The sequence below is a fragment of the Ovis aries genome, chromosome 3 (genome assembly GCF_016772045.2).
Source record: "Ovis aries strain OAR_USU_Benz2616 breed Rambouillet chromosome 3, ARS-UI_Ramb_v3.0, whole genome shotgun sequence".
In the NCBI taxonomy this organism is placed as follows: Eukaryota; Metazoa; Chordata; class Mammalia; order Artiodactyla; family Bovidae; genus Ovis; species Ovis aries.
Genome location: NC_056056.1, coordinates 62530817 through 62652712, shown reverse-complemented (window position 1 = coordinate 62652712; position 121896 = coordinate 62530817). Strand labels below are relative to the sequence as shown.

Here is a 121896-nt window from a genome sequence, read left to right as displayed (position 1 = left end):
GAAAGGCAATGCCAAAGAATGCTCAAACTACCACACAATTGCACTCATCTCACACACTAGTAAAGTAATGCTCAAAATTCTCCAAGCCAGGCTTCAGCAATACGTGAACCGTGAACTTCCGGATGTTCAAGTTGGTTTTAGAAAAGGCAGAGGAACCAGAGATCAAATTGCCAACATCTGCTGGATCATCAAATAAGCAAGAGAGTTCCAGAAAAACATCTATTTCTGTTTTATTGACTGTGCCAAAGTCTTTGACTGTGTGGATCACAATAAACTGTGGAAAATTCTGAAAGAGATGGGAATACAGACCACCTGACCTGCCTCTTGAGAAATCTGTATGCAGGTCAGGAAGCAACAGTTAGAACTGGACATGGAACAACAGACTGGTTCCAAATAGGAAAAGGAGTACGTCAAGGCTATATATTGTCACCCTGCTTATTTAACTTATGTGCAGAGTACATCATGAGAAACGCTGGGCTGGAAGAAGCACAAGCTGGAATTAAGATTGCTGGGACAGCAGCTCCCCAGCCCCAGGCCAGGAGGCCCAGATGGGGGAACCCCGCACTGGACCCCTCTGGTCGATGGCAACGGCTGGACAGGAAGTGAGGAAGGAAGCAAGGAGGGCACCAATGGCAGTGAGGGGTTGGGGGGCGATGGGGGCCCAGACGCAGAAGGTGTCTGGAGTCCAGACATCGAGCAGAGCTTCCAGGAGGCCCTGGCCATCTACTCGCCCTGTGGGCGGAAAATCATCCTGTCTGATGAAGGCAAGATGTATGATCGGAATGAACTGATTACCTGCTACATCAAGCTGAGAACAGGAAAGACCCAAACTCACAAACAGATCTGTAGTCACATCCAGGTTTTGGCCCGAAGGAAATCGAGGGAAATCCAGTCCCAGCTCAAGGCCCTGAATGTGGACCAGGTCTCCAAGGACAAGGCTGTCCAGACAATGGCCACCATGTCCTCCTTCCAGCTCATCTCAGCACCTTTCCTGCAGGCCAAACTGGGTCCCGCCGGTCCTCAGACCTCGGAGCTTTTCCAGTTTTGGTCGGGGAGTTCTGGGCCCCCGTGGAATGTTCCTGATGTGAAGCCATTCTCGCAGACACCGTTCTCCTTGTCATGGACTCCTCCATCTACTGACCTCCCAGGGTATGAGCCCCCCAAAGCCCTCTTACCTCCCACTTTGCCCCCACCTGCCCCATCACCCCCAGCCTGGCAGGCTCGGGCTCTGGGCACTGCTTGGTTGCCGCTGGTGGAGTTCTCGGCCTTTGTGGAACCACCAGATGCAACTGATTCTTACCAGAGGCACCTGTTTGTACACATCAGCCAGCACTGCCCCAGCCCTGGAGCGTCTCCCCTCGAGAGTGTGGACGTCCGGCAGATCTACGACAAATTCCCCGAGAAAAAGAGGGGTCTGCGGGAGCTGTATGATCATGGGCACCCCCATGCCTTCTTTCTGGTCAAATTCTGGACGGAGCGTGCCCAGCTGCAGGACGGAAGTTTCATGTACCGCCTGCTGCGCTCACCCATGTTTGAGTACCTGGTGAATTTTCTGCACAAATTGCGGCAGCTGCCTGAGCGTTATATGATGAACAGCGTCCTGGAGAACTTCACCATCCTGCAGGTGGTGACAAACAGAGACACCCAGGAACTGTTGCTCTGCACTGCCTACGTCTTTGAAGTCTCCACCAGTGAGCGGGCGGCCCAGCACCACATTTATTGCCTGGTCAGGGACTGAAGGGGGACCCCAAAAGTGGCTCACCCTCCAGAATACCCTCTCCTCCCAGGCAGCACCTCCAGCTTTCCCCATGTTTCTTACATGGGGAGGGGACTGCTCCCTATTAGGACTCTAAAAGCTGGGTGGTGAGTGGAATGGGCTGGGACTGAGAGGGGAAGATGGATCCTGATTTTGGAACCTCACAGGGGTGTCTGAAAGGACAGATCACCTCAGAGCATTAGGCACTGAGGACAGGAGTGAGACAACCCCTGGGATAGCACTGGTTTCTGTCTCTGACAGGTGCCCTACCTTTTCTTTGTTCTGGATGTTCTGGAGGGCCCCAGTGACACATGGTCTCATCCCTCCCTGTTTTTCCACACCTCCCTGTTCTCAATCTCCCTCTTCTTACCACCTCCATCCCAGGAACCCTGATATCGAATACTGAAGGTTAACCCTTTCTGTGCAGGGGCAGAGTCAGGTGGGCCCTGGAAATATATTATTATTTTTTTTAATATAACGAGATATTTATAAGTGGGTATTAGGGTCGTGACTTTTTCTCAGCTGGGCAAGCAGTGGGGTGAGGCTTTTTAATCTCATGCCCTCTTCTAAATGTGCCGTGGGGCTAGACTGTGTTGCCTCCCTCTCCTCTCTCTCCTCCTGCCCCCCTCTCCCCCCGCCTCAAATGTGTTGGTTTGTGTTTTGACAGAGGATAAAGCTATTTTACCAAAAAAAAAAAAAAAAAAGATCGCCAGGAGAAATATCAATAACCTCAGATATGCAGATGACACCACCCTTATGGCAGAAACTAAAAAGCCTCTTGATGAAAGTCAAAGAGGAGAGTGAAAAAGTTGGCTTAAAGCTCAACATTCAGAAAACGAAGATCATGGCATCTGGTCCCATCACTTCATGGCAAATAGATAGGGAAACAGTGGCAGACTTTATTTTGGGGGGCTCCAAAATCACTGTAGGTGGTGATTGCAGCCATGAAATTAAAAGACGCTTACTCCTTGGAAGGAAAGTTATGATCAACCTATACAGCATATTAAAAAGCAGACATTACTTTGCCAACAAAGGTCCATCTAGTCAAGGCTATGGTTTTTCCAGTGGTCATGTATGGATGTGAGAGTTGGACTGTGAAGAAGGCTGAGCTCCGAAGAATTGATGCTTTTGAACTGTGGTGTTGGAGAAGACTCTTGAGAGTCCCTTGGACTGCAAGGAGATCCAACCAGTTCATTCTAAAGGAGATCAGTCCTGGGTGTTCTTTGGAAGGACTGATGCTAAAGCTGAAACTCCAATACTTTGGCCACCTCACGCGAAGAGTTGACTCACTGGAAAAGACTGTAATGCTGGGAGGGATTGGGGACAGGAGGAAAAGTGGATGACAGAGGATGAGATGGCTGGATTGGCATCACCGACTTGATGGATGTGAGTTTGAGTGAACTCCGGGAATTGGTGATGGACAGGGAGGCATGGCATGCTGCGATTCATGGGGTTGCAAAGAGTCGGACGACTGAGCAATTGAACTGAACTGATTGGGGGGGAATAAGTAGCTTAATAGGGGCTCAGGTATGTCCCTGGTGGTTCAGTGATTCAGAGTCTGGCCTTCCACAGCAGGGGGCACAGGTTGGATATCTGATCCTAGAACTAAGATAGGGAACTAAGATCAGAAAAAGGGACCCCTCCCCGCCGCCCCCCCCCCCCCCCCCCACACACACACACGAAAGAGCTCAAAGCAAGGGAGAGGACAGGAAGGAGAGGATGGGATGCTGGAAGCAGCTTGGAGGTTAGCTTTTAAATCTGGGCTGGTCCCAGCAAGGGCGCCCCTCATAGCTCAGTTGGTAAAGAATCTGCCTGCAATGCAGCAGACCCTGGTTGGATTCCGAGGTCAGGAAGATCCCCTGGGGAAGGGATAGGTTACCCATTCCAGGATTCTGGCCTGGAGAGTTCCATGGACTGTATAGTCATGGGGTCGCAAAGAGTGGAACACGACTGAGCGACCTTCACTTTCTTTTTCTTTCCTCCCAGCAGGGGAAAAGGGAAGAGCTCTGGGGCAGGGTGGGGACAGCCCACGGAGAACCTTTCAGAGCCCTGGGGACTGTTCGAAGTGCGCGGAGAAGGCAGGAGTTTCGGAGCTTGAACTAACTTGCTGCGGAGGGAGGCGCCGCGAGCCGCAGCCATTCAGGTTTCAGGTCTTTCCAGCGCCCTTACGGGTAGCTGGTTTGGGGAAGGGGAGGGGAAGGGAGGGCAGGTCCAGAGCAAAGTGGGTGGAGTGGAGGGGGCAGACTGAAGGAAATGAGACAACCTTTTCCTCCCACCGAATCGTGGTCCTCCTGCGTCTGCTGGGGTTACCACCGCCGCCCGTGAGCGCCCAGGCCGGGACCCGGTGCCCACAGGTCTCCACTGGGGTTTCTTTCCGAATCGCCAGTGCCAGCCCAAACCTTGGCCACAGCTGTGTTGCGTCCTCTTAGTGATCGGCTCCTGGTCCCCCGGCTCCGCCCCCAGCACCCGGAGCCAGGACCCCGGAAGTGCGCGTTGGCGGCCCTGGCGAAGGTAAGCGTTGCGGTTGAGCGCGCTCAGGGTGTAGGGGCGCCTGGCATGCCCAGCGCGCCGTCGCCTGCCCTGAACACCCCTGCTTTGGAAACACGCAGAGTACTTCTGACCCGAGAAGGCTGCTTTGTTCCTGACCCCCTGCCCAGGTGTTGTAGCCTGAGTATCCCCAAGGAACTTTGCTTACGGGCGCTTGTTTTCTCTCTTCTCACTTTCCTGTTGCTTCCTACCCGCATCCCTGCTTCTTTTTCTGGATCCAGGAACTCTCCGCTCCTTGCCTATGCAGCCTGGCTTCGGAGAGTCCTTTCCTAATCTCTGCACCTCTCTCCTCCTCCGCCTCCGGGACCAGGGGCTTAGTTCCCAGCCGGCGACAGTGACTGGCTTTGACCTCGGACCTGTCAGGTGCAGCCCTGTCCGAAATTTCCTTGGCTCTAGTTGACCTCATTTTTGTTCAGCCGCTCAGTCGTGTCCGACTATTTGCGACCCCGGGGACTGCAGCACACCAGGCTTCCCTGTCCCTGACCTTCACCATCTCCCAGAGCTTGCTCAAACTCATGTCCACTGAGTCAGTGATGCCATCCACCCATCTCGTTCTCTGTTGTCCCCATCTCCTCCTGCCTTCCATGTTTCCTGGCATCAGGGTCTTTTCCAATGAGTTGGGTCTTTCCATTAGGTAGGTGGCCAAAGTATTGGAGCTTCAGCCTCAGTTCTTCCGATGAAGATTCTGGGTTGATTTCCTTTAGGATTGACTGGTTTGATCTCCTTGTGGTCCAAAAGAGTCTTCTCCAACACCACAGTTCAAAAGCATCGTTTCTTCCATGGTCAGCCTTCTTTATGGTCCGACTCTCACATTCATACATGACTACTGGAAAAACCATAGCTTTGTTTTATGAATGTTTTAAGCCAGCTTTTTCACTCTCCTCTGTCACCATCATCAAGAGGCTCTTTAGTTCCTCCTCTCTTTCTGCCATAAGGGAGGTGTCATCTGCATATCTGACATTTACCAGACTCCTTTCCAGGAACTCAGCCTGCTGCATGCTTTTGGTGGCCCCAGAAATCAAAGTGGATAGGGGGGTGAAAAGGTAGTTGGTGGTCCCTAAATCCTTAGGGGGATGCTCTGCTCACAGAGAGGAGTGTAGTCAGCTTCTTGCAGTTCTGACTGGGTTTCCCAAGGATTAGAGTGTGGGGGTGGGGATGAGCACTAAATATGGGATTCAAGGGTGGAGGTAAGGAGACTGATTTGGAAGGAGAGGGGAGGAAACCATTTTGTGTTAGTTTGCCATTTTGCTCTTATTAACTACCTGAGTTCTCACATCAAGCCTCTGAGTAGGGACTCCTATCCCTATTTTACAAAGGGGCAAAGTGAGAAGCACAGAGGGTGAGTAATGTTGCCAGGGCTATGCAGATGGGAAGGGATACAGCCAGGATTTGGGAATCAGCTGGTTTGTACCAAGCATCCCCACATCCTGCCCTACAAAGAGTTCCTCTATGCATTTGAGCAGAATACCAACGCCTGTCCCTGGGTCATACCACATGGGACCAGGCTTTTTACTTTTTGAGCAAATACATCTTGATTCTATTCAAATCCAAATGATTTATTTAGTACCTACTATCCTCACAATTCAGTGGAAAGCACTGAAGCTTCAACTTGAAACCTCACTCCTGTATCTTCTGCCCGTCATCCAGTCTGTCATCAAATATGTAATTCTTCCCCAGAAGGATGACTTGAGTCTCTCTCCCCAAAAGACTGTTAGGCTTGTTGGCTAACCTAAACCCTAGAGTGGGACCACTAGCATTTAAATCCTGCATGAGGCCTTTCTGTAGTTTTCTGTGTCTGGAAAGTGGGGATGGGAGGATTTAAAATAGAGGCTGTCAGCCAGGGTTTCAGTTTTGCCTCCCAAATGGTATCTGGCAATGTCTGGAAACATTTTTGGTTCTTAACATGGAAATGTTAGTGTCCTCCCACCCTCAGATGACAGAAGAGATGAGAATCTGCACGTGTTTTACGAGCACTGAGGTAGATCCTGTGCATATTATAATTTGAGAATCACTGTCTCTTAGAATAAAATCTAACCTCAGACACTGACCTCAATTTACCTTCCCAAATTCATCTCATGACACTTCCAGTATGCACTTTCTATTCCACCCAACTTCCCGTTCTTTTGGTATTCTAGGTCTTGACTTTTTGGAACGCCCGTCTTTCTCCATGGCTAGCAAATTATTCTTTGAGACCAGATCTCAAGTCCCGTGCTGGGTGAAGCATAATTCAGCCTCTACAGGTGGTTTGGTTTTATCCCTCCCTGATACCCCATCCCCAGCCATCCTCTCCCATTTTTTCTTTTAATATCTCTCTTGTAGTGTTTACTGTGTTTTATAGGGATCTCTTGTTCATCCCCTGACTGGTCTACCTGGAACCCAGCACAGTGCTGTCCTCATGCTGGTGGTTAAACTTGCAAGCTTTGGAATCAGGCTGCCTGCATTCAAATTCTAGTTCTGCGACTTTGTGACCTTGAGACATTGACTCAGCCTCTCAAAACCTTGTTAACAAAATAAGAAGAAATAGTCTGCCTTCTCTGCAGACGAGTGTTATTAACTAGTGGGATAATAATTGTTCATATTAGCACTGAGTGCCAGGACAGGGTTCAATTTTAGCATTTTATATTTTTACTAATTTAATTTTTATGAGGACCTATTATTTAGTACTAGCATTATCCTATTTTCCAGGCAAAGAAATGGTGTCCCAGGAAGCTAAGCAGTTTGCCCAAAGTCGCACAGCTAATGTAGGCCAGGATTCACCAGACATCTGGACTGTAAAACACATTCTGGTAAAGGGCTGAAACCACATATAGTAAGTGCTATATACACACGAGCTGGATTTGTTGTGTACATTGATAAGAGCCAAAGTCTATTGGGTTTTTCAACTGCACCACCTTGTGGTCTAAGACTCTGCCTTTCTTCTTACGATTCCCATTCCCTTCCTCTCCATCTTGCCCCTAACCCAGTCTCAGAAGGACAAGACATTGGGGTCAGTCTCCTGTCACAGTTCTAGGTCAGCACCAATGAACTTGATGCTAAGTGGAGCCTTTTGTGAGCCAGGTCAGGGTCAGAGCAGCATTCACTCTTTGAGAACAGGCCCATAGAATCAGCACACTTGCTGGAGGTGGGAGGTGCCGAGGAGGAGTTAGAAGCTACCTGACTCCAGCTTCTAAGCATTTTGTGTTTTGCAGTGTGTATAGCACATCAGTATTGTGTTAAATCAATCAGTGAATGTGGGATGAATGGATGAATGGCACTAGGTGGATCTCCTGCCTATACTTGATGATTCAGAGTATGTTTTTTCTCCAAGTGTTATATATTAAAGGTAAAACTTATTAAGAGAGTTTAATGACTTGCAGAGTTTTTGAGAACCACATTTGGAACCTGTCACTGACCACTTTTATGAGTTATGTGTGACACTGGATACTAGGTTACAGCTGATCACTTTATTAACTTGAGATCCTTTTCCCTGAATGTAGCCCTGACTTTGTTTTTTTTTTAATATAAATTTATTTATTTTAATTGGAGGTTAATTACTTTACAATATTGTATTGGTTTTGCCATACATCAACATGAATCTGCCACAGGTATTCACGTGTTCCCCATCCTGAACTCCCCTCCCACCTCCCTCTCCGTACCATCCCTCTGGGTCATCTCAGTGCACCAGCCCCATGCATCCTGTATCATGCATCGAACCTGGACTGGCGATTTGTTTCATATATGATATTATACATGTTTCCATGCCATTCTCCCAAATCATCCCACCCTCTCCCTCTCCCACAGAGTCCAAAAGACTGTTCTATACATCTGTGTCTCTTTTGCTGTCTCGCATACAGGGTTATCATTACCATCTTTCTAAATTCCATATATATGCATTAGTATACTGTATTGGTGTTTTTCTTTCTGGCTTACTTCACTCTGTATATTAGGCTCCAGTTTCATCCACCTCATTAGAACTGATTCAAATGTATTCTTTTTAATGGCTGAGTAATACTCCATTGTGTATATGTACCACAGCTTTCTTATCCATTCATCTGCTGATGGACATCTAGGTTGCTTCCATGTCCTGGCTATTATAAACAGTGCTGTGATGAACATTGGGGTACACGTGTCTCTTTCAATTCTGGTTTCCTCAGTATGTATGCCCAGCAGTGGGATTGCTAGGTCATAAGGCAGTTCTATTTCCAGTTTTTTAAGGAATCGCCACACTGTTCTCCATAGTGGCTGTACTAGTTTGCATTCCACCGACAGTGTAAGAGGGTTCCCTTTTCTCCACACCCTCTCCAGCATTTATTGCTTGTAGACTTTTGGATCTCAGCTATTCTGCCTGGCGTGAAATGGTACCTCATTGTGGTCTTGATTTGCATTTCTGTAGCTCTGCCTTTGAAAGCTGAAAGCTGAACCCCTTCTTTGCTGGTCCATTGGCCACTTGCTGTATGGGCCAGACTGCCTTACACAAATACCTGCACATTTGAGTACTCTGGCTTCTTGCACAGCTGACTCAGACAGTTGTGATCCCCCTGAGTTTGCTGGGTTTGGCAGGTTGTCCCTCAGACTTTAGTGGCGTGAGGTTGCCTGGTATGTGCAAGGTGTTGAGGTTTTGTTAGGAGGTCACAGAAATACTCTAGTAAGGCTGCTTTTGAGGATGGAGCAGGGTGAGAACTTCCCTGTCCATCAACGTGGTGCAGACCACTCAGATTCCCTGTAGCACTTCAGACCAGACTCTTACTGCCTCTGGTGGTAATGTCTCTGGCATTGTCCCCTTTCCTGGGTCACCAGATGACTGATCTGAGAAGCATTTCCCTCAAGTGCTAATGACTGGAGTAAAAGGCTCAAGATTTTGGGAGCATCACTTGTATTTTCATTGAGGCATTTATCTAGAAGATAAACTAGCCCAGGAGGGGTATGTCAGGCCCGGCACTATGTTTTCAGGCCTCTGAAGTCACAGCTTGGCTGCCGTCTTAGGTAGTACCTCTTAACCTCTTCTGCCTCTCAAGTAGGAGCTTGCTGGGTTTGTGGGGACTGGTAATCATGAGTGTGACAGATAGAAAGCTGTATGTACTGGAATATAGCTAAAGAAGGGCCTGACAGATGCATAGGTGTATGGTGACTGGAGGACAAGAGATGGGTCTGGGAGATGGCTCTGGCTTTCCAGCAGTCCAGGAATCTGTTTCTGTATGTTGGGAGACCGTGGAGTGGGCTCAGGTATGCTGAGCTCTTTGAGTGGTGGCTCTCCCTTCTGTTTCCTCCTGTGGCAGTGGAACCGGAGCCCAGGGGGAGGGACAGTGTGTCCAGCAAGCAAAGAAACCAGAGTCACAAGGTTGTGCTCAGTGATTGAAGGTTGGTTTGTTTGTTTGTTTTTTCCTTCAAAGCCCTGGCTAATAAACTGTGTGGATGCCTCCTCCTGAGTCTGGACTTTTAAACATTACCTTTAGAGAAGCCAAAAGTCTGTCTGAATTGATAAGTAATTGCTAAGTTTCTCTGGACTTAGAGAGGGAGAAAGAAAGCAAGAGAGAGAGACAAGAGAGAGCTAGGGCACTCTCTATCAGGTCTGTTTTTTATAAAATCCAGCATGTGACCTAGCAGATCACTGTCATGGCTGATACATTTGCTGGGAATCATGTTCACAGTTCCAGTCCTTTTCTTTGATCCAAAAGCCTTTTGTCAAAACACACCTCAGGGGCTGGGTACATATGTTTGTTGATTGGACAACTGATATAAGTACGTCTATAGGTCATTCCCGGATTTCACTAGTTTGTTTACCACTTAGTGACACGCCCCTCCCCCCCACTTCAGTTCAGTTCAGTCACTCAGTCGTGTCTGACTCTTTGTGACCCCATGAATCGCAGCAGGCCAGGCCTCCCTGTCCATCAACAACTCCCGGAGTTCACTCAGATTCACGTCATTTGAGTCAGTGATGCTATCCAGCCATCTCACCCTCAGTCATCCCCTTCTCCTCCGGCCCCCAATCCCTCCCAGCATCAGAGTCTTTTCCAATGAGTCAACTCATCGCATGAGATGGCCAAAGTACTGGAGTTTCAGCTTTAGCATCATTCCCTCCAAAGAACTCCCAGGGCTGCTCTCCTTCAGAATGAACTGGTTGGATTTCCTTGCAGTCCAAGGGACTCTCAAGAGTCTTCTCCAACACCACAATTCAAAAGCATCAATTCTTCAGAGCTCAGCCTTCTTCACAGTCCAACTCTCACATCCGTACATGACTACTGGAAAAACCATAGCCTTGACTAGACGGACCTTAGTTGGCAAAGTAATGTCTCTGCTTTTGAATACGCTGTCTAGGTTGATCATAGCTTTCCTTCCAAGGAGTAAGCTTCTTTTAATTTCATGGCTGCAGTCACCATCTGCAGTGATTTTGGAGCCCCCCAAAATAAAGTCTGACACTGTTTGCACTGTTTCCCCATCTATTTCCCATGAAGTGATGGGACCAGATGCCATGATCTTCGTTTTCTGAATGTTGAGATTTAAGCCAACTTTTTCACTCTCCTCTTTCACTTTCATCAAGAGGCTTTTTGGCTCCTCTTCACTTTCTGCCATAAGGGTGGTGTCATCTGCATATCTGATGTTATTGATATTTCTCCCAGCAATCTTGATTCCAGCTTGTGTTTCTTCCAGTCCAGCGTTTCTCATGATGTACTCTGCATAGAAGTTAAATAAGCAGGGTGACAATATACAGCCTTGACATACTTCTTTTCCTATTTGGAACCAGTCTGTTGTTCCATGTCCAGTTCTAACTGTTGCTTCCTGACCTGCATACAGATTTCTCAAGAGGCAGGTCAGGTGGTCTGTATTCCCATCTCTTTCAGAATTTTCCACAGTTTCTTGTGATCCACACAGTCAAAGGCTTTGGCATAGTCAATAAAGCAGAAATAGATGTTTTCTGGAACTCTCTTGCTTTTTCCATGATCCAGCTGATGTTGGCAATTTGATCTCTGGTTCTTCTGCCTTTTCTAAAACCAACTTGAACATCTGGAAGTTCACAGTTCACGTATTGCTGAAGCCTGGCTTGGAGAATTTTGAGCATTACTTTACTAGCATGTGAGATGAGTGCAATTGTGTGGTAGTTTGAGCATTCTTTGGCATTGCCTTTCTTTGGGATTGGAATGAAAACTGACCTTTTCCAATCCTGTATCCACTGCTGAGTTTTCCAAATTTGCTGGCATATTGAGTGCAACACTTTCACAGCATCATCTTTCAGGATTTGAAATAGCTCAACTGGAATCCCATCACCTCCACTAGCTTTGTTCGTAGTGATGCTTTCTAAGGCCCACTTGACTTCACATTCCAGGATGTGTGGCTCTAGGTGAGTGATCACACCATCATGATTATCCAGGTTGTGAAGATCTTTTTTGTACAGTTCTTCCATGTATTCTTGCCACCTGTTCTTAATATCTTCTGCTTCTGTTAGGTCCATACCATTTCTGTCCTTTATCGAGCCCATCTTTGCATGAAATGTCCCCTTGGTATCTCTAATTTTCTTTCCAGAAAAACATCTATTTCTGCTTTGTTGACTATGCCAAAGCCTTTGACTGTATGGATCACAATAAACTGTGGAAAATTCTGAGAGAGATGGGAATACCAGACCACCTGACCTGCCTCTTGAAGAGATCTCTAGTCTTTCCCATTCTGTTCTTTTCCTCTATTTCTCTGCATTGATCACTGAAGAAGGCTTTCTTATCTCTTCTTGCTATTCTTTGGAACTCTGCATTCAGATACTTATATCTTTCTTTTTCTTCTTTTCTTTTCACTTCTCTTCTTTTCACAGCTATTTATAAGGCCTCCCCAGACAGCCATTTTGCTTTTTTGCATTTCTTTTCTAAGCGATACACAGTGAACGAATGCACTAGCATGAAAGTCACATCTTGAACCTCAATATGGTCATGCCCTGAATGGGGAGATAGACAGGAAGACCAGCACAGCACAGTGGAGTAGTTCTGTGACAGAGAAAATACAGATGCAGAGGAAGACTCAGTCTAGCCAAGGGTCAGGGAATGGAAGCCAAGGGAAAAAAAGGAGGTCTCTTGCGGGACATTCTTCCTCCATGGAAAGTGGTCCCATAGGCAGTTCCTAGTGGTCAGTTGCAATAAGAGTGCCTGGGAGTAGGTGCCAGAACCACGTTAAAGGGTTTATATCCCTTCATTGTGTTGATCCTCATAACCAGCCTCTGAGTCCAATATTAGAGGAGGAATTGGAATCCCACCCTTAGCTAAAAGGCAGATCTGACATTGGATCAAGGCCCCTGGACTCTGAGCCCTTCACCATTGCTCCAGACAGTGTCAGGGTGGTCATATTATCATCAAAGCCGATTCAAAAATCTGATTTTCAAAAAAGAAAGTACAGGTGTGTGGGTTTTTGTGGTCTGGGTGGGAGTGGCCCTTTCCTCTATGTTTCCCCCGCTTTCTGTCTCCCTTGCCTGATATCTGAGGCCTTGACTTGTGAGAACTTAAAAGCAGTTAGACGCTCTTTGCTCTGGGAATCAGTGCCTCTTTTTTCTACCTCTTACCTCCTCTTTCATCGCCTAGGCATCTTGCACTCTTTTCTCCAAGGTGAGAGGAGGTGGAAATGCTGCTCGTAGACAAGTAACCATAGAGTTTTGAATAAAAGAAAGCTTTCTTAAAAAAACAACAACAACAACACCCTGCTGTAATTTAAACCTTTCCCCTTTGCCCTGTGCCCTCCTGCTTGTGTCACTTGGATGGTTAATAGTAGGAGGAAACTGACTTCAGGGGGCCTTGTTTCTACATAGGGACCCTTAATCAAAAGGGCTGCCAAAACTTGCCTTACCCTAAGGACCTACACAAATCACAAATATGGCTGACTTGTCTTTTTGCTTGGCAAAGACAAGGCAAAAAGGCAAGACAGGCCACAGCGGCCCATGATAAGGGGCTGTAAGGGCCTCTAATTGGAAGACACATACACTGTTTTCCTTAAATGCCTATCCTGTGTTCCACTAGGCTGAGCAACCTTTGATGTTAGTTTCTTTCCCTGCTGGAGTACACTTTGAGGACCTCCTGAAAATACAGAAAACGATGACTTGGACGTATTAGGGTCTGGAAAAGACACTCATGAAAGTGAAGAGTGTGCCTGTAGATAGCCTTGTATGCTCACAGAGATAGCTTGGTGGTCTTGGTTTGTCTGCTTAGCTCAAACTGTCAGTGTTTGGGCTTCCTGTGTGGTTCAGTGGTAAAGAACCTGCCTGCCAACTCAAGTTCAATCCCGTGGGTTGGAAAGATTCCCTGGAGAAGGGAATGGCAACCCACTCCAGTATTCTCGCCTGAAGAATCCCATGGACAGAGGAGTCTGACGGGCTACAATACAGTCCACGGGGTCACAAGAGTTGGACCCAACTGAGCACACGTGCTGCACGTCAGTGTTTACTGACACCCTCGTGTCCCAGACATCGTTCTAGGCCCTGAGGTTGTAGAGATGAACAAGACGTTCTTCCTGTCTGCCAGGCTTCTTTGCCCATGGAATTTTCCAGGCAAGAATACTGGAGTGGAGTGCCATTTCTTATGCCAGGGGATTTTCTCAACCCAGGAATTGAAACTGTGTCTCTTGCATCTCCTGCATTGGCAGCCAGATTCTTTACCACTAGCACCATGTGGGAAGCCCCAGTGTAGCATTACATCATTACATCACTATCCTGTATCGTAGTAGCACTACTACATTACTGTCTTGTGGTATTACTATGCTATCCGTCTCTCTCATTAAAGTAAATTCTCTGAAAGCAAGACATGTGGGCTTGTGCATGCTGAATTGCTAAGTCATGTCTGACTCTTGACGTCCCTGTGGAATGCAGCCCACCAGGCTCCTCTGTCCATGGGATTTCCCAGGCAAGAATACTGGAGTGGGGTGCCATTTCCTTCTTCAGGGGATCTTCCCAACCCACGGATCAGACCTGCATCTACTGCATGGCAGGCAAATTCTTTACCACGGCACCACTGGGGAAACCTAAAACATGTCTTACTGATTCCTAAATCACTAGAGCCCACCCTGAATTCTTGCACTTTGGTAGGTGTTCAATCAATGACTGTTGCAACCACTCAAAAATTCAGTGCTAGAGGTAATCACTAGCATTTTGGGCATCCAGAGGAGGAACAGCTACACTCAACTTGGACAGCAGATGGGTCCAAGAGCATCTAAGAGGCTGAAGGGGAGGCATCTAGGCTTACAGAAGGGCATCACAGGCAGAGGAATCAGAGAGAAATACAGCATGACTAAGTGAGTGGGCATGGTATGCTCTAAGAACAAAAGAGAGATAGGTATGGTTGGAGAGAGGGAGGCAGATCTCTAAATGGGCAAAGTGGCACACCAGGAAAAGCCTTGTTAAACAATTGGAATTTTATTCTGAAGACACTGGGGAACTACTGTAGGATTTCACACAGGAGAGACTAGATCAGAGTTTCATTGTAAAAACAGACCCCTCTGTCAGTAGATATTGGAAAGGAATAAGACAGGTGACAGGAAGACCAGTTAGGACACCACTGCAATTTAGAGAGTAGAAAAGGCCCATGGTTTGGAGTCACACAGACCTCAGTCTCATATGAGTCTCACAATATCTTTGTGTAACTAAAGCTATTAAGTGCCTCTGAGCTTCTGTCTTTCTCATTTGAAAACAGAAACGAATGATCCTCTCTATCAAGGATAGATGGCTCTCAAGACTATGGATGATGAAGTATGTAAAGTGTCTGCTACAGTAATCGATCAACATTTGGCCTGTGAACATGGTGGTGAATACTAGTTTTTAATATTATTGTTATTAATCCAGGTGAAAAAAAAATGAGTTTCTGTCTAAGACACTAGTAATAGCAGTAGAGAATTGGGCTCAACTCAGGACATATTTTGGCAATAAAGTTGGCACAATTTGGTGACTAATTCACGCTGTGGAGTTTGAGGGTCGGGGAAAGAGTCTGGGATGACTGGGATTTTAACCTGAGCAATAAGAGTAAGGACAGCGGGGCCATTAGGAGAGTTATGGAGGAGGAGCATTTGGAGAAAAAGATGATGAGCTCAGTTTCAGACAAACTGAACTTGAAGCAGTTTAGGGACAGCTAAGAACTTCCCAGGTGGCTCAGTGGCAAAGAATTCACCTACCAGTGCAGGTCACAGAGTACTGGGCTGGGCTCCATCTGTTATACACCAGCTTCCTGGTAGTTGTGCTTTTTGCATGCGTTGTGCTTAGTCACTCAGTCGTGTCTGACTCTTCGTTGACTCCATAGACTTGCCCACCAGACACCTCTGTCCATTGAATTTTCCAGCCAAAAATACTGGAGTGGGTTGCCATTTCCTCCTCCAGGGGATCTTCCTGACTCATTGAACATGCGTCTCTCATGACTTCTGTATTGGCAGGTGGATTCTTTCCCACTGAGCCACCTGGCAAGCCTCTATTTTGCATATGATAGCTTCTCTCTTGATTTGTCCTACCCTTTCTTTCCCCTACTATGGTCACCAGACCAATTTCTATGTCCGTGTCTCCATTCAGTTCAGTCCAGTCACTCAGTTGTGACCAAATCTTCATGACCCCCATGGACCACAGCACACCAGGCCTCCCTGTCCATTACTAACTCCCAGAGTTTACTCAAAGTCATCTCCATGAAGTCAGTGATGCCATCCAACCATCTCATCCTCTGTCATCCCCTTCTCCTCCTGCCTTCAATCTTTTCCAGCATCAGGGTCTTTTCTAATGAGTCAGCTCTTCACATCAGCTGGCCAAAGTATTGGAGTTTCAGCTTCAATATCAATCCTTCCAATGAACACTCAGGACTGGTATCCTTTAGGATGGATCTCCTTGCCATCCAAGGGACTTTCAAGAGTCTTCTCCAACACCACAGTTCAAAAGCATCAATTCTTTGGAGCTCAGCTTTCTTTATAGTCCAACTCTCACATCCATACATGACTACTGGAAAAACCAAAGCCTTGACTAGACAGACCTTTGTTGGCAGAGTAATGTCTCTGCTTTTTAATATGCTGTCTAGGTTGGTCACAACTTTCCTTCCAAGGAGTAAGCGTCTTTTAATTTCATAGCTGCAGTCACCATGTACAGTGATTTTGGAGCCCTCAAAAATAAAGTCAGCCATTGTTTCCACTGTTTCCCCATCTATTTGCCATGAAGTGATGGGACCAGATGCCATGATCTTAATTTTCTGAATGTTGAGCTTTAAGCCAGCTTTTTACTCTCCTCTTTCACTTTCATCAAGAGGCTTTTTAGTTCCTCTTCACTTTCTGCCATAAGGGTGGTGTCATCTGCATATCTGAGGTTATTGATACTTCTGGCAACCTTGATTCCAGCTTGTGCTTCTTCCAGTCCAGCGTTTCTCATGAAGTACTCTGCATATAAGTTAAATAAGCAGGGTGACAATATACAGCCTTGACGTACTCCTTTTCCTATTTGGAACAAATATGTTGTTCCATGTCCAGTTCTAACTGTTGCTTCTTGACCTGCATACAGATTTCTCAAGAGGCAGGTCAGGTGATCTAGTATTCCCATCTCTTTCAGAGCTTTCCACACTTTGTTGTCATCCACACAGTCAGAGGCTTTGGCATAGTCAATAAAGCAGAAATAGATGTTTTTCTGGAACTCTTTTGCTTTTTCAATGATCCAGCAGATGTTGGCAATTTGATCTCTGGTTCCTCTGCCTTTTCTAAAACCAACTTGAACATCTGGAAGTTCACAGTTCACATATTGTTGAAGCCTGGCTTGGAGAATTTTGAGCATTACTTTACTAGCATGTGAGATGAGTGCAATTGTGTGGTAGTTTGAGCATTCTTTGGCATTGCCTTTCTTTGGGATTGGAATGAAAACTGACCTTTTCCAGTCCTGTGTCCACTGATGAGTTTTCCAAATTTGCTGGCATATTGAGTGCAGCACTTTCACAGCATCATCTTTCAGGATTTGAAACAGCTCCACTGGAATTTCATCACCTCCACTAGCTTTGTTCGTAGTGATGCTTTCTAAGGCCCACTTGACTTCACATTCCAGGATGTCTGGCTCTAGGTGAGTGATCACATCATCATGATTACCTGGGTTGTGAAGATCTTTTTTGTACAGTTCTTCTGTGTATTCTTGCCACCTGTTCTTAATATCTTCTGCTTCTGTTAGGTCCATACCATTTCTGTCCTTTATCGAGCCCATCTTTGCATGAACTGTTCCCTTGGTATCTCTAATTTTCTTGACGAGATCTCTAGTCTTTCCCATTCTGTTGTTTTCCTCTATTTCTTTGCATTGATCATTGAGGAGGCTTTCTTATCTCTCCTTGATATTCTTCAGAACTCTGCATTCAAATGAGTATATATCTTTCCTTTTCTCCTTTGCTTTTGGCTTCTCTTCTTTTCTCAGCTATTTGTAAGACCTCTTCAGACAGCCATTTTGCTTTGTTGCATTTCTTTTTCTTGGGGATGGTCTTGTTTCCTGTCTCCTGTACAGTGTCACGAAGCTCCGTCCATAGTTCATCAGATACTCTGTCTATCAGATCTAGTCCCTTAAATCTATTTCTCACTTCCACTGTATAATTGTAAGGGATTTGATTTAGGTCATACCTGAATGGTCTAGTGATTTTCCCTACTTTCTTCAATTTAAGTCTGATTTTGGCAATATGGAGTTCATGATCTGAGCCACAGTCAGCTCCCAGTTTTGTTTTTGCTGACTGTATGGAGCTTCTCCATCTTTGGCTGCAAAAAATATAATCAATCTGAATTTGGTGTTGGCCATCTAGTGATGTCCGTGTGTAGAGTCTTCACTTGGAAGAGGGTGTTTGCTATGACCAGTGCATTCTCTTGGCATAACTCTATTAGCCTTTGCCCTGCTTCATTCTGTACTCCAAGGCCAAATTTGCCTGTTACTCCAGATGTTTCTTGACTTCCTACTTTTGCATTCTAGTCCCTGTAATGAAAAGGACATCTTTTGTGGGTGTTAATTCTAGAAGGTCTTATAGGTCTTCATTGAACCGTTCCATTTCAGTTTCTTCAGCATTACTGGTTGGAGCATAGACTTGGATTACTGTGATACTGAATGGTTTGCCTTGGAAATGAACAGAGATCATTCTGTCGTTTTTGAGATTGCATCCAAGTACTCCATTTTAGACTCTTTTGTTGACTATGATGGCTACTCTATTTCTTCTAAGGGATTCTTTCCCACAGTAGTAGATATAATGGTCATCTGAGTTAAATTCACCCATTCCAGTCCATTTTAGTTCTCTGATTCCTAAAATGTTGACGTTCACTCTGCCATCTCCTGTTTGACCACTTCCAGTTTACCTTGATTCATGGACCTAACATTCCAGGTTCCTATGCAGTATTGCTCTTTGTAGCATCAGATCTTACTTCTATCATCAGTCACATCCACAGCTGGGTGTTGTTTTTGCTTTGGGTCTGTCTCTTCATTCTTTCTGGATTTATTTCTCTACGGATCTCCAGTAGCATATGGTCACCTACCGACCTGGGGAGTTCATCTTTCAGTGTCCTAGCTTCTTGCCTTTTCATATTGTTCATGGGTTTCTCAAGGGAAGAATACTGAAGTGGCTTTCTGTTCTCTTCTCCAGTGGACCACATTTTGTCAGAACCCTCCACTGGGAACCTTCCATCTTGGGTGGCCCTACATGGCATGGCTTAGTTTTGTTGAGTTAGACAAGGCTGTGGTCCATGTGATTAGATTGGCTAGTTTTCTGTGATTGTGTCTCCATTACTTGTCTGTAAATATGTTCTTCGGTACTATTTTTCTAGATTCTGTATATGTGTATATTCACAATCAATAGCCAGACAAAAAAGATAATTACAATTGCAAGCTGCAATGGAAACATGATTAACTTAACAATATTAAATAATTACATGCAATTTGAGAGGTCAAGCAGAATGATGTGGGAAGTGGACGTACATACATGTACATGTTTTCATCTGCCCAGCCAGTCTTTGTCTTTTGATTGGTGCATTTAACCCATTTACATTTAAGATAATTAACAATATGTGATCCTATTACCGTTTTCTTAATTGTTTTAGGTTTATTTTCTGTAGGTCTTTTCCTTCTCTTGTGTTTCCTGCCTAGAGAAGTTTCTTCAGCATTTGTTGTAAAGCTGGTTTGGTGGTGCTGAATTTGCTTAACTTTTGCTTGTCTGAAATGCTTTTGATTTCTCAGTCAAATCTGAATGAAAGTCTTGGGTAGAGTATTCTTGGTTGTAGGTTCTTACGTTTCATTACTTTAAATATATCATGCCATTCCCTTCTGGCTTGTGGAGTTTCTGTTGAGAAATCAGCTGATTATCTGATGGGAATTCCCTTGTATGTCATTTTTCCCTTGATGCTTTCAATATTGTATCTTTGTCTGTAATTTTTGTTTGTTTGATTAATGTGAGTCTCAGTGTGTTCCTCCTATGGTTTATTCTGCCTGGGACTCTGTGCTTCCTGGACTTTGTTGACTATTTCCTTTCCCATGGTAGGGAATTTTTCAGCTATTATTATATCTTCAAATGTTTTCGCCGGTCCTTTCTCTCTGTCTTCTCCTTCTGGACCCCCTATAGTGAGAACGTTGGTGCACTTAACTTTGTCCCAGAGGTCTCTCAGGCTGTCTTCATTTCTTTTCATTCATTTTTTCTGTATTCTGTTTTGTGGCAGTAATTTACACCATTCTGTCCTCCAGGTCACTTATCTGTTCTTCTGCATCAGTTATTCTACTATCGATTCCTTGTAGTGTATTGTTCATCTCTGTTTGTTTGTTCTTTAGTTTTTGTAGGTGTTTGGTAAACATTCCTTGCATCTTCTCAATCTTTGCCTCCATTCTTTTTTCCAAGATCCTGGATCAATATCACTATCGTTATTCTGAATTCTTTTTCTGAACTGTTGCCTGTTTCCAATTTATTTAGTTGCTTTTCTGGGGTTTTATCTTGTCCCTTTATCTGGGATATAACTTTCTCCCTTTTCATTGTGATTAACTTTCTGTAATATGATTTTTGTTTTAGGTGCTGTGAGACTGTTTCTTCTTGCTTCTTCTGTCTGCTCTCTGATGGAGAAGGCTAACTAAAAGGCTTGTGTAGGCTTCCTGATGGGAGGAACTGGCGATGGGAAAAACTGAGTCTTGCTCTGGTGGGCAGGGCCTTGCTCAGTAAAGTTTTAGTCCAATTATTTTTAGTCCAATTATCTGTGATGTGTAGGGTGTACGCCCTCCCTGGTAGGTTTTTGGCCTGAGGTGACCCAGCCCAGGGGTCTATGGTAGGGTTAATGGTGACCTCCAAAAGGGTTTATTTCAAAGAGGGCCTTCAAGGCTTGCTGTTTCCATGACCCTATCCTGGTGGTGAGCCCCTGCCAACCCACACCTCCACAAGGGGCCCTCCAACACTAGTTTTGGTTCAGCAGCCTGTGGGGGTCACTGCTCTTTTCCTCTGGGTCTTGGTGTATGCAAGATTTTGTTTGTACCCTCCAAGACTGGAGTCTCTGTTTCCTCTAGTCCTGTGAAAAGTGAAAGTGAAAGTCACTCAGTTGTGTCCAACTCTGCGACCCCATGGGGTATACAGTCCATGGAATTCTCCAGGCCAGAATACTGGAGTGGGTAGCCTTTCCCTTCTCCAGGGGATCTTCCTGACCCAGGAACTGAACCAGGGTCTCCTGCATTGCAGGCAGATTCTTTACCAACTGAGCTCTGAGGGAAGTCCCAGTCCTGGGGAGTCCTGTAATCAAATCCTGCTAGTCTTTGAGGTCAGATTTCCTCGGGATTCCTAGTCCCTTTGTTGGATCCCCAGGCTGGGAAGCCTAACATGGGGTTTAGAACCTTCACAACAGTGGGGAGATTTCTTTGGTATTATTGTTCTCCAGGTTGCGGTTCACCCACCTGGCAGGTTTTGGATTTGATTTTATCGTGATTGTGCCCCCTCCTGCTGTCATGCTGCAGCTTCTTTCTCTTTGGACGTGGGGTACATTTTTCTGGTGTGTTCCAGCCTCCTCCTGTCTATGGTTGTTCAACAGCTAGTTGCAATTTTGTTGCTCTCTCAGGAGGAGATGAGTACACATCCTTCTATTCTACCAGCTTGAACAGGAAAGCTTAATTCTAATTTTTTTGAAATTAAAAAAATTATTTCTTTTTTTCTTGATGAATCTAGCTAATGGTTTGTCAATTTTGTTTATTTTCTCAAAGAACCAGCTTTTAGTTTATTGATCTTTGCTGTTGTCCTTTCATTTTTTTTCCATTTATTTCAGCTCTGATTTTATGAGTATTTCCTTGTACTAATCCTGGAGTTTTTTGTTTCATTTTTTTCTGGTTGCTATAGATGTAAGGTTAGGTTGATTGTTTGATGGTTTCCTTGTTTCTTATTTTTTCTCTTTTTAAAAAAGTTTATTTTTAATTGGAAGAAAACTGCTTTACAATATTTTGTTAGTTTCTCCCATACATCAACGTGAATCAGCCATGGGTGTATATGTATTCCCTCCCTCTTGAACCTCCCTCCCACCTCACTCCATCTCTCTGCATTGTCATAGAGCACCAAGTTTGAGTTCCCTGAGTCATGCAGGAAATTCCCAGAACAAAGCTAGTGGAGGTGATGGAATTCCAGCTGAGCTATTTCAAATTCTAAAAGACGATGCTGTGAAAGTGCTGCACTCAATATGCCAGAGAATTTGGAAAACTCATCAGTGGACACAGGACTGGAAAAGGTCAGTTTTCATTCCAATGCCAAAGAAAGGCAGTGCCAAAGAACGTTGTAATGTAACTACCTTACAATTGCTCTCATTTCACGCTAGCAAAATTATGTTCAAAATCCTTCAAGCTAGGCTTCAGCAGTGTCTGAATCAAGATCTCCAAATGCACAAGCTGGATTTAGAAAAACAGGGGAACCAGAGGTCAAATTGCTAACATCTGCAGGATCATAGGAAAAGCAAGGGGATTCCAAAAAAATCTACTTCTGCTTCATTGACTACAAGAATGCTTTTGACTGTGTGGATCACAACAAACTATGGAAAATTCTTAAAGAGATGGGAATGCCAGACCACCTTAGCTGTTTCCTAAGAACCCTGTATGCAGGTCAAGAAGCAACAGTTAGAACCGGACATGTAACAGTGGATTGGTTCTAAATTGGGAAAGGAGTATGTCAAGGCTGTAGATTGTTACCCTGCTTATTTAACTTAAACGCAGAGTACACCATGCGAAATGCTGGTCTGAATGAATCACAAGCTATCATCAAGATTGCCAGGGGAAATACCAACAGCCTCAGATATGAAGATGATACCATTCTAATGTCAGAAAGCCAAGGGGAACTAAAGAGCCTCTTGATGAAGGTGAAAGAGGAGAGTGAAAAAGGTGGCTTAAAACTCAACATTCAAAAAACCAAGATCATGACATAAGGCCCCATCACTTCATGGCAAATAGATGGGAAACAAGTGGAAACAGTTACCTATGTTATTTTCTTAGGCTCCAAAATCACTGTAAACGGTGACTGCAGCCACAAAATTAAAAGATGCTTGCTTCTTGGAAGAAAAGCCATGACAAACATAGAGAACATATTAAAAAGCAGAGACATCACAGTCAGCAGAGGTCCATATAGTCGAAGCTATATTTTTTCCCCTAGTCATGTACTGATGTGAGAATTGGACTGTAAAGCAGGCTGAGTGTCTAAGAATTGATGCTTTTGAACTGTGGTGCTGGAGAGAACTCTTGAGAGTCCCTTGGACAGCAAGGTGATCAAACCAATGGAAATCAGCCCTGAATATTCATTGGAAGGGATGATACTGAATAGGAATGATGCATGATGCTTGACCACCTGGTACAAAGAGCTGACTCATTGCAGGGTGCCCTGATATTGGGAAAGATTGAGGGCAGAAGGAGAAGGGTGGGACAGAGGATGAGATGGTGGGATGGCATCACTGACTAGATGGACATGAGTTTGAGCAAGGTCTGGGAGTTGGTGATGGACAGGGAAACCTGGTGTGCTGCAGTTCTTAGGGTTGCAAAGAGTAGCACATGACTTAATGAGTGAACCACAGCAATCTATTTTACATATGTTGATGTTTATGCTTCAATGCTACTCTCAATTTGTTCCACCCTCTCCTTTCCCTGCTGTGTCCACAAGTCTGTTCTTTATGTCTACGTCTCTATTGCTGCCCTACAAACAAGTTCATCAGTACCATCTTTCTTGATTACATATATATGCATTAATGTACAATATTTATTTTTCTCTTTCTGACTTAACTCTATATAACAGGCTGTACGTTCATCCACCTGATTAGAACTGACTGAAATGCATTCCTTTTTATCGCTGAGTAATGTTCCATTGTCTATATGTACCACAACTTCTTTATCCATTCATCTTAATGAATGTCCATTCGTATCCATGGACATCTAGGTTGCTTCCATGTCTTCACTATTGTAAATAGTGCTGCAATGAACATTGGGGTATGTATGTCTTTTTCATTATGGTCTCCTCATGGTATTAACCCCAGTAGTGGGATTGTTGGATCATATGGTAGTTTTGTTCCTAGTTTTTAAAGGAATCTCCATATTGTTTTCCATAATTGCTGTATCAATTTACATTCCCACCAACAATGGAAGAGAATTCCATTTTATCCACACCCTTTCAAGTGTTTATTGTTTGTAGATTTTTTGATGATGCCATTCTGACTGATGTGAGATGATACCTTACTATTTTTTTGATTTGCAGTTCTCTGATCATGTGTGATGTTGAGCATCTTTTCATGTGTTTATTAGCCATCTGTATGTCTTCTTCAGTGGAATGTCTGCATCGGTCTTCTGCTTACTCTTTGATTGAGTTGTTTGTTTTTCTGGTATTGAGCAGCATCAGCTTCTTATATTTTGGGGGAATTAATCCTTTGTCATTTTTTCCTTTGCTATTTTTCTCTCCCAATCTGAGGGCTGTCTTTTTACCTTGTTTACAGTTTTCTTTTGCTGTGCAAAAGCTTTTAAACTTAATTAGGTCTCAATTGTTTATTTTTATTTCTATTCTTGAAGGTGAGTCATGGAGGATCTTGTTGTGATTTATTCAAGGAGTGTGCTGCTTCTGTTTTCCTCTAAGAGCTTTATTGTTTCTAGCCTTATATGTAAGTCTTTAATCTATCTTGAATTAATTTTTGTGTATAGTGTTAGGGGATGTTCTAGTTTCATTCTTTTACATGTCCAGTTTTCCCAACACCACTTATTGAAGAGGCTTTCTTTCCTTCATTGTATATTTTTGCCTCTTTGTCAAAGATAAGGTGTGTGGGTTTATATCTGGGCTTTCTATCTTGTTCCTTTTGTCTACATTTCTGTTTTTGTGACTGTAGCTTTGTAGTATAGTCTGAAGTCAGTATAGTCTGAAGGTTGATTCCTCCATCTCCATTTTTATTTCTCAAGATTACTTTAGCTATTCACAGTCTTTTGGTTTCCATATAGATTATGAAATTTTTTTGTTCTAGGTCTGTGAAGAATATCATTGGTAGCTTCAGCGGGATTGCATTGAATCTGTATGTTGCTTTCGGTAGTATAGTCATTTTCACAATATTGATTGTTTTAATCCAAGAACATGGTATATCTCCTCATCTGTTTGTGACATCTTTGATTTCTTTCATCAGTGTCTTATAGTTTTGTGCATACAGGTCTTTTGTCCCTTTAGGTAGGTTTATTCCTAAATATTTCATTCTTTTTGTTGCAATGGTGAATGCAATTGTTTGCTTAATTTCTCTTTCTGGTTTTTCATTGCTAGTATATAGAAATGCAAAGGATTTCTGTGTATTAACTTTATATCCTGCAACCTTATTATATTCACTGATTAGCTCTAATAATTTCTGGTGGCACCTTATCATTTCTATGTATAGTCTCATGTCATCTGCAAAAAGTGAGAGTTTTACATCTTCCTTTCTAATCTAGAGTCCTTTTATTTCTTTTTCTTCTCTGATTGCTGTGGCTAGGGCTTCCAAAACTATGTTGACTAATAGTGGCGAGTATGGGCACCCTTGTCTTGTTCCTAATCTTAGCAGAAATGCATTCAGTTTTTCACTGTTGAGAAAAATGTTTTCTGTGGATTTGTTATATATAGCCTTTATTATGCTGAGATAGGTTCATTCTGTACCTACTTTCTGGAGAGGTTTTTGTTTTTTTTTTTTTAAATCATAAATGGGTGTTGAATATTGTCAAAAACTTTCTCTGCATCTATTGAGTTGATCACGTAGTTTTTATCTTCAGTTTGTTAATATGCTGTGTCACAGTGACTGATTTGGATATATTGAAGAAACCTTGCATCCCTGGGATAAACTCCACTTGATCATGGTGTATGGTCCTCTTAATGTGCTGTTGGATTCTGTTTGCTGAATTTTGTTGAGGATTTTTTAATGCATCTGATTCATCCATGATTTTGGCCTGTGATTTTCTTTTTTTGTGTGATATTTTTGTCTGGTTTTGGTATTAGGGTGTTGGTGGTCTGATAGAATGAGTTCAGGAGCTGTCCTTCCTCTGCAATTTTCTGTAAGCATTTGAGCAGTATAGGTGTTAGTTCTAAACTTTTGGTAGAATTCACCTGTAAAGCCATCTGGCCCTTGGCTTTTGTTTGTTGAAAGATTTTTGATTGAAGTTTTGATATCTGTGCTTGTGATTGTTCTACTCATATTTTTTTATTTTGTAGCTTTTAGCTCAGCTTTGGAATGTTATGCTTTTTCTAAGAATTTGCCCATTTCTTTGGGGTTGTCCATTTTGTTGGCATATAGTTGCTCATAATATCTGTTATAATCCATTATATTTCTGTGTTGTCTGTTGTAACTTCTCCTTTTTCATATTTAATTTTATTGATTTGAGTCTTCTCCCCTTTTTTCTTGATAAGTCTGGCTAACGTTTTGTCAATTTTGTTTATCATAGTTTTAGTTTTATTTAGCTTTTAGTTTTATTTATCTTTGCTATTGTCTTCATTTCTTTTTCATTTGTTTCTTTTCTGATCTTTTTTATTTCTTCTACTAAATTTTGGAGTTTTTTTTGTTGTTGTTCTTCTTTTTCTAGTTGCTTTAGGTGTAGCATTAGGTTGTTTATTTGATGTTTCTCTTGTTTCTTGACGTAGGCTTGTATTGCTGTAACCTTCCATCCTAGCACTGGTTTTACTGCATCTCTTAGGTTTTGAGTTGTTGTGTTTTCATTGTCATTTATTTTTATATATTTTTTCATTCCTTTTTGATTTCTTCAATGACATCTTTGTTATTCAGAAGTGTATTTACCACCTTCCATATTTTTTTTTTTAGCATTTATTCCCCCTGTTTTAATATCTAATCCTGTAGCATTGTGGTCAGAAAAAATGTTTGATACAATTTCAAGTTTTAAAAATTTATGAAGGCTTGATTTGTGACCAATGATGTGATCTATTCTGATGAATTGTCCATGTGCACTTGACAAAATAGTGAAATCTAGCCTTTTTGGATAAATGTCCTGTACATATCAATTAGATGCATCTGGTCCAATATGTCATTTAAAGCTTGTGCTTCCTTATTAATTTTCTGTCTGGAAGATCTGTCCATTCGTGTTAGTTGGATGTGAAAGTCCCTACTATTATTATGCTGCTGTCAATTTCCCCTTTAATAGTTGTTAACATTTGCCCTATGTCTTGAGGCAATCCTATGTTGTGTGCATATATATTTTAAATTGTTATGTCTTCTTCACGGATTGATCCCTTGATCATTATGTAGTGTCCTTCCTTGTCTCTTGGAATGGTCTTTATTTTACTTTCATTTTTTTATGATAAGTATTACTACTCTCACTTTCTTTTGATTTCCATTTGCATGGAATAATTTTTTCCAGCCCTTCACTTTCAGTTTGTATGTGTCCCTAGGTCTGAAGTGGATCTCTCATTGAGAACCGCGTTGGGGTCTTGTTTTTTTATCCATTCAGTTCTCTGTGTCTTTTGGTTGGAGCATTTAATCCATTTCCATTTAAGGTAATTACTGATATGTATGATACATTTACCATTTACTTTATTGGTGAGTGTGTTTTTGTAGGTCATTTTTTTTCCCTTGTGTTTCCTGTCTAGAGAAATTCCTTTGGCATTTGTTATAAAGTTGGCTTATTGGTGCTGAATTCTTTGAACTTTTACTTATCTGTAAAGCTTTTGATTTCTCCATCGAATCTGACAAAGGAAAGTCTTTGCCGAGTAGAGTAATTTTGGTTGTAGGTTTTTCCCTTTCATCACTTTAAGTATATCTTGCCACTCTTTTCTGACCTGCAGAGTTTTTGTTGAAATATCAACTGATAGCCTTATGGGAATTCCATTGTATGTTTTTTTCCCCTTGTTGCTTTTAATATTATTTCTTTCTGTTTACTTTTGTTAGTTTGTATAATAAGTGTCTTGACATGTTTCTCCTTGGATTTATCCTGTTTGGGACTCTCTGGTCTTCCTGGACTTGGGTGGCTATTTCCCTCCCCATGTTAGGGAAGTTTTTGACTATAATCTTCTCAAATATTTTATCATACCCTTTATTTTTCTCTTCTTCTTTAGGGACACCTACAATTTGAATGCTTGTGTGCCTTATGTTTCCCTAGATGTCTGTGAAACTGTTCTCATCTTTTCTTATTCTTGTTTCTTTATTCTGCTGTTTCAGTTACTTCCACCATTCTATCCTCCAGCTTGCTTATTTGTTCTTTTGCCCCAGTTATTCTGTTACTGGTTGCCTCTAGTGTATTTTTTGTCTCATTGTTCATTGCTGATTGTCTGTTCTTTAATTCTTCTAGGGCCTTGTTACACATTTCTTGTGTCTTTTCAATCCATGCCTCCATTCTATTAATCTGTGCCTCCATTTTTATTTCCATGATTTTAGATTATCTTTACTATCATTACTCTGAATTCTTTTTCAGGTAGACTGCTTATTTCCTCTTCATTTGTTTGGTCTTGTAGGTTTTTACCATGTTCCTTCATCTGCTGTGCATTTTTTGTGTCTTTCCATTGTGTTTAATTTGCTGTGCTTGGGATTTCCTTCCTACAGGATGCTAGGTCATAGTTCCTCTCATTTATGGAGTGTGCCCACCGTGGGTGGGGCTGGACCAGTGCCTCATGATGGTTTCCTGGTTGGGGGGACCGGTGCTTTTGTTCTGGTGGACAGAACTGGATCTTGTCTCTCCAAATGGCAGTTCTGTATTATCCAGTGATGTGTTTTGGAGTGTCTGTGTGCTTAGTGTAGCCATACCAGCCTGTCTGCTAGTGGGCAGTGTTGGTGTTTTTGTTTTACTGATGGTTGGGCCTGAGTCTTCCATACTGGAGCTTGCTGGCTTTTAGGTGGTGCCTGGTCTTAATGTTGAGATGGAGGCCTTTTGGAGAACTCTCACCAGTTGATGGTCCATGGGCTCGGGAGTTCTCTGGTCCAGAGTCCTGGACTCAGGTCTCCTACTTCAGAAGTTGAGGCCCAGCTCCTTACTGGACTCCACAAGGCATATAATGCAGAAGAGAAGAGAAAAAAAAAAGCAAGTCAAACAAATGTACAAACAGAAAATGCATGGACAGATAAAATCCTAAGACAAATGGTAATAGCAATACTCCACAGACAAGAACATCCGAAGAAGCTCACACACTCACAAGAGGAAGAGATAAAAAAAGAGAACAAAAAAAGAAAAATAAGAACCAAAAGAGAAGAGAGCAGTGAAGCCAATTAAAAAACCCATAATTAAAACAAATATAAAAGCTAGCAAAAATACAAAATTGAAAACATGGGGAAAAATCCTATATATCTACAGAGTACTGTAAAAATAGGGAAAAATGAACAGGAAAAAAGATATATATATATATATATAGTGTGAGAGTGAGAGAGGAGGAGGAGGAGCAGTAAGAATATCCTCCTGCATACTCTGTTGTCCTTACCACACAGTGATCACCAGCCAATCTGCCTCCTCAGGAAGTCCTCCAATATCTCTAGGAAGGTGTCTGGACCTTCTGTGGGCATTCTGGGGTCAGCTGAGACCCAGATATGTCCTTCAGCTTGTACTTGCTTCCAAAGTCCACAGTTGCCCCCAAAGCAGTCTCAAACCTATTGTGGGGATTTAACCTGGTGTCTGTGACCATGAAATTAAAAGATTCTTGCTCCTTGGAAGAAAAACTATGACAAATCTAGACAGCATATTAAAAGCAGAGACATTGGTTTGCTGACAAAGGTCCATATAGTCAAAGCTAAGGTTTTTCCAGTAGTCATGTATGGATGTGAGAGCTGGACCATAAAGAAGGCTGAAAAAATGATGCTTTTGAGCTATGGTGTTGGAGATGACTCTTGAGAGTCTGTTGGACTGCAAGGAGATCCAACCAGTCCATCCTAAAAGAAATCAGTTCTGAATATCCAATGGAAGGACTGAGGCTGAAGCTGAAGCTCTAGTACTTTGGCTATCTGATGCAAAGAGTTGACTCTTAGAAAAGAACCTGGGATAGATTGAAGGCAGGAGGAGAAGGGGACAACAGAGAACAAGATGATTGGATGGCATAACAAACTCAATGAACATGAGTTTGAGCAAGCTCCAGGAGATGGTGAAAGACAGGGAAGCCTGGCGTGCAGCAGTCCATGGGGTCGCAAAGAGTTGGACACAACTGGGCGACTGAACAACAACAACCTGTTGTACCTGCAGCTGCAGTAACGCATTCCCTTCCTCTTCTCAGGTCACACGGCCCCTAATGCTAAGCTTTGGTTTTGGCCCTGCCTCTGCTTGTAGGTCTCTCTCTGGTGTCTGTTCCACCCAGGCAGGAGAGGGCAAAAGTATCGGCTTATTAGGGCTCACTTGCTCAGACAGGCTAAGGAGATGGAGGGGAATAGCAGACACAGTTGGGGTTTGTGAGGCGTGCCTTCTGCAGCTGCGGCCTGAGGAAAGTTGCTGTAGTCTGAGATGGTTCATGTGCTCTCCTAAAGGAATTGGCCCTGGACTGTGTGTCCCTCGGCAGAGTCAAGCTGCATAGACTCCCAGGAAGGTGCGTGTAGTGACCTGTGCTTGTTCACAGTTTGGTGGCAGCTGCTACCTCTGGGGTTGGGACAGCAGTGGTGTTTTGTCCCTTGCCTTTCGCACTTATGCAGACTTTGGTGGTGGCCATTTGGCCTGTTTCCACCTTTGGGACTGAAAACTATAGACCCTTCTAGTCCTGCTTCTGGCACTCATGCCAGCTTTGGTGGTGCTGGCCAGTGTATCTACCTCTGGGGTCACAGTCCCCAGCTGCATCTTGTCCCACCTATGGCACCAGCGAAGGCAGAGCCCTGTGGTCTGTGAGTGTGTGGAGTTAGAGGGTCCCCACAGCAGTGATCTTTTGTGTCTCTGGCAGGCCCAGGCTTTTCCCCGACTCCCTCAGCTGTGTCGTACTAGCTGCCTCAGAGTATCTTCACAGCAGTCAACCCAAGTCCTTTACCTGAAGTCTGACCCCCACAGCCTGAACCTTAGCACCCAGCCCCTGTTTACCACAGCAAGTGTGCAAACAGCTTCTCAGCCTACAAGGGCTGGTTGGCAATGATCTCTGTAGTGAATTCTCTCCATTTTGCCTTCCAAGCACCTATTGCTGCATCCAGCTTTGAGGTTCTGAAGCTCCCCCCCCCCCTTTTCCCTGCCCGTGAAGGGGTTTCCGAGTGTGTGGAAACTTTTCCTCCTTCGCCGCTCCCTCCTTGAGTTGCAGGTCTCTGTTCTAAATCCTTTTATTTATTTATTTTTTTCCTTCTATCTTTTACCCTACCCATTCTGTGGAGATAACCTTGCATTTTTAGAAGTCTGGGATCTTCTGCTAGCATTCAGGTGTTTTGTAGAAGTTGTTTCACATGCAGATGTATTTTTGGTGGATTTATGGGGAGAAAGGTGATCTCTTAGTCTTACTGTTTAGCCATCTTGAAACCTACTCCCATTTAGCTTCTTAATAATGGGAAAGACTGATATTTCCTTATGAATGCTCTGTAACCAGGCTTAAAGGACAGTTCCAGCAAACTCTTAGAAGTGTTTATCTAGATCCGAAGACAATCTCCATGTTTTAATACATAGAATTCTTTCATTGCTTGACCAGAGGTAGATGCCACAGAGGGCTGAAAGCTTGATTTAAACAAGAAATTCAGCCCTGCCTTCATTCATGGAACTGACATCCCTGAGGCTGCAGGCTAGAAATAGAGTTTGACTGCCAGCTTCTTTAATTTGCCTTGGTTGAAAAGGTGTCTTTGCTCTTCTTGGAAACATCTCAGTGAAATGCACGCACCTCCACAGAAAGCCTTTGTGGATGGGGCTGTCTCTCAAAGAGACACTGTCCAAAATCAAAAAGGCCACACAGGAAATGGCCTTGGGATATTTTTCCCCTATACTAAGCAGCAACTAAGCTGAATTATTTGCTTGATCTTGAGCTTCAGGTCTTAGGAAGAATGAACAATACAGCTTTCAAGAGTCACAGTCTGAGCTTTAAGATTTCCTCTGTTGGAGTCAAGGGAGGATCATTCCAGCCTGGCAGTCTCCCCCAGCCCTTCCCACCCAGGCCTCTCATCTGTATGTGGCATGGTGTGTGGTGCCTTTAGCTGGATGTGGGTGTGATGCACGGATAGGACACCCTCCTTAGGGACAGAGAGAAGTTGCAGTCGTCTTGCTCACCTTTCCTTAGTAGAGAAGGAGTAGAGGATGTCTTTTTCTAGGAAGTCATGGTTGGGATACTGTATGGTTCAGTGAAAATGTAGACTCAGTGACATAAAACTATAGCTTTATTCCAGTTTCATGAGGTCTGAATTTGAACTCATCAAAAGGGCTATGTAAACGTTCCACACAGATTCCAAGAACAAGTGAATAGAACTGTATACATATTCCAAACATCCCCATCAAAGCCTACCCAAACTTTTGGACCATCTGAATGCCAGAAGAATCGGAGGGACAGTATCTGGTGTACTCAGAAAGTAACAGTTTTGATTCTTTCGATTATTTCATTGGTATTTGTTTCATTAGTAAAATCTGTTTTCTTTTATCATCATTCATTCATTCAACAAATTGTACAACTATTATTTGGCTGGCTACAGGATATGTGATGGTAACGTGATGGTGAATCCAACAGTCTTAGTTCCTGTCTTCTTGGAGGTCATTGTGATCAGGGGACAGACATTAAAGAAATAAATACACAATGAAATACATGATTATAAATTATAGTAAGTTCTATGTTGGAAAAAACGGGGTGTTCCAGGAGGGAAAGAGAAAAGACAGTTTAGCTTGGGGATGTCTAGTGAGGAAGACAGCTATGTAGACTCATATCTACTGTATTTGTTGGTGTTCAGTTGATAAGGTGGGTCTATCTCTGTGACCCCATGGACTGCAGCATGCCAGGATCCCCTGTCCTTCACTATCTCCCAGAGTTTGCTCGCATTCATGTTTGTTGAGTCAGTGATGCTATCCAACCATTTCATCCTCTGCCTGCCTCTTCTCCGTTTGCCTTCAATCTTTCCCAGCATCAGGGTCTTTTCCAATGAGTTGGCTCTTCGCATCAGGTGGCCAAAGTACTGGAGGTTCACTTTAGTCCTTCCGTGAATATTCAGGGTTGATTTCCTTTAGAACTGACTAGTTTGATCTCCATTCAGTCTAAGGGACTCTCAAGAGTCTTCTCCAGTAGCACAATTTGAAAGCATCAATTCTTTGGCACTCAGCCTTCTTATTGGTGCAACTCTCATATCTGTACATGACTCCTGGAAAAAAAAAAAAAACAACCCTGTAGCTTTGACTATACAGACCTTTGTTGGCAAAGTGATAACTCTGCTTTTTAATATGCTAAGTTTGTCATAGCTTTTCTTCCAATGAGCAAGTGTCTTTTAATTTCATGGCTGCAGTCACAATCTGCAGTGATTTTGGAGCCCAAGAAGATAAAATCTGTCACTCCTACTTTTTCCCCTTCTATTTGCCATGATGTGATGAGACTAGATGGGGATGGTCTTAGTTTTTTTCATGTTGAGTTTCAAGCCAGCTTTTCAGTCTCCTCATTAACCCTCATCAAAAGGCTCTTTAGTTCCTCTTCAAATTCTGCCATTAAAGTGGTGTCATCTGCATATCTGAGGTTGTTGATATTTCTCCTGGCAGTCTTGATTCCAGCTTGTGATACATCCAGCCTGACATTTTGCAGGATGTACTCTGCATATACATTAAATAAGCCGGGTGACATTGTACAGTCTTGTCTTACTCCTTTCCAAATTTTAAACCAGTCCATTGTTTCATGCCCAGTTCTAACTGTTGCTTCTTGACCTGCATACAGGTTTCTCAGGAGATAGGTAAGGTGGTCTGGTATTTCTATCTCTTTAAGAATTTTCCAGTTTGTTGTGATCTACACAGTCAAAGGCTTTAACAAAGTCAATGAGCAGAAGTAGATGTTTTTCTAGAACTCCCTTGCTTTCTCTTTGATCAAAAGAAGACTGGCAATTTGATCTCTGGTTCCTCTGCCTTTTCTAAAGCTAGCTTATCTACCTGGAAGTTCTTGATTCACATACTGGTGAAGCCTAGCTTGAAGGATATTGAGCATAACCTTACTAGCATGTAAAATGAGAACACCCGTACAGTAGTTTGAACATTTTTTGGCATTGCTCTTCTTTGGGATTGGAATAAAAACTTACCTTTTCCAGTCCTGTGATCACTGCTGAATTTTCCAATTTTGCTGACATGTTGAGTACAGGACTTTAACAGCATCATCATTTAAAATTTGAAATAGCTTAGCTGGAATTCCATCATCTCCACTAGCTTTGTTCATAGTAACACTTCCTAGGCCCATTTGACTTCACATTCCAGGATGTTTGGCTCTAGGTGAGTGGCCATACCATTGCAGTTATCTGGGTCATTAAGACATTTTTTGCATAGCTTTTCTGTGTATTCTTGCCACCTCTTCTTAATCTCTTTTGCTTCTGTTAGGTCCTTACTGTTTCTATCCTTTGTCGTGTCCATTGTGCATGAAATTTTCCCTTGAAAGCTCCATTTTCTTTAAGAGATGTCTAGTCTTTCCCATTCTATTGTTTTCCTCTACTTCTTTGCATTGTTCTTTAAAGAAGGCCTTCTTGTCTTTCCCTATTCTCTGGAACTCTGTGTTCAGTTGAGTGTATCTTTCCCTTTCTCCCTTGCTTTTCACTTCTCTTCTTTCCTCAGCTATTTGTAAAGCCTCCTCAGACAACCACTTTACCTTCCTGCATTTCTTTTTCTCTGGGATAGTTTTGATCACTCCCTCCTGTACAGTGTTATGAACCTCTGTCCATAGTTCTTCAAGCACTCTGTCTACCAAATCTAATCCCTTGAATCTATTTGTCACCTCCACTATATAGTCATAAGAGATTTATGCTGTAAATCAGACCTGAATGGCCTAGTGGTTTTCCCTACTTTCTTTAATTTAAGCCTGAATTTAGCAATAAGGAGCTGATGATCTGAGCCACAGTCAGCTCCAGGTCTTGTTTTTGCTGACTGTATAGTGCTTCTTCGTCTTCAGCTGCAAAGAATATAATCAGTCTCTTTTCAGTATTGACCACTTGGTAATGTCCATATATAGAGTCATCTCTTGTACAGTTTGAAAAGGGTGCTTACTGTGACCAGTGTGTTCTCTTGACAAAACTCTGTTAGCCTTTGCCCTGCTTCATTTTGTATTCCAAGGCCAAAATTGCCTGTTATTCCCAGTATCTCCTGACTTCCTTACTTTTGCATTCTAGTTTCCTATGATGAAAAGGATATATTTTTTTGGTGTTAGTTCTAGTGGTCTTGTAGGTCTTCATAGAACTACTCAACCTCAACTTCTTCAGCATTAGCAGTTGGGACATAGACTTGGATTACTGTGATGTTGAATGGTTTGCCTTGGAAATGAACAGAAATCATTCTGTTGTTTTTGAGATTGCACCCAAGTACTGCATTTTAGACTCTTTTGTTGACTTTGAGGGCTACTCCATTTCTTCTGAGGAATTCTTGCCCACAGTAGTAGATAATAATGGTCATCTGAATTAAATTCACCCATTCCCATTATTATAGTTTACTGATTCTTAAGATGTTGATGTTCACTCTACCATCTTCTGTGTGACCACATCCAATTTATCTTGATTCATGGGCCTAACATTCCAGCTTCCTATGCAATATTGTTCTTTACAGCATCAGACTTTACTTTCACCACCAGACACATCCACAACTGAGCATTATTTCCACTTTGACCCAGTCACTTCATTCTTTCTGAAACTATTAGTAATTGCCCTCTAGTCATCCCCATAGCATACGGGACACCTTCCAACCTGGGGGGCTCATCTTCTGGTGTCATATCTTTTTGTTTTTTCATACTGTTCATGGTTTCTCGCTGCAACAATACGGAAGTCATTTGCCATTTCCTCCTCCAGTGGACTGCATTTTTGTCATAACTCCCCACTCTGGCCAGTCCATCTTGGGCGGCCCTGCATGGCATGGCTCATAGTGTCATTGAGTTATGCAAGTGCCTTCTCCATGACAAGGCTGTGATCCATGAAGCAATATGTACTGAATACGACATGTCAGTTATTGGTGGGATATTATTTCCAAGGAAGGAGTGCCTGCCCCTTGGATAGGGCTGAGGCAGCAATTCTAGAAGGCTTCATAAAAGAAAGGGTATTCAAGAAGTATATTGAAGTACAAATAGAAGTGTTTTTGGTGTTGTTGTTTATGTGGAAAGGGCGTAGTGTTGTTCTAGGTGAAGAGATTCTGGTGTGTTTTGGGGAGCCTTATTCTGCAAGAAGTTTAGGCTGCAAGTAGGAGAATGGTGAGAGATGAGTCAGGATAGACTGGTTAGGGCCAACTAACACAGCTTAGACTTTATCTTATAGTCAAGTCACTGAAGGGAATGATGAATTACCAAGGAGCAATGTTCTAGAACAAATTGCCAAGGGTACTGCAAGCTTTCTTAAAGAACCAGATAGTAAATATTTTAAGCTTTGCAAGCCATACTGTTTCTGTTGCAGCTACTCAGCTCTGCCACTATAGTGTGAAAGTTGTAATAGATGATACATAAGCAAATGAGCATGACTCTGTTCCAATAAAACTTTACTGATACAAACAGCCAGTGGGCTTGAGTTACCTGGGAACTTACCAATCGCTATTCTACAATGACAATTCTAGGGCCTCACTCAAGATTGGATTGGACCATGGGGAGAGAATGGAGGCAGTGAGGCCACTTAGGCTCCACTGCTTTAATTCAGGGGAACTAAGAAGGAGAGACTTTGAAGAGAAATGGCTTGTGACATGCTCAAAAGTCAAAATGACAGGACTACATAACCAATTTGATGAAAAAATGTCTAGCTGTTTCTTTAATGCTCAGTGGACTGATTCTTCCAGTAAAGAAAAAACAAAACTGTAAATATTCTGTATTCGTGACTCAGAATTATGTGTACATCCTGGGGAAGTCACCTCTTGATCACAAGACACTATGCTGGGTGTATTATATAGATTATTATGAAGAATTCTTAAAACATTATTTTATTTCCTGTTTTTCAAACTGAGGTTTGGAAATGCTAAGCCATTTGCCCAAAGTCAAGTAGCTGGTAAATGGTAGAGCTGAGATTGGACCAGATCTTGTATCAAAGCTTGTGACATTCTTAAAATATAGAGTCTTCTCCCCACCTCTCATAGTGTGGCATGAAGCCCCATTCCATAAGCCTATGCAACTCTCTCTTCTCTGTCCCTGCTAAGACCCACCTAGCTCTTCAGGGTTCTCAGTTAGCCTCTAGCATAGCAAGGACTGTGTTTTAGCTGCAAAAAACAATTAGGTGTGAGATTATTCTTCTGTGTTTGACAAAGGACATGCAGGAAAGCTCAGACCCCAACTTGAGGTTCTAACCTGATGATTTTTGCATGTTACAATTTGGAGAAAGTGTGGTATTAGGTTGTGGGTTAGGGAATTCCTGAATATAAGTGTCTAGATTAGAACATTTTCTTATCCACTGCCTAATCATCCAGGGGATGTTTGTTAAATTCAGGTAATAATATCTGATAAGAGAAAACTTGTTAACTTACACCCTGGAGGTCCAGATTAGCTTCTGAAAAGACAAATGACCACTATGGTCAAGGAAATCAATTCAGTTACCATTCTCCCTCAGGTTATCTAGTAACACCACTGATTATTACTTTAGTGCCTTGTCCAGGTTCAGTAAGAGACAGTCTCTGCACTGAATATTTCAAACAGGCCTTCAGAGACAGAGAAATATCCAAAACTAACTGAATTGTATCATGGATGCTGTGCTGCTGTGCTAAGTCGCTTCAGTTGTGTCTGACTCTGTGAGACCCCATGGACTGTAGCCGCCAAGCTGCTCTATCCATGGGCTTCTCCAGGCAAGAATACTGGAGTGGGTTGCCATTTCCTTCTCCAGGGGATCTTCCCAACCCAGGGATTGAAGCTGCATCTCATAAGTCACCTGCATTGGCAGGTGAGTTCTTTACCACTAGCGCCACCTGGGATACAGCAGTCCTTTTAGTGAGACCTCTTGGACAGAGTTGGGTCACATGGTACATGGAATGGCAAAGAGATCTCTGTGATTGAAGTGAATCAACTCCATGTCCCATACCTTGGGCCAGGGAGGATGGACAAACGAAACAGAGGTCCAAGGAAGACAGCATCTGAGAGATAAACACCAGTGCCTGCCACAGGTTTTGGTCTGTTTTGACTTCCAGCCTGTATTAGTTTCATAAGGCTGCCATAACAAAGTACTACAAACTAGATGGCCTATAACAACAGAAATTTATTGTCTCACAATTGGGGAGGCCAGAAAAAATATTAGCAGGGCCATGCTCCCTCTGAGGGTCCTAGGGAAGTATCTGCCAGGTTTCTACCCTGGCTTCTGGTAGCCTGAGGCATTTTTGTTTCCTCCCTTTGTCTCTTCACATTGTCTTCCTTCTGTGTATGTCTGCATCCAAACTTCCCCTTTATATAAGGACATTAGTCATATGGAAGGACCCACTCTAAAGACCTCATTTTAACTTGGTTAAATCTGTAAAGATCCTGTTTCCAATTAAGGTTACATTTTGAGACTTCATATCTTTTTTGAGGGACGCAATTCAACCTATAACACAAGCCTCTCTCAAGGAGAGTTCAGGACTCCTTCCTCATACCAAGGTGATTGAGTAGCTCTACCCTAAGGTATCTTCATCTGTGTTCTTTAGGCCATGCTCACAGCCTTTGTCCTTCCAGTCTCTCCTTACTTTAAACTTTGCTCATTCAGTTAACAGTGAGTGTTCATGTTAACAGTAAGCACTGAGTTCCTGTTGCATTTCAGGTACTATGCTAAGTGCCCCTCTACCATGCTCTCTTCACTTCCTCTGGAAACAGTACTCCTTTCCCCTAAACAGACACTGACCCAAATTTGTTTGTCTTCATAACTCAAGTAGTAGTATCATGCCCATAATAGGTGCTTTATCAGTAAATGAGTGAATGAATGAATGAATGATTCCTAGGCTATGCCGCACTGCTGCTTTCCAGGCTACATTCTTCTCTCGGCCTCCTTCCCTCAATCATGTCTAGTCACCGCTCTTTTTCTACATGCCCAGAGCAAGGAGCACATGGCATTCTTTCCATTTTGCTGATACCTCAGCTATGCTGGTCCTAATCATCCATGGATACGTTTGGCTACCCATTGACTACCATCTCTCTGTCCTGCCTCACACAAAGAAAAGTCGAACTTCAGTTCAGTTCAGTTCAGTTGCTTGGTCATGTCCAGCTCTTAGCGATGGGGCCATGGACTGCAGCACGCTAGGCCTCCCTGTCCATCACCAACTTCAGGAGTTTACTCAAACTCATGTCCATTGAGTTGGTGATGCTATCTAACCATCTCATCCTCTGTTGTTCCCTTCTCCTCCCACTTTCAATCTTTCCCAACATCCAGGTCTTTTCTAATGAGTCAATTCTTCGCATCAAGTGGCCAAAGTATTGGAGTGTCAGCTTCAACATCAGTCCTTCCAGTGAATATTCAGGACTGATATCCTTTGGGATGGACTGGTTGTATCTCCTTGCAGTCCAAGAGTCTTCTCGAGACAACACAGTTCAAAAGCATCAATTCATTGGTGCTCAGCTTTCTTTATAGCTCAACTCTCACATCCATACATGATTACTAGAAAAAACAAAGCCTTGACTAGATGGACCTTTGTTGGCAAGTAACATCTCTGCTTTTTAATATGCTGTCTAGGTTGGTCATAACTTTTCTTCCAAAGAGTAAGTGTCTTAATTTCTTGGCTGCAGTCACCATCTGCAGTGATTTTGGAGCCCCCAAAAATAAAGTCTGACACTGTTTCCACTGTTTCTGCATCTATTTCCTGTGAAGTGATGGGACCAGATGCTGTGATCTTCGTTTTCTGAATGTTGAGCTTTAAGCCAACTTTTTCACTCTCCTCTTTCACTTTCATCAAGAGGCTCTTTAGTTCTTCTTCACTTTCTGCCATAAGGGTGGTGTCATCTGCATATGTGAGATTATTGAAATTTCTCCTGGCAGTCTTGATTCCAGCTTGTGCTTCATCCAGCCCAGCGTTTCTCATGATATACTCTGCATAGAAGTTAAATAAGCAGGGTGACACTATACAGCCTTGACGTACTCTTTTCCCTATTTGGAACCAGTCTATTGTTCCATGTCCAGTTCTAACTGTTGCTTCCTGACCTGCATACAGATTTCTCAAGAGGCAGGTCAGGTGGTCTGGTATTCCCATCTCTTTCAGAATTTTCCACAGTTTTTGGTGATCCACACAGTCAAAGGCTTTGGCATAGTCAACGAATCAGAAATAGATGTTTTTCTGGAACTCTCTTGCTTTCTCAGTGTTCCAGCGGATGTTGGCAATTGGATCTCTGCTTCCTCTGCCTTTTTTAAAACCAGTTTGAACATCTGGAAGTTCATGGTTCATGTACTGTTGAAGCCTGGATTGGAGAATTTTGAGCATTACTTTACTAGAGAGTGAGATGAGTGCAAGTATGCAGTAGTTTGAGCATTCTTTGGAATTGGAATGAAAACTGACCTTTTTCCAGTCCTGTGACCACTGCTGAGTTTTCCAAATTTGCTGGCATATTGAGTGCAGAACTTTCACAGCATCATCTTTTAAGATTTGAAAAAGCTCAGCTGGAATTAATTCCATCACCTCCACTAGCTTTGTTCACTGAACAAAGCTACGAACAATGTTCAACTTGCTTGCCCACAGAAAGATGGCTCTCATAGGAAAAGCAAAACTTCTTCCATAGGCGTCTTTGTTTCTCCATTTCTAAAGTTCCCCTCTCTTGCAATTTCAGAAGGAAGGGACATACCATTTCTGCTACATGGATTATTTCAGCAAGTATTTTTTCGAGTCCCATGTTTATAGGTGGGGCTATGTTTAAAGCACATTGACTCTTATCCAGTTTCTACCTTTCTAATAAATAGGCCTGCTTCTTTAACTTCTTCCTGTTTAATATATTGGGTTTCTCCTATGTATTGAATAACACAGTGATGTTTAAATTTTTTTTAGCATTAATACTCTTCAAATGAAATCTTAAATGGAATATCAATGAGTTAAAGAGAAGAAACAAAAATTGTGTGGTATATTTGAAAACAATGAGACTGGTTATGATGAAATTTTGCGATGACAGGGCAGCCTTGGAGTCTCCTCACTATTAATACTTCTCTGTGTTTTGTATTGGCTGTGCAGCCTTAAGGAAGTTATGGCAGCCAGATGTTCAAAGTGATAGCACTTTTAAACAGGATATCTTGCAGATTCAGGTTATTTTGATTAAAGTGATCCAGAAACTTGAAAGAAGAATATAGGAAAATGTGGTTTTAATGTTGACTAATTAATACTATGTAACAACTGTTTGCAGAGAAGGCAATGGCACCCCACTCCAGTACTCTTGCCTGGAAAATCCCATGGATGGAGGAGCCTGGTAGGCTGCAGTCCTTGGGGTCGCTAAGAGTCGGACACAACTGATCGGACTTCACTTTCACTTTTCACTTTTATGCATTGGAGAAGGAAATGGCAACCCACTCCAATGTTCTTGCCTGGAGAATCCCAGGGACAGGGGAGCCTGGTGGGCTGCCATCTATGGGGTCACACAGAGTCAGACACGACTGAAGCGACTTAACAGCAGCAACAGCAGCAACAACTGTTTGCATTCTTTAATTATAAGGGATTTAATTGAAAGTAATAGATAAACAGGTTCTTCAACCAATTTTTATCTTCCTTTCACAGAAAATACTTCTTCAAAGCATATTGTGCCATAATGATATGTTAATTAAGAGTTGTGTGACTTCAGTGCCTGTTTCTATTTAGTAATCACTTAAAGCCCTTAATGGGCTTCCCTGTGGCTCAGGTGGTAAAGAATCCACCTACAATGCAGAAGACCTGGGTTCCATCCCTGGGTTGCAAAGATCCCCTGGAGGAGGGCATGGCAACCCACTCCAGTATTCTTGCCTGGAGAATTCCATGGACAGAGGAGCCTGGTGGACTGCAGTCCATGGAGTTGTAAAGAATCGGACACAACTGAGTGACTAAGCACAGCACAGCACAAAGCCTTAAACACAGCAAAAAATATTTAATTTGGCATGTTGAGTCCAAACTTCAGTTGTCATTTTCATCACTGACATTTTGGCCTGCATTGCTGAGTTGGTCTTATTTGGATTTATAGAAGCCTTCCAAGCGCTATAAGAATAAAACAAACATTAAAGATACCAATAATTCCGCAGTGCAACAGGTAATGTGGTCACTTATTACTATATAGTTTACTGTTACCTCTTTATGTGAGCATGTGCTCAATGGATATCCCAGAGTCTTGTCTGGAATTTAACCACGCCATGGCATACTTGAGCCAAAGTGGTGGTGGTGGGCTTACTTGTCCAGTTTTACAAAGGAAAGACTTGCATGGATCTGAATCACTAAAGATATTTTCAGAACTATAGCTTTCCTAATAAATGACATTAGAAATGTCATTCCCTGATGGCTCAGTGGTAAAGAATCTACCTGCCAAGCAGGAGATGCAGGAGACATGGGTTCAATCCCTGGGTCAGAAAGATCCCCTGGAGGAAGAAATGGCAACCCACTCCAGTATTCTTACCTGTAAAAAATCCCATGGACAGAGTAGTCTGGCAGGCTACAGTCTTTGGGGTTGCAAAGAGTTGGACATGACTAAGCACAAGCTACCCTTAATATATTCAAACATACTCATGATTTTCCTTTATTCTGTGCTTGTTCACATTTGGTATATCACACACTGAATATCTATGCTTATGGTTTAAAAAATATTTTAAAAAACATAGTTTGAGTCAAACATTTGTAGAACCCTTAAAGCAAATAGTTTGAACTCCAGTGTATTGGAGTATGATGTAAAATAATGGTGGCTTCTAGGAAGCTGAAGAACTGACTTGTTGGCATCAGATAAATGTCTGCCCAGCTCATGGCGTTTCACCTTCTGGGTGTTCAGCAGTTTGTCTGCATTGCATTGAATTGAATTGGCCCAGAGCAGGTCCTGTGTATCTGTGGACTAGTTCCCCCTGGAAGGTCTCAGGTGGAAGCTGTCTACCTTCTCAAGAATCCACACAGCTCTTGCCAAGGAAGGCTGGCACACCCCTACCTAGAATTTCTCTTTTCTCCAGCTCCCTGGGGGACTACGATGGGTTTCCAGACTCTACCTTGTTTTGGATCCACTCTTCTGACTTCTTGTCTTCTTTGGGCTTCCCTTGTGGCTCAGCTGGTAAAGAATCTGCCTGCAATGTGGGAGAGCTAGGCTCAATCCCTGGGTTTGGAAGATCCCCTGGAGAAGGGGAAGGCTACCCACTCCAGTATTCTGGCCTGGAGAATTCCATGGACTGTATAGTCAGTGGGGTTGCAAAGAGTTGGACATGACTGAGCAACTTTCGCTTTCTTTCTGACTTCCTCAGTGTCCCTGTACTTATGCTCTGGTTTTAATAATTGTCATGGACTTAGAAGTCAGCTTGGGACTTGGGAAGCCAAAATGGAAAAGAATCATGGCCAGTAACGTTTCTTGCTCCCATTTACGTGTTCCTTGGCAGGGCATTATTTTTGTGAGTTCTCTACATTCACAGATGCCCCAGCTATACAGGACTTGGGAAGCCCTGCTGGTGGCAGGTGAAGCCTTTGCTTGAGGAATACAGGTTAAGAATAAAATGGCAAGTGGATTGCCTTTTTTAATGGCCTGGATTAAAGATCCACGAGTCTGTCATCATGTTCTGCCTTTTTAGCAACCGTAGAGAGAGAATCACACAGGATTTAGTCAGAATTATTCAAGCACATGTTGGCTGGCTGGCCATCAGGACTGAAATTCTTTTCATGCCCAGTGTGGTACAAATGTTGTGATCCTGTTTGACGACTTCTGCCATCTCCGTGAAGTTTCTCCTTTCTCCATCTGACACTCGGCAGGCTAGTTTTCACTAGGTTTCAGCCATGAGCTCTTTCCTTTACCTTTGGTATTCTTCGTCAGGGTTACCTCGTCTGTTTTCATACTTCAGCTGATGACTCTCAAATGCTTTTAATTATCACTCCAGGATCACAGTATGACTCCAGAATTCCTTTACATTATTATTCCTCCAAACCTCTTTACATGTCTTACAAGCTGACCAAATTCAATGTTCTTGGGTTTCCCTACATTTCCTTCATGAAGGAGAATCTGGTATAAGGCCCCTAATTTCAAAGAACTTATATAACCTAATGCAAAAATACAGGAAACACATACTTTTACCACATGCAAAATATTGTCACAGAGGGCTACAGGGCTGCAAGAGAGGGACCCATTCTGTATGATGAGGAGAATCAAAGAACGTTCTTACAGGAGATGATGTGACATGGCTCTTGAAGGGTGGATAGGACTCAGAAGTGCACGAATATAGAGAAGAGCATTCAGCAGAGCAGAGCCCAGAGGTAGAACTGAGTGGGAAGTATATGAAGAAGAACACGATTCCATTTGCTGGGACTTTGGCTGTGTTGGAAAGCTAGGTTGGGAAGAACCTACGAAGGGCCTTGATTTACAGGCTCACACTTGAATTTTACTCTGTAGGTGGCGATTTTAGAACAGAGGAGTGGCATTATTAGAACATTGTTTCTGAATGCGCAGTCCGACACCAGTATATGATCTTGGGATAGGAGAAGAAAAGGGAACTCCTAAGTTAGGTGAGTGGCAATGGAAACCAAAGAGGGGATATGAAGTAGAATTTTCAGGGCAAGGGATAGGAAGGGCCCAAGATGACTTCCAAGTGTGAGTGTGAGTGATTGGGAGGGTCAGGATATTGTGAAAACTGTGGAGAAAATAGAAAATAGTTTAGTGGGAGAATGAACTTAGGACACACAGGGCTGGGAGATCTCTGAGAAATCCAAGTGGAGACTCTCATCACGCCTCATCCATCCTCAGTCCTTTAGACTCCCCTTTCAGGTTAAGGTGGTCTTGCTCCCTGCCCGGCTCTCCAAGCTAGAATCAACCCCAACTTATATGCCCAGGCCTGTCTTACTTGGGGCAGTAAATATTTAAGAGGATCCCCTGACCTTCTGGGCACATATATTTGGGCATCAGTCAAAGAGTCAGACACAACTGAAGGGACTTAGCACAAACCTACCAGGCCAGCCTAGGGCTGATCCTAAGAACCTTGCAGGTTAGACCACCTCTAACCCACATGGTCTACTTCACAGGACTGGCTTTTGTTTATTTCCGTCTCAAATTCTTGTCCCTTTTCTTGTGTTCTCACTCCTGTATGCCCTCCTGGGACAGAAACCCCTGCTCCCAGACTAGTGCTAGGGTCCTAATACATATGGACAGAATCCAGAGGCTGAAAGCTAGTCTTTAAAGATAGCTTCCTGGATTCTGACCATTTTTAGGGGCCTTAGAGTTGATTCAGGTTTCCCAGGTGGCGCTAGTGGTAAAGAACCCACCTACCAATGCAGGAGACATGAGACGCAGGTTCGACCCCTGGGTCAGGAAGATCCCGTGGAGGAGGGCATGGCAACCCTCTAGTATCTTGCCTGGAGAATCCCATGGACAGAGGAGTCTGGTGGCCTACAATCCTTGGGGCCACAAAGAGTCAGACAAGACTGAAAGTGACTTAGCTCTGGCACTAGAGATGACTCCACTCTTCTATCTACAAGATCAAATCTTCAGTGCTTGTATCATCCTTAGGGATGGGCCCTGGTTCTCTTCCCACTTCCGGGTGCTACTTCAAGCCCAGTACCACAGCTCACCAGTGACTTCCAGGAAATGTGAGGTGTCCAACATGTGCATGGCACGCTCTGAATCTTGTACCTATCTGGGCCCTTATGAAGACATCTTGCATCCTGCCTCCCAAGTTTTGAACATTCCTTTAGATCCTCACTCTTCCCTCTGTTGTACTCTGGTTGACCTTCCACATGACTGGACACCTGACCTTCATGCCATACCGGAGGTATTTGGATTGCTGGTGCTTGATATTTCCCATATTGGTTGTTTTTGCTGCTGGTTGCCCCTTGGTTCAGACAGTGTCATCATGCAATTCCATGGGTACTTCCTTTATGTTTATGGTTTGGGGACTTCAGAAATAAACTGAAACTGGGGAGGAATCCGGGAGTATCCAGAGCCTTTGCGATTGACTTAGTCAAACATCTTCAATCTCTTTTTTCTCACAGTGAAGACTTCACATAATTAAAACCATTCCTGGCCAACACTAAATAAACTTTGCACATGCTGCTTGAGTTACTATGCAGTTTTACCCTCGTGTGGCTTTGTTTGAAATTAACATTTCACTGAAACTCTTCCTCTGAATAGGCTGAAACCAGAAACAGTGGAAACCCAACATTTGCTTTGTACAATGCAACTTTAGGACAGGACTTCCCCACCCCCACCTCCCCCTCCAACCCTCCCACCTTCCCCCCCTGCCCCTGCCACATTTCTTAGATATGTAGCTCGTTTGGTTGGGGGCGGGGGGAAAGCATTCTTGGCAGAATCCATGTAGCATGAGCCAAATATCCTAGCTTGTGTTTCTATATACTCAGATATAAAGTGATGGAGAAAATGCAATTCTAAATGCCCATCATATAGCATTGGTGTATAAAAGTTAGGATTACCATTTATTGAGTATCTACTATGTACCAGGCTCTGCATCCTCAAAAACATCCTGTGAGTATAAATGTGTCAACCTGGGTCTTCTGGTTTTCTGATCCATACTCTGCCATACATAGGATGGACTAAACTGGAGGCTGCCTTTCTCAGCCTTAAGGGTGTTCTGATTTCCTGCTGGGTTTGGTCAATAGAGTCACCAGTGAACGAATGGTTGGAGGGTGAGGAAAGGAGGAAGCTGGAGCATTTCCTTCCTCTCTCTTTCCTCGGGTATCTCCTCCAGTAGTGGCTGCATCTCCATGGTTCCATCTTCCACTATATCAGTGCTCCACGGTTCCAGATTCTTCCTGGTGACCCTGGCTCCTGGAAAACACAGCCTTCTCCGTGTGTCCCTTCAATTGGCTCCTGCTTATTGTTGCTAATCTCTGGTTTATCTCTGGCCCATCTTGTACAGTCTTACTTCAGCTATTTTTCTCTTTTTAAAGTTCAAACCAATCTGAAAAGATTTTTAGATTCTTGACTTTGTCATCTATTATAGCAGTCTTCAAATCTCAGCTTCTCTGTCACCTTCAACCTGTGTTTATATCTTTATCAAATGCAACCAGTTCTCTGAAATAAATTTCTTTTGTTGTAAATACTTGAGGCAGTTTCTCTAGTTAGAAGGGGATTGATGGATTGAAGCTGGAATCATTAGCCTTATTTTAAGGATGAGGAAACAGAGGATCAGAGGTTAACTGATTTGCTCAGTCTTAAATATAGGAAATAGAACTCTAGTTTAAACTCATGCTTGATCAGTCCTGAAGCTTGTGCCCTTTCCCCTACGTACATCTGTGTTCTGCTTACTGCTACCACACAAATGGAATCTAATTTTTTTCTGTATAAATCCCTTCATCTTCTGGAAAAAGAAAACTCTCATAACCTCCTTCTCCAAGATTTCCCCAGATGAAATGTTCTATATCTCTTCAACTGTTCCTTATGAAAAAGAATTTTGAATTTCCCAAGAATCCTTCTGTGGCCCTTTTATTGCCATACTCACTTCCCTTCTGACCCTAACCCCTCCTTAATCCCTAAAACCACTAATTTACTCACCATTTTTATAGTTTTGGCATTAAAAAAAAAGACTATTACATAAAGTCATGCAATATGCAACCTTTTTGAACACCTTTTTTTAGATTCACTTTATTTTAATTTTTGTTTTTGCTTTATTTTACTTTACAATACTGTATTGGTTTTGGCATACATTGACATGAATCTGCCACGGGTGTACATGAGCTCCCAAATAGAACTGCCTTATGACACAGCAATCCCACTGCTGGGCATACACACTGAGTAAACCAGAATAGAAAGAGACACATGTACCCCAATGTTCATCGCAGCACTGTTTATAATAGCCAGGACATGGAAACAACCTGGATGTCCATCAACAGATGAATGGATAAGAAAGCTGTGGTACATATACACAATGGAGTATTACTCAGCCGTAAAAAAAGAATACATTTGAATCAGTTCTAATGAGATGGATGAAACTGGAGCCGATTATACAGAGTGAAGTAAGCCAGAAAGAAAAACACCAATACAGTATACTAACACATATATATGGAATTTAGAAAGATGGTAATGATGACCCTGTATGTGAGACAGCAATAGAGACACAGATGTGTAGAGCGGACTTTTGGACTCTGTGGGAGAGGGAGAGGGTGGGATGATTTGGGAGAATGGCATTGAAACATGTATACTATCATGTAAGAAATGAATCGCCAGTCTATGTTTGATGCAGGATGCAGGATGCTTGGGGCTGGTGCACGGGGATGATCCGGAAAGATAATGTGGGGTGAGAGGTGGGAGGGGGGTTCATGTTTGGGAGCTCATGTTAGATTCACTTTTTAAAGTTATTTATTTATTTATTTTTGGCTGCTGTGGGTCTTCGTTGCTGTGTGCAAGTTTTCTCTAGTTGTGGCGAGTGAGGGCTATTCTTTGATGTGGTGTGCAGGCTTCTCATTGCGTTGGCTTCCTGTTGAGAAACACAGGCTCTAGGGTGCATGTGCTTCAGTAGTTGCAGCCCATGGGCTCAGTAGTTGTGGTGCACAGGCGTAGTTGCCCCACAGCATGTGGAATCTCTCTAGACCAGGGACTGAACTTGTGTCCCCTGCATTGGCAAGTGGATTCTTAACCACTGGACCACTAGGGAAGTCCTGAAATCTTGGATTGAGTTTTTAACTCAACATAATTTTTTAGAGATTTATCCAGGTTGTTGCATTTATTAAAAGTCTGTTCCTTTTTTCTTGCTAGGTAGTATTCCATGGCATAAGTATTTCACAGAACATTTACCCCTTGAAGAAAATTTGGGTTGTTTTCAGTTTTTGGATATTACAAATAAAACTGCTTTAACTATCTGTGTGGGGTTTTGTGTGAATGTGAGTCTTCCCTTATTTGGAATAAATACCCAGGAATAGTGCAATTGCTGGGTTATGTGATAGTTTTTTGAGGAACTATGGAACTGTTTTCTAGAGTGGCTGTCTAATTTTACATCCTCACTAGCAATGTATCACTGATCTAATTTCTCCATATCTTTGTCAGCAATTGGTGTTGTCTCTATTTTTTAGTTTTGCTGTTTTGATAGATATGTAGTGGTATCTCATTGCTTTAATTTCATCTTCCTAGTGACTAATGATGTTGCATATCTTTTCATGTGCTTATTTGCTATTTCAGTATCTTCTTCGGTGAAATGTCTCTTCATGACTTTATTCCTGTTCTAAATGGATTGCTATTTTTTATTGTTGAGTTTTGAAGGCTCTTTATATATTCTAGATAGTAGTCCCTTTGACAGATATATGACTTGCACACTTTCCCCCACTGTCTAGTTGTCTCTTCATCCTCTTAACAGAGAGAATGTTTTTAATTTTGATGAAATCCAGATTATCAATTTTCCCTATTCTGCATCGCGATTTTGGTGTCAAGTCTGAGAATTCTTTACCTAATGCTAGATCCTGAAGATTTTCTATTTTTTTCCAAAAGTTTTGTAGTTTTATGGTTTGTATTTGGTCTGTGATTCACTCTGAGTAAACTTTTATGTAATATATGAGGCTTGGGTCAAGGTTCACTTTTTTGCCTTTGGCTGTCCAGTTTCTCCAGCACCATTTGTTGTAAAAGCTCTTTCCTCCATTGAACTGCAAAGCACCTTTGTCAAAAATCAGTTGGGCATATTTATGTGGGTCTATTTCTGGGTTATTTATTCTGCTCCATTGCTCTATGTTTCTGTCTTTCAGAAGTAACACACAGTCTTGATTAATGTAGCTGTATACTAGTAAGTTTTGATATAGGTAGACTTATTCCTCCCACTTAATTCTTTTTCAAACTTGTTTTAACCATTCTAGTTCCATTGCATTTTTATATAAATTTCAGCAAAATCTTATTTATATCTACCAAAAGTCTTGCTGGTTTTCTTGTTTGTTTTTTGGCTGGGGTTTTAATAAGAATTCATTATATTTATATCTCTTTGGCCTTTTATACAGCTCTCACAGCAAGTATACTGGGGTGGTTTGCCATTCCCTCCTTCAGTGGATCACATTTTGTCAGAACTCTCTGCTATGACCTGTCTGTCTTGGGTGGCCCTGCATGGCATGGCTCATAGCTTCATTGAGTTACACAAGCCCCTTTGCCATGACAAGGCAGTGATCCTTGAAGGGGACTGTATACACAGAAGAACTGTATCGAAAAGATCTTAATGAACTAGATTACTACGATGGTGTGGTTAGTCACTCAGAGCCAGACATTCTGGAGTGCAAAGTCAAGTGGGCCTTAAGAAGCACTACTGTTAATAAAGCTAGTGGATGTGATGAAATTCCAGCAGAACTATTTAAATCCCTAAAGGATGATGCCATCAAGGTGTTACATTCATTATGTGAGCAAATCTGGATGACCCAGCAGTGGCCACAGGACTGGAAAAGGTCGATCCTCATCCCAGTTCCAAGGAGGGTAGTACCAAAGAATGTGCTAACCATTGGACAGTTGCACTCATCTCCCATGCTAGTAAGGTCATGCTTAAAGTCTTGCATGCTAGGTTTCAGCATTATGCGAACCAAGAAATTCCAGATGTCCAAGGTGGGTTTAGAGAAGGAAGAGGAACTAGAGATCAAATTGCCAATATTCACTGGCTTATAGAGAAAGCAAGGGAATTTCAGGAAAACATCTTTGACTGCATGGATCATGACAAACTGTGGAAAGCTCTTTGAGAGACGACTCATTGGACAAGCCCCTGATGCTGGGAAAGATTGAGGGCAGAAAGAGAAGAGGGTGTCAGAGAATGAGAGGGCTGGACAGCATGACTGATGCAATGAACATGAACTTGGGCGAAGTTCAGGAGATGGTGAAGGACAGAGAGGCCTGGCGTGCTGCAGTCCATGGGGTCACAAAGAGTCGGACACAACTGAGCGACTGAACTGAACTGACAGGGCGACTGTACAACAACAACTACAACAACAACAACAACAAAATACTTGTGTATCACTTTGGGGAGAATTAGTCTTTTTACTCTATTGAATCTTTCAGTCCACAACCATGATTTCCTTTCATTTTTTAGATCTTTGATTCTCTAGGCAGCATTGTGTAGTTTTCAGCTTTAGAGTACTATACATGTTATGTTACATTTATATCTAGGCATTTAATTTTTTGAGCAGTTGTAACTGGTATTGTGTTTTTAATTTCATTGTCCACATGCTCATTACTAGCATTTAGAAATAAACTTGAATTTTGGATGTTTTATCTGTTTATCTTCCCTGTGATATTGCTGAACTCACTTATTAGTTTTAAGGGTTTGTTGTGGTTGTTGTTGACTTTTTTGTTTTGTGTTTTTAGATTCCTTGGTATGCTCTATGTAGACCATTAGCTCAGTTCAGTTGCTCAGTCGTGTCCAAGTCTTTGTGACCCCATGGACTGCAGCACACCAGGCTGCCCCGTCCATCACCAACTCCCGGAGCTTACTCAAAGTCATGTCCATTGAGTCGGTGATGCCACCCAACCATCTCATCCTCTGTTATCCGCTTCTCCTCCTGCCTTCAATCTTTTCCAGCATCAGAGTCTTTTCCAATGAGTCAACTCTTTGCATGAGGTGGCCAAAGTATTGGAGTTTCAGCTTCAACATCAGTCCTTCCAATGAATGTTCAGGACTGATTTCCTTTAGGATGGACTGGCTGGATATTCTTGTAGTCCAAGGGACTCTCAAGAGTCTTCTCCAACACCACAGTTCAAAAGCATCAATTCTTCGGCACTCAGCTTTCTTTATAGTCCAGCTCTCACATCCATACATGACTACTGGAAAAACCAAACTCTTGACTAGACAGACCTTTGTTGTCAAAGTAACATCTCTGCTTCTTAATATGCTGCTAGGCTAGTCATAGCTTTTCTTCCAAGGAAGAAACGTCTTTTAATTTCGTGGCTGCAGTCACCATGTGCAGTGATTTTGGAGCCCCCGAAAATAAAGTCTCTCACTGTTTCCATTGTTTCCCCGTCTATTTGCCATGAAGTGATGGGACTGGATGCCATGATCTTAGTTTTCTGAAAGCTGAGTTTTAAGCCAACTTTTTCACTCTCTTTCACTTTCATCAAGAAGCTCTTTAGTTCTTCTTCTCTTTCTGCCATAAGGGTGGTGTCATCTGCGTATCTGAGGTTATTGATATTTCTCCAGGCAATCTCGATTCCATATTGTGCTTCATCAGATAGCTATAGCTTAATTTGCTTTCAAGACTTCTTTCTTTGTTTTAGTTTTCAGAAACTTAATTAAAATGTGTTCTGGGGACTTCCATCTGCCTGCCAGTGCAAGGGACATGGGTTCGATCCCTGGTCCAGGAAGATGCCCAGGGCAACTAAGCCCATGTGCTGGATGTCCTGAAGTCTGTGTGCTCTAGGGCCCATGCTCTGCAACAAGAGAAGCCACACAGTGAGAAGCCTGCACACTTCCCTAGTTGTGGTGAGTCAGGGAGAGAGTAGCCTCCACTCACCACAACTAAAGCAAGCCCGCATGCAGCAACGAAGACCCAGTGTAGCCAGAAATAATACATAAAAATTAAAAAAAAATTAATGTGTTTTAGCATGGATTTCTTTTTTGATAATAGCTATCTTTATTTATTTAAGTTTAAATTTTTATTGGCATACAGTTGGTTTACAATGTTGTGTTAGTTTCAAAGTAAATCATTTATGCATATATCCACTCTTTTTTAGATTCTTTTCCCATATAGGCCATTACAGAATATTGAATAAAGTTCCCTGTACTATACCATAGGCCCTTGTAAGTTATTTATTTTATATGTAGTAGTGTGCATACGTCGATCCCAGTCTCCCAATTTATCTCTCCTACCCCTTTCCCACCTGGTAACCTTAAGTGTGTTTTCTACCTCTGTGACTCTATCTCTGTTTTATAAATAATTTCATTTGTACCACCTTCTTTAATATGCTACATATAAGTGATATCATATGATATATCTGTCTTTCTTTGACTTACTTTAATCAGTATGACAATCTCTAGTCCATCCATGTTGCTGCAAGTGGCACTATTTTGTTCTTTTTTATGGCAGAGTAATATTCCATTGTGGGCAGGAGAAGAAGGGGATGACAGAGGATGAGATGGCTGAATGGCATCACTGACTCTATGGACGCAAGTATGAGTGAACTTCGGGAGTTGGTGATGGACGGGGAGGCCTGGCATGCTGTGATTCATGGGGTCACAAAGAGTTGGACACGACTGAGCGACTGAACTGAACTGAATATTCCATTGTATATGTGTCCTCCATCTTCTTTATCCATTCCTCTGTTGCATGACTTTTAGGTTGCTTCCATGTCCTGGCTGTTATAAATAATACTGCAATAAACATTTGGGTGCATATATCTTTTCAAATTATGATTTACTCTAGATATATGCTTAAGGGTGGGATTGCTGGATCATATGGTAACTCTGTTGTTCATTATTCTTCTTCATAGTGCCTGTACCAATTTACATTCCCACCAATGGTGTGGAAAGTTTACCTTTTCTCCACACTCTCTCCAGGATTGATTGTTTTTAGATTTTTTGATGATGGACATTCTGATCATGGTATGAGCTGATGTCTCATTGTAGTCTTGATTTGCATTTCTCTAACAATTAGCATGTTTTGTCAGAACTCTCCATTATGACCCAACTGTCTTGGGTGGCCCTGCACAACATGGCTCATAGCTGAGAAAAGAAGTGAAAGGCAAAGGGAAAAAGGAAAGATATACCCATCAGAATGCAGGGTTCCAGAGAATAGCTAGGAGAGATAAAAGAGCATTCCTAAGTGAACAATTCAAAGAAATAGATGAAAACAATAGAATGGGAAAGACTAGAGATCTTTTCAAGAAAATTAGAGATACCAAGGGAATGTTTCATGCAAGATGGGCACACTAATGGACAGAAACTGTGTGGACCTAACAGAAGTAGAAGATATTAAGAGGAGGTGGCTAGAACACACAGAAGAACTGTACAAAAAAGATCTTCATGACCCAGCTAATCATGATGATGTGATCAATCAGCTAGTGCCAGACATCCTTGAGTGTGAAATTATGTGGGCTTTAGGAAGCTCACTACAAACAAAACTAGTGAAGGTGATAGAATTCAAGCTTAGCTATTTCTAATCCTAAATGATGATGCTGTTAATGTGCTGCACTCAATATGCCAGCAAATTTGGAAAACTCAGCAGTAGTCACTGGAAAAGGTCAGTTTTCATTCCAGTCCCAAAGAAGGCAGTGCCAAAGAATGTTCAAACTACTGCACAATTGCACTCATCTCACACACCAGCAAAGTAATGCTGAAAATTCTCCAAGCCAGGCTTAAGCAGTATGTGAACCGAGAACTTCTGATATTCAAGCTGGATTTAGAAAAGGAAGAGGAACTGGAGATCAAGTTGCCAACATCCATTGTATCATAGATAAAGCTAGAGAATTCCAGAAAAGCATGTACTTCTGCTTCATTGACTACACTAAAGCCTTTGACTACGTGGATCACAACAAACTGTGGAAAATTCTGAAAGAGATGGGAATACCAGACGTCTTACCTGCCTCCTGAGAACTCTGTATGCAGGTCAAGAAGCAACAGTTGGAACCAGACATGGAACAACAGACTGGTTCCAAATAGGGAAAGGAGTACATCAAGGCTGTATATTGTCACCCTGCTTATTTGACTTATATACAGAGTATATCATGCAAAATGCCAGGCTGCTTGAAGCACAAGCTAAAATCAAGATTGCTGGCAGAAATATTAATAATCAGATATGCAGATGGCACCACACTTATGGCAGAAAGTGAAGATGAAGAGGAACTAGAGAGTCTCTTGATGAGGGTTAAACAGGAGAGTGAAGAAGCTGGCTTAAAACTCAACATTCAAAAACTAAGATCATGATATCTGGTCCTATCATTTCATGGCAAATAGATGGAGAAACAATGAAAACAGTGAGAGATTTTATATTCTTGGGCTCCAGAATCACTGCAGATGGTGATTGCAGCCATGAAATTAAAAGATGCTTGCTCTTTGGAAGAACAGCTATGATAAACCTCAGTTCAGTTCAATAGCTCAGTCGTGTCCTACTCTTTGCAAACCCATGGACTGCAGCACGCCAGGCCTCCCTATCCCTCACCAACACTGGGAGTTTACTCAAATTCATGCCCATTGAGTTGGTGATGCCATCCAACCATCTCATCCTCTGTCATCCCTTCTCCTACCACCTTCAATCTTTCCCAGCATCAGGGACTTTTCCAATGAGTCAGTTCTTCGCATCAGGTGGTCAAAGTATTGGAGTTTCAGCTTCAGCATCAGTCCTTCCAATGAATATTCAGGACTTATTTAAATTGACTGGTTGGATCTCCTTGTAGTCCAAGGGACTCTCAAGAGTCTTCTCTAACACCACAGTTCAAAAGCATCAGTTTTATGGTGCTCAGTTTTCTTTATAGTCCAACTCTCACTTCCATACATGACTACTGGAAAATCCATAGCTTTGACTATACAGACCTTTGTTAGCAAAGTAATATCTCTGCTTTTTAACATGCTGTCTAGGTTGGTCATGCATTATCTCTTATAATTTGAAATAGTTCCTAAAAGATCAACATTCAGAAAACTAAGATCATGGATCTGGTTCCATCACTTCATGGGAAATAGACGGGGAAACAGTGGAAACAGTGGCTGACTTTATTTTGCGGGGGGGGCTCTAAAATCACTGCAGATGGTGACTGCAGCCATGAAATTAAAAGACGCTTACTCCTTGGAAGAAAAGTTATGACCAACCTAGACAACATATTAAAAAGCAGAGAGATTACTTTTTTAGGCTATGGTTTTTCCAGTAGTCATGTATGGATGTGCTAATTGGTTTATAAAGAAAGCTGAGTGCCAAAGAATTGATGCTTTTGAACTGTGGAGCAAGCGTCTTTTAATTTCATGGCTGCAGTCACCATATGCAGTGATTTTGGAGCCCCCCCAAAATAAAATCTGTCACTGTTTTCACTGTTTCCCCATCTATTTCCCATGAAGTGATGGGACCAGATGCCATGATCTTAGTTTTCTGAATGTTGAGTTTTAAGCCAACTTTTTCACTCTCCTCTTTCACTTTCATCAAGAGGCTCTTTAGTTCTTCTTCACTTTCTGCCATGAGTGGTGTTATCTGCATATCTGAGGTTATTGATATTTCTCCTGGCAATCTTGATTCCAGCTTGTGCTTCATCCAGCCCAGCATTTCTCATGATGTACTCTGCATAGAAGTTAAATAAGCAGGGTGACATACTGCTTTCCCAATTTGGAATCAGTCTGTTGTTCCATGTCTGGTTCTAACTTGCTTCCTGACCTGCATACAGATTTCTCAAGAGGCAGGCCAGGTTGTTTGGTATTCCCATCTCTTGAAGAATTTTCCACAGTTTGTGGTGATCTATACAGTCAAAGCCTTTGGCATAGTCAAGAAAGCAGAAGTAGATGTTTTTCTGGAACTCTCTCACTTTTTTGGTGATCCAGAGGATGTTGGCAACTTGATCTCTGGCTCCTCTGCATTTTCTAAATCCAGCTTGAATTTCTGGAAGTTCATAGTTGATGTACTGTTGAAGCCTGGATTGGAGAATTTTGAGCATTACGTTGCTAACGTGTGAGATGAGTGCAATTGTGTGGTAGTTTGAACAGTCTTTGGCATTACCTTTCCTAGGGATTAGAATGAAAACTGATCTTTCCCAGTCCTGTGGTCACTGCTGAGTTGTCCAAATTTGCTGGCATATTGAGTGCAGCACTTTCACAGCATCATCTTTTAGTGTTTGAAATAGCTCACCTGGAATTCCATCACCTGCACTAACTTTGTTTGTAGTGATGCTTCCTAAGGCCCACTTGACTTCACATTCCAGGATGTCTGGCTCTAGGTGAGTGATCACACCATCGTGATTATCTGGGTCGTGAAGATCTTTTTTGTATAGTTCTTCTTGTATTTTTGCCACCTCTTCTTAATATCTTCTGCTTCTGTTCAGTTCAGTTCAGTTCAGTCGCTCAGTTGTGTCCGACTCTTTGTGACCCCATGAATTGCAGCACGCCAGGCCTCCCTGTCCATCACCAACTCCTAGAGTTCACTTAAACTCATGACCATCGAGTCGGTGATGCCATCCAGCCATCTCATCCTCTGTCGTCCCCTTTTCCTCCTGCCCCCAATCCCTCCCAGCATCAGAGTCTTTTCCAATGAGTCAACTCTTTGCATGAGGTGGCCAAAGTACTGGAGTTTCAGCTTTAGCATCGTTCCTTCTCATTCCTTCCAAAGAACACCCAGGACTGATCTCCTTTAGAATGGACTTGTTGGATCTCCTTGCAGTCCAAGGGACTCTCAAGAGGCTTCTCCTCCATACTATTTCTGTCCTTTATTTTGCCCATCTTTGCATGAAATGTTCCCTTGGTATCTCTAGTTTTCTTGAAGAGATCTCCAGTCTCTCCCATTTATATTGTTTCCCTCTGTTTCTTTGCACTGATCACTGAGAAAGGCTTTCTTCTCTCTCCTTGCTATTCTTTGGAACTTCTAGCAGATGAAACAAATCAGGCTCACTTGGTTAGAGGGCCAATATTTACGGAAATGACACTTAGGAATTTAACTTATCCTTGAAAAGTGTAGTTCTCAATTTCTTTACCCTTGTTTTTAAAGATGGCAGAGATAAGGTGTTCCCCTGAATACCAGATATGAACATTTACATTTTGAAGATATAGGCAGATTTCTCCTAGGATGACTTTGTTTCCCCTCTGTTTAATACTTACAAGCCTTTTGAGAAAAATAAGGTTTTGGGAGTGGTAAAAAGGATTGGTGGGCTTCGGATTACTTTTGGAGCCACACTTCTGGTCCCGTAAAGACTAAATTTGTAAAACAAAGATGGTTTGTTTTTATTTCTCTCTCCCTCTCTCTCTCTCTCTCTTTTTTTTTTTTTTCAAAGTTTGGCTGGCTACCCCAGTGATACGGAAGGACTGACATACCCATTTGCCTGTGCTGGAATGTTTTTGTTTTACCATTTAGCTTAAGGGAGAAGGCTTTCACCTAAAATTCCTCCAAATGTTAGCTATGGTTAGTGTGAAAGTGGAAGTGTTAGTCACTCAGTCATGTCTGACTCTTTGTGACCCCATGGACTGTAGCCCACCAGGTTCCTCTGTTCATGGAATTCTCCAGGGAAGAATACTGGAATGGGTTGCCATTTCCTTCTCCAGGGGATCTTCCCCAGTCAGGGACTGAACCTGTGTCTCCTGCATTGCAGGCAACTGTTTACCATCTGAGCCACTAGGGAAGTCCAGGATCAGTGTAGTGATCTCCCATTTTGGTAGTCTATTTACAAATACTTTCAAGGATCTTCCCTATGCTTAAGGAATTTGTACCTTACATTTAGACACCCTTAAACCGTTTTTACTTAATAATCATTGGCTGGATATCTTCGGCCAATCCTAGAACCTTGATATTCCACGTTATGGCGTCTACTAAGGCTTCTATTTTAGTTTCAGCTTTTATCTGTTACTTTCTACTTTCTGTTAGAACCACTTGGTGATGAGGGTGATTACCTTGCCCCTCAAGAAACAGAGAAGCCCCTAACTTGGTTAATAAATCTCTTCCCTTTAAAGGGTGGGACAATCAGGCACAAATAGAAAGGAATGTAAAAACAGCTGGCCATTGATTTTGCACAAAAGAGGTTTCTAGGAAAGTGTGCCCCTTCCTTTTCCCTGACACCCCCATTACATACTTTTTATGGTTGCTAAGGTTTCCAATACTTTGGGTTAAGACTGAAAAGGTTGCACCATATTTAACATATTTCTCTCGGTATGTTAAGACTTTCTGACCATATCCCTATTACTGAAAACCAAATAAGCCCATTGGAACAAATCATTCATCAGTGTCTGAGGACCAGCAGTTATTTTCTGAATTTTGTTCTTGGGGCAGACTGGGGTATGAAATGCATAAAAAAGGGCCTGTCTCTTGGAGGAGGAGGTATCCATGTTCATGTACCTCCTTACAGGCTCTACTACATTGGAAGATGGCAAGACTTTTCTCTTGTCCCTGTCAGACCTCTTGTCTCAAACTTCCATCTTGTATGTGGTCCTCTCATAGTCCTGAGGAAGTACCCTGCTTGCCACCCGACTCAGAACCAGTCAGCCCTGGTGTCCTTTTAGTCTTCAAAGTGGCTCACTCTAAAATCTACTCAGTGGCGGATTCATGTTGATGTATGGCAAAACCAATACAATATTGTAAAGTAATTAGCCTCCAATTAAAGTAAATATATTTATATTAAAAAATAAAAATAAAATAAAAGTTTTAGTGATACACCAAAACAAATAAATAAATAAAATCTACTCAGAAATACTCTCTGAGACTTACTCATGCATGCAGAATGTCGTTAGTCACTCAGTTGTTTCCAACTCTTTGCGACCCCATGGAGTGTAGCCTGCCATACTCTTCTGTCCATGGAATTTTCCAGGCAAGAATACTGGAATGGCTAACCATTCCCTTCTCCAGGGGATCTTCCTGACCCAGTATCAAACCTGTCTTCTGCATTGCAGGTAGATTGTTTACTGTTTGAGCCACTGGGAAGCCCTTATGCATACAAAGCTCATACCTAATTGCTCTTTTTGTTTTTCAACCGGCTAGAATTTTATTGAGAACCTTTCATCAGGTACCATGCTAGGTACCAGGATAATAAGGATTTGTAAGATGCCTCTTCAGTAAACCAATAATTCCAATTACAATAGCATAAGTGCAATGTTAGAAACATATTTGGATACTTTGATAGAGAAGAAAAGAGTCTGGAGCATTTGAAGCTTTGCTTCATTAGACTATTCTTTTTTAAAAAGAATCATGAATTTTTATTAATTTTTACACAAACACATTTTTACAATCAGTGACATATATTTTTCCTCTTAATCTATAAATGTGATAGAATACAGTTATTTACATTAAATTTTTTATAAGTGAGATAATAAAAGCTTTTACATAAAGTTAAGCCAGATTGGAATTGTATTGATTTCAACTTTTTACATCAAAGTGTAGTTTATGTATAATATTCTATAAATTACAAGTGTACAATATAGTGATTCACAATTTTTAAACATTATACTGCATTTTTAGTAATTATAAAATATTGGCTATATTCTCTATGTTGTATAGTGTATCTTTGCAGCTTATTTTATACATAATACTTTGTACTTCTGAATCCCCTACTCTATATTGCTCCTCCCCCCTTCCCTCTCCTCACTGGTAAACACTAGTTCTCTATATCTGTGAGCCTGCTTCTTTTTTATTATACTCACTAGTTTGTTGTATTTTTTTAGATTCCACATATAAGTTATATCATGTAGTATTTTTACTTCAATTTTAATATCACTATATTTCTATTACCATTCCTGTTAACTGAAAATCAATATTTGATTACAGAATTCCCTAAAGAATCTTTAAAATTTAACCTTTAAAATGTATCGTATACCTCATCAATAGCTTATATTCTTATTATTTTAAAAATCATGAAAACTTGTATGTCAGTCATTTTTAAATGCACAACTCATTGGCATCAAGTACATTTACTTTGTTGTGCAACCATGATCACTATCCATGTCCAGAACACTTTTCGTCTTGCAAAATTGAATGTTTGTACTCTGTACCCATTAAACACTAATTTCCCATTCCTGCCTTCTCCCACCCCTAACCGTCACCATTCTTCCTTCTGTCTCCATGAATTCGACTACTCTAGATAGTTCATATAAGTGGAATCATACCATATTTGTTCTTTTGTGACTGGATTATTTCATTTAACACCATGTCCTCAAGATTCATCCATGTTGTTGCATGTGTCAGAATTTCATTCCTTTTAAAGACTGTGAGTGAGTGATATTCCTTTGTATGCATATACCACATTTTGCTTACCCATTTGTCTGAGGATAGACATTTTGATTGATTTATCTTTCAGTTCAGTTCAGTCGCTCAGTCGTGTCCGACTCTTTGCCACCTCATGAATTGCAGCACGCCAGGCCTCACTGTCCATCACCAACTCCCGGAGTTCACTCAGATTCACGTCCATTGAGTCCGTGATGCCATCCAGCCATCTCATCCTCTGTCGTCCCCTTCTCCTCCTGCCCCCAATCCCTCCCAGCATCAGAGTCTTTTCCAATGAGTCAACTCTTCGCATGAGGTGGCCAAAGGACTGGAGTTTCAGCTTTAGCGTCATTCCTTCCAAAGAAATCCCAGGGCTGATCTCCTTCAGAATGGACTGGTTGGCTCTCCTTGCAGTCCAAGGGACTCTCAAGAATCTTCTCCAACACCACAGTTCAAAAGCATCAATTCTTCGGCGCTCAGCTTTCTTCACAGTCCAACTCTCACATCCATACATGACCACTGGAAAAACCATAGCCTTGACTAGATGGAACTTTGTTGGCAAAGTAATGTCTCTGCTTTTGAATATGCTGTCTAGGTTGGTCATAACTTTTCTTCCAAAGAGTGTCTTAATTTCATGGCTGCAGTCACCATCTGCAGTGATTTTGGAGCCCCCCAAAAATAAAGTCTGACACTGTTTCCACTGTTTCCCCATCTATTTCCCATGAAGTGATGGGACTGGATGCCATGATCTTCGTTCTCTGAATGTTGAGCTTTAAGCCAACTTTTTCACTCTCCTCCTTCACTTTCATCAAGAGGCTCTTCAGCTCCTCTTCACTTTCTGCCCTAAGGGTTTATCTTTAGGCTGCTGTACTGGTGCTTCATAATTCATAAACAAATATCTGAGTCCCTGTTTTCAGTTCTTTTGGTTGTAGGCCCAGAGATGAATTGCTGTATCATATTATTAATTTTTTTTTTTTAGAAACTGCCATACTATTTTCCATAGTGCCTCTACAACTTTACCTTCCCACCAAGAGTACAAGTGTTCCTCTCAAATTGCCTCAAATACTTGATCCTTTCTGTTTTTTTGTTTTGTTTTTTTTTTTTAATAATAGCCGTCCTAATGGAGAATCCCGTGATGCTATCCAGCCACAGGATTCTCCATTAGGATGGCTATCACGGACTCGGTGGACATGAGTCTGAGTGAACTCCGGGAGATGGTGATGGACAGGGAGGCCTGGCTGCTGCGATTCATGGGATCACAAAGAGTCGGACACGACTGAGCGACTGAACTGAACTGAATGGAGAATCCCATGGATGGAGGAGCCTGGTGGGCTATAGTCCACAGGGTCACAAAAGAGTCGGACACGACTGAGTGACTTCACTTTCACATCCTCATGGATGTGGGGAGGTATCCACTGTGTTTTGATTTGCATTTCCTTAGTAATATTGAGCATCTTTTCATGTGCTTATTGGTCATGAATAAAAAGGGGTATTCAAGCTCTAAGCCCATTTTTAAATCAGATTGGTTTTTGTTGTTGTAATTGAGTTGTAGGAGTTCTGTATATAATCTAGATATTAACCCCTCATCAGATATATGATTTGCAAATATTTTCTCCCATTCCATGGACTGTCTTTCACTCTGTTGAATGTATCCTTTGATGTACAGAAGTTTTAGGTTTTGATGTAGTCCAGCTTATCTACTGTTATTTTGTTGCCTGTGCTTTTGATATAAATTTCAAGAAATCACTGCCAAATCCTGTGTCATGGAAATTTTCCTCTATGTTTTCTTCTAGGAGCTTTATAATTTTAGCTCTTCCATTTAGGTCTTTTATCCATTTTTAGTTAAAGTCTTTTAGTATGGTGTAAGGTAAGGGTTCAACTTCATTCTTTCACAGGTAGATATCCAGTTTCCTCAACAAGACTATTCTATCCAAGTTGTATGGTCTTGGCTCCTTTGTTGAAAATAATCGAACCATATATATAAGGTTTTAGTTCTTGGCTCTCTATTTTATTCCATTTATCTATATGTCTGTCTTCAGGCAAGTACTGTATTGTTTGGGTTACTGTAGCTTTGTAATATGTTTTGAAATCAGGAAGGGTGAGGCTTCCAGCTTTTTTTGTTTGTTTAAGACTGCTTTGGTTATTTGGATTGCTTGATATTCCATATGAATTTTAGTATGGATTTTTCTATTTCTTAAAACGGGAAGTCTTTGAGATTTTGAGACTATACTAGAACTTTTGAATTATTTCTTAAAGGAAACATTAGCCAGACAGATAAAATGAGGAGGGGCATTTAGGCAAAAGGAAGGGTATAACAAAAAAGCATGAAAAGATAAAAGAGCCTAGTATATTTGGGGAACTGAAAGTAATTTGGTATTTTTGAAGTATTAGGCATATTTCTATCTCTATGTATATGTGTAAGAGTGTAGACTTGATTAGGAGATGAATTAGGAGCTAAAATAGAGGTCATATATTGTGAAAGTAGATATATATTGTTAAGTTTAATGAGGATTAGTTGAAGGGTTGGACTGTGGAGTGAAATGATCAAATTTGTACTTTATATATAAAGATAATCTTGTTGGTGAGAGTGGGTGCTAGGTTGAATAGGAAGAGTTATTGGCAGAAGCACCAGTTAGGAGACTATTAGAAAACTCACAGAAATAAAATGAGATTTGCACTGTAGTAAATCTTGATGGGGATAGAAATGAGGGAATGGACCTGAAACAGCTTTGTCCCACTGCATATTCCATTTTTCATTGACTTCACTTTCTTCCTAGGTCCTGAAGTCCTCAGACCTTCAGTTCAGAGTTCAGTCTCTGAACTCAGTATGGTGGTTCCAAGTCTTCACCTATATCATCTAGTTGTCACCATTTAGGAACTCAAAAGGCATTGGGGGCTCAGAGATACAGGGGTCCCTAAGCAGCATCTAGCCCCCTCTCAGAGTCCCCTAGCTCCCACTCATCATCCTGCTTCTCTCTAGGCCTCTGGCTGCTCCAAGGACCTTATGTTGGTTTCTATCTGTGGGTTGGTCTGTCTTTCCTTGCTTTAGTCTTCCATAAGCCCATTGGAATTCATCAAAGTGAGAGTTGCCTTATCTGTTGTGACCCATTCCACCCACCTATGGAACTGTGGTTCTCCAAGCCCTCTAAATGTGATCCATGTTACCAACGTCTATGAACCTGTTTCTTCTGCAAGTACTGGAGCTTTCTGCTTCTCTTACTTTCCTCAGGGCTTCCCTTGTAGCTCAACTGGTAAAGAATCTGCCTGCAATGCAGGAGACCTGGGTTCAATCCCTGGGTTGGGAAGATCCCCTGAAGAAGGGAAAGGTTACCCACTCCAGTATTCTGGCCTGGAGAATTCCATGGACTGTGTAGTCTATGGGGTCGCAAAGAGTCAGACACGACTGAGTGACTTTCACTTCACCTCACTACTTTCCCCAACCTGACATCCCTCCATACCCTGTGACTCAGTTTCCTGTTTTCAGTTGGAGAATGGCATTGAATAGGAATCATTAAAATCTTTGCCACTTGAAATCTTCAGCTGTCTGCCAGGGCTTCATTGAATCAACTGGGTAATGATAACGTTGGGCCTGAGCAACGGTAGCAGCTGGGGAAAGAATGTGTTCCCCCAGCCAGAGGCTAAGCCACTGATACTGAGATCCCAAGTTCCTGTTTGGAACCCCAGAGATACAGTTCCTTTGATGGGTGTTCATAACACTGCATGTGTGTTTGGTTGGCCCACTACTGTCACAGTGGAGTCATGGAGCCAGGTGCAGGGAGCATGCTTGAGCTCCCAACTTCTTGGGGGCATTTTAGAACTGGAAGCACTTTAGCAGTTCTAAAATAGCCAGCTCTGACCCATTTCCAAGAATCCACATCTGGTGATATGTGGGATGAGGCAAACTGATCAAAGGACCTGAGTGCCAACAGTACAGGGGAAAGCAGAGCCAAGTGAAGAGCAGGCTGTGGCTTGGGGTTAAAATGCAGTGACTAAAATGACGATGGACTGCACCTCATAGACAAACCAGCGAGAATGAAATGAAACATCACAGAAAGATGAGGGAGAAATGTTAAAATGGGAAATTGGAAAGAGATGGGGAAGAGAAGGGCTTCTCTGGTGTGCTAGCAGAAAAGAACCCACCTGCCAATGCAGGAAACATGGGTTTGATCCCTGGGTCAGGAAGATCCCCTGGAGGAGGGCATGGCAATCCACTCCAGTACTCTTGCCTGGAGGATCCCATGAATAGAAGAGCCTGGTAGGCTATAGTCCATAGGGTCGCAAAGGGTCAGACATGACTGAAGCGATTTAGCATGCATGCATGCAGGGAAGAGAAAGGAGAAAGGCCAGGAAAAAATGACTTAAAGAGTTACTGCTTCTTTGAAAGCCAAGAAGCTGTTATAGCAAAGGGAAATAAGACCTCAGGTCTTTGCAGCTCCCTGGCTGGGAAATTGGACTGACCTTTGTTCTTGAGCCCAGGCTACCTGGAACACAGCTTCAGGAAATCAGAACGTGTTCTCATCACTCACTTTGTATTCCCAAACAGAAGAGAAGAGAGGGAGGGTGGCCACCTTGATCCAGCTAAAGCATCTCCAGGAGGCCTTCTCTGGATGTCACATCGAGGCTGCCCTTCTGCCACAACACGGAACTGGTGATCCCCGAGCGCATGGACATGGCTTTGCTCAGCAATATCCTAGCGGCCTATTCCTTTGTCGCAGGTAGTTGTCTAGTCTCAGCTGGGCCAGGTCTGAGGCCTTGGGCTGGGCAGAGTCATTTCCTGAGTGGCCATCTCTGGCCCTTTACTCAGGAGAAAAATGGTATGCAGACTTAACAGAGGGGCTCTGTGTTACTGAGTTTTGAATGGAAAATCTTCTGGTTTGACAGTTAAGTTTTCTCTAATTTGGCAAATGGGAGGAGTTATAAGAGCTTTATATAATGCTTGGTTTCCTTTTGGGCTGAAGTGAGTGAATGAAGTAGCCTGGGGCTGCTGTTGGCTTCTGTCATTAAGCATTTAACTCCAATATGAAAGGCCAGAATGGAGTATCCTCAGCCTGATTTTTTTCTAAGCAGTGGTTCTCAACCCTGCTTAGGGTGTGTGTGTGTGTGTGTGTGTGTGTGTGTGTGTGTGTGTGTGTGTGTGGTCTGTGTTTGGGGGGCTATGTGGAGAAGTTTGATAACTCTCTGGGAGTCATGGAAATAAAAAGTATGAGTCTGGGAGAGTCTAATATTTGCCTCTTCCTTGATTCCAGGTTGTTCTCTTTTAGGAAGCTGGCTGATTTCTCAAGATCATTTCTTGAGAACGGGTGCTGTACATATAAAAAGAGTCATCTGAAAATACATGAAAATATACCTCAAAAGCTGAAAATTTTTAAAAATACATGAAAATGCTCAATGGTTTGAATGACCAAATTCATTTTCTGCTGCTGGAATGAGTTTTTGAGCTTTGGTAGTTGACCTTTCTTTATCTTAATGTCTCTATTCTATTGTATAAAAAGGAAGGGACTGAGGTTCTGAATAGATTTCCTTTGAGAGCCTGGTTTTACTTTCTAGTTCTCTAGTCAGGGTTGACATGTGATGACCTCAGAGTTCAGATACAAAACCTGACTCTTCTATTTACAATGTCAAATCTGAGCCAGGATTGAGGATAAAGGAAGTTCATGGCTTCTTGCTGAGAGAGCATCTTGGATGGTATGCAATCTGATTTTAGAATGGAAGACTTCTCAGGAGCTTGGCTGGCTCCTTAGTGGTTGGCAAGATGCAGCATGTCATCTTCACATGTACTGAGGCCAGGGTTTTTCCTTCTCAGATCAGCAAAGGCTCAGGTCATCAGTCAGCTCCTCACCTCCCAAAGTGATGCCAAAAGCTCAGCTTCTCTATAAACTTGTGCCAAATCGAATCTCAGAGACAGTTTTAGGTGAAGTAGAAATGGATAGCTTTATTACTTTGCCAGGCAAAGGGGGACACAGTGGACTCCTGCCTCAAAAAAAAAACTTGGAGAAGTCCCCACTTGGAGAAGATAGAAAGTTTATAATAATTGTTCAAAGAGGGCATGATCAGCTCATGGGTATTCTTCCGATAGGTTGATGGTAAGTAGAATGCAGCATCACAAACATTCAGGTTCCAATTAGTCTGGGTCTCCATACTTGTGGTCAGCATGCCATCATTAACTGTTAATTTCTCCCGCTTGGAGGGCAGTTTCAGTATCTGAAAACCAGCTCAAAGATATTGTGTGTATCTGTGGATGGGGAACCAGGACTGTGCCCCAAGGCTGAATAACTTGCTTCTCTTGACTGTTTCTTCCCAGTGTTGCATTCTCTCCCTTCTCCAACTAACAACTGCTAGAATATACCCTTGGAACTCAGCAAAGGTCATGGAGGCTGAATGAAGGCTATATTCTGTAATCAGAGAAATGGGAGACATAGAAAGGCTTTGTGCCCAGGAGACCCACAGGACCCTGCTCAGTATCAAAAGGAAGTTCTAGTGCCAGGAGCCTCCTTACCTGGGTACCCACACATCAAAGGAATCTCAGTTCTGCTCTTTCTTCTAGGCTATTCTGGAGAGAAAGGACACTGGAGCTGGAAAAGAGAGGTTTGAAACTATGGTATCGTGTTTTCACAGGCAATTGAATGATGGTCTCTTCAACTCTATAGTGAAGACACCCCAAAATGAAGTGGGGTATGGCAGGGAGGGTCTGAAGTATCCAAGGTCTCAGATGACACTTGCAAATAAGCTGTTGTAAGAAAATATCTCTGGTGAGAATAAACAGGCTATTGGACTTTGCAACTGTTCTCAGCACAGGAAGTACCTGGCAGATTTCCATTTTGGCCAGCATAACCCTGAGTTGTGATCATTGAATGTGGTAACTCATTGAATGCCCTGGTTTACCAGGTGTCTTATGATCTTAAGGCGAAAGGGTATGTGGCCCTGTTTTTCTTCCTCCTTCAAAGTTTTTCCTTCCCACTCCATATTCTGGAATTAAATATTGCTTAGGATACAGGAAAATAATTTTTCTTTCGAGTATGGGCTGAGATAAAAAGAGAATGCAAGGAAATGGAAAGTAGAGTAGCTAAAATAAAATGCATTAGAACTAGTAAGTAGATTTGGTGGCTAAAAATTCATTCCAAGTGTGATCTAGAACACTGCCTGACTATAAAGGAAATGAATTAAAACATTTAAAATATTAAAGTGTTGCCTTTAAAAATATTCACAACCTATTAATAAAAATTGAGAGTAATATTTTATTCAGTGGAAATTTGCGGGATTTCAGGCCTGGAAGACAGCATTTCAAGTGACCCTGAGAGAACTGCTCCGAGGAGGTGAGGGAGGAGCCAAGTTATATAGAAGTTTTGCAACAAGGGGCAGATAGTCTTAACATCAGAAGATGATTGTTAATTAAAGAAAACCAGATACTCCGAGTTAAAGAATTTAGTGCGTTATGGCAGGAAACATTTCATTTCTCAAAGGTGAGTATAATATCCCCTAACCTCTCCTAGTTTCTCCCAGCTTATCAATTGCCTCATTCATGTGATCCGTCATTTCAGCAACACCCTTGCTAATACACATAATTCCCTTATTCCTGTGTCTCATTTCTGACTAAGCCAACAGGCAAAATTCCAACTGTTTAGTGAATCCTTCTTTCTCCCCTTTCTTTCTCTGCACTCAAGAAACCAAACACTGTTGAAACTTTGAAGATTGAAACAATTAGAAATTCATGGAATCCAGCCTTTGCTGAGCCTAATATTGCATCATTTCTTCTGTTTGCTTTTGGATACATCTTGTTCCCATTCTTCACATTCTTCCCCATTCTTCACCATTTCAAACCTTGATCATTCCAGTGATTTAAAATATCTGTTTATCAAAAAGTACCCTTAGTTGGCAAATGCAACTAAGAATAAAATGTAGCATTAATGAAGAAAGGTTAAAGTTAATATGTAAAGAGCTCTTACAAATGAATAAATGTTTTAAAAGAAAAGGGGCAAAGGATAAGAATCAGCAGTTTGCCAAAGAAAAAATACAAATTGCTGATAAACATAAGCAGCTCAGGTTTTTGAAATTAAATGCAAAATGAAAACAACAGGTTAACATTTTTATTTTATAAAATTGTCAAATATTTGAGTGATTATAAATTCAGTTTTAGAGAAAGTGTAGGGAGATGAGTATTTGCACATATGCTGATGAGGTTATAAGCCTCTTTGGGAACACCTGTCAAAAGCCTTAAAACAACATTTAGCCAGCAATTCCACAAGTAGGAATTTATCCTAGTGAAATAGTTAAGGTTATGGGCCAAAATTTTATTGTGAGGACAGTTTGTCTCAGAACTATTTATAATAGTAAAAAAAAAAAATCACAAAAGTAAGTGAATATTAATTTAAATAGAAAGATGTTTATGATGTGCTATTAAGTAAATAAAGCCTGTCACACACAGCATATGCAGTATAATCCTGTTAAGTGCATATATTCATATGTATATGAATTGTATACATATGTATTTTTTTTTACTACAAACTATATCTGAATGCTGGGATTGTATGAATATATCTGTGTATTTTTAATTCTCTTTTGCTTAGCTGTATTATTAAGTATTCTATACTTCATTGATATTACTTTTGCAGTAAGTAATGTTATTTTATTGGAATTTAAAATTTTGACATATATATATGCCACTGCTTTACTCTTTTTCTGACTTCTCTAGCTAAGTATCTAAATGTCATGTACATTACCACTTAGATGTGCCATAAGCATTTCAAATTCAACTTGGCCTGGAATGGAATATTATCCTCTTTAAATATATGTATATAATATGTATATATATAATCTTCTTCAGATCCTTTTCCATTATAGATTATCACCAGATATTGAGTATAGTTTCCTGTGCTATATAGTGGGACCTCATTGTTTACCTATTTTATATATAGTAGTATTAGTACGTATATGTTAATTCCAAACTTCTATTTTATCCTTCTCTTGCCTCTCCCTTTTGGTAACCGCGTTTGTTTTTTAAAATATCTATTTTTATTTATTTATTTGGTTGTGCCAGGCCTTAGTTGTGGCATGTGGGCTCTTCAATTTTTATTGTGCCATGTGAGATCTTTAGTTGTAGCACATGGAATCTAATCCCCTGACCAGGGATCAAACCTGGGCCCCCTGCATTGGGTGAAGTCTTAGCCACTGGAACACCAGGGAGGTCCCTCTAAGTTTGTTTTCTGTGTCTGTGAGTCTATTTCTGTTTTGTAATTAAGTTCATTTGTATCACTTTTTAGATTCCACATATAAGTGTATAATAAAATATTTATCTTTCTCTAATTTGCATCACTTAGTGTGATAATCTTTACATCCATCTATGTTGCTGTAAATGGCATCATTTCATTTTATTTTTTTTTTTTACAGTTAAGTAACAGTCCATTGTGGTGTGTGTGTGTATACACACCATATTTTTATCCATTCACCTGATGATGGACATTTAGGTTGCTTTCATGTCTTGGCTATTGTAAATAGTTCTGCTGTGAACATTGGGGTGCATGTGTCTTTTCAAATTAGAGTTTTCTTCAGATATATACCCAAGAGTGGGATTGCAGGATCATATGGTAACTCTATTTTTAGTTTTTAAAGAACCTCTATACTGTTCCCATAGTGGCTGCACCAGATAACATTCTCATCAAAGTTTCTTTTTCTCCACACCCTCTCCAGCATAATTATTTGCAGGCTTTTTAATGATGGCCATTCTGACTGGTTTTGATTAGAGTTTTAATTTGCCTTTCTCTAATAATTAGTAGCATGGAGCACTTTTCATGTATTTGTTGGCCATCTGTAGGTCTTCTTTGGAAAAATGTTTATCTAGATCTTACGCTTTATGAGCTGTTTGTATATTTTGGAAATTAATCTCTTGTCAGTAGATCATTTACAAGTTAAATATGTTCCTTATATTTTGTGTTCCATCTAGGACATCACCTACACCAGAAGTATGAGTTTTAGCCTTTGATGTATCTTCTTCCTGCCCATATCCAATTATTTACAATTTCATTTATAAGATCCATTTCACCTTTCAATGTCCCTGAAATGCATCCTTTCAACTTTATTCCCACTATCACTGAGTTGACTTAAGCTCATTCATGTTTTTGCCTGATTTGCCATAATGGTATTTTCCATGGTCTACCAAACTCTATTGCCTATGTTTTGTAGTGAAATAGTCTTTCTAAAATGTAGATATGATGATGAAATTCTTTTTACTTTTTAGAATCTAGGAGATAATCCAAACACTTTTGTTTGCTTTAACAGTTAGGATTGTTTTCAGCTGCAAATAATAGAAACCTTCAATTTGGTGGCGTAAATGCATAGGAGTTATCAAACCCACTCCTATGGGAAAAGTCTGGAGGTAGGTGATTGCTAGCATTAGCTCACAAATGTAGGGGCCAGCTTCTCTGACTCTGGTGGTTTTTCTTTTACGCTTATCACCTCATGGCTGCAAAATTGCTGCTGTTGCTTTTGCCTTTCAACTAAGGATTGAAAGGCTGAAAAAGGAAGTTCCAGTAGACCACCTCTCATGTTTCATTGGCTAGACCTGTGTCATGTAGTGATTTCTAGCTGCAAGGGAGGCTGGAAAAGTGAGAATTCTAGCTTTTTCAACTTCCAGACCAGTGGTTCATAATCAGGGGTGATTTTGCCCTATAAGGGGATTTCTGACAATGTCTGGAGATATTTTTGGTTGTAATAACAGGTAAGGGGGACGGTTACTGGCATCTAGTGGGTAGAGGAACATACTGCAATGCATAAGACAACCCCAATGACAAAGAGTTCACCATTCCAAGATGTCAGTCATGCTGGGATTTGGAAAACATGCTAGAAGAGAGACAAGCAAGGGAGAAGGGACTTAGGGGTAGTTTGAGGTACTCCAATCTGCAGTTTTTCATATGGCTTACCAGGGCTTTTAATGCTTACCTTGACATCTCCATACTCTTATTTAGTTACAGTCCTCCCTGACCAAGACCTCACTTGGGTTATTCTGAACCATCTGCCTGGCCTTTGCTCACCTCTTTGCTTTTGCACAGTCATTTCCTTTTCCAAGAATTCTTTCACTCAGTCTTGGATTGGCTAACTCCTTCCTGGTCTTTAGAACTCACTCAGCCATCTTCTCCCCTCACGGCCCATTCTGACCTAGGTGCCCATCCACCTAAGGATCATCAATGTGTTCTCCCTACACATTTAGTTTCCTCTATCTCAGCACTTGAATTGGAGCAGTAAACACTTCTTGTTTTAACTACTTGAAAGCACCCCCTTGAGATCATAATATAGTAAATTAAAATAAGGATATAATCTCATCAATAATAACCTTATTAATAATTAATAACTTCTAAGAGCATTGTTTGAAAAATTAAACTGAATGGTTGCTCTTTCTTAATTCAGTGTTTTTAATTGATAATACATTCTCCAGCCTCACTCTTCCATTTTTAGATTTTTTTCCTTAAAAATCACCTTCTTAGTGAGATTCTGGTCACTGTGTTAACTTCCTTGCCTCCAGCATACATTCAATACATCATAACTTCTTTCCTATTTTTTCTGTTTTCTCCTTATCACCATCTAACATACCACCTATTTTATTTATCTTGTTTATTATCTATCTCCTTACTAGCTTACTAGAATGTAAAAGCTCCCAGGAGCACAGAGATTTGTGTTTCTTTTATTGACTGCCATATCCTTAGCACAAGAATAGGGCCTGGTACCTATTAAGTATTCAACAAGTTAGTGAATGAATATTGTTCAATGATCAAATAATATAAAAAGACATATAGTAAGGAGTTTTACTCCAGAGCTGCCCCCTCCTTCCAGTCCCAAAGTTTGATGTATTACCAGTCTTCTCTGTACCTTTCCAGTGCTCATTGTGCAGATGTAAGAAACTCTGAGCTCAACAATCTCATCCTCCCCACTTTTATAGACAGGTAACATATCCTGTGTGCTGTATTGTACTTAACTTTTTTTCACTGAACATATATTATAAAAGTATTTAATATCAGTATATAGAGGGCTTCCTCATTCTTTTGGACAACTACATACTGTTTCATTATATAGATGAATCAGTTTAACCAGTCCTCCAGTGGGAATGATTCGAATCTTTTTGAATAGGAAAACAAACGTGCAATAAATTACCATGGCATACACACATGTTCAAGTGCCATTTGTAGAATAAATTCTCAAAAGTAGAATTGCTTGACCAAGTATAAATAAATTACTGCTTAAGATAAGTATTACCAAATTGCCATTTTAAAAGTTTTACAAATTTACCATTCATAAGATGTGTGAGAAGACCCTGTGATAGTATTTTCAAGCCGTTGGATTTTTGACAGTCTGATAGATTAAAAATAATATCTAAATGTCATTAATTTTTTTTTTGTCCAGGTCACAGGTCAGTAAACTTTTCTTTAAAAAACCAGGTAGTAAATATTTTTAGGTTTGTAGGCCATATGCAGTCTCTATTGTAACTCTCAAGTCTGTTGTAGCACGCAGGCAGACACAGACAAAACGTAAATGAATGGGCATCAGTTCAGTTCAGTTCAGTCACTCAGTCGTGTCCGACTCTTTGCGACCCCCTGAATTGCAGCACGCCAGGCCTCCCTGTCCATCACCAGCTCCCAGAGTTCACTCAGACTCATGTCCATCGAGTCAGTGATGCCATCCTCTGTCGTCCCCTTCTCCTCCTGCCCCCAATCCCTCCCAGCAGGGCATAGCTATGTGCAAATAACAAAACAGCTAGCTAGCCACATTTGGCTTGTGAACCACAGTGTACCAACCCCTGCTGTCAGTGAGCATCTATTCACATGTTTTAAAGAACCGTTTGTATTTACTTTTCTGTGAGCTATTAATATTTTTTGTTCATTTCCTTTATTGATTGTCTTCTTCTTAGTGCTTTTTCTAGGTACTCTTTATATATTAGCTCTTCATCTCTGTTACATATTTCAAATATTTCTCCATTTAGCATTTGTCATTTAACTTTGCTTATGGTAATTTTTTCAATGAATAAATTTTGGGGAATTATCTTTCTATTTAACCAATATTCTTTGGATGTTTAACTGCCAGTATAGCTGTACAGGCCATGTAATATTTAAGCAGAATTTAAATCACTGTTCCTATGAGATTAGCCTGAGGGAGATGATCTCAGCAATGAGGGAGTATAGACCACCATTGCTCAATTGATAGTCACAAATTTGGGGATTTAAGAAAGTATTGTAATTTCTATTTTCTAGTATTCCCCTTTATATGGAAATCTGGTGAGGGCTAAGAACCTTTATGTCTCTAGGTCAAAGGCATTGTAGACTCACAATAAATTTTTGTGATATAAAGTGACCGTTTACTAACAAAAAATTTAGAATTTTTTTCAACAGTTCGAATATATCTTCTTGGAGAGTTTGGTGAAAGTGGTAATTTCATACATAGCTGTTGGCAAGAAAAATTAATGTACCATTTTTGAACATTCCCTTAGCAATGTATTTTAAGAGGTATAAAATTGTATACCCTTTTGACATGAAGATTTCTATTCTGAGAATCGGTTATAAAAGCTGTAAATGAACCAAGCAAAAAAGAAAGTAGTGTTACACACAAAAATGCTCCTTCCATCATTTTTAACATAAAAAGAAATTGGCAACAACCTAAATATTCAAAGGTAGGAAACTGTTTTTGTAATGTGTGGTGAATTCACTGGGTAGAATACTATGTAGCCATTATTAGGTATGGTTGACTGGAAGACTATGGAGCAATGCAGAAAGACATTTACATTATATAAACTATATGTCCTTGGAGAGAAGAGTGAGTAGGTGGAGCACAGGATTTTTAGGATTGTAAAAATGCTCTGTACAATGAGCACATGTCATTATACGTTTTTTGAAACTGATAGAAAGTACACCACCAAGAGCAAGCCCTGGTATAACCACTGGCCTTTGGGTTATTATGTGTCTATGTAGTTTCATGTAATAAATGTAGTAATTGTACCAAATGTAACAAATGTACCACTCTGCTGGGACATGTTGATAATGGGGGAAGCTATTGCATGTGTAATGTTGGGAGGCGTATGGGATATCTCTGTACCTTCCTCTTAATTTTCCTCTGAATGTAAAACTACTCTTAAAAAAAAAATCATTGTAAAAGCAACCAAAAAGTATATCCAGAGAAAAATAAATAAGTTGTATATAAACCAACTATAACAAGTAAAATAAATATATATAGGAGAAAGAAGGGAGAAAATTCACTTCACTGTACTTCATAGTGTGTAGTTATATTCAGGTTGTGAGATTATGATGATTTGATAGATTTTTTTCTGTTGCCATCACTTCATGGCAAATAGAAGGAGAAAAGTGGAAGCAGTGACAATTTTATCTTCCTGGGCTCTGAAATCACTGTGGATGGTGCTGCCGCCATGAAATTAAAAAGACTTGCTCCTTGGAAGAAAACTATGACAAACCTAGACAGTGTATTAAAAAACAGAGACATCATTTTGCTGACAAAGTCTGTATCGTCAAAGCTATGGTTCTTCCACTAGTCATGTACGGATATGAGAGTTGGACCATAAAGAAAATTGAGTGCTGAACTGTGGTGGAGAAGACTCTTGAGAGTCCCTTGGACTGCAAGGAGATCAAACCACTCAATCCTAAAGGAAATTAACCCTGAATATTCATTGGAAATACTGATGCTGAAACTGAAGCTCCAATTCTGTGGCCACCTGATGTGAAGAGCTGTCTCATTGGAAAAGACTTGGATGCTGGGAAAGATTGAGGGCAAAAGAAGTGGGTGGCAGAGGATAACATGGTTAGAGATTATCACTGACTCAATGGACATGATTTGAGCAAACTCCGGGAGACAGTAGAGGGCAAAGGTGCCTGGTGTACTGCAGTCCATGGGGTTGCAGAGTCTTAGCGACTTAGCAACTGAACAAAACTCTTTTAATATTTCAGCCTCCTTCTCTCTTCTTTCCTTTTTTTCTCCCTCCCTCCCTCCCTTCCACCCTTCCCTTCCTCCTACCCTCCTTTTGTTCGTTCCTTCCTTTCTTTATTCCTTTAATTGAGATATAATTTGACATATGACATTGTATAGATTTAAGGTTTATAAGTGTATAAAGTTATGCATTTCTGTATTGCTGCATGATCTCTTGTAGCATTAGCTAACACCTATTTCATGTCATATAATTACTCTTTCTTTTTTGTGATGAGAACAATTAAGATTGTGTCTCTTAGAAATTTTGAAGTCTATAATAAATATTGTTGTGTATAATGACTCTGCTGTACATTAGGTCTCCAAGAACTAATTTATCTACTAGTTGCTAATGGGTACATTTGAACAACAAATTCACAGTTCTCCCACCCTCAGCCCCTGGTAACCAGCATTCTACTCTGCTTTTATGAGTTCAACTTTTAAGATTCCACATGTCACTGATATCATACATTATTTGTCTTTGTCTGATTTATTTAATTTGGCATAATGCCTTTGAAGTCCATCCAAGTTATAAATGGCAGAATCTCCTTTTCTTAATGGCAGAATAATATTGTAATATATATCACATTTTTAAAATCTATTCGTCTGTTGATAGGTTGTTTCCATATCTTGGTTGTTGTGACTAACGCTGCCATAAACATGGGACTGCAGGTATCTCTGTAAGATGATGAATTCATCTCCTTCTGTTTCCTTGATCATCTCAATAGATGCAGAAAAATCATTTTACAAAATACAACTTTCCTTAATGATAAACCCTGAACAAGTGAAGAGGAACTCCAAAGCCTCTTGATGAAAGTGAAAGTGGAGAGTGAAAAAAGTGGCCTAAAGTTCAACATTCAGCAAATGAAGATCATGGCATCTGGTCCCATCACTTCATGGGAAATAGATGGGGAAACAGTGGAAACAGTGGCAGACTTTATTTTTTTGGGCTTCAAAATCACTGCAGATGGTGACTGCAACCATGAAATTAAAAGACGCTTACTCCTTGGAAGAAAAGTTATGACCAACCTAGATAGCATATTCAAAAGCAGAGACATTACTTTGCTGACTAAGGTCCGTCTAGTCAAGGCTATGGTTTTTCCTGTGATCATGTATGGATGTGAGAGTTGGACTGTAAAGAAAGCTGAGTGCCGAAGAACTGATGCTTTTGAGCTGTGGTGTTGGAGAAGACTCTTGAGAGTCCCTTGGACTGCAAGGAGATCCAACCAGTCCATTCTGAAGGAGATCAGCCCTGGGATTTCTTTGGAAGGACTGATGCTAAAGCTGAAGCTCCAGTACTTTGGCCACCTCATGTGAAGAGTTGACTCATTGGAAAAGACTCTGATGCTGGGAGGGATTGGGGGCAGGAGGAGAAGGGGATGACAGAGGATGAGATGGCTGGATGGCATCACTGACTGGATGGATGTGAGTCTGAGTGAACTCCGGGAGTTGGTGGTGGGCAGGGAGGCCTGGCGTGCTGTGATTCATGGGATCGCAAAGAGTCGGACACAACTGAGCAACTGAACTGAACTGAAACAAGTTGAGTACAAAAGGAATATATCTCAGTATGGGCTTCCCAGGTGGCATTAGTGGTAAAAGAACCTGCCTGCCAGTGCAGGCGATGCCTGAGACAAGGGCTCGATCCCTGGATCAGGAAGATCACCTGGAGGAGGTCATGGCAACCCTTTCCAGTATTCTTGCCTGAAGAATCCCATGGACAGAGGAGTCTGGCAGACTACAGTCCATAGGTTCACAAAAAGTGGGACATGACTGAAGCAACTTAGCACACATGCATGCATCTCAGTATGATAAAGCCAATATATGATGGGCCCAAAGCTAACGTACTAATTGGTGAAAGACTGAAACCTTTTTGTTCACATATGACACGTCTACCGTTTTACTCCCCTCTTTACATTTTGATGTCACAGTTTACTTCTTTTTAATATTGTGTATTCTTTAACAGATTATAGTGTTATAGTTATTAATACTCTTTCACCTTTAAACTGCAGTTAAGTGATTAACACACCATGCTATTACAGAATTAGAGTTTTCAAAAATCTGAACCTGTATTTACAGTATATTTACCTTTACTGGTGTGTTTTACACTTTAATATATTTTCATGTCACCAGTGGCTTCCCTCATGGCTCAGATGGTAAAGAATCTGCCTTCTGTGTGGGAGATCTGGGTTTGATCCCTGAGTTGGGAAGATCCCCTGGAGGAGGGCATGGCAACCCACTCCAGTATTCTTGCTTGGAGAATCCTCATGGACAGAGGAACCTAGCAGGCTACAGTCGATGGGGTCACAAAGAGTCAGACATAACTGAGTGACTAAGCATAGCACAGCACAGCACCAATTAGCATATTTTCTCCTTGATATCTGAAGGATAACTTTGCCAGATAAATTCTTGGCTGGCTTTCTTTCTTTCAACAATTTGAATATATCATTCTATGCTCTCCTGACCTATATAGCATTTCTGCTAATGAATCTTCTGATAGCCTAATGAGGGTTTGTTTGCAAGTTTACTATCTTTTTTCCTCTAGCTTTTTAAGGATTCTCTCTTTTCCTTTGATTTTTGACAATTTCATTATAATGGGTTCTTGGTAGTCTTTTGCATTGAGATAGTAGGATGACATTAATTTCATAAACTTGGATTATCTATGTCTCTCCTCAGGTTTGTGAAGTACTTAGCTAGTGTTCCTTTAAGTAAACTTTCTGCCCCTCACTTCTCCTTTTGGAACTCCAATTATGCTAAATATTTGTACGTTTGATTGAATCCTATAGATTACGCACACTTTTCTTCCCACTTTTTCATTCTTTCTCTGTTCGCCTCTGATTGGGTTATTTCAAAATCACTATCTTCTTGGTTGCTAGTCTTTGATCTACCCTGCTGCAGATTGTCTCTGCATTTTTATTTTAATCGTCAAATTCTTCAGTTCTGAAATTTCTGTTTGGTTCTTTTTTATGGTTTTTAACTTTTTGCTAAATTTCTCATTTTGTGCATGCATTTCCCTGTAGGTTTCATTGAATTGTCTTCTGTGTTTCTTGTAGTCTATAGTTTCCTCAAAACAGCTATGTTTAATTCCTTATTGGATCAATTATAATTTTTTTCCTGCTTTTGAGCTCAGTTATTGATAGATTATCTTTTCTTGATTCTTCCTTGCTTGTATCAGACACTTCCTCAAATCTTCACTAGTTGCCTTCAGATAGGGTATATACTGCTTGTTAATCCTGTTCTATCTGGGGTTCTCTCTGACCTCGTATTTATACACCTGCTTTGCACTTCTTCCTCCCTCATGTGGCAGAATGCATAAGCTTTTATGTCTTCTGTGGTTCTTACAACTCACGTGGCTGGCTGATAGAAACCTCTCCTGTTTTTCCAGAAAGTAGAGCTATAGCTCAAGTTTGGTTTTCTCTTTTGCCCACAGATTCTGGTCTGTTTTTGTCATAGCACTCCTTTTACTGTGCTCACTCCTGCTACCAGTCTCTGCTCACGGAAGCCACCCTAGAGTGAGGGGAGGCATGGTTTTAGTTCTTGGGACATTGAGGGTGACCACTCGCTAGTGGGGAGATGCTTGGCTGAGCCTCCCAGGGGCTTTTAAGTGGACTTCCTGCTGAAGCTCTGAGCACAGACAGCAGGACCCATGACCCTTTAGTGCCTTTTGATGTTCTTATAGCCTTTCCTGATCTCTCCGCTGCCTCCCAGCAATGGAGGTCCCTGCTTCCAGTACTCTTACTGTTGCTGGAGAAAAGTGGATTTCTTGTGCGCAGCATCTAGTACAGCTGGGGTAGCCATGCACTCACTACGTCTCCTTTTCACCTGTGAAGAAGTCATCGTGAGACAGTTCAGTCTCTTGTTGTGTCAGCTTGTGGGGAGGGGCAGAGCTGATCAAGTTCCTCTTTCCCTCTCTGCTACATTCAGACTCGTGTGTGTGTGTGTGTGTGTGTGTGTGTGTGTGTGTGTGTGTGTGTGTGTGTGTGTGTTCCCTCCAGTGGTGTGCTCTGATCACCTCCACAGGGCTGGACTTTTACAAATTCTCCCTCATCTGTGGGTATTTGCCCAATTCAGAAATCTCCAGGTTTTCCCCAGTTATGGCTGGGAGTGGTTGGGGCAGGTTTGCTCACTCTGCTGATTCTGCAAACCAAACCAAGGATTTATCTGTTACCAGATGAACAGGTAGGCGAGATTTCTCCCTGGTCCCTTGGTTTACGTTGATAGATCACACTGTGCCCGCAGAGGCACTCTTGTTTGTGTTTGTTTAAAAAGAAGGGACAAAAAGTAGACTCACACTACCATGACGTTGCTGGCGCTCCTTTTCCATTAAATTACACTGTTTGTTGGCCACTCTTACGTTGACTCTTCATGTTTTCTATTTTCTTCTCTATTCCTTTCTTTGTAAAAATATCTATAATTTGGATCTATTTTATACAGGTCACTGTCACTTCAGTGGGGATTTCAGAGAGAAGGAGGGACCATAAACACATGGGTTCAATATGCTGTGTTCAAACTGATAGAACCTTTTTTAGGTAGAATTTGAAATGTATAAAACCTCAGAATGCCTAAGCCCTTTGATGCAAAGTTCTGTTTCTAGATTAATTAACCTGTAGATATAATTCTACATGTACATAAAGAGATGTATACAAGGACACAAAGATATGATGCTAGCATTGATTATAGCAATGAAAAACTGGAAACAGTTTATATGCTATCAACAAGGAAAAGGCTAAATAAACTTTGATGTCTATACTACAGAAAAATATGCAACAGTAAAAAAGAATGCTATTGGCATACGTTGAAACCTCTCTAATAAATATTCTTAAGTTTAAAAAGCAAATATAAATAATATATAATCCCACTTATATTCTTTAAAAACACACAAATACAGGGTTTTGAGCACACCATACAGGGATCATCACTGGGCCCACCAAGTATATTGCTCATCAGCAGAATGTTTATTTTTCTCTCTCACAAAGGAAGAGCTTAAATTACTTCCCCACAAATTAACCTGATGAGGTCATTCAAAAATGCCCACACTGGTTTTCAGTCTATGATTGTATAAGTTATGTATTGTTGCATAGTAAATTATGGATCTTCTTAACTTATCCACTATAAGTTGAAAATAACATTAGTCCAGATGCATTTACTTTTCAAAAAAATATTTTATATTGGACTATATTTACAATGTTGTGTTAGTTCCAGGTGTACAGCAAAGTGATTCAGCTGAAAATATACATATATCTGTTCTTTTTGAAATTCTTTTCCCATTTAGGTTATTAACCAGATTTCCCTATGTTATACAGTCAGTCCTTGTTGGTTATCTATTTAAAATATAGTATTTTGTGTATCTCTGTCCCACAGTCCAAGTTTATCCCTTTCCTCTACCTTTCCCCTTTGATCACCGTAAGTTTTTTCTAAGTCTGTGAGTCAGTTTCTGTTTGGTAAATTTTTAGGTAGGAAGTTAGTCATGAGCAACTGAGGGGCGGCCTAGCTGAAAAAGATTCAAGCTGGTATCTAACACCCACCCCAGTTGCTTTACAGACAAGCAAGAGATAAGAGAATTCAGAACAACAAAGCCTTTGACTGTGTGGATCACAATAAGCTGTGGAAAATTCTGAAAGAGATGGGAGTACCAGACCACCTGACCTGCCTCTTGAAAAACCTATATGCGGGTCAGGAAGCAACAGTTAGAACTGGACATGGAACAACAGACTGGTTCCAAATAGGAAAAGGAGTACCTCAAGGCTGTATATTGTCACCCTGCTTATTTAACTTATATGCAGAGTACATCATGAGAAACACTGGGCTGGAAGAAGCACAAGCTGGAATCAAGATTGCCGGGAGAAATATCAATAACCTCAGATAGGCAGATGACACCACCCTTATGGCAGAAAGTGAAGAGGAACTAAAAAGCCTCTTGATGAAAGTGAAAGAGGAGAGTGAAAAAATTGGCTTAAAGCTCAACATTCAGAAAACGAAGATCATGGCATCTGGTCCCATCACTTCATGGGAAATAGATGGGGAAACAGTGGAAACAGTGAGAGACTTTATTTTGGGCGCTCCAGAATCACTGCAGATGGTGATTGCACCCATGAAATTGGAGGATGCTTGCTCCTTGGAAGGAAAGTTATGATCAACCTAGACAGTATATTGAAAACCAGAGACTACTTTGCCAACAAAGATCCGTCTAGTCAAGGCTATGGTTTTTCCAGTGGTCATGTATGGATGTGAGAGTTGACTGTGAAGAAAGCTGAACTGATGCTTTTGAACTGTGGTGTTGGAAAAGACTCTTGAGAGTCCCTTGGACTGCAAGGAAATCCAACCAGTCCATCCTAAAGGAGATCAGTCCTGGGTGTTCATTGGAAGGACTGATGCTAAAGCTGAAACTCCAATACTTTGGCCACCTCATGCAAAGAGTTGACTCATTGGAAAAGACCCTGATGCTGGGAGGGATTGGGGGCAGGAGGAGAAGGGGACGACAGAAGATGAGATGGTTGGATGGCATCACCGACTCGATGGACGTGAGTCTGAGTGAACTCTGGGAGTTGGTGATGGACAAGGAGGCCTGGCGTGCTGTGATTCATGGGGTCACAAAGAGTTGGACACGACTGAGCGACTGAACTGAACTGAACTGAAACTAGTTTTACAACAAATGTTTAAAGAACTTCTCTAGGGAGGAAACACAAGAGAAGGAAAAGACCTACCTACAGTAAATAAACCCAAAGCAATTAAGAAAATAGGAATAGGATCATACATATTAATAATTACCTTAAATTTAAATGGATTAAATGCACCAACCAAAAGACATAGATTTGCTGAGGTGGATACGGAAATAAGACCCATATATGTCATCCAGAAGAGCCCACCTCAGACCTAGGGACATCTACAGACTGAAAGTAAGCAGGTGGGAGAAGGTATTCCGTGCAAATGGAATTCATAAGAAAGCTGAAGTAGCAATGCTCATATCACATGAAATAGACTTTAAAACAAAGATTATTATAAGAGACAAAGAAGGACACTACATAATGATCAAGGGTTTAATCCCAGAAGAAGATATAACAATTATACATATATATGCATCCAACATAGAAGTACCTCAATATGTAAGGCAAATACTAATAAACATAAAGGGAGAAATTGACAGTAACACAATAATAGTGTGGGACTTTAGTACCCTATTTTCATCAATGGACAGATCATCTGAACAGAAAATTAATAAGGAAACACAGACCTTAAATGACACTTTAGACAAGTTGGACTTTATTGATATTTATAGAACATCCTACCCAAAAGCAGCAGACTACTCAAGTGCACACAGAACATTGTCCATGATTGACTACATGGTGTGCTGCAAGGCAAGCCATGGTAAATTTAAGAAAATTGAAATTATATCAAGCATCTTTTCTGATCACAACACTATGTGATTAGAAATAAACTATAAGACAAAAACCTCTAAAAAACCCAAACACGTGGCAGCTAAATAATATACTACTCAATAACCATTGGATCGCTGAAGAAATCAAAGAGGAAATAAAAAATACTTAGAGACAAATGAAAGCACAATGGTCCAAAACTTATGGAATTCAGCAAAAAGCAGTTCTAAATGGAAAGTTTATAGCAATACAATTTTACCTCAAGAAACAAGAAATCTCGAATAAAAACTTGTCAGTCCACACATGCCTAAATGAGTATGTAAAAGCCCTCTCTTGAAAATCCCTGTACCTCCTCATTCTGGCACCAGTGCCTCTCTTGGCTTGGCCCACCTCTCCCTTGAGGTGTTCTTATAAGACCTCAGATTCTTCTTAGTGTTCTTAAGAAGAACTGAGGCCCCACAATGGAGGGTCCTCTTCAATTCTCCCTGTATCTGCTAATAAAAATAGGCTCATTTGTATCATTTTGGGGGGGTTCTGTATATAAACAATATCGTATGATACTTGCCTGTCTCTGTATGACTTACTTCACTTAGAATGATAATTTCCAGGTGCATCCATGTTATTGTAAGTGACATTTCATTCTTTTTAATGATTGAATAATATTCCATTGTATTATATATATATATATATATATGTATGTATGTATGTATGTATGTATATCCATTCATCTGTCAATGGAGATTAAGTTGCTTCTATATTTTGGCTATTGTAAACAGTGCTGCAGTGAACATTGGGTTGCATATATCCTCTCAAACCATGATTTTCTCCAGATATATGCTCAGGAGTGGGATAGCTAGTTCATATGATAGCTCTGTTTTTAGTTTTTAAAAGAACCTCTATACTGTTCTCTATAGTAGCTGTACCAATTTACAGTCCCACCAACAGTGTGGGAGTTTTCCCTTTTTTCCACACCCTTTCCACTAATTGCTGTTTATAGACTTTATGATGAACAGTAGTCAGAGCTATGATTTTTCCAGTAGTCATGTATGGATGTGAGAGTTGGACCATAAGAAGGCTGTTGTTCAGTCACTCAGTCATGTTTGACTGTTTACAAACCCATGGACTGCAGCACAACGCTAGGCTTCCCTGTCCTTCACCATCTCCTGGAACTTGCTCAGACTTATGTCCATTGAGTCATAATAGGTCCATTATGATGCAATCATAATGTCAATGATACCATCCAACCATGTCATCCTCTGTTGCCTCCTTCTCATACCCTCAATCTTTCCCAGAATCAGAGTCATTCCCAGTGAGACAGCTCTTCATATCAGATGGCTGAAGTATGAGAGCTTCAGCTTCGGCATCAGTCCTTCCAATGAATATTCAGGATTGATATCCTTTAGGATTGACTGGTTTGATCACCCTGCTGTCCAAGGGACTCTCAGGAGTCTTCTCCAGCATTGCAATTCAAAATGATCAATTCTTTAGCACTCGGTCAGCTTTATGACGTATATGACTACTGTACATATCACATCTGTACATGACTACTGGAAAACCATAGCTTTGACTATTCGGACCTTTGTTGGCAAGTGATGTCTATTTTTTAATATGCTGTCTAGATCTGTTAGAGCTTTTCTTCCGAGGAGCAAGTGTCTTAATTTCATGGATGCAATCACCATCCACAGTGATTTTGGAGCCCAAGAAAATAAAGTCTCTCACTATTTCTATTGTTTCCCCATCTATTTGCCATGAAGTGATGGGACCGGATGCCATGATCTTCATTTTTTGAATGTTGAGTTTTAAGCCAGCTTTTTCACTCTCCTTGTTCACCTTCATTAAGAGGCTCTTTTGTTCTTTGCTTTCTGCCATTAGTGTGGTGTCATCTGCATATCTGAGGTTATGGATATTACTCCTGGCAATCTCAATTCCAGCCTGTGATTTATCAAGCCCAGCATGTCACATGATGTACTCTGCACATAAGTTAAATAAGTAGGGTGATATACAGCCTTGACGTACTCCTTTCCCAATTTGGAAACAGTCTGTTGTTCCATGTCCGGTTCTAACTGTTGCTTCTTGACTTGCATACGAATTTCTCAGGAGGCAGATAAGGTGGTCTGATATTCCCATCACTTTCAGAATTTTCCACAGTTTGTTGTGATCCACACAGCCAAAGGCTTCAGCATAGTCAATGAAGCAAAAGTAGGTGTTTTCTGGAATTCTCTTGCTTTTTCTATGATGCAATGGATGTTGGCAATTTGATCTCTGGTGTCTCAGCCTTTTCTAAATCCAGCTTGCACGTCTGGAAATTCTCAGTTCAAGTACTGTTGAAGCCTAGCAAGAAGGATTTTGAGGATTACCTTTCTAGCATGTGAAATGAGCACAGTTGTGCCCTTCTTGGGGATTGGGATGAAAACTCATCTTTTCCAGTCCTGTGGTCACTGCTGAGTTTTCCAAATTTGCTGGCTTATTGAGTGCAGCACTTTCACAGCATCATCTTTCTAGATTTGAAAAAGCTCTGCTGGAATTCCATCACCTCCACTAGCTTTGTTCATAGTAATGCTTTCTAAGGTCCACTTGACTTTGCAGTCTAGGATGTCTGGCTCTAGGTGAGTGACCACACCATCACGGTTATCTATGTTATTAAGATCTTTCTTGTACACTTATTCTATACTTGCCACTTCTTAATTTCCTCTGTTAGGTCCATACCATTTCTGTCCTTTATTGAGCCCATCTTTGCATGAAATGTTCCTTTGATATCTCTAATTTTCTTAAAGAGATCTCTAGTCTTTCCCATGCTATTGTTTTCCTCTATTTTTTGTGCATTGTTTACTTAAGAATTCTCTCATCTCTCCTTGCTATTATTTGGAACTTCGTTCAGATGTGTATATCTTTCCCTTTCTTTGCTTTTCACTTCTCTTCTTTTCTCAGACAAACATTTTGCCTTCTTGCATTTCTTTTTCTTTGGGATGGTTTTGGTCACTGCTTCCTGTACAGTGTTATGAACCTCTGTCCATAGTTCTTCAGGCCCTCTGTCTATCAGATCCAACTCCTTTAACCTATTTGTCACTTCCACTGTATAATCATAGGGGTTTGATTTAGGTCATACTTGGATGGCCTATTCATTTTCCCTGCGGTCTTCAATTTAAGCCCAAATTTAGCTATAAGGAGTTCATGATCTGGGCCACAGTCAGCTCCTGATCTTGTTTTTGCTGGCTGTACAGAGCTTCTCCATCTTCTGGTGTAAAGAATATAATCAATGTGATTTTGGTATTGACCATCTAGTGATGTTCATGTGCAGAGTCATCTCTTGTGTTATTGGAAGAGGGTATCTGCTATGACCAGTACATTCTCATGGCAAAATTCTGTTAGACTTTGCCCTGCTTCATTTTGTATACCAAGGCCAAACTTATCTTGGAGTAACAACTCTAGGTATCTCTTGACTTCCTACTTTTGCATCCTAATCCCTTATGATGAAAAGCACACCTTATTTTGGTGTTAGTTCTAGAAAGTCTTGTAGGTCTTCATAGACCCATTCAACTTCAGCTTCTTCAGCATCAGTGGTTGGGGCATAACTTGAATTACTATGATATTAATGGTTTGCCTTGGAAACAAATTGAGATCCTTCTGTTGTTTTTGAGATTTCAACCAAGTACTATATTTCAGACTCTTGTTGACTATGAGGGCTACTCCACTTCTTCTAAGGGATTCTTGCCTATAGTAGCAGATATAATGGTCATCTGAATTAAATTCTCCCATTCATCCATTTTAGTTCATCATTCCTAAAATGTTGATGTTCACTCTTGCCATCAGAATTCCAGTTGTGGTGCTAGAGAAGACTCTTGAGAGTCTCTTGTACTGCAAGGAGATAAAACCAGTCAATCCTAAAGGAAATCAACCCTGAATACTCATTGGAAGGATTGATGCTGAAGCTGAAGCTCCAGAGCTTTGGCCGCCTGATGTGAGGAGCCAACTGATTGTAAAAGACCCTGATGTTGGGAAAGATTGAAGGCAAAAGGAGAGAGAGAGGCAGGAAAGAATGAGATGGTTAGATAGCATCATTGATTCAGTGAACATGAGTTTGAGCAAACTCTAGAAGATAGTGAAGAACAGAGGAGCCTGGCATGCTGCAGTCTATGGGGTCGTAAAGAATTGGACATGACTTTGCAACTGAACAACAACATTCTGACTGGTGTGAGGTGATATCTCATTGCAGTTTTGATTTGCATTTCTCTAATAATTAGTGGTGCTGAGCATCTTTTCATGTGCCTCTTGGCCATCTGTATGTCTTCTTTGGAAAAATGTCTGTTTAGGTCTTCTGCCCATCTGTTGTTTTCTTTTATATATTTTTTTTAAAAGGCATTTAATACACCTAACCCTTGGAATATCATAGTGTATAGCCTCAGTTCAGTTCAGCTCAATCGTGTCTGACTCTTTGCGGCCCCGTGAATTGCCGCATGCCAGGCCTCCCTGTCCATCACCAGCTCCTAGAGTTCACTCAACTCACGTCCATTGAATCAGTGATGCCATCCAGCCATCTCATCCTCTGTTGTCCCCTTTTCCTCCTGCCCCCAATCCCTCCCAGCATCAGAGTCTTTTCCAATGGGTCAGCTCTTCACATGAAGTGGCCAATGTACTGGAGTTTCAGCTTCAGCATCATTCCTTCCAAAGAACACCCAGGACCAATCTCCATTTTATAAGACTTATATTAATCTGTAGTTGGGCAAAATCATCTAACACAAAGCCTATTTTATAATTAGAATCTCATATAATTTATTGAATACTGTATTGAAAGTGGGATAGCAAATGGTTGTCTAGCCTCAGAATGGTTGTAACTGATCACGTGGCTAACTGGGAGCACAGCTTGCTGCTACTCCCCAGCATTAGGAGAGAGTATTATACTGTATATTGCTTGCAGAAGGAAAGATTAAAATTCAAAATTAGAAGTACAGTTGCTACTTAAATGCATGTTGTTTTCACTCCCTTGTGAATTTTAAAAAATTGTAACTCCAGCCATTGTAATTCAAGGACACTCTGTATCTCAAAACAAAAAGTATTTATTTTCTCAGTTTCTCTAAGTCAGGAATCTGGGATTTGCTTAGCTGGATTCTCTGTTCAAGGGGTTCCACAAGATTGCTGCAAGACCATGATTGTGGACACCTCAAGGATTCACCAGGAGAGGATTCACTTTAAAATTTTATGTCCCAGTAAAATAACATTACTTATTACAAATGTGATAACAATAAGTATAGAATACTTTAAAAACACAGCTAAGCAAAAGAAAATTTAGAAGACAAATACACATATTCATACACATCCAATGAGCAACTCTTCGCATGAGGTGGCCAAAGTACTGGAGTTTCAGCTTCAGCACCATTCCCTCCAAAGAAATCCCAGGGCTGATGTCCTTCAGAATGGACTGGTTGGATCTCCTTGCAGTCCAAGGGACTCTCAAGAGTCTTCTCCAATGCCACAGTTCAAAAGCATCAATTCTTCGGCACTCAGCTTTCTTCACAGTCCAACTTTCACATCCACACATGACCACTGGAAAAACCATAGCCTTGACTAGACAGACCTTTGTTGGCAAAGTAATGTCTCTGCTTTTAAATATGCTATCTAGTTTGGTCATAACTTTTCTTCCAAGGAGTAAGTGTCTTTTAATTTCATAGCTGCAGTCACCATCTGCAGTGATTTTGGAGCCTAAAAACTCTGATGCTGGGAGGGAGTGGGGGCAGGAGGAGAAAGGGATGACAGAGGATGAGATGGCTGGATGGCATCACGGACTCAATGGATATGAGTCTGAGTGCACTCCGGGAGTTGGTGATGGACAGGGAGGCCTGGTGTGCTGCGATTCATGGGTTCACAAAGAGTCGGACATGACTGAGCGACTGAACTGAACTGAACTGATACACATCCAAGCTCACTTACATGGCTGTTGGTGCAGTCCAATTCTTTGAAGGTTGTTAGTCAGAGGCCACCCTTAGTGGGCCTCTCTGTAGTACAGCTCACAGCATGGGAACTGACTGCTTCAGAGCAAATGGGTGAGAAAGAGAGAGCATGGGTAAGCTGGAAGTCAGACTTAGGTTACCTAATCTCAAGTCATCCATCGTGTTTGTTAGAAGTAAGTCACTGGTGCAGCCCTTGTGGGGAAGGTCTTATGTAAGAGTATGACTACCGAGAGGTAAGGATCATCTCTGAAGTTGCTTGCAACTACAGTTAAAAGATAATTCAAGGAGTTTCAGGAGAAAATTCAGAAGCAAAGGTTTGTGTAATATAAGTAAATGGCATCTAAGCACAGTTACTCGCTTATAGTAGATGCTAAACAATATGTTTTAACTTTTCTTTCTGAAATAGTTTCAAAGTTAAAGTTCCAAGAATAGTGAAAGAATTCCATACAGTCTTTATTCACACTATTTGTTGAAAATTATATTTTAATACATTATGCGATTGGTCACATGAGAAGGTATTATTTGCAGCCATCAAAGCTTTGGGGCCTGGTGAGAGGGGTCGATCCTGTGCTGAAGTCATGTTTGCCCTCTGAGTATGTAGTTGTCATCTTTCAAACGTTCTCCTCTTCCTCCTTCTCCAACAGAAAATCCCGAGGGAGCAGCTCTGTACTTTGTCTGTGGTGTGTGTATTGGACTGGTCCTCACCCTAGCTGCCTTGGTGATGAGGATCTCTTGCCACACAGACTGCTGTCAGCATTCCCAGGAGTTTCTGAAGGACCAAGAAAGCAGCAGCGACAGTGAGGATGGCAGCTTGGATGCAGCATCTGACATCTCGGTCAGGAGACATCGGCGCTTTGAAAGGACTTTGAACAAGAATGTCTTCGCCTCAGTGGAGGAGCTGGAGCGAGCCCAGCGGCTGGAGGAGCGGGAACGTATCATCAGGGAGATTTGGATGAATGGCCAGCCTGAGGTTCCTGGCACCAGGAGCCTGAACCGCTACTACTAGGGGCAGGAGCAGGAACCCATACCCCACCGTTTAGCTGCCTGGGAGAGAAAGGGCCCCACAGAGACGGTGGGCACTAAGAGTTGAATACAGTTCTGCTAATGGTATGGTGTCGAGATAAGCAGGACGCTGCCATTTTCGAGACAGTATGACAGATTTGTCCCTTTTGGCTACATGGAGAAGTAGAAAAACCAAGTCGTTTCATCAACCTTTCTAGATCTTGGAATGGTGCTGAAAACCCTCTCCAGCAATGTGGATGGAGATTAGAGGAATGGCACTTGTGGTTTCTCTCGATTTCTGAGGATCTCAGAAGTTTCTGCAGACTTCCTTGCTATGTTTTATTTCTATAGAAAAGGAAATATTATTATAGCAAGAGGGCTAGGAAGAGCAGGGTTACCTTAACTTAGTAAATGCAACTTGCCATGGAGGTGATTTTAATCCAGATAGCATTATCTATGCTTATTATTTAAGGCCTATTTTCAAATCTTGTATTTTAATTGCAACCTCTTCCATTTAAACTGGCACCTCAGGGATTAAAATCCTGTTTTTTTATTACAGTTACCACTTTACTCACGAAAATGATTAATGTATTATAGGAGATGTGTCAGTGAACTAGAAAACTGTCAATAACCTCAAAGGATGAAGGGTTTTATTTTAAATAGCTTCTAAGGAATATATTAATGTACATTTAATGCTGTATGCATTTGAAAATGCAGCAGCAGAACAAAGGCTGTGTCTCCCTCCTTTTGGAGAAAAGAAAATATTATGACTCTAATTAAACATTTTGTTAAAAAAGTAAAAACCATGTTTGGATTTATAGTAAGAGAATGGGAATGGGAGGTGAGGAATAAAGCCCAAATTAGGTTGGGATAAAAAATAAAAGTTACATAAAATCTTTTTTGTTTCATGTTTTGTTTCTGTGGTTATACTTACTTTAAACAGCAGCCCTTTTATAGGTGGGTATGGTCTTTTGCCAGATCCTTCAAATACCTGGAGAATTGTGAAACGGAGATCCAGAGAATGGAGAAATGACACCCAAGGGCTTGTTATTTTATGTATGTTTCTATTATGATTACAGTATAGTTGAGTGGTAAGTTGATACAGGACTAGAAGACTTACCAAAGGCTAGAACTAACAGGCTGGCCTCATATGGAGAGGGGAAGTTGGTAAGGAAGGGAGGCGAGGCTGAACCACATTTAGGAATGGGCTACAGAGGGCAATGCAGCTTCCTCCAGCCTGATACACAGGAATACTGTTAGTTCTGTGTGACTGTCAGATCCCTTTTCTTGCCATGCAATAGATTCCTTACTCTGTCTGGATCCTCCAGAGCCTTCCTACTAGATTTCTCCTGTTCATTGGCTTTGTCATCATACCTGAGAGGCTGGTTGGGAGACTTTCTCTGCTGGACTCTCTATCAATGATACTTTGGCAACCCACTCTCTGTGATAGGGGCTTGGAAGTCTGTCTTAAGAACTGAGAAGTTACAAATACATGTTTCCCAAGGGAGCAATAGTTTGCTTGAAACCCTCAGTGGCTGGCTTGATTATACCTTTTTCAACAATCTCACTTGCAATTGCCAAAAATCCTGTTAAATCAAGCATCTCTGAATCTGGTTTCAGTCCCTTGCCAACAAGTACAGGAATCATATCATTTCCCCTGAGCATTATATTAATATCATCTATATTGGTCTCTGCCTCTTTTTTAATTTTTAAATTTATTTTATAAATTAATTTTTGTTGGGGTATAGTTGCTTTACAATGTTGTGTTAATATCTGGCTGTGCAGAAACATGAATCAGTCATACATATATCTACTCTTTTTCAATTTCCTTCCCATTTAGGTTACCACGGAACACTGAGTAAGAGTTTCCTGTGCCATACTGTAGGTTCTAATTAGTAATGTATATACTTCAGTCCCAATCTCCCAATTTATCCCACCCCACCCCTTCCCCTCTTGATAGCCATAAATTTGTTCTCTTCATTTGTGACTCTATTTCTACTTTGCAAATAAGTTCATCTCTACCATTTTCTAGATTTCACATGTAAGTGATACTATACAACATTTGTTTGTCTCTTTGTATGACAGTCTCTAGGTTCATCCACATCTCCACAAATGGTACTATTTTGTTCATTTTTATGGCTGAGTAATATTCCATTATATATTCGTACCACGTCTTTCTCCATTCCTCTTTCAGTGGATATTGAGGTTGCTTCCATGTCCTGGCTATTGTAAATCATTCTGCAATGAACATCAGGATGCATGCATCCTTTTGAATTATGGTTTTCTTTGGATATATGCCTAGAAATGGGATTGCTAGGTCATATGGTAGCTCTGTGTTTTATTTTTTAAGAAACCTCCATACTGCTCTCCACAGTGGCTGTGTCAGTTTACATTTCTGTCAACAGTTGCGGGATGGTTCCCTTTCCTCCATACCCTTTCCAGCATTTATTGTTTGTAGAATTTTTGATGATGGCCAGTCTAGCTGGTATGAGGTGATACCTCATTGCAGTTTTGATTTGCATTATCCAATAATTTAGTGATGTTGGGTCTGTTTTCATGTGTTTGTTGCCCATCTGTATTTTTTTCTTTGGGGAAATATTTTGGTCTTGTCCATGTAGGCCCTGTGATCGCTTTTTGATTGGGTGGTTTGTTGTTTTGATATTGAGCTGAATGAGCTGTTTGTATATTTTGGAGATTAATCCCTAGAAGATGGCTGTATTATTTGCAAATATTTTCTCCCATTCTGAAGGTTATCATCTTGTTTATGATTTCCTTTGCTGTGCAAAAGCTTTTAAGTTTAATTAGGTCCCATTTGCTTATTTTTGTTTTTATTTTATTTTTGTTACTGTAGGTGGTGGATCAGAAAAGATCCCATTATCACTTATGTCAGAGAGAGTTCTGTCTATATATTCTTCTAAGAGCTTTATGGTATCTGGTCTAACATTTAGGTCTTCAGTTTGTTTTGAGTTTATTTTTGTGTGTGATGTTAAAGAGTGTTCTAATTTCATTTTTTAACATGTATTCGCCCAGTTTTCCCACCATCATTTATTGACAAGACGGTCTTTCCTGTATTGTATAGTCTTGACTCCTGTATTATAGATTAACGGATCATAGGTGCATTGGTTCCTTCCTGGCCTTTCAATCCTGTTCCATTGAATTATATTTCTATTTTTGTACAAATACCATACTGTTTTGATGGACTGTAGCTTTGTCGCGTAGCCTAAATTCAGGAAGCCTGATTCTTCAAACTCCGTTTATCTTTCTCAAGATTGCTTTGACTATTCAGAATCTTTCATGTTTCCATACTATTTGTAAACATTTTTGTTCTAATTCTGTGAATATTGCCATTGGTAATTTGATAAAAATTGCATTGAGTCTGTAGATTACTTTGGGTAGTATAGTCATTTTGACAATATTGATTCTTCCACTTCAAGAATATGGTACCTCTCTCCATCTGTTTGTGTCTTCTTTGATTTCTTTCATTAGTATCCTATAGTTTTCTGATCACAGGTCTTTTGCCTCCTGAGGTAGGTTTATTCTTAGGTTTTTTATTCTTTTTGTTGCAATGGTAAGTAAGATTGTTTCCTTAATCTCTCTTTCTGACCTTTCATTGTTAGTGTCTAGGAATGCAAGAGACTTCTGTATGTTAATTTTATAGCCTGCAACTTTACCAGATTTATTGAGGAGCCCTAGTAGTTTTCTGATAGCTTAGGATTTTCTATGTATAGTACTGGGCTTCCCTGGTGGATCAGTGGTAAAGAATTTGGACTCTGTGGGAGAAGGCAAGGGTGGGATGATTTGAGAGATTAGCACTGAAACATGTATATTACCATATGTAAAACAGATGACCAGAGCATGTTCGATGCATGAACAAGGCATTCAAAGCTGTTGATATGGGACAAGCCAGAGGGATGGGGTGGGAAGGGATGTGGGAGGGGGGTTCATGATGGGGGACACATGGGTACCCAAGGCTGATTCATGTTGATTTATGGCAAAAATCATCAAAATATTATAAAGTAATTATTCTCCAATTAAAATAAATTAAGTTAAAAGTTAAATTAAATATAACTTAAAAGGCAAAAAAGGAAACTCACTGCCAAGCAGAAGTTACAGACTTGACTCCTGGGTCAGGGAGATCTCCTAGCAAAGGAAACAGCGAATTTCCTGTATTCTTGCCTGGGAATTCCCATGGACAGGGGAGCCTGGACAGTCCAAGAGGTCACAAAAGAGCTGGACATGACTTAGCAACTAAACAACAACATGTATAGTATGTCATCTTCAAATAGTGAGTTCTAGTTGTTTCCAATTTGAATTCCTTAATTTTTTTTAATCTGATTGCCATTCTAGGACTTTAATGCTATGTTGAATAGAAGTGGCAAAAGTGAACATCCCTTGTCCTGTTTCTGATTTTAAAGGGATTGTTTTTCAGCTTTTCACCTATGATATTAGCTGTAAGTTTGTCATATATGGCCTTTATTACATTGAAGTAGGTTTCCTCTAAGCTTACTTTCTGGAGAGTTTTTATATATGGGTGTTGAACTTTGTCAAAAGATTTATCTGCCTCTATTGAGATGATCTTATGGTTTTTATTCTTCAATTTTTTAATATGACATATATCATTGATTTGTATATATTGAAGAATCCATGCATTTCTGGGATAAAGCCTATTCGGTCATTGTGTATGATCTTTTTAATGTGTTGTTGAATTCTGTAGGCTAGTATTTTGTTGAGGATTTCTGTGTCTGTGCTCATCCGTGATATTGATCTATAATTTTCTTCTTTTGCGATATCTTTGTCTGGTTTGGGTTTCAGGGTGATGGTGGCCTTGTAGAATGAGCAGAGGAGTACCCTTCTCTGCAATTTTTTTGAAGCATTTGAGAAGGACAGGTATTAGGTGTTCTCTAAATGTTGGAAAGAATTTCACATATGAAGCCGTTTGGCCCTGGGCTTTTGTTTGTTGGATGATTTTTTTAATAAGAGTTTCAATTTCACTACTTGTTATTGGTCTGTTCATATTTTATATTTCTTCCTAGTTCAGTTTCTGTAAGCTATATTCCTTCTAAAAATCTTTCCATTTCTTCTAGGTTGTCCATTTTATTGGCATATAGTTGCTTGTAGTAATCTCTTATGATCCTTTTTATTTCTGTGGTAGCTATCATAACTTCTCCATTTTCATTTCTAACTTTATTGATTTTTAAAAGCTTTTATTTGTACTGGGGTTTATAGCCAATTAATAAGCAAGGTTTAATTTTTTTTAGTTGATTAAAAAAAATATTTCTGTACTTGGCTCCACCACGTCTTAGTTCTGGCACACAGGATCTTAGATCTTCATTGCAGCATGTAGGATCTTTAGCTGCATCATATGGAATCTAATTTCCTGACCAAGGAGCAAACCTAGGCCCCCTGCAATGCGACCATGGAGTCCTAGCCACTGGACCTCCAGGCAAGCCCCTAATTGTATTGACTTGAGTCTTCTTACTTTTTTCTTGATGAGTCTGGCTAAATACTTAAGACTTTTGTATATGTTCTAAAAGAACCAGGGTATATATATTTTTATTTTTGCTTTCTAAATTATGAGAACATGATAACACATTTACAGGAGGCTTGGAAACACAGAAGTTTACTATAGTTCTATTATATATTACAATTATTTTTTAAATATATAAAGTAAGATATTTAGTTGGAGTTTCAATATCAAACACTCAAAAATTAATGGAATGAATAGACAGAGAAATAGAAAGATATAGTAGACCTAAAAATCACTATGAACAAATTCACCATAATTAAGATTTATGCAATTTTCACACAACAGTAGCATACAAATTCTATTCAAGTTCCCATAGATTATGAACTAGGAGACACTAGAACGTATCCAGAGACATAAGACCAGGTTTTAAAATTTCATAGTCTAAAGCTATTGAAATTATAAAGAGTCTGTCCTCTTATCACTGTGGAATTATGTTAGAGATCAATATCAAAACCTTTTGAAAATAACCCACATATTTTCAAGTGCAATGTGACATCTACCAAGAGAGATCTTTGACTTAGCCACTGAAAGCCTCAATAAAGTTAGTAGACTGAAAAACCACAGAGGGTGATTGCACAGAAGAAAGCTTTTAAATAAGAAATTAATATCAAAGATACTAAAAAAAAAAAGCCCATGTGTTTGGAAATTAAACATCACTTTTAAATGATGGGCATATCTAAGAAGTCGTAACAAGGAAATAGAAGCTATTTGAGAACCAGCTTTTAGTTTCCTCTATATTGACTGTTTTCTTTATCTCCATTTCATTTTTCTGCTCTGATCTTTATGATTTCTTTCCTTCTGCTAACTTTGGGTTTTCATTTGTTGTTGTTGCTGTTGTTGTTCTCCTTTCTCCAGTTGCTTTAGGTTTAAGGATAGGCTGTTTATTTGAGATTTTTCTTGTTTCTTGAGGTAGGATTGTTTTGCTATAAAATTCCCTCTTAGAGCTGCATTTGCTACATCCCATACATTTTGGGTTGTCATATTTTCATTGTCATTTGTCTCCAAGTATTTTTTCAGTTTCTCTTTGATTTCTTCAATGATCCATTGGTTATTTAATAACATATTGTTTAACCTCCATATGTTTTTGGTTTTTACATTTTTTTTCTGTAGTTGATTTCTAATCTCATAGCATTGTGGTCAGAAAAGATGCTTGATATGATTTCAATTTTCTTAAACCTACTGAGGCTTGATCTGTGACCCAAAATGTGATCTATCTTGCAGGATGTTTTGTGTGCACTTGAGAAAGTGTATTCTGCTACTTTCAGATGAAATGTCGTATAAATATAAAATAAGTCTATCTGTTATAATATACCATTTATGGCTTGCATATCCTTATTAATTTTTGGGCTGGATGATTTGTCCATTAATACAAGTGGGGTGTTAAAGTCCCCCACTATTGTGTTACTGTTGATCTCCTTTTTTTTTTCCCCAATTAATGAATTGCTGTGTTGTTCAGTTGCTCAGTCATGTCCGACTCTGTGTGACCCTATAGACTGCAGCATGCCAGGCTTCCCTGTCCTTCACCATCTCCCAGAACTTGCTCAAACTCATGTCCATTGAGTCAGTGATGCCATCCAATTATCTCATCCTTTGTCCTCCCCTTCTCCTCCTGCCTTCAATCTTTCCTAGCAATAGGGTCTTCTTCTAATTTATTTTAATTGGAGGATAATTACTTTATAATATTGGGATGGTATTTGCATGTATCAACATGAATCAGCCACAGGTATACATGTGTCCCCCCATCCTGAACTCTCCTCCCTCCCCTCCCTATCCCTCTGGGTTGTCCTAGAGCACCAGTTTTGGGTGCCCTGCTTCATGAATTGAACTTGCACTGGTCATCTATTTTACATATGTGTAAAGTACATGTTTGAATGCTATTCTCTCAAATCATGCCACTCACCTTCCTCCACTGAGTCCAAAAGTCTGTTCTTTACAACTGTGTCTCCTTTGCTGCTCTGCATGTAAGATCATCAGTATCATTTTTCTAATTTCCATATATAAGAGTTAATATACATGATTTTTGTTTCTCTTTCTGACTTCCTTCATTCTGCTCTGCACAGTAGGCTCCAGGTTCATCCACCTCAATAGGACTGACTCAAATGTGTTCCTTTTTATAGCTGGGTAGTATTCCATTGTGTATATTTACAACTTCTTATCCATTTATCTGCCAGTGGACATCTAGGTTGCTTCCATGTCCTATCTATTGTAAACAGTGCTGCAATGAACATTGGGATACATGTATATCTTTCAATTCTGGTTTCCTTGGGGTGTATGCCCAGCAGCGGAATTGCTGGGCCATATCGCAGTTCTATTTCCAATTTTTTTAAGGAATCTCCACACTGTTCTTCATAGTGGCTGTACCAGTTTGCATTCCCACCAACAGTGTAAGAGGGTTCCCTTTTCTCCATACCCTCTTCAACATTTATTGTTTGTGGACTTTTTGATTATGGCCATTCTGACTGGTGTGAGATGATAACTCATTGTAATTTTGATTTGCATTTCTCTAATAATGAGTGAGCTCTTCAATTTAAGAGCTCCAGGCTGTGCGGTGCTAGAGCTGCGAGCAGCTGAGAGGAGATAACCCGTATCCAAGGTCAGGAGCACCAGCTGCTCTTCACTGGACCAGCCATGTGGTCCATGACCCCACATCCAAGGTCAGAGAAACTCTAGTAAGAGGGTAGGCACTGGAGCAGCTGTGAGGAGATACCCCACGTCCAAGGGTGAAGGAGAAGCCTCAGCAAGACGTTAGGAGGGGTGAATTCACATGTTCACAGACAGAACTGTGTTTGAGCATCTCCTGTGCAGGTACAGGATGGCAGTGGTCTACTGCAGGGAGAGGGCATCTGGGTATGGGTATGGCATAAGTCCTCTTGGAGGAGGTCACCATAACCCCATCATAGAGCTGCCAGAACTTACACAGGACTGGGAAATATACTCTTGGAGGGCACAACAGAACCTTGTGCACCAGGACCTAGGACAAAGGGACAGTGACCCAATAGGAGACTATCCCAGACTTGCCTGTGGGAGTCTGGCAATCTCCAGCAAAGGTGTGGGTCACGGGTGTCCTGCTGCAGGGTTGGGGGCACAGACTGTAGCAGCACATGCATGGGATCTTTTCAGGGAGGTCAACATTATCTTCGTTACCTCCACCATAGTTTGGGCCCAGGTAAACAGCAGGGACTGATGCTGTAAAGAGCAATATTGCATAGGAACCTGGAATGTTAGGTCCAGGCAAATTTGAAGGCAAATTTGAAGTGATCAAACAGGAGATGGAAAGATTGAACATCAACATTTAAGGCATTAGTGAACTAAAATGGACTGGAATGGGTGAATTTAACTCAGATGACCATTATATCTACTACTGTGGGCAAGAATCCCTTAGAAGAAATAGAGTAGCCACCATAGTCAATAAGAGAGTCTGAAATGCAATACTTGGATGCAGTCTCAAAAACGACAGAATGCTCTCTATTCGTTTCCAAGGCAAACCATCCACTATCATCATAATTCAAGTCTATGCCCCAACCAGTAATGCTGAAGAAGCTGAAGTTGAACAGTTCTATGAAGACCTACAAGACCTTCTAGAATTAACACCAAAAAAGGATGTCCTTTTCATTATAGGGGACTAGAATGCAAAAGTAGGAAGTCAAGAAATACCTGGAGTACCAGGTAAATTTGGCCTTGGAGTACAGAATGAAGCAGGGTAAAAGCTAATAGAGTTATGCAAAGAGAATGCACTGGTCATAGCAAACACCCTCTTCCAACAACACAAGAGAAGACTCTACACATGGACATCACCAAGTAGTCAACACCGAAATCAGATTGATTATATTCTTTGCAGCCAAAGATGGAGAAGCTGCATACAGTCAGCAAAAACAAGACCAGGAGCTGACTGTGGATCATGAAATCCTTATTGCCAAATTCAGACTTATATTGAAGAATATAGGGAAAACCACTAGACCATTCAGGTATGACCTAAATCAAATCCCTAACGATTATACAGTGGAAGTGAGAAATAGATTTAAGGGACTAGATCTGATAAACAAAATGCCTGATGAACTATGGATGGAGGTTTGTGACATTGTACAAGAGACAGGGAGCAAGACCATCCTCAAGAAAAACAAATGCAAAAAAGCAAAATGGCTGTCTGAGGAGGCCTTACAAATAGCTGTGGAAAAAAGAGAAGCAAATAGCAAAGGAGAAAAGGAAAGATATACCCATTTGAATGCAGAGTTCTAAAGAATAGCAAGGAGAGATAAGAAAGCCTTCCTCAGTGATCAAAGCAAAGAAATAGAGGAAAACAACAGAATGGGAAAGACTAGAGATCTCTTCAAGAAAATTAGATATACCAAGGGAACATTTCATGCAAAGATGGGCTCGATAAAGGACAGAAATGGTATGGACCTAACAGAAGCAGAAGATATTAAGAACAGGTGGCAAGAATACACAGAAGAACTGTACAAAAAAGATCTTCAAGACCCAGATAATCATGATGATGTGATCACTCACCTAGAGCCAGACATCCTGGAATGTGAAGTCAAGTGGGCCTTAGAAAGCATCACTACGAACAAAGCTAGTGGAGGTGATGGAATTCCAGTTGAGCTATTTCAAATCCTAAAAGATGATGCTGTGAAAGTGCTACACTCAATATGCCAGCAAATTTGGAAAACTCAGCAGTGGCCACAGGACTGGAAAAGGTCAGTTTTCATTCCAATCCCAAAGAAAGGCAATGCCAAAGAATGCTCAAACTACCACACAATTGCACTCATCTCACACGCTAGTAAAGTAATGCTCAAAATTCTCCAAGCCAGGCTTCAGCAATACATGAACCGTGAACTTCCAGAAATTCAAGCTGGTTTTAGAAAAGGCAGAGGAAGCAGAGATCCAATTGCCAACATCTGCTGGATCATTGAAAAAGCAAGAGAGTTCCAGAAAAACATCTATTTCTGCTTTACTGACTATTCTAAAGCCTTTGACTGTGTGGATCACAATAAACTGTGGAAATTTCTGAAAGAGATGGGAATACCAGACCACCTGACCTTCCTCGAGAAATCTGTACACAGGTGAGGAAGCAACAGTTAGAACTTGTTATGGAACAACAGACTGGTTCCAAATAGGAAAAGGAGTACTTCAAGGCTGTATATTGTCACCCTGTTTATTTAACTTACATGCAGAGTACATCATGAGAAACACTGGGCTGGAAGAAGTACAAGCTGGAATCAAGGCTGCCGGGAGAAATACCAATAACCTCAGATATGCAGATGACACCACCCTTATGGCAGAAAGTGAAGAAGAACTAAAGAGCCTCTTGATGAAAGTGAAAGTGGAGAGTGAAAAAGTTGGCTTAAAGCTCAACATTCAGAAATCGAAGATCATGGCATCTGGTCCCATCACTTCATGGTAAATGGATGGAGAAACAGTGGAAACAATGGCAGACTTTTTTTGGGGGGCGGGCTCCAAAATCACTGCAGATAGTGACTGCAGCCATGAAAATAAAAGACTTTTACTCCTTGGAAGGAAAGTTTTGACTAACCTAGACAGCATATTAAAAAGCAGAGACGCTACTCGGCCAACAAAGGTCCATCTAGTCAAGGCTATGGTTTTTCCAGTAGTCATATATGGATGTGAGAGTTGGACTATAAAGAAAGCTGAGTGCCAAAGAACTGATGCTTTTGAACTATGATGTTGGAGAAGACTTTTGAGAGTCCCTTGGACTGCAAGGAGATCCAACCAGTCCATCCTAAAGGATATCAGTCCTGAGTGTTCATTGATAGGACTGATGTTGAAGCTGAAACTCCAATACTTTGGCCACCTGATGCAAAGAGCTGACTCATATGGAAAGACCTTGATGCTGGAAAAGATTGAAGGCAAGAAGAGGAGATGACAGAGGATGAGATGGTTGGATGGCATCACTGACTCAGTGGACATGAGTTTGGGTAGGCTCTAGGAGTTGGTGATGGACAGGAGGCTGGTGTGCTGCAGTCCATGGGGTTGCAAAGATTCGGTCAGGACTGAGCCACTGAACTGAACTGAACTGCTTGTCCTGGGAATTAGATGGGCATGAAATAATCCTGCCACCTCGTGGTTGCTGCTTATAAGAACAATTTTAAAACCACTGCTAAAAAAAAAAAAAAAAACACCCACTGCTGACGGGCTCTTAACATTCATAAGCTCTGTGGGTCTTCTTCCCAGGTGGTACTATGGTACCACCTGCTAATGCAGGAGATGCAGATTCGATCCCTGGGTTAGGAAGATCCCCTGGAGTAGGAAATGGTAACTCATTGCAATATTCTTGCCTGGGAAATCCCATGGACAGAGGAACCTGTCTATAGTCCATGCAGTTGCAGTCGGACATGACTGAGCACACACACTCTAGATGAAAAAATTCAAAACAAAACCAGGAAATCTCAGCAAAGAAATAAAAGTACATATTTTTTTCAAAGAACCAAATGGAGGGAACTTCCCTGGTGGTCCAGTGGCTAAGACTCTGTGCTCCCAATGCAGGGGGCCTGGATTCAATCCCTGGTCAGGGAACAAGATCCTGCAGGCCACAATGAAGATCGAAGATCCCATATGCTGCAACCAGGACCTGGCACAGCCAAATAAGTAAATTTTTAAAAAAAGAACCAAATGGAAATTACAGAATTGAAAAAAAAAAAACGTAATAGGTGAAATTCTAAAATTCACTGGCTGAACTCAGTAGCACAGGGGAGATAAGAGGATACAGTCACAGAAGTTGACTTTCAGAAGAATTTACAGGAACCTTTCAAGGCTGACATTTCAGAAGACTTTATCTGATCCAAGTGACAGACAGAAAACAGACCCCATGCAGGCAGCGCTCACTGTGATGACCATTTTGCAATATGGACAGGGAGGCCTGGCGTGCTGTGATTCATGGGGTCGCAAAGAGTCGGACACAACTGAGCGACTGAACTGAACTGAACTGACAGATAGTGAGTCATTGTGCTGCATACCTGAAACTGACACGATGGCACATGTCCAGTATGTATCAGTGAGAAAGATGCGAGGAATTCTGTAGGCCTTCACCAGTTAATTTGTAGAACTTCACCAGTTAATATTTTGTGTTATGAACTCTAATAATAATGAGTTCCATGACTTTCTTATTGTCAATCAATTCAGAGGCTTCCACAGGCACTAGCAGGAGCTGTAGGGGCACCTGTATGCAGCGAAGTGCCTGCTAGGGACACACTAAATAACACTTCTCACTCTTTTTCTTTCTAAATTATTATTTTGGTTGAACTAGGTCTTTGCTGCAGCACATGGGCTTTCTCTAGTGGCAGTGTGCATGCTTCTCTGGTTGCAGACCATTTGGCTCTTGAGCGTTCAGACTTCAGTAGTTGCAGCTCGTGGGCCTGGGTGCCCCATGGCATGTGGAATCTTAGTTCCCAGACCAGGAATGGAATCTGAGTCCCCTGCATTGGAAGGCTGATTCTTAACCACTGAACCACCAGGGCAGTTCTCTGACTCTGCTTTATCTTTTCTTTCAGTAGCATCTTCATGCAAGGATCATAAAGCCATTTGTTACTATAATAAATGAATCTTCATGCTGTTCCTTCCGAAGGAAGGAGAGGGGAGGCCATCTGTATCTGGGGGTGGGAGGGGGAGCAGTATTTAGACTGAAAGGAAGGATCTGGAGGGCAGGGGTCTCCTGGGCCATCCTGTCTCTGCCACTGACACACACAGAGTCTGAGGGTAAGACCTCTGGGTTTGGATTACAATTCTTCATTTGTGAAGTGACCATAATCACCTTCCCAGTCCTTCCTTCATCAGGAGGTTCAAGGAATCTAAGCAGTTTGAGTAAGCATGCTGTTTTCATGTGTCCACACAGGACTTGGTCTCAGAAGCTCATGAAATGTTGGCTCTCCTCCCTCCACCTACAGTCATCCCGTCCCCATTGTTCCTCAATCCAATCCTAATTCCTTACTGAAGTCTCAGGTTGGATGGGGGCTTTCTCTGTGTTCCTTTCTGCCTCTTGGAGACAGTCCTGATATCAACCTGAAAACCACTGTGAACTTTTGGAAGGAAAATAACAATTTGGGGTTTTGAATTATGATCTGAACACTCATTCAGAAAGTACATGTTTCTTGGTGGTGAGCACGCTAGACTGAGGGTCAAGGAGGAAGGGAAACACAGGAGCCAAGAGCAGGAGAAGGGGATGGGAGTGGGGTGGAAGGAAGGACCACACTGATGTGGGAGGGAAGGAGGGCGGCTCTCAGGCTGCCAGAGCTCCTCCCGGCAAGGACTGCACACGGGATGGGACAATCCTCCCTGTTATCCACAAAGTGCTTTGCTGTCTTTTGGTTTCAGATACCTAGGAAAGGCTGAGCCTGCAGAAGGGCCACCAGGAGAGCGAGGCTACAGCCAGGCTGGGGGAAATCCTCTCTCTCTGCTCCTGGTCTCATGCTCACCAACAATGGGCCAGGCACCCCAAGGACAGAGCCTGTCCTTGGTTTCTTTATCTGCTTCTGTGTTCCTGGAATTGACTGAGTGTGACTAATCGATTATCCCACTTTCTATCCAGAACAATCACACATCAGGAAGGAATGTCCTTGATGAAACTGTCAGATTTTCCCTCCATGGCCTCAACCCGCTACAGCCATTCATTTCCCTCTGGAAGAAGTGAGCTTGGGGGCAGAACCACTCCTCTGCCTGTTCCTGGAGCCAGGGGCTGAGTCACAGCCCCAACTCCCTGCAGCTGCCGCGGCTGTGACATCAAGTGGGTTTTTCCGGTTGGCTCTTCACTCCAGACCATCACCCCACCTCACTGGTCCCCCACTTCAACCTCTGAGGTTCAGACTCTGCAGATATCACCTGGTCCCGGAGAGGTTCGCTGTCTCCCCAGGTCACATGTCTCCCGGAGGCCACACCTGCTCTGGGTTTTCAGTGCATCTGAGGGTGAGTCCTCCCACACCCGATCCTCTCATTTCCTACCAGTCCTCCCTTCCAGTGACCTACCAGAAACAACAGCCTGCCTGTTTCCAAATTTCGTGGTCAGCTCATCTCTCAGAAACATGTGACACAGGTGGTCACACCTGGCTTCTTGATGCACTTCCCTCCAGTGGCCTCCCGGGTCTTCCCGTGCCCACCCTTGCCAGTCTCCTCAGATCTCGTGGCCTGAAATACCACCCACCTGCTGGCCACTCCCACATGCGTCCAGGTCAGTTTTTCCTCCCGGTTCCAAACTAGTGTATCTAGCAGCTTATTTGACCTCTCTGCTTGGAAAGCTGACAGACACCCCCAAGGTGGCACCCCAGAGCTGAACTCCTACCAAGCCCTCCTCCAGAAACCGGCTTCATCTCAGGCAAGGCCAGCGCCACCCTTTGTTTGCTCAGGGCAAAACTTATCCCTTATGATTAAACAGTGGAAGTGAAAAATAGATTTAAGGGACTAGATCTGATAGACTGAGTGCCTGATGAACTATGGATGGAGGTTCATGACATTGTACAAGAGACAGGGAGCAAGACCATCCCCATGGAAAAGAAATGCAAAAAAGCAAAATGGCTGTCTGAGGAGGCCTTACAAATAGCTGTGGAAAGAAGAGAAGTGAAAAGCAAAGGAGAAAAGGAAAGATATAGGCATCTGAATGCAAAATTCCAAAGAATAGCAAGAAGACATAAGAAAGCCTTCCTCAGAGATCAGCGCAAAGAAATAGAGGAAAAGAACAGAATGGGAAAGACTAGAGATCTCTTCAAGAAAATTAGATATACCAAGGGAATATTTCATGCAAAGATGGGATCGATAAAGGACAGAAATGGTATGGACCTAACAGAAGCAGAAGATATTAAGAACAGGTGGCAAGATTACACAGAAGAACTGTACAAAAAATCTCTTCACGACCCGGATAATCACGATGGTGTGATCACTCACCTAGAGCCAGACATCCTGGAATGTGAAGTCAAGTGGGCCTTAGAAAGCATCACTATGAACAAAGCTAGTGGAGGTGATGGAATTCCAGTTGAGCTATTTCAAATCCTAAAAGATGATGCTGTGAAAGTGCTGCACTCAATATGCCAGCAAGTTTGAAAAACTCAGCAGTGGCCACAGGACTGGAAAAGGTCAGTTTTCATTCCAATCCCAAAGAAAGGCACTGCCAAAGAATGCTCAAACTACTGCACAATTGCACTCATCTCACATGCTAGTAAAGTAATGCTCAAAATTCTCCAAGCCAGGCTTTAGCAGTATGTGAACTGTGAACTCCCTGATGTTCAAGCTGGTTTTAGAAAAGGCAGAGGAACCAGAGATCCAATTGCCAACATCCTCTGGATCATGGAAAAAGCAAGAGAGTTCCAGAAAAACATCTGTTTCTGTTTTATTGACTACGCCAAAGCCTTTGACTGTGAGGATCACAATAAACTGTGGAAAATTCTAAGAGAGATGGGAATACCAGACCACCTGACCTGCCTCTTGAGAAATCTGTATGCAGGTCAGGAAGCAACAGTTAGAACTGGACATGGAACAACAGACTGGTTCCAAATAGGAAAAGGAGTACTTCAAGGCTGTATATTGTCACCCTGCTTATTTAACTTATATGCAGAGTACATCATGAGAAACGCTGGACTGGAGGAAACACAAGCTGGAATCAAGATTGCTGGGAGAAATATCAATAACCTCAGATATGCAGATGACACCACCCTTATGGCAGAAAGTGAAGAGGAACTAAAAAAGCCTCTTGATGAAAATGAAAGAGGAGAGTGAAAAAGTTGGCTTAAAGCTCAACATTCAGAAATCGAAGATCATGGCATCTGGTCCCATCACTTCATGGGAAATCGATGGGGAAACAGTGGAAACAGTGGCAGACTTTATTTTGGGGGGCTCCAAAATCACTGCAAATGGGGACTGCAGCCATGAAATTAAAAGACGCTTACTCCTTGGAAGAAAAGTTATGACCAACCTAGATGGCATATTCAAAAGCAGAGATATTACTTTGCCGACTAAGGTCCGTCTAGTCAAGGCTACAGTTTTTCCAGTAGTCATGTATGGATGTGAGAGTTGGACTGTGAAGAAGGCTGAGAGCCAAAGAATTGATGCGTTTGAACTGTGGTGTTGGAGAAGACTCTTGAGAGTCCCTTGGACTGCAAGGAGATCCAACCAGTCCATTCTGAAGGAGATCAACCCTGGGATTTCTTTGGAAGGAATGATGCTAAAGCTGAAGCTCCAGTACTTTGGCCACCTCATGCGAAGAATTGACTCATTGGAAAAGTCTCTGATGCTGGGAGGGATTGGGAGCAGGAGAAGAAGGGGATGACAGAGGATGAGATGGCTGGATGGCATCACTGACTGGATGGATGTGAGTCTGAGTGAACTCCGGGAGTTGGTGATGGACAGGGAGGCCTGGCGTGCTGCGATTCATGGGGTCGCAGAGTCGACAGACTGAGCGACTGAACTGAACTGAACTGGACTTCTTTTCCTTCCACATCTTACATCGGATTGGACAGGCTCTGCAACCACCACATATCTTGACTGTATTTCTCTACAGCCCCTCCCTGGTCCCAGTACCACTGAACTCTGCAGGACCACGCAGCCCTGGATCCCTTCTCAGCTGAGCAACCAGAATGGCTGCCACATCTCCTCTGCTCTGGACCCCCCGGCGGAGGCGGGGCGGGGAGAGGGCATCACTCTCCGGAGAGCGGCCAAAGACCCCATCAGGCATGGTAAGACCCCATCAGGCATGGTAAGACGAGACACGGGAATGGCTGTCACGACGGAAGAGTCTATATTGACACATCCCTAGAGACTGGAAGCACGCACGCTTGGCCACGTGGGGGAGCCCAAGGGCCAGTCCGGTGGTTCACTCTGTGGGGAAATGCTGCTAAGAGCCTTTATTGTGGTTTCCACATGTAGGCACCAGGGGTTGAATAACTAAATAAACTGCCCCTGGCTTTCTGATTCCTGGCCCCGGGTGAGGAGACCAGGGGAGCAGCAACCTGGACTGTGAGAGCCTCTGGAGAAAGGGCTGGGGTGATTTGCCCATTTGCTGCCCCTGGGGATTAGCTGACATGGTAAGAAAACACGCTTCATACCCTGGCGCCTCCGCGAGCTGTGGCCGCATCGCGCACCTGAGCAGGACCGCTCCTTCCCCAGTCCCTGCAGGGCTTTCTCCTGCCTCCTTGTGGTCTTTGCTCAGATGATACCTTCTTAGTGGGGTCTTCCCTGCTCACGCAGTAATTTAAAGTTGCACCCCGACTCTGTGCTCCCAACCGCCTACCCTGCTCTGCTTTTTCTTTTCTTGCACTGACACTTTTTAATACCTCACACTATTTACTTTTTCATTGTTCACTGTGTTTCTGTCCTCTTTGACGACAGTGGGTGCATCCCCAGGCCTAGAGCAGGGTGTGGCGCACAGAAGCCCCAAGCCAACAAGTCTCCTGAACTACAGACGAACCCGTGCTACAGCTTTGAGGGTGAGTTAATTCAGGCAGCCCCTCTGCAGCTCCCGAGGAAACCAAGTTCTGACTTAGGGAAGAAGAAGAGGCAAAGAGCCAGCATAGACGGGGGACCCCCTCCACAGTTGTAGGTTTTTCTCCCCCGTGGCCAGTAGCCTCCAGCTGAGCCAAAAACGAGCCCCAGACTCAGGGTTTCCCGTGAAAAGGGCGGCATGAAGCTCTAGGCCTCTAGTGTGTATCGCTTAGTTCTGTCATGTTTGTTTTTCTGTTGAGATGTATTTCACAAGTCATAACACTCACCCTTCTAAAGAGCGCAGTTCACAGCCCAGAGCTGTGCATCCGCACCCCCCATCATCAATTTTAGGACATTTTTATTGCCCAGGAAGACATTGCACACCCCTTCACTGGAACCCCAGCCCTAGGCACCCGGACTCTCTCCCCATCCCTATAAGTTTGCTGTTCTGAATGCTCATAGAGAGGCAGCCATAATCTGCCATTGTGCTGGCTTCTTGCTGTGGCCACTCTCCCTGGGTGGTGAGAGGCAGAAACTGAGCACTGATCAGGAACTCTCCAGGATGCTTGAGGCTATGATGGATTTCAAAGTAGGCAAGGGCTCCTGGGATGCCAGGAGTCTGCAGTGAGGATTTACTTGCTGGCATGGAGCACGGGAGTGGAGATGAGCCTCAGATCCCCTCCAGCTTGGTCTTTGAGTTGGAAGTGTTTTAAGAGAGGAACAAAGGGTCTGAGATTAATCATAATCCTGTGACATTTCTTCACCATGGCTTCAGGAGTCAGGATGCCTCTGGCAGTTCATGGCTCAGGGGTCTGTGAGCTCACCTTGCACTGGAGAAATGACCTGCATGTGTGACCTTAACACTGGTAGTGATTTTCATTAGTATGACTGTTATGTACAGTTTTATCAATAACAGCAATCTTAGTCACCTAACCCTGGTTGATTAGTGTTCAGTGAGCACAGGATGGAGGTCAGAGGGGACAAGAAAGGGAATAAAGTTATAGACGGAGAGGTTAATCATAGATGTAGTGAGGAAGCTCGGTTTTAGGGGGACTCAGTTTCAAAAGCAAGGCTGCATTCCCCAGGGCCCTCACAAAGGATCAGTTTCAATGTACAGGCTTTCCAGCTGGCTGCTGTGGTCCCCACCTCCATCCTCCTCCCACCCCTCAGTGGCAGGGAAAGGGACAGGAGGAGCCTGAGCCTGGACCTGAGATCAAGATTGTTGAAAAAGCTCCAGGTCCCACTTCTGGGGCTGGCAGCCCTTGCAGAGTGCTGCACAAGGCCCACTCCAGACCCGAACTGGCTGCTGCTTGAGGCCCTTGCCAAGTGTGAAGTCAACAGAGCCCTCCTGCTTTGGCCCAGCTCTGAGCAGACCTGGAAACCGGCCCCGGAAGGAGCACCTCAGCTGAGCTCTCTGCCCTCAGTAGATCACAGGACACACCCCGGAGTGGCTCTCCCCAGGCCCCCAGGTTTAGGCAGAAACCACCATCGTTAGGTATTATACAAGGGAAGTTTCTCCCAGTCATCGACTGTGGCTGGTAAGTAGGTCTGTTTTTCTTCCAGCACATTTGCTGAGCTGCTGGCAGAGCTGCTGTAAACACTGCAGTTCTGCTGGGACAGACCTCAGGCCTCAGCCGGTTGTTGTTTATAAAGAACCTGCCTCAGAGCAGGGACAGGGCTGACTGCTCAGAACGTGGTGAAACCTGAAGAACCAGACACGGCCTGTCCTGGGGAGGAACCCGCTCCACCCAGGCAGTGCAGTTAGGTAGAAATGGAAGCCAAGGCTGGGCTGGGGAGGAACTGTCACGAAGGCACTGTTCAGAGCCTGAGGTCACTGCGTGTGCAGGAAGAAGGAAGCTGTGTGAAAGGAGGAGAGCCAGCTGGGGCTTGCAAAGTCCTCCCAACCAGGGGGTGTCCCAGGGTGTGGTCACCGTGTGCTCTACTGATGGGAAGCAGCAGACCGACAGGAGGGGGCTGGGCCTTGGAGGGGCTCAATTTCCCACTCACTGTAGGACCCTGAGCTGCCACCAGCCTCAGCTGGCTGAGGTTCTGTCACCTGTGCCAGAAACTCCTCGGTCCAGAAGACTTCCATCATAAGCACATTCCTCATTAGAGTAACTACTGGAGGTTGGGGACCAGATGGCCTTTATCTCTGCGCCCCAGTATGTACCTGCCACAGACCAGGAAATTTTATAAATTCTGGTTACAATGAATGAAATGATAGATAAGGGAGAGAGGGTGCTGATACTAATTTTGGGAGTTTGGCTATCGCTTTTTTCCTGGAAAAACATTTTTCTGTTGTTCAGAGATACTTGGCTATAGAAGAACTCTTACAAAAGAGCAGTTTTATAAGAGAAGTGTAGACTGTCCAGCCCATATGGATCAAATTTCCCTGTAAGTCCAAGAACGTTCTTTTACAAACATAGCAGAGATGAGCAGAGGGGGTGGGGGGGGTGGGGGGGGGTGGGGGTGGGGGGTTGGAGAGGGCTTTCAGAAGGGAGAAATATTAGAGCTTACCCAACCCAGTACAGGAAAGGGAAAAGGTGATGGTGTGCAGTCCAGAGTGGCTGGATTCTGTTCCTGTATGGAAAAGTGGGTACTGAAACACACTGCTGCTGCTGCTGCGTCACATCAGTTGTGTCCGACTCTGTTCGACCCCATAGACAGCAGCCCACCAGGCTCTGCTGTCCCTGGGATTCTCCAGGCAAGAACACTGGGAGTGGGTTACCATTTCCTTCTCCAATGCATGAAAGTGAAAAGTAAAAGTGAAGTCACTCAGTCGTATCTGACTTTTTGCGACCCCATGGACTGCAGCCTACCAGGCTCCTCCGTCCATGGGATTTTCCAGGCAAGAGTACTGGAGTGGGTTGCTATTGCCTTCTCCAACTGAAACACACTACAGCTAGTTAAAACTCTCTCCACGTGTGATTTTCTGCTGATTTTGCCCCTCCCCCGTGCCTGCTGACCCCAGCGCTACCACTGCAAGATGAACAGCCTCAGTTCAAGTTCTGCTGCTGTTTTGTCCTATGTGAAATAAAAATATCTACTGCCATATTAATAAACAAGAAACAGCACAGCCATCAGTGATTTTTGGCTTCCAAATGTGAGTGAGGACTCCCGAAACTGTCACCATACAGATGCTGCCACCCCCATGGTGATGGCTGAGGAGCCGGGGGGACACAGGTAGCAGGTGGACAAGGACACGGGATCAGCCGCAGACAACTGAGCTGCACATGCAAAGAACAGACTCAGCGAGCCCAGAGGCTTGCAGCTTGCCATACGTAGGATGTTAAGTTCCTTAATTTGATGCCTTCTGGAGTGCGAAGTCAAGTGGGCCTTAGGAAACATCACTACGAACAAAGGTAGTAGAGGTGATGGAATTCCAGCTGAGCTATTTCAAATCCAAAATGATGATGCCGTGAAAGTGCTGCACTCAATATGCCAGCAAATTTGGAAAACTCAGCAGTGGCCGCAGGACTGGAAAAGGTCAGTTTTCATTCCATCCCCAAAGAAAGGCAATGCCAAAGAACTACTGCACAATTGTACTCATTTCACACACTAGCAAAGTCAGGCTCAAAATTCTCAAGCCAGGCTTCAACAGTTTGTGAACTGAGAACTTCCAGATGTTCAAGCTGGATTTAGAAAAGGCAGAGGAACCAGAGATCAAATTGCCAACATCCATTGGATCATAGAAAAAGCAAGAGAGTTCCAGAAAACTTTCTGCTTCATTGACTACACTAAAGCATTTGACTGTATGGATCACAACAAACTGGAAAATTCTGAAAGAGATGGGAATACTAGACCACCTTTCCTGATTCTTGAGAAATCTGTATGCAGGTCAAGAAGCAACAGTTGGAACCAGACATGGAACAACAGACTGGTTCCAAAATGGGAAAGGAGAATGTCAAGGCTGTACATTGTCACCCTGCTTGTTTAACTTATATGCGGAGTACATCATGGGAAATGCTAGGCTGGATGAAGCACAAGCTGGAATCAAGGTTTCAGGAATAAATATCAATAACCTCAGACATGCAGATGACACCACCCTTATGGCAGAAAGCGAAGGAGAACTAAAGCGCCTCTTGATGAAAGTGAAAGTGGAGAGTGAAAAAGCTGGCTTAAAATTCAACATTCAGAAAACTAAGACCATAACATCCAATCCCATCACTTCATGGCAAATAGATGGGGAAACAAAGGAAACAGTGACATATTTTATTTTCTTGGGCTCCAAAATCACTGCAGATGGTGAGTGCAGCCATGAAATTAAAAGACTCTTGCTCCTTGGGAGAAAGGCTATGACTAACCTAGATAGCGTGTTAAAAAGCAGAGACATTACTTTGCCAGCAAAGGTCCATTCAGTCAAAGCTATGGTTTTTCCAGTAGTCCTGTATGGAGGTGAGAGTTGGACCATAAAGGAGGATGAGTGCTGAAGAATTGATGCTTTTGAACTGTGGTGCTGGAGAAGATTCTTAAAAGTCCCTTGGACTGCAAGGAAATCAAACCATTCAATCCTAAAGGAAATCAATCCTGAATATTCATTAGAAGGAATGATGCTGAAGCTAAAGCTCCCATACTTTGGCCACCTGATGTGAAGGGCTGATTCATTGGAAAATTGTTTGGAAAATCTTTCCCTGATGCTGGGAGAGATTGAAAGCAGGAGGAGAAGGGGAGGACAGAGGATGAGATGGTTGGATGGCATCACCAACTCAATGGACTTGAGTCTGAGCAAGCTCTGGAAGTAGGTGAAGGACAGGGAAACCTGGTGTGCATGGGGTCGTAAAGAGTCAGACAGGAGTGAGCAACAGATCAACAACTTTGATGTTCAGACTACCTGCTCCCTTTGTTGCAAACTTGTATATAACCTGACTCCCCCTCCCACCTCCTTGGAGAAGTTTTCTCAGAGTTCCTGAGATACTGTCTCCTGGCTCAGTCCTAAACATTCCCACCAAATAAAATAACTCTCTACTTCCAGGCTGTGACTGTTTTTTAGTCGACACTTAAAAGAATCTGAAAAGAAATATTAGTGACACAAGCACCCTTCTCCAAGAAATAGAACCAGAGCTCCTTGGAGAAGGGACAGATTCTAGGATTGAGGGGAAGGAGTGACCAGAAGACCTTAAACAGCTTCTGAGGCCAAAAGGTAAGAAGCACTCGGAAGTCAGCTGGACTCATCGACCTGAAGGAATCCCTGCTGGGGCAGTGTGCACAGCAAAATAAACAATGACAATTCTGGATTGAAACCCCAATAAAATCAGCATTCTAGAGTCCACACCACTGCAAACAGGTGACTTCATTGCATGCGCTGAGCCTCATCAGAGTCGGGGCCGAGCTGCACACAGGCTGCATGTCCCTGAAGGAGCAGAGGCCGTGGTTAAAGGCTGTCTGCTGTCAAACACTGGGCGCCTATGAGCAATGTGACTTACAGGGCGGATTTCACATACAAGCCCTTTCCTGTTCACACCAACAGACTCCTGATTAGCAATGAAGCAGAGCCGTCAGCCTCCTCCCTGCGATCTTCCAGGGTCAGAGGGGCAGGGTTTGCACTTGCTCTAGCGAAAGCCCAGGCCCCCAAACCCTTGTCACAGGCTGCCCCCCTAATACCGCACAGGCCCTAACGCAGACACCCAGTTACCACGGGACTGAGCATAACTGGTAAAACATCTACACAAAGTCCTGAGACGTGAGGCCAGAGGCTGGGAGATAAGGAAGTGCCAAAACTCAAAATTAACCATGAACCCCTCTAAAAAAATTACTCTTCTGTGATATTTTTTCAGAAATTATAAAATGCAAAGTCGCCCCTCATAGTTTAGGCTTTTCCTCCAAAACTTGACCTGCTCTCCAGAGTCCCCGTGCTCCTCCCCTCCTCTCCCTCCTCCCTCCAGCACAGGCCCTTCCTGGCCCCAGAAACCCTTCCCCTGTTTTGTGACCCTGATGTGACCCTTCCCACGGACAGATGGCTGTTCCAAACACCCCAGAACCCAGCACCCAGGCCCCAGCCTAACAAGCCTCCAGGACCCATCACATTGGTGGCTGATCTTCTTGGGGGCTGTTCTTCTGCCACTGGCCAGCCCGTCACAGCTGCCCATGGGCTTTCAGCTGCCCCCACTCACAGCCTGAGCAGAGCACCAAGCACACAATGAGGGCTTGGTGAGATTAAAAATCATGCCCGGTTCCTGAGGGTATGGGAGACATACTGCATGTAAGCTGGTGTGACCTCGACAAAGGCAATTCAGCAGTAATTGCCGAAGTTTGAAATACACACATCCTAAGACCCAGGAGTTCTCATAAGTGATTATCCTAGAGTTTTACTGCTGCAAGTACAACACTTTGCTTTAAAAACCTACTCATTGTAACGTCATGTGCCCTTGCAGGCTTATCATTGATTCGGGCAATTGTCCATCCTCTGTCGCTCAGTTGTGTCCAACTCCATATGACTGTAAGACCCATCCACCCTGTAAGACCCCATGGACTGTAGCCCACCAGGCTCCTCTGTTTATGGGGCTTCCCAGGCAAGAATACTGGAGTGGGTTGCAATTTCCTCCTCCAGGGGATCTTCCAGACCCAGAGATCAAACCCACATCTACAGCGTCACGTGCATTGCAGATTCTTTACCGCTGAGCATATCAGTGGTTACCTGGTGGAATAAATCACAAGCCCTCTGCATGTTAACTCAGATGTTAACAAGAAAGCGACAAGGCTGGTACACTGGTACAGGAAAGGTTGGCGGATGTCTGGCAGGTGACAGTAGCCGTGAGCGCAGCACAGTGCCACCTGTGTGAAAACGTATGTTCACAGAAGTCCGTAAACATAGACCGTTTCTCACAGGACTCCCAAGAAGCCTGGCAGTGGTTGCCTGAGGTAATTAGATAGAAAGGCCAAAGACAGAGGAAAACTCGCTTTTCTCTTTCTTCACAGAATCTTAACTTTACTATTTTGTTCGTATGTATAGTTACTTATTCCCAAAAAATAAAATAATATTAGAAGGATGTATAGTTTTGTCTCTATAAACTTGGAGGACGTGAAAGGGTTACTGAATTTAACCCCCGTGGGCCTTGCACTTGTTCCCTAAGGGTCACAGAGAAGAACACGAGGCGGTCTCCTCTCAGAGGGAAACGGCCAGTGTGGCCCCCAGCAGGTCCTCCAGGGGTCAAGAAGTGGACAGGAGCCAGAGGGCCCTGGGGGTGGCCTGGCCACCTCAGGGGGACCCCAGCCCCGAGTTCTGCCCCAGAAGCAGTGCGTTTATTGCTCAATCTGCCAGTACTTTTGGAGGATAGTCACTGACTGGAGGGCTCAAGGACACAGAGGTGAGCAGGCCCACATTCCGGGAGCGATGATGTTGACTCTGCCAGGTCAGGCTGGGCCGCTCCCAGTCATGACACAGCTGAGGGAAGGGCCGCCCGGGCTGCTGGCTCGTGAGTCACAGCCTGACCCTCCCTGTGGCCGGGGCTCTGGGCCACCCCCACCCACAGTGCTGCCTGTGGCCCTGCAGGCTGTCTGGCCCCGTCTTCCCTCCACCCCTCCCCCGGCCCAGGCCCCGAACCTGTCACCCACCCCCCTTCCTGCCTCCTCAGCAAGGTACCCTCCCGCCCAGCTCCCCCAGCTCAGGGCTTTGTTCTAAGGGTCACACAGTTTGACCTCTAACCACTCCTGCACTCTCCTCAAGTAAGTCCTCTTTCCATGGAGGGTGGGGACTACATTACTCCATGGCAGCGTCCTGTCCAGCACCTTCCAGACTCCTACTTAGGATCTTTCCAACAATTGAATGACTTAATCCCTCCTTCCTGGTCCCCCGTCAGGCTTGGTCCTCCCCAAGCCCATTCTCTGGGCCACACTGACAGGGATATTTAAAGAGAAAGAGCTGTTTCCTTCCACTGAACTAAGAAAATAGAGGATAGGCTGGTCTATCCTTGCCACCATCCTTAGAGGAGAGTCAGCCGAGGAAACGAGCTGGCCCAGGCTCTTCCGACAGGGACCAGCCCCTGCCCTGCAGGTCAGCATCCCAAGGATGGTAACGACCATTCTCCACCTGACGGTGACAGTCCCCCTCACATCACACAGGCACGGGTCCCCCGCCCAGAGCTGTGTTTCTGGGATGCTGGCTTTTCCTGTCCCTGGGGTTCCTTTGTGTGCCGCCCTCCCCCCTGTGTCTGCAGGCATCACATACCCATTTCAGCCTTCAGGGGGTCTCAGGTCTAGGAGCCAAGCCTACCTCTTTCCCAAGACGGGAGAGCCCAGTGCTCCCCCCGCCCCCATACACACAACCCACACCGGCCACACGGGGTCAGGCTTGGTCATACCACGGTCAGGCCTTCAGTCCCCTCTGGTTTTTCTTCCTGAAAGTCTGTGCTTCTCCAGTTCCCAGTAAAGTGCAAACATCATCTCCCCATTCCCCCATGCACACATGCACAACACACACACACATGCACACGCGGAGCACACATACCATCTCTTCTGATGAGGAAATGAGATCATCATATCCAGATCCTGGGTCCACAGCTGCCCCAGGCCGCTCTGTGGCAGCACTTTGTGGACAGCTCCCACAGGGACATAAACAGGCTTTGCTCAGCCCTGACAGTAGCCCAGGACCAGAGGCACAGTCCACCTTCTGTTTTCCCCATCTTTGCTCAGCTTTTGGCTTGAAAGGCTGTGAGGCGGCCCTGGATCCCCATTCATATCAGTTTCCTGACGTTAGCACAGTCTCTTAACCCCATCCCCGCTCTCAAATTTGCTCCAGACCAATGAAATCAGGATCTCTGGATGTGGGACTCAGAAATCGTGGGATTTTGTTTTCTCCTGTTTTCTTCACAGCTACAAAGTGGGTGTAACTTTCAGCTGCTGTAACTGAGAACCACTGTCTGCTAGTAATTAGCTGTGTCAGGTTAGGACGCTCAGGGCTGCGACAAACAAGAAACCCCAGTTTAAACAGAAAGAAATGTCCTCTGTCCTCTAACAACAAGTCAAAGGTGAGGCGATATAACACCCTGACGTGTTGGCATCACCCACTCTGTGCTCACCTCGTCAGCCTGTCCCTGGCTCCCGGCAGCACATCCTCACATGGACAACTTTACAGGGTGCGGCCTCCTCACCTCCCTTCTGGAAGTCAACTCTCTGGACTTGTCACACGTTCTTGGATCCTTTTCATAGCTGAGTCATATTGCATTGTGTGTGTGTGTGTGTGTGTGTGTGTGTGTGTACGCAATATATATACACCACACCTTCTTTATTCATTCCTCTGTGATGGCTGTTTAGGTTGCTTCCATGTCCTGCCTGCAGTGAACCCTGGGGTGCACAGGTCCTATCAAACCATATTTTTCTCCAGACACAGGCCCAGGAGTGGGATTGTTGGCTCGTACGGTAGCTCTGTTTTTAGCTCTTTAAGGAAGCTCCATCCAGTTCTCCACAGTCACTGACTCACTTCAGTCGCTCAGTCGTGTCCGACTCTGCAACCCCATGGACTGTGCACACCAGGCCTCCTTGTCCATCACCAGCTCCCAGAGCTTACTCAAACTCATGTCCATTGAGTCAATGATGCTATCCAACCATCTCATCCTCTGTCGTCCCCTTCTCTTTCTGCCTTCAATCTTTCCCAGCATTAGAGTCTTTTCCAATAAGTCAGTTCTTCGCATCAGATGGCCAAAGTTTTGGAGCTTCAGATTCAGCATCAGTCCTTCCAGTGAATATTCAGGACTGATTTCCTCTAGGATGGACTGGTTGGATCTCCTTGCTGTCCAAGGAACTCCACAGTTCTCCACAGTAGCGTCACTAATTTACATTCCCACCAAGAGCACAGGAGGGTTCCCTTCTCTCCACAGCCTGGATGTGTATAGTTTAATTTTCATAACTCTTACCAAAATGCCCTCCAGAAATGTGTCCCACGTTACTCTCCCAAAGGCATATGAGAAACCCTGTCTCCTACACCTCCACCAACAGCAGGTCGTCATCCTTTGAGGTGCCTGTTGAGCTAAAACATGAAAAATCATCTCACTGCTATGATTTGTGTTTCCTCCATCACGATCCTGATAAGAGTAATGTTTCAAGTGTTGTGTAGATAATAAGCACAGCACCCTCCATTTGCTGCCTGGGTGGGGGCCGGGGGAGGGCAAAGAAGACCAGTTCCTATAAAGGCAGAGAGGCCCACTGCAGGCTGCCCACCATGGTCTGACACTCCGGTGTCCTATGGATGGAGTTGGGAAGACCACCACCAGGACGATGTTTGGGTTGCCAGAAAAGGTGGGAAATCTACCCAGGGTGGGCAGTCTCCTGCTGGGCACCAGGTCTACCCAGAGACACCCAGTTCCCCCTCCAGTCTCTGTCCTGAACTGATGCCCACTGTGAGGTCTTCAGTGGGTTCCAGGGACCTTCCTCAGTCCTCAGACTGCCCAGGGAGGAGGACAGGTGGTGGTGGGGCTGGCCGATGATTCTTTCTTCCTGGACCAAGTACTGCTCTGAGCACAAATGGTGAGACAGAAATCGACACGATACAGTGGGAGCCCTGGGGAAGGCAGCCAGCCCTGGGAAAGCCGCCAAAGGTCGGAGAAAGATCCAGGCCGAGGGGAATTTAGGGCTTACTCCAACCTCTGATGAGGTTCTAGAAACAGCCTCCTCTTCCCAGCACTATAAGCGCCACAAAGCAGTCCCTGGGCCACCCACCCCACAAGTCCTGGGCCAGCACACAGCAGGAACAGTCAGTGCTAGCACAATACAAGAAAGGGCTGAGGGCAGGGACCACCACAGTGAAGAGCCCCTTTCCCAGAATGCTGGCCTCTCCGTGGTGAGTGGTTGTGGCCAGGCAGGCAGCTGGTCCAAGGGCAGGGACCACACTGCCTGGGAGCAACCCTGCTTTTCTGGGTCCTCACTCTTGAGACTGGGGACAAGTTACAGCCATCTGCCAGTTTCCCATCTGTGAAGGGGGATAAACTGGACATCTGAGGTCAGGGGAAGGGGCAATCCACTATATTACATGAAGTGCTTGCAACAGTGTGACCCTCGTAACAGTCCATCAATTTCCTGTCATCACATGAGCCGCCGACCCCACCGGCCCACCTGTTCCCTCTGCCATTGACTCCAGGAAACCCCCTTGGGGTCTTCAACCTCCCTTGGAGGGTGGTCAGATCTGCCAAGTAACAGTACAGAGCAGACAGTCTAAGAGCATCTCAGGCATACCATACTAAAATATTGTTCACTGCTTATCTGAAATCCAGCTTTAACTGGGCATCCTGTACTTTATGCAGCAACCTGACTGCTGGACATGTTGTCAGAAGCCCCCTTCTCCCCTACAGGAAACTGTAAAGTTATTACAGTACTTTGGAGTATTTTCAAAACATCATCTCACTATTCACAGTAATGTGTTTATTCTTTTCCAAAGAATGTTCTTTGCACCAGAACTGTTTCCAAAACTGGTCTGATTTAAAGATAAGGCTAGAATCCTGGACCCTCCAGACCAACCAGTCAGCGTCTCCAGGAGACAGCCCTGGGGGCGTGTTTTTGGCAAGCATCTCAGAGATCCTGAGACACAGGACAGGTAGGCCTGGGAAACACTGGGCTGAAGTGGATGGAAAGAGTGTGGAAGAGTAAGAGCTCGTGAACTTCTGATGGCAAAGTGAACGATGATGCCTCCCTAGTGAAGCAGACCACAGCTGTGCAAGCCTCCCCAAGGCCACAGCTGAGCACACTGGGATCCCTGCGGCCACTCAGCTGCCCTGGCTGTGACTCTCCAGGTTGGCCTCTATGAATCCCAGAGTTTCAGTGCTTCATCTTTCAAAATCATCACAGTCCTTGACTTCCTCCCCCTCTTTTAAAGATTTTTTTCTGGTGGGGACCACTTTTAAAGTCTTTACTGAATTTGTTACAACACCGCTTCTGTTTTATGCATTTTGATTTTGTAGCCTGGAGGCAAGTGGGATTTTAGCTCCTCAACCAAGGATTAAGGTGAAGTCTTAACCACTGCATCACCAGGGAAGTCCCCCACTCCACTGCACCCAGATTGTTCCTAATTCGTTATTACTGTGCCATCTGGTACCTGTCTTCTGGTGAGTGTACTGAAGGGTGAAGACCTGATGCCCCACTAACACCATTTTGACATAATGACTCTTTGGAACTGAAGGCATTTGAGAAATAGCAAGTGTGGGAAAGTCTCTCTGACCCCTTTTGAGATAAAAACAAGTCACAAAATTTCCCATGAGAAGGACAACCTCTCTATACCAGGAAGAAATATCCTTATCACCAACAACCGGGAGTCCACACCAAAACAGGCTATGAGAAAGAGACTCCTAAATCAGCCGGGTGGGTTCCCAGGTATTTCCTGGTCCCTGTCTCACAACCCACCACTCCTAGAAGCTTAAATCTTTTCCTGTCTTTTTGCTTCACGAACTTACTGTTTTGTTAAGAGAGTATCAGTTTGGTTCAGTTCACTCACTCAGTTGTGTCTGACTCTTTACGACCCCATAGATTGCAGCATGACATGCTTCCCTGTCCATCACCAACTTCCAGAGCTTGCTCAAATTCATGTCCATCGAATCGGTGATGCCATCCAACCATCTCATCTTCTGTCGTCCCCTTCTTCTCCTGCCTTAAATCTTTCCCAGCATCAGGGTCTTTTCTAATGAGTCAGTTCTTCATATCAGGTGGCCAAAGTAATGGAGCTTCAGTCTCAGCATCAGTCTTTCCAATGAATATTCAGGACTGATCTCCTTTAGAATTTACTGGTTTGATCTCGTCCAAGGGATTCTCAAGAGTCTCCAACACCACAGTTCAAAAGCAGTAATTCTTCAACACTCAGCTTTCTTTATGGTCCAACTTTCACATCCTTACATGACTATTGGAAAAACCATAGCTTTGACTAGACAGACCTTTGTTGGGAAAGTAACGTCTCTGCTTTTTAATATGCTGTCTAGGTTTGTCATAGCTGTTTTTCCAAGGAGTAAGTGTCTTTTAATTTCATTTAAGAGAGTATAGAGGGATAAAAGATAGCTCAGTCTTACCTGCTTTTTTGGCTCTTGTTTTTCCTTTTTTCTAATTGTATTTATTTTGGGGCTTCCCTGGGTCTTCATTGTTCTGGTTTTGGGTTCTCATTGTGGTGGCTTCTCTTGCTGCAGAGCATGGGCTCTTGGCTCATAGGTTGTAGTAGCTGTGGCACATGGCTTAGTTGCTCCAAGGCATGTGAGATCGTCCAGGACCAGGGATCAAATCTGGGTCAGCTGCACTGGCAGGCAAATTCTTAACCTTTGAACCATCAAGGAAATCCCTCTTACTTTTCTTATGAAGGCTTCCATGAACACATTAAAAAAATAAATAAAACTGTAGGCTTTCCTCCTGTTAATATGACCATGTCAGTTTAATTCTCAGGCCCAGTCACAGAACCTAAGAGGGTAGAGTACCTTCCTTGCAGAACCTGTGCCTTTACCAGTGGGATGCTGGGTCCCCAGGGTATGGTGCTCAGCTCTGACAGGCAGTGTCAAAGACAATGTACAGGGTATGCTCCCAACAGCAAGGTTTAAAGTCCCACTTTCTCCACATTTTTACCAAAGCTAAGTATTATCACTCTTTTTCATTTTATTTTAGGTGTAAAGTCTGGGACTTCCTTGGTGGTCCAGTGGCTAAGATTCCATGCTCCCATTGCAGCAGACAGGGGTTCAATCCCTGGTCAGGGAACCAGATCCCACATGCCCTAACTAAAACCCAGCACAGTCAAATAAATAAAAATAAGTATTTTTTTAAAAAAAGAATAAAAGTAACCATTTAAAATGGAAACATACAGATTAGAACAGGGAAGGTTTGGGCAAGAGGTGAGAGTCATGTGGCTAAAACGGGAGCAAGAGTAGAGGGTGGGGCCTGACTGAAAGGGGTGTAGCCGAGTCTAGGCGGCCAATTAGTAATGATGATGATGAGTGGTCACTGGGTGTTTCTACATGCTCCCTGTGTATTAATACATTGAGTTCTACAGGGAGAGAGAATCACTATTACTAGAGCCCTGACTGTATAGATAAGACACAGAGGTGCTGATAACTTTCCCCAGGTCACCCAGCTTCAAACAGAACTGCCACTGCCTACCCAGACTTGACCTACGACATTATTCTGTCCTGGAGCCAAATTCACACTGGGTCCATGGGCTCACA

At 42.5% G+C, this 121896-nt stretch overlaps 2 protein-coding genes across 4 annotated transcripts; both read left to right on the top strand.

The window, feature by feature from the left end:
• The first annotated feature begins 548 nt into the window (after nt 1–548).
• Nucleotides 549–3133, top strand: LOC114113600 (transcriptional enhancer factor TEF-4-like). The gene is given in 2 exon segments (XM_042245254.2): nt 549–567; nt 570–3133. Coding segments are annotated over 2 exon segments (1188 nt in total). The 3' UTR covers nt 1739–3133.
• Nucleotides 3134–4011: 878 nt separating this feature from the next.
• EVA1A (eva-1 homolog A, regulator of programmed cell death) lies at nt 4012–90739 on the top strand. 3 transcript variants are annotated; one of them, XM_060412133.1, is made up of 4 exons: nt 4012–4267; nt 14935–14990; nt 65119–65290; nt 89484–90739. In XM_060412133.1, the coding sequence occupies exons 3-4, from the start codon at nt 65239–65241 to the stop codon at nt 89843–89845; spliced, it is 414 nt and encodes a 137-aa protein (XP_060268116.1). In that variant the 5' UTR covers nt 4012–4267; nt 14935–14990; nt 65119–65238; the 3' UTR covers nt 89846–90739. The 3 variants fall into 3 exon arrangements, with proteins under 3 accessions (XP_060268116.1, XP_012026025.1, XP_060268117.1); XM_012170635.4 differs by lacking the exon at nt 14935–14990; XM_060412134.1 differs by lacking the exon at nt 14935–14990 and having other exon boundaries at nt 4239–4413.
• The last annotated feature ends 31157 nt before the right edge of the window (nt 90740–121896 follow it).

Bases quoted from the DNA above. Each gene is read 5' to 3' on its own strand.
- EVA1A (XM_012170635.4), top strand. From the start codon at position 65,239: ATGGACATGGCTTTGCTCAGCAATATCCTAGCGGCCTATTCCTTTGTC. The intron at 65,291-89,483 runs GTAGTTGTCTAG...CTTCTCCAACAG, and splicing joins GGCCTATTCCTTTGTCGCAG to AAAATCCCGAGGGAGCAGCT.